This window comes from Crotalus tigris, unplaced genomic scaffold (assembly GCF_016545835.1).
Source record: "Crotalus tigris isolate CLP2741 ecotype Arizona unplaced genomic scaffold, ASM1654583v1 scf7180000017946.1269602, whole genome shotgun sequence".
Taxonomy (NCBI): domain Eukaryota; kingdom Metazoa; phylum Chordata; class Lepidosauria; order Squamata; family Viperidae; genus Crotalus; species Crotalus tigris.
This window is the reverse complement of record NW_024096738.1, coordinates 1143709-1269602: the sequence shown is the minus strand read 5'-3', so window position 1 is coordinate 1269602 and position 125894 is coordinate 1143709. Positions and strand designations below refer to the sequence as shown.

The 125894-nt window shown below is 39.8% G+C and overlaps 1 protein-coding gene across 3 annotated transcripts; it reads right to left on the bottom strand.

Moving 5' to 3' along the window:
- Positions 1-36543: 36543 nt before the first annotated feature.
- On the bottom strand, positions 36544-96692 carry LOC120308737 (phosphatase and actin regulator 3-like). Of its 3 annotated transcripts, XM_039345197.1 has the most exons (9): positions 96536-96692; positions 88737-88814; positions 79417-79596; positions 70043-70249; positions 66505-66772; positions 63616-63863; positions 56576-56729; positions 43290-43401; positions 36544-36554 (listed from the first exon to the last, which is right to left on the bottom strand). In XM_039345197.1, exons 1-8 carry the CDS (start codon positions 96690-96692, stop codon positions 43365-43367), a joined length of 1329 nt encoding a protein of 442 aa, XP_039201131.1. In that variant the 3' UTR covers positions 36544-36554; positions 43290-43364. The 3 variants fall into 3 exon arrangements, with proteins under 3 accessions (XP_039201131.1, XP_039201132.1, XP_039201130.1); XM_039345196.1 differs by lacking the exons at positions 36544-36554; positions 43290-43401 and adding an exon at positions 54525-54835; XM_039345198.1 differs by lacking the exons at positions 36544-36554; positions 43290-43401; positions 79417-79596 and adding an exon at positions 54524-54835.
- Positions 96693-125894: the final 29202 nt, after the last annotated feature.

Sequence of the window (125894 nt, the reverse complement as noted above, 5' to 3'; positions counted from 1 at the left end):
TAAGAAAAATAGTTCTCTACTTCAAATTTCATTATGCCATATCCTTTTATTTCCACCACGCCACTTTTTTTGCATATAAACCCTGCACATTTCAGACTGACCCACTTTTGCAGGATAACAGTAATCCAGCAGCAGTCTTTTTCCTAAGGGGGAATTAGGATTCAGGCAGGAAAGCCTTAATGAGATGCAAGGCTAATCCTGCAGGACCCTAAGACAAAACAGAGCTGTAAGACTAGACATTTTGTCACATAAATCATTCTCTAATCCACAGTCCCACTGTATCTTCAGAGCTGTAGATGGCTGACCAGTTGATGCATTTAGGGAATTTTAAATCTAGACTTTGGGGAGTCCCTGTTTCTAATGGAAATGAATATTACTTAATTAATTTTAACATGTGTGGAGCAATCCCTCCTGTATTTGAGAGAGGAACATTCCTACTTAAATTGCTGAGCTAGGTAGGAGAAGAGCAAGTTCAGATGGAAGCTGGAGTTACAGTAAATGTGGCATCAGTTTGGAATCATTGTGTTGCCACAAGAGACCCAAGTCCAGCCTCCCCATGAATTCTGTTGATCATTATTTATCACAATTCTAATGGTCAAAAGTAGACCATTAGTTGACTAGATTCTTGTACAGAGGTAGCAATAATAAACTCTTCTATGCTTTAAATTCAATGAATGATTCTGTTCATTTGCACTTGTCATTAATCTATGCAATGACTCCAAACTGATGACAGGTTTAACTCCACCTTCCAGTTCAGTCTCCTCTTCTCCTACAGCTAGTTTGTGGACTTCAATTGGACAGATGCCATCTTTTCTGTTCTTGTACAATTTCGTATCAAATTAGAAGGAAGAAAACCTGTTTTAGAAATTTCCTCCACATTGCATGGAGCTCTAATCACAAGGTGGCATGAATTTCTTCTCTGCTGCTATACAATCCGTTCTCCTATAGTGTCCAATCTTTTTGGCTTCCCAGTCCTGAACTACATTTCGAGAATTGAAACTTTTGGGTTGGACTTTTTAAGGAAACTCTTCCCTTAGCTTTTCCAGTATGGGCTGCCTAGGAAACTATACAGTACCCCATTCCCCCAAATGGTCAGTACTGATTCCCAAGGTTTGATGGAATTATTCATTATTATGGTTGATCGTACAGTAAGCCAGATATTTAGGCTGGATATGGCATTTTTATCCATCTATCAAGTCCTTCCCAAGGAACTGAGATAGGCAAATGTTCTTGCTTGATGGTGGTAAAGTTTACAGAATGTTAGCTGTTATAAGTAAAGCTGACTTTTGCAATTGACTGATGGTGAATTTGTCAGTTACAGATGGTGTTCAAACAATGCACCAGATGTTTAGGTATTGCACACAAGGTGCCTGTTAATTTTGGTCAGTGGTGGGATTCAAATACCTGAACAACCAGTTCTCTTATTGGATGCAGGCCTGGGCCTCCGAGGCCTAGAACGGACTTCCAGAAGTGGCATCCACACACTTCCAGCAGGCCGTTGTAGGCCTGAGAGGCCTCCTCCAGGCCTCTGAGGCCTAGACTGGACTTCCAGAAGCAGTGTGCATTCAGCCGGTTCTCTGAACTCAGCAAAATTTAGCTACCGGTTCTTCTGAATCGGTGTGAACTGGCTGAATCCCACCACTGCTTTTGGTACTATCTTTGCTTTCTTTTGCCATAGTAATTCTATTTCTATTGGCAAGTCTTTCTATTTTGTTATTTGCTCCAGTTCTTCCTCTTCTAATCTGCTGTCTCCGGGTATTGCCATGTCTACTATCCAGACTTTTTATTCTTTCTTATAGACAATTGTTAAGTCTGGGGGCGTTATGTGGCAGGTGCCTGTCTGTTTGAATTCTAAAATCCCAGAGCAATTTAGCTTCTTCATTTTGTATGACTTTCTCTATCTTATGATCCCACCAATTCTTGCTTGCAGGCAAATGGTATTTCTTGCAGAGCTTCCAATGCACCATTGTTGCTACTTTGCCATGCCGTTGTTTGTTTATTATTGTTAGTGTTGTTATTATTTATAGTCTTATTAATATTCATTAGATTATTTTAAAGTAGAATTTATTAGATTATTTTCAGTTAATAAATATTTGGGAGGGTCAATGGACAATCTGAAACTTCACGAAAGGATCAATGAGCGAAGAGTCCAGAGACCCTTTCTATAGAGTGATATAAAGTAGGAGCATCTTCCCCTGCCTCCAACCATCAAATAAGCTCAAAAGTACCAAAAACAGCAAATGGAAAAGTAGCCTGAAATAAGGTAGAAAAGCAAGCCCTTTCAACAGACAAGATTTTTTTTAAAAGAAAGAAATTACAAGATAGATTTCAACATTAATGGCAAAGTCCGAACCTAACAATGTCACTCAATTGAGTTGTAATTTTCTCAGATGAAATGCCTTAGAAATCCATGAAATACAGCATGATTCACTAACATGGTGAAATAGCTTTCAAACCATTCAAAACTGCCCTATTCATGGAGCAAGATGAATTCCCAGCTCTTGTTTTTAGCCATACCAGCTGCTCAGAACTTACCTGGCAACCTTCTTTATCTTATGTAATGAGTAGAAAGGGTTATTTCTCACTAGGTGGTGAGAAAAGGAAACTGATATTTTTATACATTATAAGACAAAGGAGCACCGGGTTGCCGTGATGGCACTAAAATGAGATGAGATCTTCCCTTTGAATGCTGTCTTGAGCTTCTGGAATAAAAGAGGAAAATAAACATAATCCTAAATTAACAAATTTAAAAAGCAATTTGGGGGGGTCTCTCTTTTGTTTGGTACTCAACATGCAAGCTAGAACATTTTCAGTGTCATCTGCTTCGTGAGTTGCCACCCTTTCCAGATGAAACAAAGGGTCCTGTGTTAAATCACATACTCATCATTTTTAGTACTCGTTGTGCCTCCCGGAACCAATTAATGACAAGTACTGAGGTACCACTGTATATTTTATTTTTTTAAATCCAACCTTTATTATTGTTTATAAGTAACTCAAGGTTGCTAACATACCTAATATTCCTTCCTTCTTTTTTTCCTCCCCACAACAAGAACTTTCTGAGGTGGGTTGGGCCGAAAGAGAGTGACTGGCCCAAAGTCACCCAGCTGGCTTTTTGAAATTAATAACTCTGCTCAGAGTTATTCTGTGAATGAGATGGTGGTCTCTATATTAGATAGATAGATAGATAGATAGATAGATAGATAGATAGATAGATAGATAGATAGATAGACAGACAGATAGATAGATAGATAGATAGATAGATAGATAGATAGACAGATGATAGATAGATAGATAGATAGATAGAGATATAAAGACTCCTGAAAACAAGACACACTCCCTCCATTAAATCTCCTATTTCATATTTTGCATGCAGAAGGTTCTAGAATGAATCTTTGCCCCCTGTCTCAGTTAAAAGAAGCAGATAAGAAACATTGCCAGTCAAGACCAAGACAAAAACAAAACAAAACCCAGAGTTAGGCTACTTTGTACCATGCTGCTTAAAAGGGATGTAAATAATAAAAGCTATTTTGACAGAACATGTTAGCCTGTGATTGACCACAGTTTTCTACAACAGCCTAGTTGCCTGGATTGATAAGCTAGCTCCACTCACTAGGTTCACACAATACACGGGCCACCAAGTAAGCCGTATCTTAGCCTAGCAGTTGCATGAACCAACCCATAAGATAGGAAGAATTGGATTCACCCTCCCCTGCTTTGTTTTAACCACAAACATCTTAAGTAAATCATAGCAGTTCACTCTCATCATGCTAAGTTATAAAATGGGATTTACAAGCTTTCGAGACTGGATTTACATATTGCACTTAGCCCAAGAAAACCCACCTAGGCTATATTAAGGCTTTGTATAAGATATGAACTTAACGTGTGCTGAGCTCTATTTTTAGCCCTTAGAAACTAATTGCTGCTCATACGGACTAAATCCAAGCAAGACTCTTCATAAGCCGGTATATTATCTTTTAGTTAGTCCAAAGATGCTTGGAAGCCAAACTAAGCTCTCCCAGCATATGAAATTTGTATTGTGGGTTCAGCTAGCTCAGCATTCTATTCATCTCACAAAAGAACCCATCTACTATCTGAATAGAGATAATCATGCTAAGAACATTGCAATTGCAGAGGGCAGCTTGGTGCAGTGGTTAAGGTGCTAGGCCAAAAACTAGAAGAAACTAGAAGACTGTGAGTTCTAGTCCACCCTTAGACATCAAAGCCAGCTGGATGACTTTGGGCCAGTTATTCTCCTTCAGGCTTACCTACATCACAATGTGGCTGCTGTGGAGAAACAGGAAATAGAAGCATTATATAAATATATCACTTTGAGTTGACCAAAAATTAAATGGAATAAACACCTATTAATAAATAACTAAACCCTCAAAACATCTGCACATAAGTAAAATATGTTTCTCTATGTTTCCTCTTCCTTTTCCCCAACTCAGTCATATCTATGACTGAGCAGGAATATTTTTATTAAAAAAAGAAAAAAAATCTGAACATAGTGCTTTATAAATACAAACAGGGAAAACAATTTGACTAGAATGTTGTGCTTCATAAGTTCCATTTCTTCAGTGCAGTTTATGGAGAACTTCCAGATAATCATTGATGCTAATAATTCTAATATGGCAGAGTAGTGAAACATGGCTGAACTTGTAAAACTTAAGGCAGGTGGGATCTAGTTAGTTCTTGGATGAAAAACCATCAAAACCTCAGAGGGCTGTAGGCTAGACTAAGAAGTCCACAAAGCATCTATATGGAAAATGATGACCAAGCCCTTCCCAATATTTTCAAGAGAACAGCTAGTTGTAATGAGTCAAAATGAGTCACCAGATTTCAAGGTGGTTTAAAACCTTACCTTAAGGCATTTTCAGTTTCTAAAGATGGTTTTTCAACAATGCCAAAGCACGTTCTCTCTCAGCTATCAGCTACCACAATAGATCTTGTGTATTACCAATCTACTGTGGCTTCCAGTGAGTTAATGATGAACACAATCCCCCCATGGGTCAATGAGGCATTTCCCCAAATTAAATTAAGGTGTCTCCTGCTAAAATAATAATAATAATAATAATAATGATGATGATGATGATGATGATGATGTTGGAAGGGACCTTGGAGGTCATCTAGTCCACCCCCCTGCTCAAGCAGGAAACCCTATACCATTTCAGACAAATGGCTGTCCAGTCTCTTCTTAAAAACTTCCAGTGTTGGAGCATTCACAGCTTCTGGAGGCAGGTTGTTCCACTGGTTAATTGTTCTGTCAGGAAGTTTCTCCTGAGTTCTAGGTTGCTTCTCTCCTTGATTGGTTTCCATCCGTTGCTTCTTGTCCTGCCTTCAGGCGCTTTGGAGAATTATCAGTATTGTGTTTTGGGGCTTGACACAGAGTACAGCAGACTGAAAGAGACTATTCAATACATTACAGATAAGGTAAAGGTTTCCCTGTTCGACTCTGGGATGTAGTGCTCATCTCCGTTTCTTGCCCAAAGGAGCCAGCGTTGTCCGAGGACATTTTCCATGGTTGTGTCTTCAAAACGGCTATATGCCAACAGTGTACAGAATGCTGTTGCCTTCCTACCCAAGTGGTACCTATTCATCTATTTGCATTTTCATGCTTTTGAATTGTTAGGTGGGCAGGAGCTGAAGCAAAGAAGAGGAGCTCACCCCATTGTGCAGCACCCGAGTCTCGAACCCAGGCTGTCAGCTTTGTAGCTGACAAGCTCAGCATCTTTAACCACTGAGCCATCACATCCCCACATTACAGTCAGTTCTAGACTTATGATCATAATTGAAAATTTGAAAATCATGATCACATAACTGCAGCATACCAGTTGTAAAACTGACTTGTTCAATATGCCCAATATTGTGAGGAGATATTTATATTTACAACAGTTGGGGTGCTTTATGGGCCATTCAATTTATAAGACCCTAGTGAGACCACACCTGGAATACTGCAACCAGTTTTGGTCACCATACTACAAAAAAGATGTTGAGATCTTGGACAAAGTTCAGAGAAGATCAAAGAAGATGATCAAAGGCCTGGAGACTAAAACATGAAGAAATGCTGCAGGACTTGGGTTTGGTCAGTCTAAAGAAAAGAAGAAACAGGGGTGACATGGTAGCAGTATTCCAGTATTTGAGGGGCTGCCACAAAGAAGAGGGGGTCAAATTATTCTCTGAAGCACTGATCAAAGAGAGAAGCAACCTGGAATTAAGGAGTAACTTCCTGACAGTGAGGACATTTAACCAGTGGAACAGCTTGCATTCAGAAATCATGGGTGCTCTATCACTCAAGGTTTTTAAGAAGAGACTGGACAATCACTTGTCTGAGATGGTATAGGTTCTCCTACTTGAGCAGGAAGCTGAACTAGAAGACCTCCGGGGTCCCTTCCAGCTCTATTCTATTCTATTCTATTCTATTCTATTCTATTCTATTCTATTCTATTCTATTCTATTCTATTCCATGGCCAATATAACTAGAAAGGTCATAAAATGTCCAGTTGTAATTTGAGGACTATGACTATGTGTATAGGATATTACTCTTTGTGTATTGATGGATACGTGCATATGAGTAGTTAATGGATATGCTTCAAAACAGCAGCTTCTCAAAGAACCCAAAGTGAGAGAACAAAAGTGAACTCAGATGCAAAGCAAATTGGATGATAATCATTATTTTTCAAAAATTCTGGATAGAATTCTCAATGTCCTAAGTTTTTTCCCCTCCAGAACAACCTTGAAGTCCACCAGTAAGCCCTGAATAAAAGATGAGCATATCTCCTTGAGAATAAAGTAAATGTCCATGAGTTTTAGCACAGCCATATTGACATAATATTCAGTATAAATAGCTCTCAAGTCTGGCCTCCTTCCAGATGTTTTAAACAGTGCATCAGCCTCGTGAGTAGGTGGCATAAGGAAACCCCATTCTGAGGGTGGCTACTCCTAATTTATATTGTGCATTTCTAATTTAATTATAGAATTATCCCTATCCCATTTTCTGGTCACACGCAAACAAAGCAAGTGGGGTAATGCCAAATTTAAAGAGTGAGCCTATATTCTAATTTATGTGTTCAAAGCTGGAAACCAAAATCATCCTTCTATTTCAGTTCTCCAACCTGAATTGCATCCAGATGTGTAGATTTCAGTTCCCAGAATTATCAATCACAGCTATGCAAATTGGAGAATTTGCAGGACATTTAGAAATAGTCCAGATGATGGACTATTTCTGAAGGTTGCCCTCACTGGGGATAGCTTGCTGGTTTCCTACACCAGGGGTCTCCAAGCTTGGCAACTTGAAGACTTGTGGACTTCATGCTGGCTGAAGAATTCTGGGGGTGAAGTCCACAAGTCTTAAAATTGCCAATTTTGGAGCCCCCTGTCCTAGACCAGGAGTCTCTAACCTTGGCCACTTTATGACTTGTGGACTTCAGCCCCCAGAATTCCTCAGCCAGCAGAGAGTTGAAGTTCACAAGTCATAAAGTGGCCAAGATTGAGAACCTTTGTTCTAGACTAGACATATTTAAGATGATTATTTATGGAAACTCACCACCTTTGTGACGATACAAGAAGAATTCCCAGATTAACATAGACTGAAAGAAAAGGAGAGTACCTTGCTCAACAATACAAAAAGCATTTTGTAGCTCTGCAAATATTTACATCCAGTTTTGCCTAGCACTTGATCAATACTCTCTCTAATAGCACACATTCCCTTTTACATAACTTGTGTGGTAACTGTGTCAACTAAAGCCTCAGGGACATTTCCATTAAGAATCCTTTCTGATTATTTTGAGATCATAAATAAAGAATGCCTCCTATACATGCCTTAAAATAAGTATAAAATGGGGTCCGGAGGTTGGGTGAGCCTATTAATGGGATTTGTATGGATTGCGTTTGATTATGCCCTCAAGCAGCATAATTTTACTATAGTGATATTATTATTGTTTTGTTGCTTTAGCTTTCGTTCTTGGCTTGTAATCTTACATTTACTGCTATATGCTTACGGTTCCTATAATTGTGAGATGGACAGCTATATACATTGATGAAACAATAAATAAATACATAAAAAAACAAATAAATAAATCCTCCCCAAATTACTATCGTATTTTCTGGTGTATAGGACGACTCGGCGTATAAGACGACCCCCGACTTCGGCGCCAATATCCATGCCTAGAAAGTTGTCTTATACGCTGGAAAATACGGTAAGTCAAGTACCACCCTCCACCCACCTATCAATCCAATGTGACGTATTCCTTTTCTAAACTGTAGGAATGCTAGGGAGTCACCAGGTACATAACAGAAGTATTCATACGCTTCACAAACTGATTCATACAAGGGTTCAAGATAAATAAATAAATACATCAGAAAAAAAGATGTTAAGAGTTTGGAAAAAAAATCAGAGAAGAGCAACTAAGATGGTCCAAGGCCTGGAGACTAAAACATATGAAGAACGGCTACGGGACTTGGGTTCGGCTAGTTTACGGAAAAGAAGAAATAGGGGAGACATGATAGCAGTCTTCCAGTATTTGAGGGGCTGCCACAAAGAAGAGGGGGGTCACGTTATTCACCAAAGCACCAGAGGACAGGATGAGAAACAATAGTTGGAAACTAATCAAAGAGAGAAGCAACCTGGAATTAAGGAGAAACTTCCTAACAGTGAGGACAATTAACCAGTGGGATAGCTTGCCTCCAGAAATCATGGGTGCTCCATCATTGGAGGTTTTTAAGAAAAGACTAGACATTCACCTGTCTGAGAATGTATAGGTTCTCTTGCCTGAGCAGGGGGCTGGACTAGAAGACCTCCAAGGTCCCTTCCAGCTTCTATTCTATTCTATTCTATTCTATTCTATTCTATTCTATTCTATTCTATTCTATTCTATTCTATTCTATTCTATTCTAAATAATCCCAACTGTTCTGCAGACCGGAGTGTTTCATAGCCTTCTATGAGTCATAGATGGCAATAGCCACCTCATCCCCCTCTTCCCTGACAGGTTGGCATATTTCCAAGAGGAAAGTTCCACCTCCATGCCCATAGAAATCTCAGTTATGCATGTAGGTTAACATCTTTAACCCCAATTAAGTTGATCATGTATATATATTTCTGATGGGGGACCACTATCTATCTAGATGATTTACTTTGTTTTAGCCACTTATGCAGCAGGTCTCTGACAACTTGATATGGCCAACTTGCTGTGGGCAACTCGCTGTGGCCTACTCACTGTGGCCAACTTGCCGTGGGACAATTCGCTACAGGACAATTCAAAGCAGGATTAGTTCCTTTTATTATTCATCAAAGCATCACAAAAGCTGATAGTCATATGGGTGATTTCCTTTGATACAAGAGATAAAACAATTTTGACGAAAACGTGGTGAACATAAATAAAAGGAACTAAGTGAATCCCATGGCGAGTTGTTCAGAGTAAGTTGGTCATAGCAAGTTGTCCTGTAGTGAGGTGGCCATTGCAAGTTGGCCATGGAGAATTGGCCATGGCAAGTTCTCTGTGATGAGCTGGTTATGGTGAGTTGGCTGTGATGAATTGTCCCATTCCATATGCAGCATTTTTCAAACCAGCAGGTGCAGGTCTAAAACACCTCCTGGGTTTACCTTGCATGAAATACCAAATTGCACTGAGCTAAAAAAAAAAAAAAAAAAAAGTCACACAATGTAGATCCCCCAGTGGTGTTATTTGAAAGGAAGCAAAACCTGGAGTAATGTTTTACCATGTAGAAGCTCTTACTACTTGGAAGATTAGGGAGCAGAACTGGGATGATTTGTACTCCATGCCGTGAGAGGCAGGCATTTATCCACACACAGGTATAAATTGTTACTATGCTATAAATACCTAAATGCATCTGTGGAAATCTTGGTGCTCTCCCAAACTGTCAATCAGGCAGGCGTATTTTTAGTAAGTAGGGACAATTTTTCTTAAGGTGACTTGTTCTTTAAACATATAGCTACATGATTGAAAGAATAGAATTTTACTATCCAATCTGCTATCTCCTCTGGGTATTTTTAGCCAGGGAAGCAATAGGTTTGGCCCTGAGGTGACTTTTTCAGAGCTAAGAATGGTACTTGTCATATCAAACATATTGATAAGCTATGACAGGGATCAACTGCCTTTGCTTCCCCTGACCCCTCCTGGGAACCACTTTGCATTCACATAGAGAATTCAGGAAGTTTGAGGTCGATAGGGAGCAGGCAAGCCTACTGTTTGGAGAAACTCTTAAGGCACATCCACACAACAGATGCTATTCCTCTCACCTGGACCATTTCAACAGTCTGTAGCCAAATGTACACATATATGCTGCAAAATAGACCACTACTGATAATTCCTGACCAATCTGACAATTACGCTAGCAGGGATTGTTGTGTGAGGCAAGATGCTGGGCAGACTGTCTTTACAAACTCCATATGCTAGTATATATTTATTTATTAAACAAATCTATATAGCCATCCAACTCAAACATAGATGATACTGGGCAACTTACAAAATTTTGAAAATCTGTCATACAATAACCACCCTCCCTCCCTGCATGGCAGCAACAACTAACTGATCAGTTCCATAACCGTTTGTGTTCCTCAGGCCTGCTTACAAAACCATGTTTTAAGGCCTTTCAGAAAAGCAGCACACTGGAGGACCAACTGTATCTTGTGGTCCCACCAGATGACAGTCCCTAATTAATGAAACCTATAACATACCTTGCCTTCCTGTCCTGGAGGTCTGGGAATCTGTAATGAAGGGAGAGGTTGTCCTTCAAAGAGCCTGGTCCCAAGTCATGCAAGGTGATTACCAGCACTTTTTGAATTGTGTTATGACCCAGGTGGTCAAGGTAAGGCAGGCCTCTAGAGAGTTCTTTATTTCTCTTAACATATGTTCCAGCCAATGGCCCTCCAACAACCGGTAAGGCGCCACCCTCATGCTACCCTGAAGGCAGCCACCCTCAGTCCCCCAAACAACAGTACAAATAAAGTCCACAGAGTAGGAGCATGCTCTGAGGGCAAGGTCCAGGGTTACAAGTCCAGTCCACAAGGCAGAGTCCAGGCACAAGACAAGGGCAGTCCTCAGGGGAAAAAAAAGGACCAAGGCAAGAAGCAGTTTCAAGGGCACAGTGAAGCAAAGGTCAAAAGCAGTGCACAAGACAAGGGCAAGGTCCAAGACAGAAGACAAAGAGCAATCTTCCAAGTGAGGCAAGGCAGACAGCAACAGGTATGTTGAAGCCAGGGGAGTGTAAGCCAAAGTGAACTGTTGTTCCTGGCAAAGACTAACTCCCCATGGCTTCTCCTTAAGTCATTCCACTCCAGATGTTCCTTGTGAGGAAGGTTGGGGCGACCTTCTCCTGGGTAGCCTTGCAACCCTTCTCTGGGCTTGCCTACACTCTGCTCTCCTTGGCCTTGGATTGAGTGGAGGAGGCAGCTGTTCCTCATCAGAGGAGATTGGCTGCCTATCAGCATCACTGCCAGTCAGCAGCCGATCCTCCCCTGTATCTGTGCAGGCAGACACCTCTCCCTATGGTTGACCACCTCCCCCAATGCCTGAGGGCTAGGATAGCATCGTCCTCAGCCCCTGGCATGCCTTCCCTGTCAGATAGTTCCAACTCCTCCTCCTCCTCCGAACCAGGCTCTGATGGGGCCATGACAAATTATATCTGGAAATCAACTGGCAGCCAGCTAGGCTTCTGCAAAACTTTAGGCCACTGCATTCTTAACTCAATGAAGCTTCCAAATAATCTTCAAGGGCAGCCCCAGGTATATATCATGTATAGGTAGTCCTTGACTTACAACAGTTCATTTAGTGAACGTTCAAAGTTACAACAGCACTGAAAAAAGTGACTTATGACCATCTTTCATACTTGTGAACATTGCAGCATCCCCACGGTCATGTGATTTACATTCCAATACTTGACAACTGTTTCATGTTTATGACAGCTGCAGGTCCCCAGGATCATGTGATCATCGTTTGTGACCTTCTGATAAACAAAGTCAGTGGGGAAATCAGATTCACTTAACAACGGTGCTACTAAGTTAACAACTGCAGAAATCTCCTACACAAATGTGGCAAGAAAAGTTGTAAAAATGGGGCAAAAATCACTTAACACATTTCTCAGTTAGTAACATAATTTTTGGGCTCAATTGTGGTTGTAAGTCAAGGATTACTGTGTATATCAACAGTCTCCAATCACTTTGCACTAGCACACATATCTGGAATCAGGAATGCTGTTTTCAGTACTCTTGGAAAATGGCTGCCATGGATCATAAGCCACCCATTTAGCAGAACAGAAAAAAATACACATGTGCCTTATCCCAAGCCTGCAGGTTGCTCTTTGCTATCTCAGATTGTCTTGTTTTCTGAATAGATGGGCAGACAAAGCATGAAATTATAGCCCTCTATCACTTTTGTTTCTTAAGAATTTCTTTTGGGTTTATTCAGTCCCAAAGCATTCCTGGAACTAAACTTTCTAATGCTTTGGTTTGCAACATGCTGGATGTTAAAATAATCTAAACAAAATCAGATGATATGAAGCCTCATGGCACCAAAGGAGGTTTAACATGAGGTGACTATGAGGTGACTATGGCATTATTCGGGAGATCCAATTGCTTTCTGCTTTCTGATAATTTCTGATAAGGAGATAATCTGATAAGGAGATAATCTTTCTGGTAAGGAAATAATCCTTGTTGAACACAACACAGCTTATTTCTGAGAGAACATGGGCAAAATTGTGTTTTTAATCATGCAATCAGTTGTACTTTGAAAGTGAAGGAGTGTTGTGCTCATGGATTTTCTCAGTGTTTACTATGCTTACAAAACAGTTCTATACAAGGTTAGCAGCATTCATCATTAATATAGGATCAGCATGCATATTTTTCTTACAAATGAACAGTATGATGTTTGACACAACACATGTGGTCCTTCCCGAGGAAGAGAGTTGAAATTTGTCTCTCCACCCTTCCCTGAAATCAGTGACTAATGGGATAGTTGTAAATCAAGGACCTGTAGTTGTCACCATACAAACCAGGACTAACAATGTCTTCAGGTGCCTAGTTATAGAAGCCAGAATAATTTTGCATAAAGCTACAGAATCCATGAATCCAAAAAGAATAGGAAAAGCAATACTGGGATACAATCCCCAAAATGACAGAATGATCTCAATTCTAATCCAAGGCAAACCATTCAATATCATAATAGTCCAAATCTATGCCCCAACCACTGGTGCTGAAGAGGATGAAATTGACCAGTTCTATGAAGCCCTACAGCACCTTATAGAATTAACACCAAAAAATGATGTCCTTATCATCATGGGGATTGGAATGCTAAGGTAGGAAGCCAAAAGATAACCGGAATAACAGGCAAGTTTGGCCTTGGAGTACAAAATGAAGCAGGGCACAGGCTAATAGAATTTTGTCAAGAGAATACGATGGTCATAACAAACACTCTTTTCCAACAACCCAAGAGACGTCTCTACACATGGACATCACCAGACGGTCAACATAGAAATCAGATTGACTATGTGCTCTGCAGCCAAAGATGGAGAAGCTGTATACAGTCAGTAAAAACAAGACCAGGAGCTGACTGTGGCTCAGATCATGAGCTTCTCGTTGCAAAATTTAGGCTTAAATTGAAAAAAGTAAGGAAAAGCACTAGGCCACTCAGGTAGGAACTAAATCATATTCCTGATGAATATACAGTAGAGGTGACAAATAGATTTAAGGAATTAGATCTGATAGACAGAGTACCTGAAGAACTATGGATGGAAGTTCGCAACATTGTACAAGAGGTAGCAACTAAAACCATCCCAAAGAAAAAGAAATGCAAGAAAGCAAAATGGCTGTTTGAGGAAGCTTTGCAAATAGCTGAGGAAAGAAGGGAAGCGAAAGGCAAGGGAGAAAGAAAAAGATACACCCAATTGAATGCAGAATTCCAGAGAGTAGCTAGAAGAGATAAGAATGCCTTCTTAAATGAACAGTGCAAAGAAATAGAAGAAAACAACAGAATAGGGAGGACCAGAGATCTCTTCAACAAAATTGGAGATATGAAGGGAACGTTTCAGGCAAAGATGGGCATGATAAAGGACCAAAATGGCAGGGACCTAACAGAGGCAGAAGAGATTAAGAAGAGATGGCAAAACTACATAGAAGAACTATACAAGAATGAGCTTAACGCCCCAGATAACCACAATGAGATGGTCACTGACCTCAAACCAGACATCCTAGAATGTGAAGTGAAATGGGCCTTAGAAAATCTGAGCAACAACAAAGCTAGTGGAGGTTGCCATATAATAATAATAATAGTGGTAAAGTTGGAAGGGACCTTGGAGGTCATCTAGTCCAACCCCCTGCTCGGGCAGGAAACCCTACACCATTTCGGACAAGTGGCTGTCCAGTCTCTTCTTAAAAACTTCCAGTGTTGGAGCATTTACTGCTTCTGGAGGCAAGCTATTCCACTGATTAATTGTTCTCACTGTCAGGAAGTTTCTCCTTAGTTCTAGGTTGCTTCTCTCCTTGATTATTTCCACCCGTTGCTTCTTGTCCTGCCTTCAGGTGCTTTGGAAAATAGCTTAATTCCCTCTTCTTTATGGCAGCCCCTGAGATATTGGAATACTGCTATCATGTCCCCCCTTTGTCCTTCTCTTCGTTAAACTAGACATACCCAATTCTAGCAACCGTTCCTTATATGTTTTAGCCTCCAGTCCCCTCATCATCTTTGTTGCTCTTCTCTGTACTCTTTCTAGAGTCTCAACATCTTTTTTACATCGTGGTGACCAAAACTGGATGCAGTATTCCAAGTGTGGCCTTACCAAGGCATTGAAGAGTGGTATTAATACTTCACGTGATCTTGATTCTATCCCTCTGTTAATGCAGCCTAGCACTGTGTTGGCCTTTTTGGCAGCTGCAGCACACTGCTGGCTCATATTTAAGTGATTGTCTACTAGGACTCCGAGTTCCCTCTCACAGTTACTACTATTGAGCATGGTGCCACCTATGCTGTACTTGTGCATTTGGTTTTTCTTGCCTAAATGTAGAACCCTGCTTTTTTCACCATTGACTTTCATTTTGTTAGTTAGTGCCCAGTGTTCAAGTCTGTCCAGATCCTTCTGTATCTGAAGCCTGTCTTCTGGAGTGTGGGCTATTCCTGCCAGCTTGGTGTCGTCTGCAAATTTGATGAGTTCCCCATCTATCCCTTCATCCAAGTCATTGATGAAGATGTTGAAGAGTACTGGGCCCAGAACAGAGCCCTGGGGCACCCCACTACACACTTCCCTCCATATAGATGCAGTTCCATTGAGGACCACTCGCTGAGTACGGCCGGTCAGCCAGCTACGGATCCATCTGGTGGTGGTTCTGTCTACCCCACATTTTTCTATCTTGTCAAGTAGTAGGTTGTGATCTACTTTATCAAATGCCTTACTGAAGTCCAAGTAAATTATGTCCACAGCATTCCTCTGATCCACTAATTTTGTCACTTGGTCAAAGAATGCAATAAGATTTGTCTGGCATGATCTATTTTTGACAAACCCATGTTGGCTTTTAGTAATGACTTTGTTTGCCTCTAGGTGTTCGTTGATTCGTTGTTTGATTATCTTTTCCAGGATCTTCCCAGGTATTGAGGTCAGGCTGATAGGTCTGTAATTTCCTGGATCCATTTTTTTTCCTTTTTTGAGGATGGGAACTACATCAGCTCTTTTCCAGTCCTCTGGTAGTTCCCCTGTGTTCCAGGATCTTTGAAAAATATAGTTCAGTGGCTCCGATATCACATCTGCCAGTTCCTTGAGAACTCTGGGGTGTAATCCATCTGGTCCTGGCGATTTGAACTCATCTAGGCTGGACAGGTGCTCACTAACCATTTTCTTGCCTATCTTAACTTGTGTTTCTGTTTTTGTTTTTTATGGCACTATTTTTTAATAGGTTGGTCTGTTTTTTCCCTTTGTGTAAAGACAGATGCAAAACACGAGTTAAATAGTTCTGCTTTCTCCCTGTTGTTTGTCACCTTCTTGCCACTTCCACCCACTAATGGACCAATCGTTTCCTTCACTTTTTTCTTGTTTTTTACATGTTGAAAGAAGCTTTTTTTGTTATTTTTGACTTTGGTCGCAAGCCTTAGTTCATTTTGAGCCTTGGCTTTCTTCACTTCATCTTTGCAGGCTCGGGCTATTTGCTGATATTCTGACTTAGTTATGTTCCCCTCTTTCCACTTTCTATACTTGTCCTTTTTATCTTTCAATTTGTCAGAGAGTTCTTTATGCAGCCATGCTGGTTTCTTTTGAGAGCTGTTGTTTTTCCTCTTTGTTGGTTATTGTGCTAGACTGTGCTTTTATTATCTCATTTTTCAAAATTTCCCAAGCTTCTTGAGTTGTTTTCCCCTTGAGGATTCTCATCCATGGAATCCTTCCCAAGCCCTCTCTAAGTTTATTGAAATTAGCTCTCTTGAAGTCCAAGACTCTAGTTTGACTGTGTTCTATTGGTTGTGCTTCTATAATGTTGAATTCTAATATTGCATGATCACTTCCTCCCAGGGTTCCTATGGCTTCAACACCGTCTATCATTTCATCTCTGTTAGTGAGAATTAGATCCAAGATGGCTAATCCCCTAGTTCCCTTCTCTACTTTTTGGGAGACAAAGTTGTCTGCTAGGTTTGCCAGGAACCTGTTTGATCTTCCACTTGGTGCGGAGTTTGTCTCCCAGTTGATGTCAGGGTAGTTAAAGTCCCCCATTACTATTGTGATGTGCTTCCTACATACCTTAGTTAGCTGACTGGCAAAAAGTTCATCTATTTCCTCTGTTTGGTTGGGTGGTCTGTAGTATACACCTATGGCAATGTCATTTCCCCCCCCCTTTTATATTGACCCAAATGCATTCAAGACAGTTTTTATCATTGTTGTACTCTATTTCTGTGGAGATGTAGTTATTTCTTATATAGAGAGCAACTCCACCTCCTCTTTTATTTGGTCTGTTTCTTTTAAATAATTTAAATCCCTCTAGCTGTGTGTTCCATGTGTGAGTTTCATCCCACCATGTTTCCGTAATGGCAACAATATCGTATCTGCCCTCATTAACCTGAATTTCTAGTTCACCCTGTTTGCTGTTCATACTCTGTGCATTGGTGTAAAAACATTTGAGTCCTTTGTGGGTGGCCCTGTGTTTCCTTTCTACATAACCTGTGTGGTGCCTGAGTTCCCCTATTGTCTTACCACCTATTTGGTTAGTGCACTTTATGTGGCACTCGCTATTAGAGGCTTCATTTTGATTGATAGCAAGGTTGGTATTCTTGTCCACACACACATCTATGCTACATGCACTGATAGCCCTATAGTTTTTAAATTGCCGGGGACAGGGTTGTTCCGTATCAATTAACTCCCTATCCCCGCTGTTTAGTTTAAATTTCCCTCCAGAAAATCTGTGAATTTATAGCCGAGTAACTCAGTCCCTTTTTTTGATGGATGCAAACCATCTCTTTTGTACATCTTTTGATTGGACCAGCTACTGACATCGTGACTAATATATCCAAAGCCTTCCCCTTTACACCAGTCCTTTAGCCACATATTGAATTGTGCTATGCGCTGGCCTTTTCCGTTTTGCTCCTTATACACTGGTAAAACCTCTGAGAAAGTAAGCCTACAGCTTATTCTGCTAAGTTCCTTCCCCAAGCTCTGGAAATCATTCTGCACAGAGAGTACATCTTTTTGGGACAGATCATTAGTGCCAAGATGTACAATAGCCTCCACATCACAGTCCTTGCTGCCATTCTTGATTATTTTAGAAATACGCTTCTTGTCCCTACTGGCAGTAGCACCTGGAAGACACCTGACCTCTTTCAAAGCCTCTGTGTCCTTTCCTAAATTTACATCCCTTATAATTGAATCACCTACCAGAAGGTAGCTTCTCTTTTTGGGAGCCTTTCTATTCTTGCATGACTGTTGTGCAATACCTGATTCACACTTCTCCCTGTCAAAATCTAGTTCTTCATCTCGGACCACAATCCCCTGACAGTATTCCAGCTGAGCTATTCAAAATCTTAAAAGACGATGCAGTAAAAGTGCTACACTCAATTTGCCAGCAAATTTTGAAAACTCAACAGTGGCCACAGGATTGGAAAAGATCAGTTTACATTCCAATTCCAAAGAAAGGCAATGCCAAAGAATGTTCAAACTATCGCACCATTGCACTCATTTCACATGCTAGTAAAGGTATGCTTAAAATCCTACAAGCTAGACTCCAGCAGTATGTGGATCGAGAACTACCAGAAGTACAGGCAGGATTTCGAAGAGGCAGAGGAACTAGAGATCAAATGAGGTAGTAGGCTATTTGCGAGACCGCCTACTACCTCATAGTTCCCTTCGTCCGGTTAGATTCCACAGGTTGGGCCTCCTTCAGGTCCCGTCGGCCAAGCAATGCCATTTGGCAGGGCCGCGGGGGAGGGCTTTCTCTGTGACAGTGCCCACGTTTTGGAACCAGCTCCCCCCGGAGATTAGGACTCTCCCGCCCTATTGGTTTTCCGCAAGCTGCTTAAGACCTGGCTTTTCCGGCAGGCTTGGGGTTTATAAAATCTGACCCCTGGATGAATGTTACTGTATTATTTATCTTGTTAAGTTATATTGTGTTTTTATTGTTAGCCCCCCGGAGTCCTGCGGGAATGGGGCGGTCTATAAATTTTAATAAATAAATAAATAAATTGCCAACATACGCTGGATCATGGAGAAAACTAGGGAGTTCCAGAAAAACATTTACTTCTGCTTCATTGACTATGCAAAAGCCTTTGATTGTGTGGATCACAACAAATTGTGGCAAGTTCTTAAAGAGATGGGAGTACCAGACCATCTCATTTGTCTCTTGAGAAACCTATATGCAGGTCAAGAAACAACAGTGAGAACTGGACACGGAACCACTGATTGGTTCAAAATTGGAAAAGGAGTCCGGCAAGGCTGTATACTGTTGCCCTGCCTATTTAACTTATATGCAGAGCACATCATGAGAAAGGCAGGGCTAGATGAATCAAAAGTTGGAATTAAGATTGCCGGGAGAAATATCAACAACCTAAGATATGCAGATGATACCACTCTAATGGCAGAAAGTGAAGAGGAACTAAAGAGCCTCTTGATGCGGGTGAAGAAGGAGAGTGCAAAAGTTGGCTTGAAACTCAACATTAAGAAAACCAAATTCATGGCATCCAGCCCTCTCAATTCCTAGCAAATAGATGGGGAAGAAATTGAGGTAGTGACAGATTTTATTTTTCTGGGCTCAAAGATCACCTCAGATGGGGACTGCAGCCAAGAAATTAAAAGACGCTTGCTCCTGGGGAGGAAAGCTATGGCAAATCTAGACAGCATTCTAAAAAGCAGAGACATCACCCTGCCAACAAAAGTGCGTATAGTCCAGGCCATGGTTTTCCCAGTTGCAATGTATGGCTGTGAAAGTTGGACCATAAGAAAGGCTGAGCGCCAAAGAATTGAGGCCTTTGAACTATGGTGCTGGAGAAGACTCCTGCGAGTCCCTTGGACTGCAAGGCGTTCAAACCGGTCAGTCCTAGAAGAGATCAACCCCGACTGCTCTTTAGAAGGCCAGATCCTGAAGTTGAAACTCAAATACTTTGGCCACCTAATGAGAAGGAAGGACTCACTGGAGAAGAGCCTAATGCTGGGAAAGATTGAGGGCAATAGAAGAAGGGGACGACAGAGAATGAGATGGCTGGATGGAGTCACTGAAGCAGTAGGTGTGAACTTAAATGGACTCCAGAAGATGGTAGAGGACAGGAAGACCTGGAGGAACGTTGTCCATGGGGTTGCGATGGGTCGGACACGACTTCGCAATTAAGAACAACAACAGAATCCAAAACAACAAAAGCTATCCTCTTTACCATCCTGATCTTCCCACTTAAAACTTCACAAGATTTCAGGCACTCTTACAAGATTTGAATCACTTAGGGGCTTCCTTATCAAACCTCAGTGAAGCATTTACGCAAACGATATCATTGTACAATTTGTGCTGGTCACATCCTGGTGTCTGATTCATATATGTATGTCATGTCATTTGCTCAACAACCTCACAGTGTACATATTATTATCTGCTCCTCTTGCCTGATGGAACCATTTAATAATTTGAAAGAATGGAACATCACAGTTGCCACTAGGAATTGTCATACCTGCCATGATTGCCAAACAGCACACATTGCCAAGCCTTGCGTTAAAATAAACAATACGGTTGAATAGAGTGAGCACAGGAAACTTAATGAAATAGAAAGGGTTAAGATGACAATTATGATGAAATCCTCTTTCTCCATTCCCCATGTATTTAAAACACCTGACTTGTCCTTGGAGAAACAGTACAACAATTAAGAGAAAGATTGGGGTGGGACCAGCTCTCTTGAAGTTTAGCTGTGGCAAAATGCCAAACCTATTCTGACATATTCTAAAGTACTGAATGTAAATCTTAAGATTTTTTTTTTAGGATAGAAAGTCTTCTTCTGGGTTGTTACAAATTACTCTAATTTTCTGTGGATCTAAGGAGAGAAAAAACATCTTCTGTCATATATATTTCAGCTGGGAAATTTGAAGAAATCCCAATATGCATCATGATGGATGGTGTTTTAAAGTTTACTAGAATGGTTGAAGCATAGCAATAAAGAAACAGCAACATAATGCAGGGTTTTATATACTTTAAATAGCACAGAGCTTATGTAAGAACAGTCGCCATCATCTTTACAGGCTACAACTTGTTCTTCCAAGAACAATATTATAGTTTGTAAACAACTTCCTATCAAAGCCAAATCAAATCTTAAAGGAATAATCACATACCATACCATAGTCTGCAGTGTTGGGAAATATTTCCTTTTTTGTTTCTCTAGACCAGAGCTTCCCAAAGCTGAGTAAATTACCCAAAATTGGATAAAAGCAGGGTGCTTTATTTATTTATTTTTTATTTATTTTATTTTTTTGAGAAAAGACACATAAACCTATTGCCTATCACAACGGGATCATTTAAATCAACTTAAAGATTGCCAGATGAACTAAGATATATTTGAAAATCTCTCAAAATACTCCTATTAAGATGAAAATTAATAAAAATTACCAATTACCAAAAATTAATTCAAGTTCATTCTATGATATCGTTTTTATAAAACAGGTAATCCTCAGGATAACCCTTCATTCTATGACCATTCAAAGTTACAGCAGTGTTGAAGGAGCAGATTTACTATCAGTCCTCAAAATTCTTTTTGATAAGCAGTTTTGGATAATGAAGAAAAAAAATTGGGGAAGCACAGCTTCAGACAAATAATATAATATGTAATAGAGAGAAAATTCTCTGCTTTCCAATCACAAGCAGCTTGTAACTAACTCACTAGCTAACCTACAGTGCCATACTGTATACTTCATAAAACATCTTCAGATCTTCAAACCCTATTAATCTATACTTTCTGACAATTCCCATTTTCATCTTTGCCTGGTAAGTAGCAAGTCTGTGTCCCACCTCTTTGCATCCTTTCAAGGTATTTTGTTTTCATTCCAATTAATATATTTGGTTTATATGCTAGTCAGAGTTAACTGATTCTAAGCCAATAAAAAAATAGGAAGATAGATAAATTGGCTGTGAGTTTAAGAATTTAATCTTATATGCATTTAGGAAGGAATAAGTGTTCCTCACTATGAAATATGTAAGATGGAATAAGCTTAGGCAGTCTTACCCACAAATATTTTCAGCATGCTACTTCCTAATAAACAAACCGAATTTAAAAACACTTTTTTTAAAAAAAATTACACTGCTTTATGATGGATGAATGGATGGATGGATGGATGGATGGATGGATGGATGGACAAAGACATGGACTCAACCATCTAAAGAGTCTTCTAAGCAGTTGTCACTTGCTTGCCAGAATGCTGTATTCAGAAAAACTTAGTCAATATCAATGTTTTGAACTTTTTAATGTGCTAGATGAAAACCTTTCTGTTTAACTTGTCTCTTGATATAATTCGGTGCTTTACATTTTATCTTCTGATCTCTGCTTTTTGATTAAGTTGTTTTTATTTTGTTGATTGCACCTATTTGCTCTTATAAACTGCTCTGTAATCCATTCAGGATGAAGGTTGGAATGAAAAAGTCTTAACTAAATGAAAACTTACAATGGGGAACATGAAATATTAAATAGTCACCCCTCTACAGCTACAACTTCTAATCTTCAACTATAACAATATATTCTTCTTAGTCAGATAGGAGGAGAAAATGAGGTTGTTAGCTTTCAACTTTCTTAACCCCAGTCAGCAAAATCCATGGTAGGGAATGACAAGTTGTTCTTCAGAACGGTTTGGGGAGAGAGCATAATTTCCTAAGAGAGATAAACAGATATAATGAGCTTCGGAGTAAAGATAAAAGTGAATGACTAGACATTGGGTTGAATATACTCAATGCATCATGTCTCTTATGCAAATCCTTGAAGAAGTAAACAGTGGAAGAAGCAAGTATATAACTGTTTTGTAGGAATCAGAGATTACACTTCAATCTTAAATGACAGTGGAAATGTTGGTTTGCAAGGTGGACATGCTGTCTTGCAGAGACAACTCTCTCCCTCTCTGACACTTCTATTGTTAGTTAGTCTCCAACTCTAACCAAATGTTCTTGTTTCTTCCTCCTTCCCTTCACCCTCATCATCTCTCTTCTGGTGGGGAGGGGGAGAAGAAACCATTTTTAACTCCCCAAGGGGTTTAGTGTTGTTCATGGAGCATAAAGACGTTCACAGTAGTATAGCACACGCTCAGAATGCCAAGCAGCACTTACAGTAAATAATAGTAATTACTAATGTCTCCTCAGTTTTTCTTATCAAAAAAACCTCAATTCATTAATGCTATTTAATGCCATGGAGGGTTCATTATCTGCACTCAGGAAGCATAATGAAGGGTTTACACAGAACACCAGGATCCTTTAGGAGGAGAGCAATGCTCATCTCACAGACAATAGATTACTATCAAAAAAGTGTGAGGGCCTCAGGCATCAGGCATGGATGAATTAATTTAAGAGGAGACAAGAAAAATAGTTGAAAGAGAGAAACCCCCATCACAAGATAGCTGGAAAGGAATTAAAGACGAGAAACCATTGCTATGGCAACAGCTTTCAGGATTCTTTTCTGAGGAAACAGAGATGGTACCACATGGAAGATACAACATGTATCCCGCAAAGGAGCGCCAGAAAGGATGAAGAAATCCTTGATTTATTTCTTTAGGAAGTCCCTGTCCATATTTTTGTAGCTACCCAGATGTGACATCAGAAATGAGCCTTGTTCAGCCAGATATCATAAGGATGTTTTGGAATGTGGGAATTGAAATCTTAACCAATTCAACACCAGGGATGTTCTCTAAATTGAACAACAGAGAGTGCTGATATGTTGTCAGTCTGCTCTTATCCTCATTCTTCACAAGCATGGTGCTTAATCTTTCCCCACAGAGATAACTATAAGGGAACTTAAAACTCTTCTGCCATCAAATAAAAGTACAATTACTGCAAGGTGTATAGTGTGCTGGCATCCCAGTGTGCAGAGGCCTCTTCCTGCAAGAAGTAGGAGGACCCCTACCTTGGGTTGGTTGGAGCAGATTTGCAGGCTTACTATCAAGACCTACATCATATCCCCAGGAGTAGTTGAAAGAACAACAACAACTAACAACTGGTTTTGCTGAATTAGACCAAACTAGCTGGCTGACACTTTGGGACATGATGAATTAGATGCGTTAGACATGGGATCCCAAAATTCTAGCCTTCTCCAACTTGCATTTTTCAATTATAATAGTAATCAAATTTATTTTATTATATATTATTATTTATTATATTATAGAATAATTATATACATTATTATATATCTACTGTGGGAAGTCAGCCTCCCCAAAGAAGGAAATATTAAAAGGGCAGAATGATATATTATCTCAAAGGATCTTAAAGAGGCAATAAACCATGCCCAGTTTTTTCTTAATATCCCCAAGTCTCCCCCTTCCCCAAGCAGAAACCAGCTCTGTAGAAATGCAGATGTAAACCATTCAGGAAGGTTGAAGCTAGAAGATTAAGAAGACAAAGAAACCTAAAATCTACATACCTCACCCATACTCTAAGACATAATACGATTAACCCACAGATGCCAAAGGGCATACTCAGACTCAGGTCAAAATTCATGCCACAGGAACAATTCCAAACAAGAGGCTCCAGAGGGTATAAAAACCCACTCCCTACATGTGCTGTCTCTCTTTTCTTCCAGAGCTATCTTTCTGTCTGGTTCTCCTCTTCAATAAACTGCAACCTTCTTTCTAAAGCAGTCGACATGTTGTTTATTCCTGGCTTGGACTGAACCATGAAGAAGACTTTTCCTTCAACACTACAATTAGAATAAAAATAACTATACTATGATGTGCTACAATCAGCTGAAAAATGACAATATAAAATGTATGTGAGAGCCAGTTTAATATAGTAGTTAAGACACCAGGATAAAGACTGAGAAACCCTGAATCCTAGTCCACCTTTAGGCATGTAGCCAGCAGTGACCTTGGGCCAGTCACTCTCTCTCAGCCCTAGGAAAGACGCAATAGCAAACCACTTCTGATATCTTGCCAAGAAAACTACAGAGATTTAATCACCAGGAGTTAACACTGAGGCAGAAAGGCACCCCCTCTCGGCCAAACTGCTTGTAGTTCCCAGAGTCCTAAAAATGTTTATTTATTTCGTATGGAGTAACAGAATATACCATTAGTTCACAAAAACAACATATAAAATGTATATCAAAATATAAAACATCAGAACAGTGAATTCTTTTAGAAATGCACAATACGAACAATGAATAAAATGATCAATAAAATAAAATAATTTTATATATGACTTTATTAATTTTATTACTAAAAAATTTTTGATAACACATTGGAAGATACTGGGATGAGGAAGGATGACCTAAGCCAGGGGTCTGCAACCTTGACAACTTTAAGACTTGTGGACTTCAGCATAGCTGGCTGAGGAATTCTGGGAGCTGAAGACCACAAGTCTTAAAGTTGTCAAGGTTGCAGACCCTTGACCTAAGCCAATCCAACTGACTGTTTAATATTATTCTGCAGCTTGACAGATGGTCAAAAAAGTCAAAATGGTGGCCATAGCAGCATAATTAAGGCCCAACTCTGCCAGACGTGTAACAATGTTGCTTCCAGATACAAAGTGGTATGACTTCAACTGTGTTGCTTTGCCATCATCTTGTGGGTTTTTTCCTCTCCCTGTGGATACTGCTCACATCAGGATTATGTAGAGACCATTTTGCTCAGAACATTTTCACAATTTCTCCAGAATTCCCATTAACTTCCCTGAAAAAGTACCCTTCCCTGTCCTTCTGTGCAATCTGTGAACTGCCAAAGCAATAGTCAAGAATGTTCACTATGTTGACTTCCGGTTCCGGATCATGGTGTCCCTAGTTTTCCCTCCACCGGTAGACCCTTATGCGGGTCGAAAGTCACCCTGGAGGGTGCAACTTCTGCTGACGAGGCTTCACTCGGCTGCGGAGGAGCGGCGGCTCCTCCAGCTGTCTGAGCCATCTCTGAGGGCTGACGGAGAAGGAAGATCTGCCAGTAAAATGGCCGATCACCCAGCTGCTTCAAACCGCAAGTCAAAGAACATCTAAACATTGAGAACCACCGTGGTGAATCCGGGTGAGATTTTTTTTGGCTCCTCTCTTTACTCTATTTTGCTTCTTTTTTGCCTGTAAGAGTTTTGATGGAACTATTTCCCTGCTTTGAAAAAGCAGCTTCTATATGTTTGGGAAGAAAGGCGTTGAAAAGGAATAGAATAAAATTTTAGAGACTATATTTTATTTTCATCTGTTTTAGGGTACAGAAAAAACTTTTTTTAAAGAGCTGTGCTATTACTTTATGCTTAAAGATTATTTCATTTTTCACATCATACTTTAAAAGATAGAAAAAAGAGGGGGAAAGGATGGTGTCTGGAAAAGATTTTTTTTAATCTATTGAGGACATCTACTGGCGAAAACCTAATATTGCAACCTCTGGTTATTCTCTGGAGATGGAATAGACCTGACCTTCAAATTTTTTCAAGAGAAAAGATAAACTGATGTAGCAGTGGGAATTGTGGGGGTGGATACTGTTCAACTTTTACTAAATACACAAAAAAGGAAAAAAGAGACTCTCTTCAATTACTATCAATATGGAGAAAGCTCAGTTACAGTTAAACTGCAAACCTATATTGGAAAAGATTTATGAGGCTACTGCAGAAATATGTGCTACAATAAAAGAGTTTACTACAGAATTAAGAACCAGAAGTTCCACTTCAAACCTTCAAACGGATCTCCAGATTATATCTGAACATTCTACAAATCAAAACTTACTAGAAGAGGAAACAACTGAGATAAAAGTGACTTTACCTTATAAACATGTCATTTATAGTTTTGAGGATCAGCTGAGTCAAAGATTAAGACTTGAAACTTTAAAGCAACGAAGCTTTAAGGATGAGAGAAACAGAGGCCTGATACAGAGGATAGGATTCCTATTGCTTCAAAGGGCACTGCAAGCAATAAAGAGAGTTGAAAGGGAAGCTTGGTTATGGAAACCTGCCTGGCATAGAAAGAAGGCCAGAATAAGACTGAAAATAGAAATTTAAAATAATGTGTAATGGATTAAAAGGCACTGTTGATTTATGGACTGTTTTAAGGACTAAGATTCAGACTTAGAAATAAGGGGGAAAAATAGGGGAGGTGATTATTAGAACAGATATCTTAAAATAGATTAAGAATGTATTTGGTGGAATAATAGGTTTATTTTGATGAAAATTATTATGTACTGGAATGGGGAAAATGGTGGGTTTTTAGACCTGGATTGTTTCAATAATCAATTGAGTGTTTTAAATTAGTGGATGATGTTTTTGTATGATAATATAGATGTGGTAAGGCATGATAATCAATTGGATGAAATTTGAAATTTGCTTAACGAACTGAAATGATTTAAAGCTTAATATTATTTTGTCACTTTAATTATATAATGGATTAAAGGTAATTTAGAAGATTAAGAACGTATTTTTTAGAATGATAGGTTTATTTGTATGAAAATTATTATGTAATGGAATGAAGAAATTTCAAGAGATGTTTTAGATTCGGATTGAATTAATAACTAATTGAGTTAATTTAACAAGATGATGTGTTTGTTTGATGACATGGATGTTAGTAGTTATGATAATTAATTGGATGTAATTTGAAGTTTGTCTAATGGATTGAAATGATTTAAGGTCTGACATCATTCTGTCAGCTTAAAGAGATTGATTAATTAATGGATTAGATATGTATAGGATAGATCAATATTTTATTTTAAATAGGGGATATTAGTGGAAGAAGAAATAAATAAGATGTATGTTAAAATTAAGGAACTAGAATATATTTGGAAGGGATACCTGAATTGATAATGTTTTTGGTTAAAGTCAATTTGATTACGGTATTTTAAATTCATAAAGCTTTAAAACAGGTTCAGGTTGAATAAATTTAAGCTAGAATTGGATTATTTTAAATATATTATGCTATTTGAGAGGAAAAGGGAGGGAATATTTGATGTATTGATTGTACTATGTATATATGTTTTGTTTTTGGATGTTTGATTTCCCTACCACCACGGTGTGTCCTGAGTACTTTGTCTTAAGAATTAAAAAACCCAATACAATTTGTTTTTTTTTTAAAAAGAATGTTCACTATGTTAACATGGACTTTTCATCTACCGTATTTTCCGGTGTATAAGATGAATTTCTAAAGCCTGAAAATCTTCTCAAAAGTCAGGGGTCGTCTTATACGCAGGAATATACTGGTAGCTGTTCTCTGAATTTAAAACCAATCTGCCCCCTAGTGGCCAATCCTATTTTTTTTACAGAAATAAGCACTAACAGGACAAAGCTTTCTAGCAGCAAAGGAGCTCCTGTTGTGCTCATCTATAAACAGAAATTCAATATTGTACTGTATTTTCTGGCGTATAAGATGACTTTCTAAAGCCTGAAAATCTTCTCAAAAGTTGGGGGTCGTCTTATACGCCCAGTCGTCTTATACACCGGAATATATGGTATTCAGGAGAATAATTAATGATGAAAGTTATTCTGTCCAACCATCCTCATCTCTCTATAGGTAGTGCTTGAGTTATGACCGTTCCTTCAGTGACTGTTCAAAGTTACAATAGTGCCGAATGAGGGGGACTTATGACTGATCCTCAGAGTTGCAGCTGTGGGTAGGTCCCCTATGGTCAAGTGATTGCAATTCAGTTGCTTGGCAACTGGCTGGTTGCAGCATCCCATGATCATGTCATCACCATTGTGACCTTCCCTGCTAGCTTACCACAAGTAAAGTCAATGGAGAAGCCAGCAAGAGGTTGCAAGTCACTCCTGCAAGTTGGTTTTTCACTCACCTTACGTGCCCATGCTCTATAGCACTTGCCCATGGAAACTGCCCATCCATCCGCACTCTGTAGAACCTGCCAATAGAGCACCCACCCATCCACCAGTGCTCCTTAGCAGCCCACTACCCATACTCCATGCTATCCACCCACCAGCCTGTAGATTTTGCCTGCCTCCTACCTCCTACCTCTTCCCACACTGCAGTCATGTGAGGTCCTCACTTAATGGTCCATGCAGTCCTGGGTTACCAAGGCAATTGGGAGTGCTGTATTGCCATCTCTAAGTGATGCAGTCACTTGACATCATGCCTTATGACCACGTCAGTTAACAACAGAAATTTCAGTCCCCATTGCCGTCATACTCTGAGGACTATCTGTACTCTCCACTACAATATTTTAGCATGTGTCTTTTCAATTTTCCTTGGTTCAATTGCTACAGCATTACTTTCTGTAATGCAACTTTGAAATGACCCATAGATCTTCTCAGAAGATTTTAAGTCAGAGTGAATGAAAAAGATTTTAAGTCAGGGTAATAGTAATAGTAGTAAAGTTGGAAGGGACCTTGGAGGTCATCTAGTCCAACCCCCTGCTCGGGCAGGAAACCCTACACCATTTCGGACAAATGGCTGTCCAGTCTCTTCTTAAAAACTTCCAGTGTTGGAGCATTTACTGCTTCTGGAGGCAAGCTGTTCCACTGATTAATTGTTCTCACTGTCAGGAAGTTTCTCCTTAGTTCTAGGTTGCTTCTCTCCTTGATTAGTTTCCACCGTTGCTTCTTGTCCTGCCTTCAGGTGCTTTGGAAAATAGCTTAATTCCCTCTTCTTTATGGCAGCCCCTGAGATATTGGAATAATGCTATCATGTCCCCCCTTGTCCTTCTCTTCGTTAAACTAGACATACCCAATTCTCGCAACCGTTCATTATATGTTTTAGCCTCCAGTCCCCTAATCATCTTTGTTGCTCTTCTCTGTACTCTTTCTAGAGTCTCAACATCTTTTTTACATCGTGGTGACCAAAACTGGATGCAGTATTCCAAGTGTGGCCTTACCAAGGCATTGAAGAGTGGTATTAATACTTCACGTGATCTTGATTCTATCCCTCTGTTAATGCAGCCTAGCACTGTGTTGGCCTTTTTGGCAGCTGCAGCACACTGCTGGATCATATTTAAGTGATTGTCTACTAGGACTCCGAGGTCCCTCTCACAGTTACTACTATTGAGCATGGTGCCACCTATGCTGTACTTGTGCATTTGGTTTTTCTTGCCTAAATGTATAACCTTGCTTTTTTCAACATTGAATTTCATTTTGTTAGTTAGTGCCCAGTGTTCAAGTCTGTCCAGATCCTTCTGTATCTGAAGCCTGTCTTCTGGAGTGTTGGATATTCCTGCCAGCTTGGTGTCATCTGCAAATTTGATGAGTTCCCCATCTATCCCTTCATCCAAATCGTTGATGAAGATGTTGAAGAGTACTGGGCCCAGAACAGAGCCCTGGGGCACCCCACTACACACTTCCCTCCATATCGATGCAGGTCCATTGAGGACCACTCGCTGAGTACGGCCGGTCAGCCAGCTACGGATCCATCTGGTGGTGGTTCTGTCTACCCCACATTTTTCGATCTTGTCAAGTAGTAGGTTGTGATCTACTTTATCAAATGCCTTACTGAAGTCCAAGTAAATTATGTCCACAGCATTCCTCTGATCCACTAATTTTGTCACTTGGTCAAAGAATGCAATAAGATTTGTCTGGCATGATCTCTTTTTGACAAACCCATGTTGGCTTTTAGTAATGACTTTGTTTGCCTCTAGGTGTTCGTTGATTCGTTGTTTGATTATCTTTTCCAGGATCTTCCCAGGTATTGAGGTCAGGATGATAGGTCTGTAATTTCCTGGATCCATTTTTTTTCCTTTTTTGAGGATGGGAACTACATCAGCTCTTTTCCAGTCCTCTGGTAGTTCCCCTGTGTTCCAGGATCTTTGAAAAATAGAGTTCAGTGGCTCCGATATCACATCTGCCAGTTCCTTGAGAACTCTGGGGTGTAATCCGTCTGGTCCTGGCGATTTGAACTCATCTAGGCTGGACAGGTGCTCACTAACGATTTTCTTGACTATCTTAACTTGTGTTTCTGTTTTGTTTTTTGTGGCACTATTTTTGATAGGTTGGTCTGTTTTTTCCCTTTGTGTAAAGACAGATGCAAAAAATGAGTTAAATAGTTCTGCTTTCTCCCTGTTGCTTGTCACCTTCTTGCCACTTCCACCCACTAATGGAACAATCATTTCCTTCACTTTTTTCTTGTTTTTTACATGTTGAAAGAAGCTTTTTTTGTTATTTTTGACTTTGGTCGCAAGCCTCAGTTCATTTTGAGCCTTGGCTTTCTTCACTTCATCTTTGCAGGCTCGGGCTATTTGCTGATATTCTGACTTAGTTATGTTCCCCTCTTTCGTGAACTTGATCAACTTCAGAATTCAACTCGCAGAAAGTTGATCACATGACCCCGGGACACTGCAACCGTTATGAATACGAACCAGTTGCCAAGCCTTCAAATTTTGATCACGTGGCTATGGGGAATGGTGCAATAATCATAAGTGTGAAAAATGGTCATAAGTCACATTTTTCAGGGCCATTGTAACTTTGAAGGCCCACTAAATGAAAGGTAAGTCAAAGATTACTTGTTAAATATTTAAAATTTTGGAAGGTGGAGGGGAAAAAAACAGGAGTATCTGAAGAACATTGGTCTCTCTTTCTGTAAGTATTCATATCCTTTGCAATGGGCATGTCAGTGACTCAAAGGAGCTCAATTCTCTTTTGAATGTACAAAGAGTGTAGCTTTTCAATGTGAACATGTGCTTGACAATTGCATGTGAGGTCATCTTAGCACTTGCTGTTTCACGGAATGACCAGGGCCTGCTGTGTCCTACTGCAAAGAAAAATCAATAAAAGACAGCATGTCTTTGGTGCACATGATGAAAGAATAAGTCATCTGCTGTAAACAGCAATTACTGGATTTAGGCCAGTCCTTATGACTGGATGACCTACTCTTAACTCTAACCGGTTGTGGCTTACATTTAAAAATTGCTGCAGTCATTTGAGTTTCTGGGAAATTCTGAAGTGACAGCAAGTTTTCTCTCAGAGGTGATTGCCATGCTATTAAAGCATACAACACCAGCCAGCCTTCCAATTCAAATATGTGAACAACCAGTTCTCTGTGTGGATGCCACTTCCAGAAGTCCATTCTGGGTCTGGGCAACAAAAAATTAACTACTGGTTCTGCTGAACTGGTGCGAACCAGCTGAATCTCACCACTGATTTTAGCACATGTGTGGTATGCAGGTGGAATAACTTACCTTTGAATCTGTCTTTATATGAAGGTTTCCCAACTTTACCCACTTTAAGACGTGTGGACTTCGATTCCCAGAATTCTCCAGCCAGCAGCTGGCTGGAGAATTCTGGGAGTTGAAGTCCACACGTCTTAAAGTGGGCAAGGTTGGAAATACTGCTCTACATCAAAATCTCCCAGTCCTTCTTGGCAAGCTTGCTTTCTACAGGGGAATTATTGTTTTGCCCTGCTTGCTTCAGGAAATGCAACACTCTAACATGCAGACCCACAGATTTATCCTCCACAACAATTTATCTGTGCATGTGAATTCACTATTAGAATCTACTCAAAATAAACTAGTAATTTTCAGCCTGACAAATCTGATTCTCGGTGATTATGTCAAGCTTTGGCAATAATACATAAACATATTGTCCAATGCCTTTTTTCCCATTAGACTATTTTTTTTTTAATTTTCAGGCTAGCCTACCATCTCAATTTTCCAAAGAGCTTCCAATCTAGGTATAATAAAATAATTAAAACATTAACCAGGTTCAACTTTGCTTAGTCTTTTTGAAATCAGCCAAGATCACCTAGAGATTGTGAAGCTCTTGGTATGCTCTCTGTCGTTAGTTGTTTGCTTACAGATGTTTCATTCCCAACCAGGTAACATCATCAATCCAAGCAAGTGTGAGCTTTTCTGCTTGTTTATATATGGTAGTTTGCCTTATCACGGTTTCCTCTTTGGTGGTTCCTTGATTATAGTACTTTTTTCTGCCTGATTGTTTATCTAGTGTTAATCCATGCTTATCTGAGTATTGGCTGCTAAAAAGGATGTGTTCTAATCATTTTCTTTCCTTTCTAAGTTTTTTTTAATCGTTTCGTTTCAATAGTCCATAAATGTGGTTTTTCTCTATGAGTCTGTTGATCTTTGATTTGTATGAATTACCAGCTTCTAGGAATTCCTTAGTGTTTTTTGATTCAGCTTATCTAAAATTCTAATAATTTCCCAGTTGAAACGGTGGTTGAGTCTGATTATGTGTTGTGAGATTAAGCAGATTCCATCATGTCTTCTGACTACTAGCGGGTATTTATGGATGCGCTCTGCTACTCTTGCTTGTAAAGCAAGAGGGAAATCAACAAAAACCAAGAAAAGAATTGCAAGACTTTTGATAAGTGGGATGAGAGAAACACATGGACTTCACTTGTCATTATCATCACCACCACCACACCATCATTGCCATCTTGGCTTTCATCAGTTTCCATGCTTGGTGTTATTTAAAACAACATGTCTTCTGAACAGCTTGCAAAGTAGGATGGCTTTCCAGCCATCTGTAGAAATTCCCTATCAATTTTACAATCTACCTCACTCAACAGTATGGTTTCACCAGCCACATTCTGAGCAATGGCAATTTTCCACTTACTTGCACCCTTTTAATTTCAATTATATTCTCCTTCTTTTGTATTGTTCCTTGTTCTGCATTTTCTGGGCAGATTGCTTTGAAAAACCAGACTTTCACCATTGGGTTGTACACATACCTTCAAGTGTATCTGCTTTGTTTTGCATCAGGAGAGGTTGAACTGATTGGTTAGAGTAGGAGACTAACAACAACAACAACAACAACAACAACAATAATAATAATAATAATAATAATAATAATACAATTCCAGTCATTAGGTACACAGCTGGAATAGTGGACTGGACTCAAGCAGAACTAAAAGCAATGGATAGGAAGACCAGAAAAATAATGACAATCCACGCAGTGACATTGACAGACTTTATCTACCAAGGCAAATAGGTGGGCGTGGAATGCTACAAGTACATCAGATGGTTGAAGAAGAAAAAATGGCTTTGGAAGAATATCTGAAGAACAATGATGAAGATGCACTGAAATTAGTATATCAGGAAGGCTTACTGACTACTGGAAAGACCAAACTGGCCTACAAGAAAAACCAAATGAAGAACAGAATAGAGGCATTGGAAGACAAAGCACTACATGGCCAATACATTAAAAAAAATAGCTGGGAAAGCAGATAATAACAAGATCTGGCAATGGCTAAGAGCAGGAAAATTGAAGAAAGAGACCAAGGGACTAATTCTGGCTGCACAAGACCAAGCCTTAAGGACAAATGCATATAAAGTCAAAATTGAGAAGACAGCAACAGACAGTAAGTGCCGCCTATGCAAAGAAGCTGAAGAAACAGTGGACCACCTGGTAAGCTGTTGCAAGAAGATTGCACAGACTGACTACAAGCAGCGGCATGACAAAGTAGCAACAATGGTGCATTGGAAGATCTGCAAAAAATATCATTTGCTTGTAAGCAAAAACTGGTGGGATCATAAAATAGAGAAAGTCATAGAAAATGATAAAATTAAACTGCTCTGGGACTTCAGAATTCAAACAGACAAGCACCTGCAACATAACACCCCAGACTTAACAATTGTCGATAAGAAAGACAAAAAATAGTGGATAGTGGACGTGGCAGTGCCTGGAGACAGCAGAATAGACGAGAAAGAACTGGAGAAGATAACAAAATACATAGACCTGCAAATAGAAATAGAAAGACTGTGACAAAAGCAAGCAAGGGTAATACCAATAGTAATAGGCTCCTTGGGTGCAATCCCAAAACAACTGGAGCACCACTTGAACACCATTGGCATTGACAAATTCGCTATTAGTCAATTGCAAAAGGCGGCCTTACTAGGAACTGCTTCCATCCTGCGACGATATCTGTAATACCATCAAACATCCACATCTGCCTATCCCAGGTCCTGGGTAAGGACTCGATAGGTAGACAAAATGCCAAATCCAGTCTGAACATCTGGCTGACTGTGCGATGATCCATAATAATAAAGTTGGGAGGGACCTTGGAGGTCATCTAGTCCAACCCCCTGCTCAGGAGGAAACCCTATACCATTTCAGACAAATGGCTGTCCAGTCTCTTCTTAAAAACTTCCAGTGTTGGAGTATTCACAGCTTCTGGAGGCAGGTTGTTCCATTGATTAATTGTTCTAACTGTCAGAAAATTTCTCCTTAGTTCTAGGTTGTTTCTCTCCTTGATTAGTTTCCATCCACTGCTTCTTGTCCTGCCTTCAGGCGCTTTGGAGAATAGCCTGACTCCCTCTTCTTTGTGGCAACCCCTGAGATACTAGAACACTGCCATCATGTCACCCCTCATCCTTCTCTTCATTAGACTAGACATTCCCAATTCCAAAAACCATTCCTTCTATGTTTTAGCCTCCAGTCCCCTGATCATCTTAGTTTTAGTCTTCGTTTTGCTCTATGGAGGCTCAAAGTTCCTACAGACTGCAGTAATGATTATGTGAAGGTTCCATTTCTGAAAATAGATATTTTCATACTGACCATGTCTACCAAGACAATCATTTTGCAAACAGCTAGGGTCTCATGGTATCAGGCACGCAGAACCAGTACCTTCGGCTGTGTAGAGTTCAAGCTAGCTACTTTATTGTTCTCTGCCTATAATACAGGAATCTTCTCAGGCTGGCAGCTTTCACCTGGGAAAAACCAGATAAGGCTCAAAGGCATTCGGGTGTGTTTAGGCTAGCTCCCCTCTTGACCCCTCTTCCTAATACATGGCAGCCATTTGCCGAGAATCCTTGCAACTTGCTCTCAAAATTCCAGATGTGCTCCGGAGCTCCAAATAGCTGCCTGCTCCTATAACAAGGAAAAGTTTTGGGAATTTAGTATTTAAAAATGAGATGTCTCTCACACTGTCACCACTCTTCTGTATAACTTTTCCAGGTTGAGGAGCAAGTTGAAAAATCTTTGAGATTGAGGAACAACTGTTTTTTTTTTCTTTATGTAAAGCAGGAATCTTCAAACTTGGCCCTTTTATGACTTGTGGACTTCAACTCCCAGAATTCCTCAGCCAGGCACGCTGGCTGAGGAATTCTGTGAGTTGAAGTCCACAAATCATAAAAGGGCCATGTTTGAAGACCCCTGATGTAAAGGAATAGATCATCCTGATAACAGGTAGTCCTCAGTCACAATTAAACCCAAAAATTTCTGTTGCTAAATGAGATATTTGATAATTTTGCCCCCTTTTACAACCTTTCTTGCCACAGTTGTTAAGTGAATTGCTGCAGTTGTTAAGTTAGTAACATGGTTGTTAAGTGAATCTGTCTTCTCCATTGATTTTGCTGGTCAGAAGGTTGCAAAAGGGGATCACATGATCACATGGGACTCTGCAACTCATAAATGTGAGTCAGTTGCCAAGCGTCCAAATTTTGATCACGTGACCATGGGAATGCTGCAGTGGCTGTAAGTGTGAAAATGGTCACTTTTTTCAGTGTTATTGTAACTTGAACATTCACTAAAGGAATTGTTGTAAATCGAGGACTACATGTATATTCATATTCCATAATTCAAGCCAAGAAAATTTTGGAACTAAAAAAGTAACATTGTAGTTTTTGCCTAACAATCTGTCTTATGACTGGCTTAGAGGTACTAATGATGTTTACAGCATGAGAAGAATCTGTCAATTCTTATTTTTCTGTAAATTCATCTCTTTTTAAATAGAATATTTATATTGCTTCACACTGGGAACTGCAGTACGTCTCAGTATGGGATTAGTTGGCATCCTCCAAGAAAAGAAGGAAAGAAGATCTATTTCAGATGAGCTGGAGGAACAAAAAACCCACTGCATGTGGCTTTCTCTTCCTTCAGAAACAGTGTGATATCTAAAGAACTTCCAAATTCGTTAAAAGGTGTGAAATATTTTTAATCTTTTGAGTCTGAGCCACAATTAGAAAGAGTCTTACTATTAGAGATGGATGAATTCACCAAAGATATCTCCAAAAAACTTCCTTCTTATCATCCAAGTATGCTGGAAACCTTCTCCAGATCGCCAGTCCTCTAACCAAAGGTGAGATGATTAGACAGAAGGACAAAGGATTATAATAAAAAGCCCTATTCCCTCAATAAACTAAACAAATAGTAAACTAAATAATTAATTTAACATAGGCAAGAAAAACCAAATGCACAGGTCTAGTATAGGTGGTACCTTGCTCAATAGCAATAACTGTGAGAGGAATCTTGGAGTCCAAGTGGACAATCCCTTAAATATGAGCCAGCAGAGTGCTGCAGCTGCCAAAAAAGCCAACACAGTGCTGGGCTGCATTAACAGAGGGATAGAATCAAGATCACATGAAGTATTAATACCACTTTACAATGCCTTGGTAAGGCCACACTTGGAATACTGCATCCAGTTTTGGTCACCACGATGTAAAAAAGATGTTGAGACTCTAGAAAGAGCAACAAAAATGACTGGAGGCTAAAACATATAAGGAACGGTTGCTGGAATTGGATATGTCTAGTCTAATGAAGAGAAGGACGAGAGGGGACATGATAGCAGTGTTCTAATATCTCAGGGGCTGCCACAAAGAAGAGGGAGTCAAGCTATTTTCCAAAGTGCCTGAAGACAGGACAAGAAGCAACAAATGGAAACTAACCAAAGAGAGAAGCAACCTAGAACTAAGGAGAAATTTTCTGACAGTTAGAACAATTAATCAGTGGAACAACCTGCCTCCAGAAATTGTGAATACTCCAACACTGGAAGTTTTAAAGAAGATATTGGACAGCTATTTGTCTGAAATGGTATAGGGTTTCCTGCCTGAGCAGGGGGTTGGACTAAATCAAGGCTTTTCAACCAGTGGTACGGGTACCACCTATGGTACATTGGCACCTGGCAGGTGGTACGCGACCATCCTAGAAAAGTGGTAGCAGGGGAGGGGAATGAGCTGAACCGGTGGCAGCACCGCACAAGCCTGAGCGAGAGATGGCTGGAGCTGCAGGGCTGTTAGGGCTCAGCGAAAGCGCCAGGATCAGTGCTTCTTCAGGGCTGTCAGGGCTCAATGGAAGTGTCAGGATCAGCGCCAGGCTCCAGTTGGAGCTCAGCGCTGATCCTGATACTTCTGCTGAGCCCAGAAGAAGCACTGATCAGCTGGAATGTTGCAGCATCTCCAGGGTCTTGTGATTTACATTCAGATGCTTGGCAACTGATTCACATTTATGACGGTCACAGTGTCCCAAGGTCATGTGAAGTGACCAAACCTGCTGCAACCACCCAGCAGATGGGGGGAATAAAAACCAAACTCCCCATCCCAGTTGCCAATCCTCAACAGAAATGCTCACAACAATGAAAACCTCGGACAGGAGGAAGAGCGCCGCCGGGCAGGCAGGCAGGTGTCTTGCTCGGCTGTGGCTTGGGGGGCACTTTTTTCAGTGCCATTGTAATTTCGAGCAGTCACTAAGTGAACTGTTGTAAGTTGAAGACTACCAGTACTTCATCACTTTTTTCCTTTTTTGGGGGGAGGGGTCAAGTTTTTGACACCTTGCTAGGCGACTGGTGATACTCGGATATTGCCATATCCTAAAAGTGGTACAATGGGTGGAAAGGTTGAAAAGCCCTGGACTAGATGACCTCCAAGGTACCTTCCAACTTTATTATTATTATTATGGATCATCACACAGTCAGCCAGATGTTCAGACTGGATTTGGCATTTTGTCTACCTATCAAGTCCTTACCCAGGACCTGGGATAGGCAGATGTGGATGTTTGATGGTATTACAGATATCGTCGCAGGATGGAAGCAGTTCCTAGTAAGGCCGCCTTTTGCAATTGACTAATAGCAAATTTGTCAATGCCAATGGTGTTCAAGTGGTGCTCCAGTTGTTTTGGGATTGCACCCAAGGCACCTATGACTATTGGTACTACCCTTGCTTGCTTTTGCCACAGTCTTTTTAGATATCCTCTTCTTGTTGGACTTGATCTGTAGTAACAGATCATTATTTCTTTGTTTTCAATCACTGTGTATTTGCGACGGGTAAACATCTTTTCTTCCAGTAGTTCTGCAGCTGCTGGCCCTGGTTGCTTAGCCAACAGTCCTGAGTCCTGTAACCCATTTTTCACCAAATATCCAGGAACTCCAATATCTAGCGCGGACCTTGTTAACCCGGGCAACATCCGAGCCGGTATGGCATTCTGTAATTTATGTCTCACCATATTTTTTATGGGAGAGACACTCTTTGTCTGACTCCTCTGATGAGACCTGTCCAGTATGGCATAGCTCTCATCTTCCTCAGAGTACACAAGCCCCACAACCACGTCAAGGTAGTGTCTCACTGGGGGATGATGGTGATGATGATGATGATGATGATGATGATGATGTAAACTAAACTTTGGCAACATTGAACTGCTTTAGTCAGTAAACTTTAGAGTATTCCTTCAACAGTGGTCTTAGTAGTTACTCTTGAGGGGGGTAGTATTCCAACTCTTTTAGGGTATGATTTGAAGGTATTTCTGGTTTCACAGTTCCTAAGCAGTTCCAAAGCAAATAGAAGACCTCATCAAGAGGACTTTTGTGCAGCTTTGCCTTCATTCCTATCTCGGTCAGGATGTCCTGGCAACAGTAATTCATCTACCGATCACCAAACACTTACTCTGTTCTGTGTGAGCCTGCCTTTGGAGATTACTCAGGAGCTACAGCTGGTTCAAAACACAGCATAAAGGCTCTTGATAGAACAACCCCATCAGAGTAGAATTCACCAACCCTGAAACTGCTGGCTGGCTATAAGTATTGGACCCAGTTCAAAATGCTAGGCATCACTTTTAAAGCCCTCTATGGCATTGCACCAGGTTTTATCAGACAACATCTTGTCAAGAAAAATTTTGTCCAACTAGGACAGAGTTTCTCAACCTTGGCAATTTTAAGGCATGTGGACTTCAACTCCCAGAATTCCACAGCCAGCAATGCTGGCTGTGGAATTCTGGGAGTTGAAGTCCACATGCCTTAAAATTGTCAAGGTTGAGAAACACTGAACTAGAACAAATCCCTAATCAGAACCTATTGAGGATCCCCACCACCACTCCGCAAGAGTCTGTGTAACACGGGCCAGATGGCAGGCCTTCTTCGTAGCGGCCTCTGCCTTTTGGAAGACTTCATCCCAAGAGTAAGAACAGTTCCTCTTTTCCCTGAATTGGGGAGGCAAGTTTAAAAAACCATGTTATTCCAGTGGGTATCCAGTCCCTAGCTTATCCTGGTGCCCCTTGAATATTTAATTTTTATTTGTTCTGAATATATGCTAGGGTTTTTAACTGTATATATCGGTTGCTTTCTTCATTTCGTTGTCCAGAGTCTTAGCTGATTGTGGCAGCTTATAAATATGGGAGGGAGGGAGGGGGGCAGAGAGAGAGAGAGGATAGATAGATAGATAGATAGATAGATAGATAGATAGATAGATAGATAGATAGATAGGAAGGAAAGAGAAAAAGAAAAAAGAAAAAAGAAAAAAGAAAGAAAGAAAGAAAGAGAAAGAAAGAAAGAAAGAGAAAGATGATAGTTTGATAGATATGCTTCAAATCTAGGTTGTAACTTGATTTTTTTAAGATTTTGTTTAAATAATGAAAGATGTAGCTCTTGGCTTCATTTTTAAAGTGCTGCAGCAAATTGCTTGACTCTGGCTTAGTAGAGAGTGAATAACAGCAGTGTAATTGCAACTAGAATTTTGGAATATATAAGCATGGTAGTTAATATGTCCACTTACCCTTGCTTTCAGACCACTGAACTAGCTTCATGCCGCCGTGCATGTGTCTGCACTGCTGTGTTCTTTCTACCAACTAAGCCAGCCGTCTCCCCCTCTGAGATGGCCAGTGCAGTGTCATGAAAAGCAGATGCCAGTTGCTCAGGTCCTCAACCCCCTTTCTTCTCCCGTTGCATTTGCATGTCACTTTTGAGTTCCACAACTGTAGGAAAACATCTGTTCTGCAGTCCCAAACTGCCTTTGCAAGGAGTGTTTCTCAAAGGAAAAGGACTGATTGCTAATCAACCTCCATACCAGGCTTCATGGCACTGTCAGGACACAAGAATGTGATGCTGATCTCAGATTGGAGATTTCACTCTGTTGCACTCAGAAGGAAGTAAAACTTCAAGCTACAGTCAGGAAAGAATGTAGCTTCCTTCCCTTCTGTTTTAATATGGTGCCACTAATACAAGAAACTTCCCTATGGACGCAAGCCAAGGCAAGAAAAGAAAAATCTTAAGGAGTTAAGATGTTTGCTATTGCCTGCAATGGCTTTTTTGAATTCTTCGAAATAAGGGAAGACTGATGCTAGGAGTTTTAAAACCTATGTATTCTTTGGAGATACAATGTGTGAGTTAAATATTTAATAAGCTGCAGGGAGCATCTCTGCAAAGCTTTTTCAATTAGTCTCCAACACTTTGAGCGGGCAAGCCAGGCGTGGGAGACCCCAACATAGCTGTCTTCTTCCCTTGGTGAACCACAGCTAAAATATTCATATTTGCAAATGTAGCCAAATTTAGCTTTGTGCTCTAATGAACAAATTAAAAGATCATTTCCCCCCTGTGGCTTTGTTCTTTACCCATTACAGATGAGCTGTGCAGCCGGCTTCTTCCACTCGCCAAACAATAAGGACAGAGCAACTTAATGTTGCTATGTGATGGGGGGGGGGGAGTCACTGAGGAAATGTTAAATTGGAGAAGTGTGATTTGTTTTCCTCCCCTCCTTCAAGCAGACAGAAATAATCCATGTAAAACACTTGCTTTAGCGTGCAAATTACAGGCAGATATAGTAGGGTTGCATTTTTAATTTCTTCTTTTTTCTGCTAGTGGCAAGTGACCGTGATGGGGTGGCTTTTCTGGAGCAGATGGACGTTTACAAGCAAACAGCACACCAAGCATAACAGAGAATATGTGCACCTCTAATTTCTAGACTGTACAGGTAGTCCTCATTCGTTTAGTGACAGTTCAAAGTTACAACAGCACTGAAAAAAAGTGAATTATGACGGCTTTTCACATTACATCATCCCCATGGTCATGTGATCAAAATACGGCCGCGAGGCAACTGACAGTTGCAGTATCCCAGGGTTACATAATCACCTTTTGCGACTTTCTGACCAGCAAAGTCAATGGGAAAGCAAGATTCACTTAACAACCATGATACAAACTTAACAAATGCAGTGATTCACTTAACAATGGAGGCCAGGACGTCATAAAATGGGGCAAAGTTCACTTCACAGCTGTCTTGCTTAGCCACAGAAATCTTGGGCTCCATTCTGGTTATAAATCGAGAACTACCTGTATATTTCTCCTTCAGAACAGAACAGAATAGAGTTGGAAGGGACCTTGGAGGTCTTCTAGTCCAACCCCATGCTCAGGTAGGAAATCCTATGCTGTTTCAGACCTTGCTAATGTACTGAAGTCGATCCCTGAGATTTTTCTTCCAATTTTTAGCACAGTGATTTAGAGAGAGTTCCAGAATTCTTAAAACAAGTTTGAAGGTTATAGGTAGGTAGGTAGGTAGGTAGGTAGGTAGGTAGGTAGGTAGGTAGGTAGGTATGGGTGTTGCCATGGATTTTCCACTTTTAGTATGGTATGAGCCTTAGGGCAACACTATACATTAGTTACAGAGGTCCAGAAAGAACTAATTTACAACTGGTCCTCACACTTATGACCTTTGCAGCTCCTCACAGTCGCTTGATTAAAATCAATATATCTAGAACTAAGGAGAAACTTCCTGACAGTTAGAACAACTAACCAGTGGAACAACCTGCCTCCAGAAGCTGTGAATGCTCCAACACTGGAAGTTTTTAAGAAGAGACTGGACAGCCATTTGTATGAAAAGGTACAGGGTTTCCTGCCTGAGCAGGGGGTTGGACTAGAAGACTTCCAAGGTCCTTCCAACTCTACTACTACTACTACTGCCACTACTACTACTACTACTACTACTACTACTAATAATAATAATAATAATAATAATAATAATAATAATAATAATAATAATAATGTTAGAAGGGACCTTGTTGGTCATCAAGTCCAACCCCCTCCTCAGGCAGGTAACCCTATATCATTTTGGACAAATGGCTGTCCAGTCTCTTCTTAAAAACTTCCAGTGTTGGAGCATTCACTGCTTCTGGAGGCAGGTGGTTCCACTGGTTAATTGTTCTTACTGTCAGGAAGTTTCTCCTTAGTTCTAGGTTGCTTCTCTCCTTGATTAGTTTCCATCCATTGCTTCTTGTCCTGCCTTCAGGTGCTTTGGAGAATAGCTTGACTCCCTCTTCTTTGTGGCAGCCCCTGAGATATTGGAACACTGCTATCATGTCCCCCCTTGTCCTTCTCTTTGTTAAACTAGACATACCCAATTCCAGCAACCGTTCCTTATATGCTTTACCCTCCAGTTCCCTAATCATCTTTGTTGCTCTTCTCTGTACTCTTTCTAGAGTCTCAGTATCTTTTTTACATCGTGGTGACCAAAACTGGATGCAGTATTCCAAGTATGGCCTTACCAAGGCATTATAAAGTGGTATTAACACTTCATGTGATCTTGATTCTATCCCTCTGTTAATGCAGCCTAGCACTCTGTTGGCCTTTTTGGCAGCTGCAGCACACTGCTGGCTCATATTTAGCTGATTGTCCACTAGGACTCCAAGGTCCCTCTCACAGTTACTACTATTGAGCAAGGTACCCCCTATACTATACCTGTTTATTATTACTATTATTATTATTGATCATCGCACAATCAGCCAGATGTTCAGACTGGATTTGGCATTTTTGTCTACCTATCGAGTCCTTACCAAGGACCTGGGATGATGATGATGATGATGATGATGATTAAAATTCAGGTGCTTGGCAACCGCATTGTCCTGCGGTTATGTGGTCACCATATGCAATCTTCCCAGCCGGCACCTAACAACAGTCAAAGGGAGAAGCCAGATTTCCTTAGTGACCACATGTAAAACCAGGCACAATTCATTTAACTCATTTAGCTTTGCTTAGCACTGGAAATTCTGGACACAGATGTGGTCGTAAGTTGAGGACTGCCTGTCTATAGCTCTGACTAAGAGAAATGAGAGGGCTATTTTGGGAAGAGGCGAAGAACCACAGAAAGGAAACTGGAACAGTGAGGCAAGGACATGAAATGTCTGCCACCCCACTTACTGAAAAAGTAGATGCAAAATTATACAAGGCTGTACCGAAAAATTCCAGTTTTAACAATGGGTATATAAATGCACGCTGCTGTAACAAATACAAAAGCAGTAGGTAGTGTATGTCATTGCTAAGTGCTCAAGTGTTTTCCGTGTATGTTTACACAAATGACTTATTGCTTTAAGCTGCAACCCTCCACACCGAGAAGCTGACACACGATAGCAGAAGATCTTAAGAACCAAGAACTAATAGGGAAAAAAAGGTTGTATGTTAAAGCTTCATCATAGAAGCAAAACCTCTACTTACTCTTTTTATATAGATTATTTTTAAAAATCCTTTCTTAATGTAAAATACAAACACAAGTAGTCCTTGACTTACAAAAGTTCATTTAGCGATCATTCAAACTTACAATTGAAAAAAGTGACGTGTGACTGTTTTTTCACGCTTTCGACTGTAGCAGCGTCCCCACAGTCACGTGATCAGAATTCAGATGCTTGGCAACTGACTCGTATTTATGACGGTTGCCTGTGATCCCCTTTGGTGACCTTCTGACCAGTGGAGAAGCCAGATTCACTTAAGAACCATGTTACTCACCTAAGAACTGCAGTGATTCACTTAACAACCGTGACCAGAAAGGTCATAAAACGGGGCAAAACTCACTTAACCACTGTTTTGCTTAGCAACAGAAACTTTGTGGTCGTATGTTGAGGACATCCTAGGGTCAAGCGTAAACTGTACCTTTGCCAAGCTTGATGACTTCATAGGGATAGAAAGAATGGGCTGTTAAATCAGGTCAATGTTTTCTTTAGTCCAGCATCATGTAACACAATGGTCAAACAGTTGTGTTTATGAAGCTGACTAGCATAGACCAGATGAACTTCGTTCACTATAACTCTTCAGCACCCAATATTAGGTGCCTGAAACTTAGGAAGTAAGAGGTAGCACAAATGTCTTCGAGTGCCACATTTTAAAAAAAATATGATTCTGCACCGAAATATTGTCTCAGGATCCAAACAACTGAAATCAATAGCTTTATTTGTACTTTATTTTTTTTTTCATTCTCTCTCCAGAGCCTACTTTGGAAATGCTAATTTGAAGTTTCTAATTATTATTATTATTATTAATACTAATAATGATGATGTTGGAAGGGATCTTGGAGGTCATCTAGTCCAACCCCCTGCTTGGGCAGGAAACCCTATACCATTACAGACAAATGGCTGTCCAGTCTCTTCTTAAAAATTTCCAGTGTTGGAGCATTCACCACTTCTGGAGGCAGGTTGTTCCACTGGTTAATTGTTTTCACTGTCAGGAAGTTTCTCCTTAGTTCTAGGTTGCTTCTCTCCTTGATGAGTTTCCATCCATTGCTTGTTGTCCTGCCTTCAGGCGCTTTGGAGAATAACTCGATTCCCTCTTCTTTGGGGCAGCCCCGGAGACATTGGAACACTGCTATCATGTCACCCCTGGTCCTTCTCTTCATTAAACTAGACATACCCAATTCCAGCAGCCATTCCTTATATGTTTTAGCCTCCAGGCCCTGATCCTCTTTGTTGCTCTTCTCTGTACTGTTTCGAGAGTCTCAACATCTTTTTTACATCGTGGTGACCAAAACTGGGTGCAATATTCCAAGTGTGGCCTTACCAGGGCATTAAATTAACGAAGGATTTACCTTTCTGGTATTCCTGTGAAGCAGGTCATTTTTGCAGTTACTACTAGCAAAGGTTAAAGATGGCAACTGAATGAGCTTAGCAAATTGCGTCCCATCTGCACTCCAGGGCTGGCTATTTGCTTTTCAGCTCAGGAATTTATGATTTGCTTGAGCAACAGGGTAGAAAAAGAGCAGAGAGTGTTGTGCGGCTTTCTGAATATCTCTGCTTCTATTATGTTTGTTTCTTAGTTTGCCAGATTTCTATCCTACCACAGTCTAAACCAGGGGTTCTCAACCTTGGCAACTTTAAGACTTGTGGACTTCAACTCCCAGAATTCCTCAGCCAGGCATGCTGGCTGAGGAATTCTGGGAGTTGAAGTCCACAAGTCTTAAAGTTGCCAAGGTTGAGAACCCCTGGTTTAAACAGTCTAATTTAAAAGTGGTGTACAACAGTACAATAAAACATCCACACTGTACAAGTCATTACAACATTAAAAGTAGTTTTACAGTGGCATCAGTATAGTAACAGCCATAGAATAAATTCAAAATAAATATTGGGGCTATTACAGGGACTCCTCAACGTACGACCACAATTGAGCCCAAAATTTCTGTTGCTAAATGAGACAGTTGTTAAGTGATTTTTGCCCCATTTTATGACCTTTCATGCTACAGTTCTTAAGTGACTCACTGCAGTTGTTAAGTTAGTAGCACAATTGTTAAGTGAATCTGGCTTTACTTGAAGAAAATCACATTACCCCCAGACACGGCAACTGTCATAAATATGAGTCAGTTGCCAAATGCCTGAATTTTGATCATGTGACCATGGGGATGCCACAACTGTCTGAAAAATGGTCATAAGTCAATTTTTTCAGTGCTGTTGTAACTTCGAATTTCACCAAAAGAACTGCTGTAAGTCGAGGACTCTTTTCAACCAATCATTATGAAGTTGTATTCATCAAACTACAAAAGGTCTCTAGATAAGCTTCATTCCATTTTATGGAAGGCCTTGAACATGCTTATAATTCCCCAAAGTCAAGAAATCAGAAGACAGACTATAAACATGTAAGGATGACTGTATGCAATAGGAGACTTATATGCCGCTTCACAGTGCTTTACAGCCCTCTCTAAGTGCTTTACAGAGCATCTTGCCCCCAACAAGCTGGGTCCTCGTTTTACTGACTCCGGGAGGATGGAAAGCTGAATCAACCTTGAGCCGGTGAGACTCGAACTGCCGAACTGCTGGCAACCGGCAGTCAGCAGAAGTAGCCTGCAATACTACATCTTAACCACTGCACCACCACAGCTCCTACTCTGCAAGTAGTGCTTGCGGTGATATCATAGATACAATAGCTATGGATGTGAATATATGTGCGTTTTTCTATATAGATTCTGAGTGCTTTAAATAGGCCAATTGGTGCAATAAGGAGAATGGATCTGAAAATTAATTTACCAAAAGGCAGTTTGTTAGGGAAAATGAAGTGGGAAAAATGAAAATTATATATAAATGGCAAATAACAAGAACATGTGATTGAATTTTCATAACTTTATAGAACACTAACCAGAATGCGTGGAAGTTTTTTTTAATATATAGAAATGACAGGTGGGGAAGGACAAACATAAGAATAAATTGAATACAATGTCTTCATCAGAATTCTTTTCCGGGATAGCTCTAAATCTTAAAACAACATTCCTTCTCTCTCAATTTCAATTTTGTTGTTGTTAGTTGCGAAGTCGTGTCTGACCCATCACGCTGTCGTGGAAGCAAGGAAGCCTCACAAGAATAGAAAGGCATGAAGCGATATAATGAACGCCTTTAATTTCTTTGCCTTATTTTTTGCTGCTGTTAGTATGCTTTATGTAATATTATTTACTCTGAAAGAGAATTGTAGAGTGTGTGTGTGTATGTATGTAAATATACAAAAAAGCAAAGATAATGAAGAGAAGGACGAGGGGAGACATGATAGCAGTGTTCCAATATCTCAGGGGCTGCCACAAAGAAGAGGGAGTCAAGCTATTCTCCAAAGCACCTGAAGGTAGGAGAAGAAGCAACGGATGGAAACTAACCAAAGAGAGAAGCAACCTAGAACTAAGGAGAAACTTCCTGACAGTTAGAACAATTAACCAGTGGAACAATCTGCCTCCAGAAGCGGTGAATGCTCCAACACTGGAAGTTTTTAAGAAGAGACTGGACAGTATTATTATTATAATGATTATGATTATAATGATGATGATGATGATAATGATTATCATCATGGGAAACCAAAGGCAAATACTTCATTGTTCTGAATGCAGGTTCCACAGTCCATGAAATGAAAATTTAATGTGTCATGTTGCTTTTGCTATTCAAGATCTCACAAGGAGAAGTGAATAGGTAGTCCTCAATTTACAACAGTTTCTTTAGTGATTCTTCAATGTTACAATGGCATTGAAAAAAATGACTTATGACCATTTTTCACACTTACGACTGTTGCAGCATCCCCATGGTCATGTGATCAAAATTCAGATTCTTTGTTATTGGTTCATATTTATGAGGATCGCAGTGCCCCGGGTCATGCAATCACCTTTTGAGACCTTTTGACAAGCAAAGTCAATGGGGAAGCCAGATTCATTTAACAAACATAAGGTGACCAACCGTCCTCCTTTAGGGAGGACGGTCCTCCTTTTGTGAATTCTGTCCTCCCTTGAAAAGTGTCCTATATGTCCTACTTTTCGATATTTGAAGACTAATCTACAGGGCTTTTTTTTTCTCATAGAACGCTCAGAATGGCGTTCCAGCACCTTTCTTTGATGTTTTCTTTTCAACTTTTGCATGAGCTGTGCTACTCCCCCTATTGGTGTTTGAAAGCTAATAGGAATTGCTGCTGCACGTGCCAAAACACTTGGCCGGCAAACTTTGCACATGTAAGTTGTCTGCAGCGAAGGCGAATTGGCAGGAACTTTGCACTCCTCCCTGCTACCCAACTACACCATCTCCTAATTAGTCCCGAAGATACCTGGAGGAGACTGGAATAGCGACGCCACAGTAACTTTCTCTTGATCTTCTGCCCTGCTAAACAATAATGGCTGCGGGCGCAAGAGGCAGGGGCGGCAGGGCTGCTGCGGGCGAGAGTGTGAGGGGCGGCAGTGGCTGGCTCCCCCCATGCTGTGGGAGCCGCAGGGCCTGCTCTACACAGAGCTATGCAGGATGGGCAATGGTGCTGGCAGGGTGGCTGCAGGCGGGGTGTGTTAATGGCGGGCTGCCCCCAGGGCCAGAGCCAGCGCAGCTGGTGCTTTGGGAGCTGCGGGGTTCACTCTATACGGCAGGGCAGAAGTGCTGGCAGGGCGGCTGCGGGCGGGGGTGCAGCATGTAAGCATAATTACAATATAAAATATTATTGTTACAAATGTTTTTTTTATTATGCATTTATCATATTATAGTGTATTTTGTATTATTATTGCAATGAATAAAATGTTTCTTTTATTTACGATATTTTTTTCTTCAATTTATTTGTGTCCTCCTTTTCCTTGTAATAAAGTTGGTCACCTTACAAACATAACTTAACAATTGCAGTGATTCACTTAACAACTGTGACAAGAAATGTCGTAAAAGGGAGCAAAATTCACTTAACAAATTTCACTTAGCAACAAAAATTTGGGGCTCCGTCGGGGTCAAAAGTTGAGGACTGCCTGTATCTTTTGGCCTTACAAAGTTTTATGCCTTGTATGTCCCCTTGTACCTGTGCTTCCTGTTTAATATTTGTGTTCACAAAACACACTGAAGAGCAAACATTTCACAACATTCTAGCTTAATGGGTTGTGAAAAGGCACCGCAAGTAGCATAAAACTGAGTTCATTGACTAAACTAGGATTAAGGATATTGTGTTATTTGAACATAGCGTTCACATGTGAACTGACATGCTGCTCATTTTGAGGCCAAGGAGTTAACCAAACACTGACTTGGGAAGCCTACTCAGTTTGGGAAATCTTATCAGTCATAATTCCATCTTAGTCCCTGGTAGGAAAAGCTTCCATTCACTGATTCTAAAATAAATATGAGCGCACTGAAGAAATTGAAGCATGTTAAAATTAAATCAGCACCACAGATGGTGTTGCAGATGGCTACATGACAAGTTTAGAAGCCATGTGTTATTTTTTTGGGACCAGGTTAACCCAACAATTAATGGAAAAATTACAGTTCATTAAAACTGATTAAACTATTCACAATTATACACAAAGTTTCTATCAACTGAACAACTCGAGTCAAGTCATTGTCAAAGATGAATGCAATTATTGTTTTGAGTGTATCTCTCCTATTTAGATCCCACACACCTGTGTTGTGTATAGCTTCCATAATGTGGTGAGCCTTGGCAATGATCATGCTTGCTGAGAATGCGGTTCAACTCAACACATTGAAAGGAATCAGATTACATGGAAAGATGATCATATTCTCAAAGACTCCTAAACCTTGTGGGGACCACAGTGGGTTGTATTCAGCCAAAAAATTAAATACACTGCATAATAATTTGGTTCAATGTTTGAATCAAGAATTTATATCCTTGTCTAGATCTGGGATCACTGACAACCTGCCAGTGTTTGTTGTACAGACCTCCCTAAAAAATGATTGCTGGAATTGAGTATGTCTAGTTTAATGAAGAGAAGGATGAGGGGTGACATGATAGCAGTGTTCCAATATCTCAGGGGCTGCCACAAAGAAGAGGGAATCAAGCTATTCTCAAAAGCACCTGAAGGCAGGACAAGAAATAACAGGTGGAAACTAATCAAGGAGAGAAGCAGCCTAGAACTAAGGAGAAACTTCCTGACAGTAAAAACAATTAACCAGTGGAACAACCTGCCTCCAGAAGCTGTGAATGCTCCAACACTGGAAGTTTTTAAGAAGAGACTGGACAGCCACTTGTCCGAAATGGTATAGAGCAGGGGTGTCAAACTGCCGGCCCACGGGCCAGATGCGTCATCCGGAAGCCGCACCCACCCCATTGCCAGCAATGGCAAAACTGTCCTGATACATTGTGTGATGTCATGTGACGTCGCGAGTTTGACATGTCTGGTATAGAGTTTCCTGCCTGAGCAGGGAGTTGGAGCAGATGACCTCCAGGTCCCTTCCAACTTTTATTATTATTATTATTATTATTATTATTATTATTATTATTAATCATTGCACAGTCAGCCAGATGTTCAGACTGGATTTGGCATTTTGTCTACCTATTGAGTCCTTCCCAAGGACCTGGGATAGGCAGATGTGAATGTTTGATGTTATTACAGATATCGTCGCAGGATGGAAGCAGTTCCTAGTAAGGCCGCCTTTTGCAATTGACTAATAGCGAATTTCTCAATGCCAATGGTGTTCAAGTGGTGCTCCAGTTGTTTTGGGATTGCACCCAAGGAGCCTATGACTATTGGTACTACCCTTGCTTGCTTTTGCCACAGTCTTTCTATTTCTATTTGTAGGTCTTTGTATTTTGTTATCTTCTCCAGTTCTTTCTCGTCTATTCTGCTGTCTCCAGGCACTGCCACGTCCACTATCCAGACTTTTTTGTCTTTCTTATCGACAATTGTTAAGTCTGGGGTGTTATGTTGCAGGTGCTTGTCTGTTTGAATTCTGAAGTCCCAGAGCAGTTTAATTTTATCATTTTCTATGACTTTCTCTATTTATGATCCCACCAGTTTTTGCTTACAGGCAAATGATATTTTTTGCAGATCTTCCAATGCACCATTATTGCTACTTTGTCATGCCGCTACTTGTAGTCAGTCTGTGCAATCTTCTTGCAACAGCTTACCAGGTGGTCCGCTGTTTTTTCAGCTTCTTTGCATAGGCGGCACTTACTGTCTGTTATTATTATTATTATTATTATTATTATTATTATTATTATTATTATTATTATTATTATTATTATTATGGAGCCTAAAACATGGGTCTTTTTGACATTTTGGGAGCACATATGTAGAATTAGGGGCAAAAAACCCCCAAGCCTTGCAGATGCATCCATTTTCTCCTTCCAGTTCTTAGACCTTCTCTTAAAATTGCTATTGGCCCTCAACACATCTGATTTACAAACTAAGTTTTGATTCTTTTTCTCATACACAACTCTCCTCAGTTCTGAGGCACATTTTTTTCCCTCTAAGAATCCATGATATAGAAGAGAATATTTGTAGCTCAGGTTTGAATTGTGGGATCCTTGATATTGTTGAGCTTAGTGGTTTTCTTGCAGATGTTTCATTAATGAACTATTAACTGATGATGTTGCCTAGTTGGATTGTAAAACGTGTATAAGAAAACCACCAAGCTCAGAGAGCAGCAAGGATCCCACAATCCATGCTTTGTTTGCAATTGCTCTAATTTCTTTGAGTGCTGCTAATTCCCTTTCCTCAACAGGTGCATCCAGAAAAAGGTAGCGACAAATTACACCTCCGCGTTAAATACATCCACGTGTATTTTTTTGCGGTGGGGGGGTGAATGACAAAACTTGTGCAGGTAGTCCCCAACTTATGATCATAATTGGGACCAGGAAAGTTATCATTAAGCAGTGCAATTGTTAAGTGAAGCATCACGTAACCATACCCGATTGTATGATTTTGCTAAGTGACACATTAAGTTATCATGATTGGTGATCTTCCCTGCTGGCTCTCCCATTGATTTTGCTTGTTGGAAGCTGGCTGGGAAGTTTGACAATAAGAATCACATGACTCAGGATGCTGCACCCGTCGCAAATACAAGTCAGTTGCCAACACTATCATGTTACTTTGGGGATGCTGCAATGCTTCTAAGTCACCTTTTTCAGCCCTATCACAACTCTGAAGAGTCACTAAAGAAATAGTTGTAAGTGGAAGGTCACCTGTGATTATGACATGCATTCCCTCCCTTTTATGCTTTCACCCTGCTTTCAAGTACTTAATAGGTGGGCTTGCATAAGTTCACAACACATATTTTCTCATTCTGATAAAATCTTTGCTTCCTACTGATAGCAGTAAATACAGCTGCATTCCCTCCAAAGATTTTCCAACTCTAAACAGCAAAATATTTGTGGATTAATATTTTCAGCTGTGCTTTCTTTTTAAATGACATATCCTGTACAGGACCTGAATGAGGCCAAGCAGATGGCAAAAGAGGATTGCTATAGAGCGGAAGAGATCCTGCTATAGGAACTGAAATTGAGGATTAAAAACAATTGTCCTACAAAACACTCCACAGCATCAGATTTGCTTAAAGTGTGCTCTGTGTGGATTAAAAAATAAATAAAATATTATTAATAAGTGCTAAACTTATGTCGATAGAAAAGTATCCATTTAGCATGTCTTAAAGGTTGGTTCAAAAAAACCTAATGGGAGTATTACAGTTAAGATTTCAAGCCAAAATGTGGGTCATAAAATCTAGAAAAATGTTTTCCATTACCAACATGAGACACAACATCACTGCGATGAGGTATTTGGAAACATTAAAGAAAGCGACATATAAAAAAGGGTGAAAAGTTGAAGGGTTAAAAAAAAACTGGGGATTGTAATTTTTGCTGGAGTTGGGATTTATATTATTTATAATTTGAAATGCACAAGAATAAACTCCCTTTACATTTACATATTACATTTTAAAATAATTTTCAGTGCAGTGGCATTAAATATTATTGCACATGGTAATTTCACAGCAGACAGTGACAGATATCTGGTAAATCAGGGGTGTCAAACTCAATTTCATTGAGGGCCGCATCAGCCTTGCGGTTGCCCTTGGGGGGGTGGGGGTGTCTGGCCAGGGTGGGTGCAGCCTACTGGGTGGGCATGGATGGAGTGGGTGTGGCCTACTGGGTGGGTGTGGCCAGCTCTACATCATTCGCCTCAAGGGTGCCTGTGGGGGCCTGGGCGGGAGTGGGACAGATCTGAGGGTCTCTGGCAGAAAGGGGTGGGACCAGGGCAGAGCCTATCAAGCTGGATATGTGAAGTAGGCGAGGGCCATTTGCTGGCCACTTCCAGGCGATGGTGCATTTCTTCATTCCTCACAAAGGGTTACACCTCCCCAGCATGCACCCAGGGGATGGGGCCGACGTGGCAGGGGCTGGTTCCTCGCTATTTCCAGATGGCCTTGTGGAGCTAAAACTGAATGCATTTCAGCATAGATGGCCACCACAAAATTGTACATTGGCTCCCGGCTGGCCTGGGCCAGGGCCAAGGCAGCGGGGGCCGTTCTCTCACTGTTTCCAGGACGGCCTTGCGGGCCACATGAAACCACTTCGCAAGCTGCATCCGGCTCCTGGGCCTTGTGTTTGACATGAGTGTGGTAAATGATTTCTTTAAAACTCAGTTGGATGAACATTTGTACCAAGGGCTGATGCCTTGCACTTTCTCTATGGAGATTCTCCGTCATCCAGGTCATAGTTGTCTCAAAGATGCTTTACCATCCAGTCTAAACTATCAGAATCTATCCTTCCATCCCCCCATCATCCTGTCACAACTGATGAGGCTTCTTGGATTAGAAGCAGAACTTCTTCTTCCTCCTCAAAAAATATTGCAATGGCCTTTTTGAATAAAGTACCTTGCACTTTATACAAGACAATAAATAGATTTCACCCTGAAGCAGGCAGATTAAAATTAACCCTCATAGTTAGGGATACAGACATCTTAGAGCAGTGGTTCTCAACCTTTTTAATGCCGCGACCCCCAACCAGTCATAAGTCAAGGACTACTTAACCAGTCTTAAGTTGAGGACTACTCAACTGGTGCAGCATCGTTTGCAGAATGGGACTTTTGGCGGGCTCAGCAGGGCAGAGACAGCCTGGACAACTCCTATTGGCTTTTGAAAGCCAATAGAATTAGACTCTATTCAAGAGAGTCTATTCTATTGGCTTTCAAAAGCCAATAGAATAAAAGGGAGTAGCATAGCTAAGGAAAAGGGGAAAAAAATGGCGGACTGCATTGTTTGGCGACCCCCGTGAAATGATCATTCAGCCCCAGATGGAGTCCCAACCCACAGGTGAGAACCACTGTCTTAGAGAAAGGACACACTTCACTTTTATCCTTGTGCCTTTCACCCTGCAGGCATAGCTTTAAAAACAAATATTGTCCATTTTGTTTTAGTATCTTGGGGATTTCTTGAAAAAATAAATTAGACTGTTTTCATAACACTAGTCATTCAAACTACGGTGTATTGTGACTGTGTAAATTGCCTGCTTCTTTCTTTTTCACATTTTCACTTTTAAAGTGCTAAAAAAGAGAATGATGGATGTCTACATTCGCTTATGCACGGTTTTTTGAATTGCAATTTTGTGCTAACAAGAAATGACAGATGAACACACCAAACATTATGCAATTGAATACAATGGCTATTTATTGCCCATTTAAATCCATTGCTACACATGTATTACTCAGTATCTCTGTTATCTTTTATGGCACTCCATCACTGGAGGTTTTCAAGAAAAAATTGGACATCCATTTGACTGGGATGGTGTAAGGTCTCCTGCCTTGGGTAGGGGGTTGGACTCGAACAGCGGTCCCCAGCCTCCAGTCCATAGACCAGAATCAGGCCACGGTATTCCAGAAACCAGTCTGCACAAACAAGTGAAACCCCATCTGCAGGATGCAGGCAGCATGTTAAACAACACTCCTTCTGGTACACGGAAAAACATCTGTCCACAGAATCGGTTCCTGGTGCCCAAAAGGTTGGGGGCCACTGGACTAGATGATCTTCAAGGTCCCTTCCAGCCTTATGATTCTATTTTCTACCTCTCTCATCCTGTTACTATGGTTTAAGTGTGCTTCTCACCCAGGCCCAATGAGTTAACAAATTGAAAACGTCTTTTGCCCATGAATGCATTTTCATTCAGTCTGCCCCAAAGCTATGTTTTCCCCAAGCTTTGTTATTCATATTGCATAATTTTGTTTTAGCACCAAGGTTTCTACAAACCAAACTATTGTGCTGTACAAGAAATGACAGTACAATGCTGTGTCAGTGAAGTGCATCTAATGTATCAGAAGCCAGAACACCGAACAAATCTAGAATTAAAGTTGACTTTCGTTACTGAAAGAATTATATGTGATCAATTGAAGTAATAGTGCTGAAGATCTGTAACTGCTGATTTCCCCTGGTCAGCTCCATTTCTGGAAGTTATTCCTATAGTCTCACTTTAATAAAATTTAATAAAGATCCAGTTAACAGAGATCCAATCTCACCTTGCTTCCCATAGCGTTTCAAGAATCTCTAATGGAACGTGTTTATTTTACATCTTGTGGTTTCTGAATTTTTTCAAGTACAGATTCAGCACATTTTGTGTCTAGCATTTTTAGTTAAAAAATTTTCCTTAAATGCACATTTGTATGCATTTCAGCTAATTATATTTGTCCTTTTTTTTGCAAAAAAATAGCCCCTAAATTTATTATGTTTTTTTAAAAACAGGCAACAATTTTATAATATACGCAACCTTTGTACTTTTTATTTAAAAACCATAACTTCATTGCTAAATCCAGGGATGTATAAAAACCAGTGGATATGGTTCAAAAAGAATAAATTAATGGTGTTTATTTCACAATGGAAAACAAATGGATTTTTCTTTTCACAATGCCTTTTTCCAAAATTCATCTAAGCTTCAAACCTTCCAATAGATACTGATCAACCCCAAGGACAGGCTACTTACGTCTGCAACAGCTGGGAATCACATTTCCCAATTCACATGGTCAACCCTTTTACATATTTCCAATAAGAAATTTAAATTTCAGAAATCCAAAATGTTTTTGGATTTTTACTACATTTACTACTAACGTTTTTATTTTTACTACAGTTCAATTCTCTCCATCTTGATGAATCTACCACACAACAGGACACCAGGATACTGAAGTTGGGGAAACCGTTGATGTTCAGTTTTATTTGTGGAGAATTTAGTAACTTCTTTGTTCTAAAACAGTGTTTCTCAACCTTGACAATTTTAAGGCATGTGGACTTCAACTCCCAGAATTCCACAGCCAGCATTGCTGGCTGTGGAATTCTGGGAGTTGAAGTCCACATGCTTTAAAATTGTCAAGGTTGAGAAACACTGTTGTAAAATAAAGGTCTCCAAACTTGGCAATTTTAAAATTTGTGGACCAACTCCCAGAATTCCCCAGCTAGACGTACTGTCTGGGGAATTCTGGGAATTAAAGTCCAGAAGTCTTAAAGTGGCTGAGTTTGAAGACTCCTATCAAATGATGAGCAGCTTTGTCCCTCTCTCTCTGGAGCCCCAATATCTGAATTACCGAGAAAGTTTATGATCAAAACAGCAGATCTAGTCTCTCAGCAGCCCCACTTCCCACCTGTGGCCTTATTGCAACTAGACTTACTTGGATAACTTCATTTCTATTTGTTGCCGGATCTCCTGCCTCTCTTCGTCAGTCCTTCTTGGAAAAATGTTCCTATCTTCCAACTCCTGTTTGCTTGGCCTGTTCCGCAGTTTCACTGCCAGAAGTTCTTTCTTGCATTTTCTTGGCAACGTACCTGGAGCGTGCAATGAAAGACAATGGGAGCACGTTAAGGAGATGAGTCCTAAAATAGCAAAGTTATCTTGTGAATAATAAATATAAGATGTGGCTACTAGAAATATCTTCTGCCAATGGGTCTATATAAGAAGAGCTGAAGGAGAAACAGATAGTCCTCAACTTATGAGGTGGGATCAGAGGTTCCATTGCTAAGCAAGGCAGATGTTCAGTTGCACCTGGTTTTACAATCTTTTTTGCCATGGTTGCTAAGTGAGCCGCTAGAGTTATTAAGTGAATCATGTGGTCGTTGAGCAAATTTGGCTTCCTCCATTTGTCAGAAGCCAACTTGGAAGTCACAAATGGCAATCAAGCCTTGTAAATATGTCCTGGTTGACAAAATTCAATGCCTGAATTTTGATTATGTTAAGGTAGGGATGGTTGCAAGTATGACAACAGGTCATAAATCTTTTTTTTTTCATTGCCCCTGTAATTTCAAATGTTGTTAAATAAATGATTGTAAGTCGAGGGCTACTCGTATTAATGCCAGGAATGCAGATCAGAAGCCTCAATGATTCAGTGAATCTCTGTACTTGGCCTACTATACTTCAAATCAGGTTCCACTTTCTCAGGAAGAATTCTTCTACATAAAAATCTAAAGAACTTTTTTTTTGTTTTTAACTTTGAATCACTCTCAACTCAGGTGATATCTTTAAAATTCGTCTTCTGAACGTTCCTGAATTATTTTCAAGTTAATAGCTCTTCTTTTTTGACAGCAACCCCATGCGCCCTTATCATAGAATAGGTCCTACATTTCACAACACATGAAAGCATTGGATGAGCTTAGAGCAATTTCCGTAAGTGGTTTTTGGTTGTATATTTAATTATTCATCTAATTTTTCCTTCACTCTGATATGTGAATTTCTGTTGTTGAGAAATGATGGAATCATTTCATGATACATCCCAGCCAAGATGATTTAATTCCAGAACAAAGGGATTATGGATTATCAAAAGTATTAGGATAAGAAAGAGAATGTCTGGTTTAGTGTCAAAGAGGAAATTTTGATGGCTGAAGGTGGGCTCCATTTTAGATTTTTCCCAACACAAGTACAACTTTTTCACCATGATCGGACAGACGCCCATAGGGTCATATCCATATTATTACCAGGTTATTGAGCACTGAGTTCATTTCAAGGGAAACTTGTGGAAGGAAGGATGGATGAATTTGCTGGGAAAAAAGGGATTGGAAATAAACCTGGGATGGGAGGGCCAGGGGTAAAAGAAATTTTGTGACTTGCTCCAAGAATTTTGTATTAATTCCAGTTACCATCACTATAATAGTAATAATACCAGTAGTATGATAATTAACAACACAAGAGGGATGACATGATAGCAGTCTTCCAATATCTCAGGTTATTACTATTATTAAGCTATTCTCCAAAGCACATGAATGCAGGACAAGAAGCAACAGGTGGAAACTAATCAAGGAGAGAAGCAACCGAGAACTAAGGAGAAATTTTCTGACAGTTACAACAATTAATCAGTGGAACAACCTGCATCCAGAAGCGGTGAATGCTCCAACACTGGAAGTTTTTAAGAAGAGACTGGACAGCCACTTGTCTGAAATGGTATAGGGTTTCCTGCCTAAGCAGGGGGTTGGAATAGAAGACCTCCAAGGTCCCTTCCAACTTTATTATTATTATTCCAATATCTCAGGGGCTGCCATAAAGAAGAGGGAATTAAGCTATTTTCCAAAGCACCTGAAGGCAGGACAAGAAGCAACGGGTGGAAACTAATCAAGGAGAGAAGCAACTAGAACTAAGGAGAAACTTCCTGACAGTGAGAACAATTAATCAGTGGAACAGCTTGCCTCCAGAAGCAGTAAGTGCTCCAACACTGGAAGTTTTTAAGAAGAGACTGGACAGCCATTTGTCCGAAATGGTGTAGGGTTTCCTGCCTGAGCAGGGGGTTGGACTAGATGACCTCCAAGGTCCCTTCCAACTTTACTACTATTACTATTAAGAGGGCCAAGTCATTCTGTTTTAGATATAGAGAGACACAGACAAACACACAAACACTGAAAAAAGAAATACACTGGAAAAAAATCTTTCCAGATGGATTCATGGGAATCCCACATCTTTACATCACTCATTTAAAAGGCCAACTGAGCTTTCTCACCTCTTGTTCAATGCACCTAACGCCACCCAGCGCCCAAAAGTAAAAAATATCCCTCCTACTGAAAACACAGCAGAATACAGATAATCCTTGATTTATGACAACAATTGAGCCCCAAATCTCTGTTGTTAAGTGAGACATTTGTTAAGTGAGTTTTGCTCCATTTTATGACTTTTCTTGCCACAGTTGTGGCAAGCAAACCACTGCAGTTGTTAAGTTAGTAATACGGTTGTTAAGTAAATGTGGTTTCCGCATTGACTTTACTTGTCAGAAAGTTGCAAAGTTGATCACATGACCCCGGGACTTGGCAACCGTCATAACTGTGAGTCAGTTGCCCAGCACCCGAATTTTAATCACATGATCATGGGGATGCTGCAAAGATCTTAACTATGAGAAACAATCATAAGTCACATTTTTCAGTGCCATTGTAACTTTGAACAGTCATTCAATGAACTGTTGTAAGTTGAGGACTACCTCTAATAGAATTACAGAGTCTTCTAGTCCAGCCCCCTTCTCAAGCAGGAGACACTATACCGTTTTGGACAAGTGGATGTCCAGTCGCCACTTAAAAACCTCCAGTGATGGAGCACCCAAAACCATTCCACTGTTTGACTGTTCTCATTGTTAGGATGTTCCTCCTTAATTCCAGGTTGCTTCTCTCCTTGATTAGTTTCCATCTATTGTTTCTTGCTTTGCCTTCTGGTGCTTTGGAGAATAGATTGCCCCCCCCTTCTTTGTGGTGACCTCTCAAATCCTGAAACACTGCTGTCATGTCACCCCTAGTCCTTCTTTTAATTAAAGTAGACATACCCGAATCCTGCAACCATTAAATAATATAATTGCAGCAAAATATGTCAGCTGCAATCCAAGATACTAGGGAGATATCATTATTTCCTTTGTGACCTCTGTGGCTTAACAATGAAAGCCTGGTGTCAACTCTGCAAATGAACCTGATTGCAGCCATTTCCCCCCTTATTTGCAGTTGCCACCTTGGAATGGAGGGGGGTGGGTTATCCAGGTGCTTCTCTAGTCATAGCAATCAGCTGTCCCATGGGAACCAAGGTCATCTGTTGCTCCTGTGATCAGAGACTGGCTTTGTATAAGAAAGTTTGCCAAATGCAGTTATTGGAGAATGTAGTCAATTGCATAGTTTGGAGGAGTAAGTGGGAAATTTATACTTTGTAACTGGGGAATTGTTACTGGGAATTCAGACTTGGTTTCAGCTTTGACCGTGCTGATACCTTGTAACTAATAAACATGCTCTTTGAGGAATTTGCAAGTCTCTGAGTTCTGCTTTATTTGTCTCTGTTGGTCAAAACCATGACACTTGGGCCTCTTTCAATTCAAGGGGGATGGATTTGGATCTCTTAGAAGGACTCTAAACTGATGATAAACATTTAACTCCACTCTCCAGCTCTGTCTGTCCTTCTCATGTACTGCCCTTCTCAAGTACTGATTACTCTTTCCAGAGGTCAACACTGCTGTGCAATTTTTGAAATTAGGCTGAAGTTTACATATGCTCCTCTGTCTGCAAACTTTCTTCTTTTCAAATGTAACTGAACCAGAAAGCAAAAACAAACAACCAAGAAAGGGGGAAAAAAAGAAAACAAAAAGAACAAGTAAGCAGCAGGTACTGTTAGATAATTGTCCAAACAGAGTGAACATTAATGGGTGAGAAAAATGGGAAAAGAGAAGAGAACTTGGAAGGGAATTTTGGTCATTGTCCTTTCAAGACTGAATGAAGCATCCATATGAAGTATCAAAAATATGGGTTAGACCACATCACCACCAGATGGATTCGTAGCTGGCTGACTAGCTGTACTCAGCATGTGGTCCTCCATGGAACTGCATCTACATGGAAGGAAGTGTGTAGTGGGGTGCCCCAGGTCTCTGTTCTAGGCCCAGTGCTCTTCAACATCTTCATCGATGATTTGGATGAGGTGATAGATGGGGAACTCATTTAAATAGCCAACACTCCAGAAGATAGGGTTAAGATACAGAAGGATCTTCACAGACTTGAACATTGGGCACCATCTAACAAAATGAAATTCAATTGTGAAAAAAGTAAGGTTCTACATTTAGGCAAGAAGAACTAAATGCACAAGTATAATATAGGTGGTACCTTGCTCAACAGTAGTAACTGTGAGATGGATCTCGGAGTCCTAGCAGACAATAATTTAAATATGAGCTAGCAGTGTACTGCAGCTACCAAAAAAAGCCAATACAGTGCTAGACTGCATTAACAGAGGGATAAAATCAAGATCATGTGAAGTGTTAGTACACTTGGTAAGGCCACACCTGGAATACTGGATCCAGTTTTGGTCACCACAATGTAAAAAAGATGTTGAGACTCTAGAAAGAGTACAGAGAAGAGCAACAAAGATGATTAGGGGACTGGAGGCTAAAACATATGAGAGAGGAGAGGATAATCATTCAAGGAGAGAAGCAACCTAGAACTAAGAAGAAACTTCCTGACAGTTAGAACAATTAATCAATGGAACAACCTGCCTCCAGAAGCTGTGAATACTCCAACACTGGAAATTTTTAAGAAGAGACTGGACAGCCATTTGTCTGAAATGGTATAGGGTTTCCTGCTTGAGCAGGAGGTTGGACTAGATGACCTCCAAGGTCCCTTCCAACTTTATCATTATTACTATAAAAACCTAGATGGAGATGTAGGGTTGAAGGAATTAAAAAAGAAAAGTGATTGTCCTCTTACTCAGAAAGTAGAAACTAAGTTTTGATAGTTCCTTGTGGAAGAAATCCCAATGGGAGAAAAGGAGCTTCCTCACATGTAAGCATCAGAAAAAGGATTGGATTTAACACTGAAAGATAGCTAAGGAAGAATCACAGATCTTGGGCATAATGGAAATCACAAGAAGACAGTCAAGGTATCACAAACAACAACAAAAAAGGTCAAACAAGATGAGATCGAATAGAATCCTTTAAAGAGGACAATGGATAAATACTCTTCAAGTTTGTTAAAAACTGGACTTCTAAGTTAGGAGAAGGACTAGAACGGAGTTGGAGGAGACATCTTTGAGATGTTGAGAGCCAATATGGTGCAGTGATTAAGACTGCAAGGTACAGACTATGAGTTGTAGTCATGCCTGTCTTAGGCATGAAAGCTGGCTGGGTGAGTTTAAACCAGTCAATCTCTCTCAGCCCAACTCACCTCACAGGATTTTGGTTATGGGGAAAGGAGGAGGAGGAAGGTTAGGTTAGTTATGTCAACTGCCTTGAGTTATTTATCAAAATAATAAAGGTGGGAAATAGAATAGAATAGAGCTGGAAGGGACCTTGGAGGTCTTCTAGTCCAACTCCCTGCTCAAACAGGAGAACCTATACCAATGGTGGCGAACCTATGGCACATGTGCCACAGGCGGCACTCGGGGCCCTCTCTGTGGGCACACATGCTGTCGCCCCAGCCCTGCCTCCCCCACGACCCCCTCCTCACCAGCAGCCCCCCCAGAGGGGAGTCGCCCCTGAATGGGGCCCAAGACTCTGCCCTCGCACTCTATTGTGCACAGATGATGCTGCAGGGTGCAGGCAGAGGGCATGGCCGCTATGGCGCTGCTGGGACACCTGGGCGATCTGCAGTGGGTTGTGGAAGCGGGCGGAGGCAGGGAAGAGCAGGCTGGGGGCAGGGGCGGAGTGGGCAGGAGAGGCGGGGAGGGGGTGGTTTTTGGGCACTCGGTCTCTAAAAGATTCGCCATCACTGACCTATACCATTTCAGACAAGTAACTGTCCAAGTCTCTTCTTTATAAAGGGGGGAAATAAATAAAATAACTTAAAATTAATCCTTGAAAGATGCTGACTGAGGTTGCTGAATTTGTTTCTGAAGAAAGAAACTTCAGATCCTTCAGAATAAGAAGTTGTCTCCTGGCGGATAAGCATTACCTCCACCAATTCCTACGATAATCATCTGGATAGTAACTGGAGGGAGAAGACAAAATTAATTGTAGATTGCTTTTAATGTAATTGTAGGAGCATTTGAATGTGGATGTTTTGAATTTCTGCAGCATTTTTTCTGATGACTAGAAAGATTATTTAAAAATGCTTTGCTACATCCTCAGGTTGCAAGAGAGATGACAAAAAGACATTTTAACTACTAGTCTATTAGCCAGGTAATGAATTTAAAATTGCTTAGCAGAGATGCAGTTCAAAAGAAATTCCAAGGGATGGCAGCAAAGCATAAGAAGACAGAAGTAAGGCATCAACAAAGAGTAATGTGTCCTACCCAGAACTACTATAGGGCAGAAAAGAAAGAGATTATTTCAACCTTGAAGGACTATCAGTGTGGGTTTTTATAGACTCAGAAGAACAAAATTATTGTCCAGGAGGAAGAAGGTCTGAAATGAAGGTGAGAAGGAGCCAGGTAAGCCACACTAGACAAGAAAATAGAGATGCATAGGAAATGGAATCCAACAAAATAAAACTTCAAAGAAAAGAGGCAGAACAATGATGAGAGATTGCCCAGCAGCATCCATGGTACAACGTTCCGCATTTAAGAATGGTGTATGCATGACAGACCCTTCTGTGTGTAGCACAGGATCAATTGTCAACCTCTTGACGTTCTCTGCACATGGTTGTTTGCCTGTAGATATTTCTAGTTAACAAAATACCTGTAGGAAAACAACCAAGCTCAGAAAACCCCACAAACCCCACACAAGGAGACATCCTCGTCTTTCAGGGTAAGTTTTTATAAGGTTCATAAATGGGTTTTTCTTACCAGAAATTATGGAATCATTCAAAACTTCTTCATCCTCATAGAAAATGGAATCATCCTTGATTTCAGAGTCCATGATCAGATTTTCTTTGTTCTCATCCAACTCCTTAACAGAATTCCATTTGTTTTCTGGATCGCTATTGTAGCTCATGGAACCATCCTTCTCTTTGCTATGTTCAGTGCTGGATGTTCTGGACAAACGGATCTCCATTCGTTTTTTGGGAGACGCCTTGTTTTCTCTTCCATGAAAGCTGGAGACAAAATGCAAGCAACATTGGGTTTCAGACCAGGAATCAATGCTTGCAACATGTTCTCCCAAGCACTGTGCAGGGAGCTGTGGCGTAGGTGGCAGGGGATTTCAGCGTTCAATATGGGAAAGCTGAGATCTGAATATCTGCCACAAGATGAAGGTACAAGATGACAGTGATGGATGCTTTGCTTTGAAATATGCTAACATGGCATGCCAGGCTGACCTTTTCAAAGAACAGCATGTATGTTTCTAATATAAACCTTAATTAAAACAAAACATCCATATTCTGATCATTTATCACTTTATGGAAAATAACAACAACAAAAACCATGCAAAAGAAGCACGCTATCACAAAATTTGGGTTAGTCACCTAAGCATTTTCTAGGGTTGAGTCTGAGATTTTTGCTCAGTTCTACTTCTATAGCTCTAATTAGTGCTGTAGTTCAGTTTTGGTTTTGTTCAGGCTCTAAGTATTTCTTTTCCTGGTTTCCCCATCAGTTTGTACCTTCAGCCACAAAACCCTCCTTACACAAACATCTGATCACATTTTCATACATTTGTGACCTTCCCTGCTGACTTCTGACAAAACCAATGAGGGAACCACATTTGCTTAATGACTACATGATTCACTTAACATTTCATTTCTCCTAACAGATGCATTCAGGAACCCTCTTTTCTCACAATACTTTCTTTTCCTTATATAATCTAGTTTTCTGCATGTTTCCATCTAATGCACACATTGTGGTACACATTTTCCTTTTTTAAAAAAAATACAAAAGCCATGTAGACGTTTCAACTGTGAACTGCACCACACATTTCTGAAAAATACAAAGTAAAAACACACCAATGCCTTCTGGTCAAAGAGTCCAAGGCTTCAGCACAGTTGCATAAAAATCTGAATTAAACGCATTTCTGTCCAGTACAGCCTACATCATTCTGTCCAAGTCACTTTTACACTATATTTGATTGGCTTTCTTATTGGAGAAAGAACAGCAAGATTCTAGTATTCGGGCCTCCTTCAAAACATCTGTATTAACACGTCTACAATATGGTGAGGTAGGTTAGCCTACTCATGTGATGGAATGTGCACCTGGAGGAGCAGTGAGGGAGAGTTTTGGCAACATAGAGCAGTGTTCTCAACCTTGACAATTTTAAGGCATGTGGACTTCAACTCCCAGAATTCCACAGCCAGCATTGCTGGCTGTGGAATTCTGGGAGTTGAAGTCCACATGCCTTAAAATTGTCAAGGTTGAGAAACACTGAGTCATAGAGCTTTCCCAGGAAGGACCCCAGATGAAGAGACTGTGTATCCCTGAGTTGGATACTGGAGGGGGAAGAGGTTCAGCGTATTGTGGGGTCCTTAGTGCTTTCTGAACTTCGTTGTTTTCTTGAAGACATTTCATTACCCAACTAGGTAACATTATCAATCCCAGAGAGCACCAAGGATCCCACAATTCAACCCTGAGTTATAAATATTCTCTCCGTAAGTTCAGGGTAGCCATACCCTAGAACAGTGGTTCTCAACCTTTTTAATGCCACGACTACTCAACCAGTCATAAGTCGAGGACTACTCAACCAGTCGTAAGTCGAGGACTACTCAACTGGTGCAGCATCGTTTGCAGAATGGGACTTTTGGCGGGCTCAGCAGGGCAGAGACAGCCTGGAGAATTCCTATTGGCTTTTGAAAGCCAATAGAATTAGACTCTATTCAAGAGAGTCTATTCTATTGGCTTTCAAAAGCCAATAGAATAAAAGGGAGTAGCACGGCTAAGGAAAAGGGGGAAAAAATGGCGGACTGCGTTGTTTGGCGACCCCCATGAAATGGTCGTTCGACCCCAAATGGGGTCCCGACCCACAGGTTGAGAACCATTGCCCTAGAATCTCTCATGCTATGACTAGCAGGGTAAAAGATTATAGCTTTAGTTTGGCAAGATTCTGTCCATTTGGTGTAAGCAAACAAAGGATCAAACTCAACTGAATTTTGCCGTGTCTTCTCTAAGTTTGGGTCTGACAATTCTTCTACTATAGAAATCAAATTGCCATTTGGTAAGCAACTGAATCATAGAACATAGACTCCTAGGGCTGGAAGAGACCTTGGAGGTCTTCTAGTCCAACCCTCTGCTCAGAGCAGGAGACCTTATATCATCCTGCACAAATGACTGTCCAATCTTTTCTTGAAAACTTCCAGCAATAAAGGATCCTTGATTCTGGGAGGCCAGCTGTTCCACTGATTCATTGTAACAGAATAACAGAGTTGGAAGGGACCTTAGAGGTCTTCTAGTCAAACCCCTGCTCTACAGTAGCAGGACACCCTACACCATTCCAGACAAGTGGCTCTTCTTAAAAGTCTCTTCTTAAAAGCTCCCAGTGATGGAGCACCCACAGCTTCTGAAGGCAAGCCATTCCACTGATTAATTGTTCTCACTGTCAGGAAATTTCTCCTTAGGTTTTAGGTTGCCGTTCTCTTTGATTAGACATTCTAAGAATGAATCATGTCATTCTTAGGTTTGTATCGGATATTATAGCGATAAGTGTAGGAAAATGATTTGGGCCAATGTGAAAAATGAATCTGAGATAAGGAATGTCTACTGCCATGGATGCTTCACGGGAGCTTTGCTTCATAGGGTATTGCAGGCGTTTACCTGTCCTGCCGATGTTTTGTGGCCAAGGCTCTGTGAAGTTCCTCGATGACTCGGCTAGGAGGTAAAGGTAGGTGGACAGCAGCCAGGTGAGGGGATCCAGTTGGCGTGGAATGCTGCCCTCTGAGGTGGGGATCAGAGACTTTCGGTCCTGAGGACTGGAAAGGAACAGCTTGTCCTGAGTGTTGGGAGGAGCCAACAATGACGTAATTTTTCAAGACAGTGGATGGGGGAGATTTCAAGGCTGTCTCATCGGCTTCACTTCCTGCAGCTGGAAAGAAAATCAGAGAAGGTCATTCATGGTGGGATACAAATGGCAGGTTTCCATTCATTCCACAGGGGGAAAAGACATCAGTGCTGCTGCTCTTTAACTGAGTCTTTGCAAAGGGAAGACCTCAGAAATCTCCTTGCCCTCCCTCTCTTTTGGGAGGGCAGCTTTAAAAAAAAAAATCAAGATGGTGGCCGCAAGTCCAAAGTTGCAGGAGGGAGGGGTTATTTCCCAGAAGGCAAAGAGACACCAGAGCTTGGAATGTCTGGTGGGCAGGAAGAAATGACAATAGAGCAGTGGTTCTCAATTTTTTTAGACCGGCGACCCCGGTCATAAGCAGCTGGCGCGCATGCGCGGGGCCGCCCCTGTGTGGCACGCATGTGTGGGGCCGCCCCCTGCGTGGCACGCATGCGCGGGGCCGCCCCTGCGTGACACGCATGCGTGGGACCGCCCCCTGCGCAGCACGCATGCGCAGCGCCGTCCCTGTGTGGTGCGCATGCGCGGCAGCACCACCATGTGCCACCCCCTGTGTGGCACGCATGTGCGGCGGCACCACTATGCGCCGCCCCTGCGTGGCACGCATGCATGGCACCGCCCCCTGCGCTGCCCCCTGCGCTGCCTCCTGCACGGCACGCATGCGTGGCACCGCCCCCTGCGCCGGCTGAGAAAAAAATGGCGGATCGCGTTGTTTGGCGACCCCCGTGAAATGGTCTTTTGACCCCAAATGGGGTCACGACCCACAGGTTGAGAACCACTTCAATAGAGGAACTACTCCGAAGTCACTCCACATGTCAGTCTCGGTTCTTGGACATGACAGCAATTATGCCAAGGCCCACCCCTTACTTTGTACATTACACACGTGATACATGCAAAACGGGGGAAGGGACTTTAGTCATATGATTGCAGCTGCCTTCTTGACTTTTTTGACTCTCCTCTAGATACTTCTGTCCCCAAGGAACTATAGATGATCAACTGACCACAGGAACAACTCTTCAGCCAATTTTTGTAAATGCAGGTAGTCAAACCATCCTCCCAATTTGCAAGTGCTTCACCCAGCATCTGCAGCACTACGGGAGGGAAATTCTTCATTTTTTCTTCGAAATGAGGACTCTGTATGGTATCATGAAGCAAATTTGAGGGGTTGCTTTGCTCAAACCTTCATTGAAGTAAATCTCCAGCAGAGATCTGTGCAGCCCCACTATGTGAATTCTTGCTGTTATTTACTTTGGGAGGGTATATTGGCATAACCCTGATATCATTTTTGAAATATGGGCTGTGATGGATGTCCTCATAAATATGGGATCTGATAGAAACATAGAGGGCTGCGTATTACCATATGAGTGAAACCAAAAGCATTTCATGTATGATAGAGCTTCGGGCTTAGGGCTTATTAAATAGTCTATTTCACAGGATATTTAATTCAATTCACCCCTTAAAACAAGCCTGGGAAAAAAAACAGTATGCTTCTGTTTGAGGTGCATGGAGATGAAAAATTGTAGATTTCTGCCAGCTACTTCTGGATACCAGCGAGACATGAAATTTAAATGGAGAACTTCAGAGGGCAACCCTGTGATGTCTTCTCAGATAACTCTTACTTTTTACTGAGATTTATGAATGGGGCTTTGACAAGCTGGATAGGAAGAGTACTGAGTTCTTTGAACTTTGGTGTCGGAGAAGACTTCTGAGAGCACCATGGATGGCCAAGAAAACCAAACAATCAATGGATGATCAGAAAATCAACCCAGAATTCTCACTGGAGACACAAATGATCAGGCTCAAATAATCCTACTTCAGACACATCATGCAAAGACCCAGCTTTCTGGAAAAGGTTTTAATGCTGGAGAAAGGCTATAAGGTTGGGAAAGATGGAAAGATGGAAAGAAAGAAAGAAAGAAAGAAAGAAAGAAAGAAAGAAAGAAAGAAAGAAAGAAAGAAAGAAAGAAAGAAAGAAAGAAAGAAAATAAGACAATCAGCAGCATGGTTGATGGACTAAGTTGCAGTGGCAATAGTTGTTTGAAGAATCCCTTAGCTGGACAGACAGCACAGCATCTAGTTTAAAGATAACTCTAAGTAGGGAACGCAAATAACATTTGGAAAGTAGAATTAAAAGTAGTAAATCTAATTGCCTAGCTATATTCTTCTTGACTGTAGTTTTAACTGAACAATACTGTATTTCTATTTAGCATCTGTTCTAAATCTGTATCTAACTACATAAAGAGAATCGTCCTCTTTGACAAGGCTATACATGCATATGGTTATGGTTATATGGCACAACACTTAAATTCATAGTTTGAATTTACAATGAGAAGTCCTGAAGTTTCCATTTGTTTTGATGCTATTAAAGACAGGAGGTCAAAGATTAGAATTAGAATAAGCTTAAGAGAAGAAATAAAATAATTCCATCAGAGAAAAGTTTTGTTGGTTAGCCCAAGAGACAGCTTGAACATACACGGCCCAAGAATTATCGCAGCATCAGAGAATCCAATAACTCTTTGCAATGTATTTATCCTAATATAAAAGTATATAAGCTACCCAGAGATCTTCCAACTTCCCAATCCATTTCTCTTTATCAAAAAAAAAAGTCCTCTGAATTTCTCCAGAAATGGGACAATACATAAACATATCTTAGACTATCTAAATTCCTTCTGAACATTGCTGTAGGGATTTTTCAGCCTCTGTCTTTCAGAAGAACAGGTCACATTAAACCAAACTAAAAGCTCCTCTAGTATTTATTGGCAGAATATTGATTTCTACCAGTTCTTTGTTCAGTTGAACCAACATACATAGAAAGGCATCATATTCAGATGTCACCTCTTCCATCTCCAGCAGCTTTGGCTGAAAATCCTAACTCTGCATTTTTGAGTATGAAATCTGAATTTGGATTTAGAAGTTTTCATATCTCATCTGTTTGGTCCTTGAGAAGCATTAAATCTGAAATGACTTAAGCTGTCAAATGTCACCATATGTTATCAACCAAATGCCAGTTTTCGAACATGTCAGTTCTTAAACACGCTCTAAGTCTACAAATCATTGAACTATAGGTAGAATTGCTGTGATAAAAGATACCATCATCACCACCACAGCCACACATATGTGAGCTGTGTTCATTATAAGGTACCTCTCACACACTACATGGAAACTAGCAATCTTTTTAAACTATGGGATTATGCATTTCATGGGTCATCGTGAGGTCTTCTCCCATCTTCATGATTCCATGGCAGATCAGTCTTCCTTCTAATAAAAGACAGCTCCCCTTGGCTGAATGAGACTCACCTGGTACAATCTTTGAGACTTTGGGTACAATCTTAGGTGGTGGAACTGAAAGTGAGGAGGGAGGGTTAGGGGCCTGGGCTGTGTTCCTTTCCATCTGTTTGTGGGGGGAGTCGATGGATCCCAAAAGTAGTAAGGCTTGTGGAGTCTCTTCAGAGGCTGGCAGGCTGGCATTTTCCCGTTCATCTGTGGATGCTGATGTCTTCTTGGCTGAGAGGAGACAGGATCAGAGGCAATGGGACATGAAATACACCATAACAGCAGCACAAGGGGAAGGGCAAGAAAGAGAGAAAAGGAAACATAGGTGTGGTGTTATAGTAGGCAACAAAGAACTCATTGTGTTCACCTCCAGTCAACAGACCATTCCAGCAACCAGGCAGCCCAGACTGTAGATAAAAATGACCCATAGCTTCACCACCCAACTCTCTTTTAAGAAAAAGGGTAGAGCTGAGAAGATCTCAAAAGATCTCAGTTCTCTTTCTCCCTCCTGAAAAATGTGCACAAATGCTTTGAAGGATGTGTGGTGGGCTTCAGGGCCAGCTCTACTGTTTGGAAAAATATCAGATGTTAGGGGACAGCAGACTCTGTATACCCTTTACTACAGCCAGAATTGCTCCTGAGTGTAAGAGGATAACACGGTATGTGTGTTAAGGAGGGCATTAATTAAATGCAGAAATCTCATGTGGGTTTCCTATCTACTATTTCAGCTGAACCATACCCCTCCTAAACTTCTAAAATTCAATAACTAAAATGACAATACAAAACTACAAAGGAGCTCAATGCTCCTAAATGCTCAAGAGACGCTGATTAACTGCCCATATTCAGTCATGGGTGTTTGAAAATTCTCCTAATATATACTGAAAAGAGTGGATCTATTATGATAAGAAAAAAATGATACATATATTTTTTAAAAAACAAAAACACAACAGTTTAGTCCTAATTATGAGAACAATACAAAAGAAGAGAAAGAGTCAATAACTGCTCTATTCAAAGCTGAAGATGATTCTGGGAGATGACAGAATTTCATTACTTTAAACAAAATTATAAAGGATTGAACATTTATATCTGAACTGAAGGGCACATTTCTGATTAAGACAACCTGAAATGAAATGAATTTGTATCTGAGCAAAAAATACGGATAGGTTTGGCTTTATAGAGGGGAAAAAAACAAAGCCATGTTTCACCTTACTCTTTTAAACACCAGCGTATTTCACCCTGGAAGGAAGTCAGTTCAAGTCTAGTTAGTAAAGCAAATGGGTAGCCAGGCAGAATTTAAGATTCCTGCAATGAATGGAGAGATGGGATATTTCTGGGGGAATTCTCAGGAGTTTCTGGGGAGAATGGAATGGAAGAGAACTACTAATATCTGTGGAGTATGAGGTACCTATTCTTGTGTTCTGCATCTTTCTTCTCCAAGCATAAGATCTTGAAATGATTTCAATGACCATTTTGGGGTAGAAGAACATTGATTGTTTAGCAATTACATTTAACATTTGTAGGTCCCTGCAGACACTGTGGCCAAAATGTTGGTGCAAAATAGATCAAGCCTAGTAATGAGTATATATTTTAGGAGCTGTTATTAAGAAAATTCTATCAAGGCTCTCTGAGGACATCTGGCACAGCTTTCTTGAATGTCTCACCTCAAAATAACTAAAACCTTCTTGCCAGTTTTTAGCAACTGTAGTCAATGGACTGGGAAAAGGGAGTATTAATAGTGGCACGTGGCCTTGGCATCTTAACTTATTCATTTAATCAATGAAAATGGATCTACAAGACACATGAAAAGTGCTAATGGTGTTTTGGATTTGCTTTGTCTTGGTCCATTAACAGAAATGTCAGAAAGGACAACTATATGAAGAATGCACACAAATTTGGGATTAAAAACCTACTGACCCCAGTAGAGTTAGTACATGAACAAAAGAGCAGAAATCCAGCAGCAACCCTAAAGCAGAAATACACAACTAGGTTTCCCTGCTCCACCTTATTTGGATCACAGTTCCCATTTATCTTAATCACTACTGTTCTATCCCAGCCTATGGCCGTCCTTGTTAAAGGCACAAGGACCAAACCACTGTTGAGAAAATAGACTGGAGACTCAAAACAAAACAAACCCCTTTTAATATGGGTAACCTGCCAAATAGTCCAGAAACAAAAGCAGCAAAACACAATCCAAATGGAGGAAATTGTCCACACGAAACACGATGCAAACAGAAAAGTAGTCACCGGCAATACTAACAGAATGTGATCCCATGAAGTACTTTGCAATGGTTGCCTTCAGCAATCAGCACCGCCCACACCTTCCCTTTTTATACAGCAGTTCCAAGGCGTTGCCTCTCAGTGCCTTCTCCTCCTCCCCTGGAGTTGTCGTATTGAATGCTGCTGATCTGCTCTCGCTAATTGCCGGAGTCTACAAGCATCAATCATCGTGTCCATCAGGTTTGAATCCTCCAAGTCTGACTCATTCTCCCCACATAGCTGAGCTTCATTCGGAACATGACTGGAGAATCAAACCATGAGTCTTGCAATTCATCAGAGCCTCCCTCTGACCCTGATGGCACTTCAAATGCCTCCTCCACCTCCTCCTCAGATTCAGCTGTTGGGAACACAGGCTGGCACGGAATCACGACAACTACCCAGTGTTTACATTTAATTACAATTCAAATTAAAAATTTGGGCGATATCACTTTATATCTGCTCTAGCAGGTAAACGTGTAAATAATGCTCTTTATATCAATGAAATGGAACAGCATAATCCTTAGAAGCTATTATATTGGGATGAGCAACATAAAAAATATAAGCCACCTTAAACATTAAACAGAATTCCTTTTGAATTTATTCCAACGAGCCATAAAAATATGCCATTGGTTGTCTAGCCACAGAATTTGAGTAATGGGAACAGAGTATAAGCCCCAACAAATCAAATGATTGATTGATTTGATTTATTATTGATTTAATTTATTGATTTATTATTGTATCTTATGATTTATCACTTTGTTGCTTGTATGTACACTGAGACCTTATGCACTGGAGATAAATTCCTTGTGAGTCCAATCACACTTGGTCTATTCTATTCTATTCTATTCTATTCTATTCTATTCTATTCTATTCTATTCCATTCCATTCCACTCCACTCCACTCCACTCCACTCCACTCCACTCTCACACACTCCTATCAAGTTGTTTTTGACACTCAATTACTACTTAGATAAAAGATTCTCCAGGATGAATTGTCCCCCGCTAGGCCTTTAATAAACATGTTTGCCTAATAGATTACCTTCACTTTACAAATATCATTCTGAGCAGAAATATTAAAGATAGAAGTTCAAAAACATTTATATTTCTCTTCAGCTTTGCCTGGATGTATACAGTGTATGTAAATGAGAAAGAAGGGGACAGGCATTGATTTTCAATTGCTTGATTTTAAAATACACTTTCTGGACTTTTAATTTTAATTCTGTATTCATAATGAAATTCCTTGCATTCTAGTTTTTGTTTTTCATTTATTTTCTGCCTTGGAAAAATCCCATTGAGAGAGAGTGAGATTTAAATTTTATATTTTGTAAGCCACTCAGAGTCTTTTTGAAATCAGATAGCCTTCAAAAACCTACTGAGTGAGTAAATAATCCATGGTAGTTAAACTTCAAGAAATGAATTGGATTGTCCTAAACATGATAAAATTAAAACAAAGAATGCACTATTGAAGCAATTCAGATGCTTGGCAGCTTAGCCACTAGAGGGCAGCTAATGAAGGGAACAGATGTTTTAAGGTTTTTCTTCACATTTCTTTCTGTGACAATATTGTAGGGATATTACGAAAGCTATTTGCTACTCACCATTTTTCAAAATCCTTTCCAATAAGATAAGTACATTGATACTCATATTTTTTTTGCCTTCAAGGAAAGCATAAGATGTATAGTTTTATGAAAACTAGCTTTTGTTGCAATACACCCTGATATGCTCCACATATTAATATTTTATGTTTAATCATGGTGTATCTATATCTTAGTGTGTCTACACTGGAGCAATGTACAGTGAAATCGCATGCATTATTTGTGAAGGGAAAATATATGGCTCCGTGTGTCAAAACATACAACTATTGGAAACATACAGGCCAAATGTCAGTCCTTTGACACTACTTCCTAAAATCACTTATTGTTCCTCTCTTGAGATGATTACTAGTCTCATCAGGGGCTTTTTAATCACATATCACACTGAACTGTGTGGTCAGATTCATATTTCCCTTTCACAGTTCAGATCCTTAAATTCTTTCACTGATCTCCGGTCTAGTTCCGTATCATGTCATCCCCTATAGTTGAACGGTAGTTTTGAGGAAGAGGAAGAAGACATTTCCCTTCTCATCCAAGGAGCTTCATCAGTTGTCACAATTGATGAAGCTTTCTGGATGAGAATGGAAATGTCTTCTTCTTCCTCAAAAAACAAAACAAAACAAAAATATAGTCCAGTTGCCTTTTTAAACAACCAACTTTGAGACAACTATGACCTGGATGACTGAGAATCTCCCTAGACCAGGGGTAGGCAACCTTGGCTCTTTTATGACTCTTGGACTTCAACTCCCAGCATGGCTGGCTCAGGAATTCTGGGAGTTGAAGTCCACGAGTCATAAAAGAGCCAAGGTTGCCTACCCCTGCCCTAGACATTTCCCCATAGCTGAACTTCCCCATGGCTTTTCTTCTTGCAGCTTAACTGGGTTTTCTTTTAAATGCAGCCTTCAGCAACCCAACCTGTGGTTCCCATAGTTCAGGAATTCTGGGAGTTGAAGTCCACAAGTCATAAAAGGGCCATGGTTTCCCACCCTTGCCCTAGGGCAGAGTTAGGGAACCTTGGCTCTTTTATGACTTGTGGACTTCAATACCCAGAATTCCTGAACCAGCCATGCTGACTCAGGAATTCTGGGAGTTGAAGTCCACGAGTCATAAAAGAGCCAAGGTTGCCTACCCCTGATCTAGGGCCTAGGTAATTTATTCCTCAAGAAATTAAACCTGAACACGCATCACAGAATTTGAGTTGAAGTCCACGAGTCATAAAAGAGCCAAAGTTGCCTACCCCTGATCTAGGGCCTAGGTAATTTATTCCTCAAGAAATTAAACCTGAACACACATCACAGAATTTGTGCACATCCCTCCCGATTTCTTGTATGCCTATCAATTTTCCTTTCTTCTATTATCTTTCATAAAACAGACTATTTGGGGATTTTGGATTGTATTTTTGTTTGTATTCTGCCTTGTATTGTATTCTGCTTTTTATTGTATTTTGAAAGTGACATTGATACCGCTCTTTGAACAATTATCATATATTGATTATTTTAATCAATGTATTGATCACATTACTACCCTGGCTTTTTCCAAATCAATCAAATAGCACAGAGGCCTCATCTTTCCTCCTTCGTTGTGAATTAATTAACATCTAACAATGGGAGATCTCTTACAGCCATTTGTCTGACGGGTGTCAAACTCGATTGTATCACATGATGTATCGTGACTTTTTTGCCTTTGCAGAGCTGGGGTGGGCGTGGCCTGCATGTGATGCAACTGGCCCGCGGGCTGCCAGTTTGACAACCCTAGTGTAGGATTTCCTGCCCGAGCAAGGGGTTGGACTAGAGGACCTCCAAGGTCCCTTCCAACTCTGTCATTCTGTTATTCTTTGTCTGTGTCCTAAATTTTCATCCATTACAACAGGAGTCCCCAATCACCAGTCCGTGGACTGGCACCAGTCCATGCCAGAAACTGGGCCACACAAACGAGCAAAACCTCATCTTCAGGATGCAGGCAGTACAAGAAACCATGCCCCCTCCAATCTGCAGAAAAGACTCTTTCCACAGGTCCCTGATGCTCAAAATGTTGGGGGCTGCTGCATTACAACAACACACTAGCTCTTGACTGACTTTATAGAAGACAACTCTTACACAAAATACAGTATTTCATACTCTGTTTAGCTTTTCCATCTGTTTTAGGAAGACTTTAAACAAGAAAGGATTCTAATTATGATTAACAGCATCAAGTCCCACTATTCCCCATCATCCTATCTTACATTTACTGCTATTTATATCCCCTCAATGAAACATAGATTCTTTAAGATGCTTTCAAATTTGTAGTGATTAATTTCATTGAATTTATTTGTTTGACTACATCCCACTGAAGACAGGGTTGCTAGGGAAGGAGAAGAGGTTTCCCCTTTGTGCTATTAAGTTACCAGCTCTCATGCCCCAGAAATACATTTAGTTGTTCTTTGAAAAGAATTTTATGGAATGTTACTAACGATAAAAGACAAGGGGGTGCAGAAATAGATTAAAAATATTGTTGTTGTTGTTTTTTAAAAAACTTGAAGTAGATAACTCAGTGTATTGACACAGAGTGACAAGGAAAAAGAAATGTCAAGGAAGTGTAAATCTTTCACCAGCACAATTCAACATAAACCCAATCAACGAAACATTAAACCAGGGGTAGTCAACCTTGGCTCTTTTATGACTCGTGAACTTCAATTCCCAGAATTTCTGAGCCAGCCATGCTGGATTCTGGGAGTTGAAGTCCAGGAGTCATAAAAGAGCCAAGGTTGACTACCCCTGCATTAAACTATCCTTTTTGGCACCCAACATCACAATCTTCTTTGTATATAATGTCTTCAAGGCAAACAGAGTGATTTCACAGTAGTATCCATTGGTTTGCTTTGCCTACTAATTAGGAGGAAAATGTGGATTTTGAAGACCCTCTGATTAGTTTTGAGATTTTATCCAGCAGGCCTTTTTGCAGAAAGTTGATAAGTTTATCTTTTCTAAAAAAAAAAAAAAACTTAAAAATATACAACAGAAGTTGATACACAAAGTATCCTTCAGATCAGTGATTTGATACCATAGTCCAGTTTCTTTTCCTTTTATTCTCCTTTGCTGCTTATCAGTCATTGCTATAAAATCCTTCCTTCTGAAGCCACATCTTGAAATTTCAGCATGTTTACTTTTCTGAGAGTTATTATGACCTTATTTCATGTACCTTTCACTTGGATTTGCCACTTTGGTATCTGTTGACTTTGCTTTAATTTTTTTAAAAGCCACTTTGTTCTATATTTAACTTTAAATCAACTTTTCTTTTCTTTCTTTTATCATGGGTTGCTTAGGAGTAGGGACTTCAGTGGCAAAACTTTACACACAAGCTCTTAAATATACATGACACTTCCAATGACAAACATTTATTGCCAACCCTGGTTTATTCTTCCATGCCATTCAGTCGTTGCAAACTGTCCTTTTTAATATTTATATTTATGCTTATATTTCTCAACACTATCTTTTTTAAAAAAAAAAGAAGTTCAAAGGGATTACTGTTTTTAGGTGGCAAATAGTTGAAAAGAAATAACTCAATGTATATTTTTTCATGCTGGTGGATATTTTATAAAGAAAGTTTTATGCAGCTATTGAAAAGATTATTCATCAGTCTTATAGATGGACAGCTACATCTGAACCACATGCACATGCAGTTGAATTGCAAGTCTGAGCAATCCTAAGTCAACATGGAATTCTGGCCATTCATTGCTTAATTATTTATTTTATTAGATTTTGGCACCACCCAACTCCAGATTGTCGGAGTGGCTCTTAATATCAAACAAATAATAAGATAAAAAGACAATACTGTATAAACAAACAAGACAGCATCTGACTAATCAATGAATTACACATACAGAACTTTATAGTTTAGCACCACCTAGAACGGGGGTGGGGAAGGGTGGCCCTTTTATGATATGTGGATGTCAATTCTCAGAATTCCTCAGCCAGCTATGCTTAGGAAGTCCATAAGTCATAAAGGGGCTATCGTTCCCCATCTCTGACCCGGAAGGTCACAAATTCTAGTAGAAAATACAGGGCTGAAGATTTGTGCATAATCTGCTAGCAACTGCAAGATGACAACTTTAATCTCCACATTGAGGTATTGGTAGGTCATTCTTTCCTATGTCTATGATTTTAGCAATCTTCTCTTGATTTGGCAAATATACTCTCTAGGGCAGACATTCCAATTTAAAACTGTTGATTCAACCAATCACCACCTTTGTATAAACAAACTTGGGACTTGATCCCACCAGTTGGCCAGTGCAGTCCTTGAGACAGTGACGGGAAGATTCTGTCTATATTAACCATGTGATCACTTGTGTCAAGAAGAAATGACTCCAAGAAACCTCTAATAATAATAATAATAATAATAATAATAATAATAATAATAATAGTAATAGTAAAGTTGGAAGGGACCTTGGAGGTCATCTAGTCCAACCCCCTGCTCGGGCAGGACACCCTACACCATTTCGGACAAATGGCTGTCCAGTCTCTTCTTAAAAACTTCCAGTGTTGGAGCATTTACTGCTTCTGGAGGCAAGCTGTTCCACTGATTAATTGTTCTCACTGTCAGGAAGTTTCTCCTTAGTTCTAGGTTGCTTCTCTCCTTGATTAGTTTCCACCCGTTGCTTCTTGTCCTGCCTTCAGGTGCTTTGGAGAATAGCTTAATTCCCTCTTCTTTATGGCAGCCCCTGAGATATTGGAACACTGCTATCATGTCCCCCCTTGTCCTTCTCTTGAATATCCCTACCTCTAAAATTTTACACCTTGGTTAGAATCTGTTATAAAATCATATGTAGTCCCATGCAAGGAAAATTATTTTATAAATAAAATCTCAAGGAAAGCATGGTGCCTTCACTTACATATCTGCATTCTTGCATGAAGCCTTGTTCTATCTAAAGAGAGCATGTCAAAATAATTCCAATTGTCTTAATAATAAAACAAATTCAGCACATTAAAACCATCAACAATAGCATGGAATTTAAAATATTACCAACTCAATAAGGAACAGTTCAAATCTATATACCATCCTGAGTCTTACAAGCACTTAACATTAATGCAAATCCTAGTTGTGTGTTTGTAAGATGAAGGATTCAAATTTCTTTATTATATTTAATCCAAATTGGACCTAACCTTGTTTATTATAAATTGCAGAGACAAATGCAACTCCCCTTTCAGATTACTAGATCCTAACATCAATCAAGAAAAGCTTCCTTAAATTCCCTCCCCACTCCCTTGTCACTTGTGTTGATGGTTTAATGGTGCTCTTAAATCAGCTGAAGTTGTTTTCTTATTAATTACTAACCAAGAATTAAACACCTTTGCAGTCACTGGAAAGAGCTTGGAAGACCTATTGCAGGGGTCTTCAAACTTGGCCCTTTTATGACACATGGACTTCAACTCCCAGGCACGCTGGGTGAGGAATTCTGGGAGTTGAAGTCCATGAGTCATAAAAGGTCTGAGTTTGAAGACCCCTGCCCTATTGCAACCCACTTGTGGCCTTAAGGTAACTCAGCTGAAGCTCAGTGGAAAGGAAAGGCCAATACCTGGATCTTCTCTCAGTTCTTCTGAGTGCAGCTCCTCGCCAAGTGAGGTGGCCTTGGTGGTGGCTGATCTATGTTCCTGTTGCGTCTCTTCTGAGATGAATGCCTGGCATGGGGGGGATGAAGGGTCACTCAGCATTGTTCTGGTGGCACCATCAGCAGTGCATGTTTTCCCTTCAGAATCTAGGATACCATGACATTCTGACATTAGTTCAACCATTCATGATGGCTTAAGCTCATGTTCCCTACCATAATGTTGAATCAGAAGGGGGCCACCCTTGAGAGAAGAGTTTAAGGGGAAACACTCAGGGACTTCCTTTGGACCCATTAAAGATAAGATTTGTACTTCAGAGTTGCAACGAGGGGGCCCTTGGTACTCTCTGATCTTGGTGGTTTTCTTGCAGACATTTCATTACCCAAACTAGGTAACATCATCAGTGCTAGTAAGGAATATGGTTTGTTCTCAACTTATACTCTAGTGCAGAAGTGTCAAACTGCCGGCCTATATAGTGGATATGTACGTGAAAGTCACACCCACTTCAGCTCCAACAAGGGGAAAAAGTTGCGATACGTTGCAACATGTCACCTGAGGCTTTCTTTGTCAGTGGGAGTGGTCTTGAAGATTCTTTGGTTGGGTTGTTTACTGTTAGCTTGTTTTGTATTGTTAACTTGATGTTACCTAGTTTGGGTAATGAAACATCTGCAAAAAAAAAAAAACACCAACCAAGCTCAGAGAGCACCAAGGACCCTCTTTTCCTTGGGAGTTATCACTTGAGAGATAAACTAGCTCTTTCTGAAATAGACCATCACATAATCAGGCTCTATTTATTATGCTGGGAGGGAGGCCTTCCAAATGTGTGGAACAATCACTCTCATCATTTCTAGCAAAAATGCCCACACTTCACAAAGAAGGATGTTATTCTACTAGTATTTGCTCTGAATCCGGTTCTGTTTTAGGGAGTCGTGGCATGCAAAATTCAGTGGGAGAGGCTATTAAAAGAGAATGACAGAAGACAAACAACTCTCCAATATTTTATTATATGCTACTAATGTCACAAAGAATAAAACAAGTTTTGCTATCTACACAAGAGAAGAGGCACAAAAAAAAAACAGAAGCAAGATTTCAATTCCAGGAGCCCATCCGATAAACCCAAAGCACTACTAACCCAAACTATATGCTGCTTCAAGAAACCCACATGACAATCCCCCCTCAAGGGGACCAAAATTTTAAGCACTCTTTCTTCCCATTCAGACAAATTTCTGTCTTTATCTGACCCCTTTCCTATTCCCCAGTGGAATCCATCTTGATCAGAATGTATTGCTTTAACTTCCTTCTATGAGTACATGCTTGCCATTTTAAAGGAACTCTGCATTTTAGAGGCTGCAGTTGTGCTACAGAAAACAAATTATTTCCAGACCGTGACACTTAATTATCGCATGTGCTGGAGAGGGGTTGTGATTTCTCTTTGTGTGTTCTAGATGACACAGGGTTGCCTGATACACTGAGATTTGATAAGCATTGTGATTATTTTTGTAAATAATTACTTGTGTCTATCAGATATGTCCTTATCTTAAGTGTAAGAACTGCTTTGCCATCTATCTTCCTGGTAAATTTTAAAGAGGCAGTTCAAAAAGACCTAATCGTCTCAAGCATCTTTCATAGAAGAAGGGGATACATATTGCATAAGAATTGTCTAGGAAACCATAGTTTTAAAAATATTGTTAAAGAATTACATAAAGAACAGGAGTGGCTAAATTAGTTATTTTAATTCAACTCTTTTTTTAATTATTTGTAAGTTTTAATATTTATAGGTTTTTAGGTTCTGATTACTGGAGTAAAGATAACCATTCCCCTGTAAAATGTATCCTGAATCCATGGAAAATACTCTGTTTGTGTGTTTTACAAGTTTTATGTCAATGTTATTTGCATTAGTAAAGCATATACAATGATATGGATGAGTTAGTTGTTTGTTAAGAACGAACATCCTGTCAGCACCTGGGACAGCTCCCTATAACAGTTACTGTTCCTTCCTTCTTAGGCAACAATTACAGTGAAATTTGGCATTTCCACAAAGCAGCTGAAGCTAATATATGTGACACTAATAAGATTAACCTTTCTGTACAGAACCTTTCTGTAGAAACATCTGTATTCATGTATATAAACTAAGAACAAAAAAGACTTACTTCTGGCACTGTTAAAGTAGCATATAGGTGATACATTCATTTCTACAGTTATGTATGATACTTTTAAAAAAATGGAAGAAATAATAATCCACAAAGAATTTAGTATACTGATAGGTGGAATTATCACTGTGTTCATCCAGAATAAGCTTCCCAAATTTTCTTAACGTTATTCTTTTTGTGCATTTTAAATGTTAAATAATATTTCAAATGTTAAAGAAGAACAACAACTCCCATGAATCTTTTTTCAGAATCAATTAGAATTTTGCATGCTGCTCACAAATTTGTCACGTATCTTATTCTTATGCAGGTGCCTTTCTGGGAATCAATATTATACATTGATTGTAATGAGTATCTTAGGAGTGTTCCAATATTTGAGGGGCTGCCACAAAGATGGGAGGGGGCAAACTATTTTCCAAAACCCCAGAAGGCAGGACAAGAAACAATAGATGGAAAATAATCAAGGAGACAAGCAACTTAGAACTAAGGAGAAACTTCCTAATAGTGAGAACAATTAACAATTGTTAATTAACCAATGGAATGCCTCGCCTCCAGAAGTTGTGGGTGCTCCATCTCTGGAGGCTTTTAAGAGACTTGTCCTGAATGATATGGGGTCTCCTGCTCATGCAAGGAGCTAAATGAACTCCAAATTTCCTTCCAACTCTGTTTTTTTATGTCCTATGAGATAAATATTTACTGGGCTACAGAAAGCAAGTTCTTGGGGGTTGTTGATCCTTTTCTTATTTTGGACTAATCATATGTTTTTCTGAATGGACTTGGCACCTATTTCCTTTTCCTTTGACCTCTGTGATCAAAGCTTTAGCAAATTCAATTAGGAAATATAGGTCTCTAGTTAGATTTCTCCATCACAGACATCCCTGCTAAAAAGCGTTTACTCTAGCTGACCAGATTTTAAAAATATAAATAAACTACCAGCAAATCCAGCTCAATTTCTAACATCTATATGAGCATAAGATGTGATGGGAGGTTTTTTTTGGGCAGTCCTTGATGTAAGATTCCTTCACCCTTGTTATTATTTCAGCTAGAATTTCCAGAGAACTGAACATAAACATCGATTTCTCAACAGCAATTCCTTTAAATCAATTTAAAGGAATTGTTGTTCAGAAATCGATGTTTATGCCTTGGCATTTGGGGCCTCCAAATTCACCTCAGAATGCTGCTGGCTATATAAGGACCATCTGAGGAAGTCTGGCTTGCTTGCCGCGCAGTTCCCCAGTGGACAATTTTTAGAGGCTGAATTCGCCCACGCTACCTCATAGTCACGTTCAGTGAAAAGTTACTGTTCTTAAAATAGGTTTTGCAGCACCACGGTTGCTATGATACCATGGGAAGGGGGAGGGGAGGAGTTGGAAAGCCAACCCATGAATAATCGTGGGCATATTACCAGCCTCTCACATTGTGCAGTGGTTCTATCTTCTTCTCTCTCTTTTTCCTCTGCTCTATTCAATGCAGGCATTTGATGAAACCTCCACTTGAAGAGCTGAAACCAACCCCTATGGGGGGAAAATTCCACCTGCTTTACGGAGGGAAGCTGCATCTGTAAAATGCTGCTGCATGGGCTTAAGAGAGTAACGGCTGAGGTCTTGATGGAGAAAAGTTGCTGATGTACAGTATTTTGCAGCCAAAGAGTTGTCCCTCGGTTCTAGCCATGCCCAGGTGGAACTGGGAATAATTTTGGTTAAAAGACTCAGGAATGCCAGTTATTGAATTAGATGGCTGGATAATCTGATGCCATTTAAATTCAATCCCCCAGTCCAAAAAAGGTGGTAATTTTTAAAAAAGTAAAAAGTGAAGGGCTGTGCATGCTTTGAGAAGGATTCAGAAGAAGTGTTCTGATATTTTCAGCTTTCTCTACAAGCTGGAAAAAAACGATGCAGCTGCTTTTAGAGGCAGGCTAAAAGGTAATCCGTTGGCCCTTCAAAGAAACTGCATCCTTTCCTCAGATATAAATGGAAGTATTTCTTTTTTAGACAATCACTATCTCTCAGCATGATCAACTTCACAGGGTGGTTGTTTGGGGTAAATATGAGAGAAGGAATACTAGGCATGCTATCTTCCACTCATGAAAGAAACAAACAGGATATCAATGTAACAATAAACAAATATTAAAGAGGGGGTGAGAGAGAGAGAGAGAGAGAAGGATCAGGGTGTTGAGTCAGAAATATCAAAATGGTAGCCACAACAATGCAATCAACCTGTCAGAAGCACAAAAAATAAGTGAAGTGTTAATTGCACTGTCTTGACCACCATCTTGACTTTTTTGACTCCCCCCACCCCGAGTCCAGAATTTTAGAAAGTTTAAGGGGAAAATCCAGAATTTTGGAAAGTTTAAAGGAAAAATCAAGAAATTTGGAAAGTTTAAGGGGAAAATCAAGAATTTTGGAAAGCTTAAGGGAAAAATCCAGAATTTTGGAAAGCTTAAGGGGAAAATTTATAGTGAGTTGATTGGCGAAATGTCTTTGAATTATTTGAAATGCTTTTTTTCAGATTTCTTCCCATCTGGGCTGAATGAGATAAACTGCCAGTGGGCCCACTTTCTACCTCTTCAATATTTGTGTCTGTCTTCCTTCCATTCCTTTTCAAGCCTCCATACAATTTTTCTCATCTCAGTGGAATTTTGTTTTGACTACTTTATAACTGTTCTGTTCCAAATAAATCAGGCCAGTAGCTCTCTTCCTTATTCCAGATGGTGGAGTGTTTTTTCCCCTAACACTCAATCAAAGTTTCCCTTTCAGAACACAAGAATCTGAGCAGTGCCCTGCTGCATCAGATCCATGACCCATATAGACCAGCAGTCTCTTCTCTCAATGACCAACCAACTGCCCAAGGAAGTCTATTAGTCTTGCAGCAGGAGACTAAGTCTTCAGAAGCAGTCACACTATCATGAAGGCTAATAGACATTGAGCCCCATGATCTTCATAAATTGATCCAACCCTTTTTTTGAAGACAACCAAGATGGTACCCAGCACAACATCTTGTGAAAGCAAATTCCAAAGTTAAAAATTCCTTTCTGTAACTAAAGTCCATATTTCATGCTCTGCACTCTGGAATATTAAAGAAGAGTTCTTGGTCATTTTCTGCACAACATCCTTCAAGTATTTCAAAAATACTAACATATGTTCCACTCAGCTATCTTTTCTCAAGACTAAAGATACCTAGTTCCCTCAAACATTCCTTGTAATAGTTTCATATGACCAATTCTCTTGTGAATTTGATGTCTTTCTCTTCTTTGTCTCTGCTAAACCATACTTCTCTTCCCAAAGCGCCACCACTTGAGAAAATCTGTTGAAGGATATGGAGATTGGAATCTGCCCCATCCTATATTTGAGTATTATCATCTTTTTTAGGATTCATTAAATAGCTAAGATGTTACAAAATACAAGGAACACACTATGGCCCTTTAAGCATTGGTTGAGTAACCCTGAAATTGTTTAAAAGGCAGATTTAAATTTAGAATTCACTGACTCTTCTTTGGAGCTACATTCTTCAAAACACACTCAACATCAAGATACATGCATTACAATATCCAAATTATGTATCAGTGATGCTCATTCTCTACTTAATATATGGTCAGTGCAAAGGCAAGGCATTGATATTTAAAGCTGATGGGTCAATAGCTCCTATGATCCACTGATTACAACAATACCCTCATTCGAATTGGGATCCAACTGGAAGTTTGGGAGAAGGGGGATGGAGGGAGACCTACTTCTTTAGATAATTGCATAAATCAATGTGATATGACAGAATCTCAAGGGGCTTCAAGATTTAATGCACTCTGCTTGGCATAATATTGCAGATCTGAAAGACACCAATTATTGCATTAAAGTAGAATTTAATTGTGAAAGGCTAGGATGTAATTGCTGCCTATCTTGCTTTAATCAGAACAGGTCTATGAATAGTTATTAAAAGAGACACTATAGGTGAATTTTAATAAGGGACCTAACATCACTAAAATTGTAAAATAAACCCTTGAGACCCCAGACATCTCTTGTAAAGGACTGACATGGCTATATAAGTCTGCTCTTGGCAAACCATTATTTGCCCTCTCCTGCCTATATGACATAGGAAATAGAAGATTCCAGTATGACAACCACAATAGTCTCTGGCAGTGATAACAACAACAAGAAGACCTATCATACCTTAGGTCACACTGTATTTATTGTTTTGTACTAGATGCTTGTTGTTTTGGAGAAATCCCAATTCTTAGAGATTCTGACATTACTATTAAAGACAAGGACCTCTGGGAAAATACATTTCCTGGGGATCTAATATATTGCCCAAGCAATATCCCAGATCCTTAAAGCAGCTATCCAAAAAAGCCGTTCTAAAATCAAATCTTAACTTGATCCTGAGTTGCTGAAATGAATGAACCAATGCATAAACATCTGGTTTAGTTTGGTAGCCCGAAACAAGGTATTTGATACCTAAAAAACAGGTCCTCAACTTACAACAGTTCATTTAATGACCGAAGTTACAACAGCACTGAAAAAAGTGTTTTATGACCATTTTTCACACTTACGACCTTTGCAGCATCCCTGTGGTCACATGATCAAAATGCAGACACTTGGCAACCAGTTCATATTTATGACAGTTGCAGTATCCTGGGGGCCACGTGATCCCCTATTTGTGACCTTCTGACAAGCAAAGTCAATGGGGAAGCCAGATTCATTTAACAACCGTTTTACTAACTTAATAATTGCACTGATTCACTTAACAACTGTGGCAAGAAAAGTCATAAACTGGGACAAAACTCACCTAACAAATGTCTCGCTTAGCAAAGAAATTTTGGGCTCAATTGTGGTCATTAGTTGAGGACTACCTGTATTCTTGGACAGCTTTATAGAAATGCATCTCAAGTTTTCACACAGCATAAACCTCCTAGGAACCACGCAGGGATGTAACTCAAGGCAAGACATCTTGCCATCCTGAGCATCTTCAAAGAAGGACTGTTTGGAAGACTCATCATCCCTCTGGATCCAATTATTGTGTAGTCAACATGGGACAATATTTTTCACTGCAATGTCAGCCAAAAATATCAATTGATGTTAATAATCTCTGGCCTCATTCCTAGAGTCATTTATCCCATTCCTTTATGGCCATGCATCCTTTTTCTTTTTTAGCTTTATCATCACACAAATGCAATAACAACCACAGAACTAAAAGACACAAAATAGCATAAATTGATAGATGTGCTGAGTAGCCACCAGCCTTGCGCAGAAGTCAGATGGAAACAGGGGTTCATCCACATAACCTATGACCATAATGACAACAGGAAAATTGGTGGTGGAGGGGAAGACACAAAAGTAGGGAATTGCCAAGGGCATGAAGATGGTGATGGGACTAGAGTTTTCTCCCCTGAGCCATCCCACTCAAATTTTTATCATGGACCCAGAGACAGTCTAATCTGAAACAACAAAAAAAAAATTCTACTAGGCCCAACTAAGCTTCCTTCAAGAAAATATTTGTTAATATTCTGCTTTTTATCCTTCATTATGAGGTGATAGAATTTTAGAAATGTCCAGTTACAGTACAGCACAACCAGTGATTTCAAGAAAGAGGTACCCCTTTTTAAACTATTCGCATATTGTATCTACATTCAAAGCACTAATAAAGACTGTCCAAGTGATTCTAACATCATTTGTCAGGTTTATACCATGCACATGTATTTGATATTCTTTCAAAGTGGAGTTTTATTATCATATATGACCAGGAGGTGAATCTGGAATATATCTCCCAGGTTCTAAAGGTGTTTGAGGTTTACAAAATTAAGGGGCCTTTCTGTAGGAAAAAAATAATAATCAAGGGTTGATAGCCATGTTTGAAGAAAAAAGATTTACAGGAGAGAATTAAAAAATCCAGAACATAGAAGGCTGAAGAGAGGCAGAACTGCAAGGGAAGTGAATCCTTGGGGTGTGAGTTGACAAAGCAAGGGAACATTATGCAAGGCACCATGGCAGAGTGCACAAAGATTGGAGTGTAGAATAATGAGGCTCCAAACCTTATCCCAACAGAGTGAAATCATGTCCTTTAATTCCTAATGTCAGCTTGAGGTGGTTTGGAATCCATAGCTTGTTTTACTCAACTCAATATTGGCTTCCCAAAACTCTCCTAGCAAAAGATTGCAAGCATTGTGATTATATCAAATCTAGAGAGTCCCAGTTTGAAGAAGGCTCTGTTAACAGGAAAAAGAAAGAGAGAGAAGCAAGGGGGGAGGATAAACTGGACACCTTTACACCTTCATTATGAACATAAAAAAGGGCAATAATTTAAGATGACAAGCAGAAGCCACTAATTTTAATACTGTTCGTGATAAGCAAGTGATATGTAGTCATTATGATTGCATAGAACTTTATCCTCTTCTCCATAAAATTTGTCAATTACATTTTTAATGTTAATGGAGTTGGCAGCTACCACTGCATTTTCTGAACCTGAATTCTCTAGTTTCATTATGCACTGCACTTCCTTTCAATCATCCTCAATTTCCCCCTGTGTAGTCTTGCATGATAATGACAAGAGAGAAATGATTCTCTTTCCTCTCCCCAAAGCATGCAAAATATTATTCATATCCATCTCTTCCTAGTTCACTCCACCTTTTCCCTTAATTTATGGGACTACAGCCATGTGTCTGAACCCTTAGGCAGAATAGGGCAACGTAGCAGATCCTGGAGAGTGCAAGTGAGATGAAAAGTATGTATGAGTATCACAGCTAAGACCCTATTCTGAAAGACAACAGAATCAGAGAATTCTGAAATGTTCATTGTACTTATTTATTAAATTTATATGCTATTGAAGCAATTCTGGGCGGCTTCATAGAATTCTATGAACCATAGAACTGGGGCAAGTAACCCATTAAGGTTAGCCTTCTGTTTAGTGCAGGAAATGAAATAAAATTCATCTGCAGCGTGACCAACAACTGTATAATGGAATTTTAGTGAGTGCCATTTCTCTTCCTTTGCTTCAGGCAACATACTATATTGAATCAGCTCCGCATTCCTGCTGCCCTTTTCTGGACCTTCTCTATATGTGCTAAGCCATCCAGCATCATTATTTAACAGCAAAGTCATCTCTAGGTTCTTGGAGGAAGGAGGGGATACAATACCACAAAGATCACTTTCACTTGCCTTGTTCCATAATTTCCAGGAGGCCTTTCTTAATTAGCTCGTCCCGGCCTTGCCTTGTGGATGTCTTCTTCTCTAACACTGCAAAAAGGGGGGTGAGTATGATCAACATGGAACATCAGAGTTGACAGTCAATGGAAATGAATAGTCTAAGAAGACTGCATGAATGAATGAAGGATGTCTGGCTTGAAATATGGCATAATAAATGGAAGACCACCAGTAATAGTAATTTTTTCCTCTGTTTTATGCAAACTGCACCAATGATTCCTAATTTTTGTATTCCATTCTTCATCAAGTAGTTCAGGGAACTATTTCAATGATTTAGAGCTAGCAGTCGTTCTTAAACCAGCATCTTTTAGACAAGTTGGATAAAACCAGCAAGTCAACATTAGCAGAAGGTAGTGAAAATTACATTGAAGCAAGTCAGGTCAGGACAATCTGATTTAGGATACAAATCCAATTTTTCCAAGTTGACTTTAAACACTACACCAAACTGGTTATATATTTTGCTTTCTGTAATCAAATTGAACCCATGCCTTTCTCCTAATCCTCTATGGGGACTAAATCATATCTCTAAGGCTTTCACATCTCATTATCACACTCAAGGAGATGACCTAAAGCAAGGTTGCATTTTTTTTTTCTGGGCCAGGATTGGTCTATGCTGGGAATAGGCTAGGACCCTGGTATACTAGGCCAAAATTAGGAATAGAACTAGGACAAAAATTAAATTTGATTTCATTTACATTAAAATATAATTAAAATGAAATATAGTTACTGCAATTATTCCTTAGTCATGGACTTAACTGTTTTCTCCTTTTCTCACATTATTAATTACAACTTGCTAACAGATTTCATTTATTTAGATCCTACCTTTATTATTTTTACAAATAACTCAAGACACAAACATATCCAACACACCTTTCTCCTCCTATTTTCCCCACAACAACAACCCTGTGAGATGGGCTGACAGAGAATAACTGGCCCAAGGTCACCCAGAGGGCTTCCATGGCTAAGGTGGGACTTGAACTCATAGTTTCTCGATTTCTAGCCTGGTGCCTTAATCATTAGACCAAACCAAATCAAACTAGACTAAACCTTAACCACTAGACCACTTTTGAATTGGTATGCTCTAAGGGCCATACCAAAAATTTTACGGAATCAACAGATGCTCAAGTTGTCTATCTGTGTTCAGTGCCAGGTCAAGTGTTCATGCAAGACTATCTTGATTGACAGTATCACCTCCCACCAATGTAAAGATTGGCAGTTTTAGAATGATTCAGAAGGAGAGGCAGCATTGGTACCCCAGGCCAATAGCTACTTACCTTAGCCCAAAGCTGGCCCTTTCTGTGTCATCATGGGAAATGCTTGGTTTATAGCTCAGCTAAAATAATTAATATACCACTTATTGCCTACCCATCACTAAAAACTATTCCAACTGGTTAAAACCCCACTTGGAGGGCACTGGTTTTCCCACCTTCTGTCACAGCTTTTAGCTGGACCAAGAGATAATAGGATGACTCCAATTTCAAATAATGTATAGTGAACATACAGTAAGCATAAGATCATATCATAGCACTGTGCAATTTCTAAAATGCAGAATGTCCCACAGTTGTCTCCATGGGTTGAAGCACAACTATTGCTCAGTGGTGCTGTCAGTGCCAGAAAAACACACATGTGGGGACTATGATGTTTAGGAGAACCCAATAGATTTTTAAGAGCTCATTGGTAGCATTTTGAGATAGGAGGTGATAGCTTCCTTCCAATAAAAGAGGAAGGATGATGAAAGAGGTATAAAGCTGGAGGGAACCAACAGGTCTTGCTGGGAGATGTTTAGACTAAACTGCAAGCAGGAAATCTCAGTTTGGTTTATAGTTTGCCAGAGCCACAAAATAAAGCACTGATGGGCCCTAAGTTCTCTATAGGAACACGGATGTTTTACTTTGCTGGCCCAGGTGAAGCTGTTCATAGTTAGATAGGTCTATTGGCAGCTCTCTGGAAAAGGGATCACAAGAAGCAAGAATATTTTGGACGAGAGCGAGTTAGACTACGTGTGATTCTTCCTCATTAATATCATCACAAATATAAAAGCATAAACTACAAACCATTATGACAGGGTCACCCCGGAGAGAAGAGAGAAATCTAGATGGATGATGATGATGATGATATGATGAAGATGATGATGGAAACACAAAGATAAATATAATAGATAGATGATAAACAGATGATAGATGATGAGAGAGAGAGAGAGAGATGATTGATAAGAGATAGATAGATAGATAGATAGATAGATAGATAGATAGATAGATAGATATACAGACAGAGACAGAGACAGAGATAGACATGGAGAGAAATAGAGGTAGGCAGATGGAAATGAAGATGAAAAGTTAAAGAGAAGGAAAAAAGATATGGAGGAGGAGAAGGAGGAGGGAGAAGGAGATGGAGTTGGACAGAGTAGAGAGATCAAATCAAATCTGACATTTTTAGCTTTGTTTGAAATCATCTAAGTTGAACTAGATATTGCCACATTGTCCTTTGTCAGCCTAAAAATAACATTTTGGTGAAAATGGTTGATGTGGAGACATATCCAAGACTTTTCTGAAGCTTCAGGCTGTGTATCACTGTTTTAAATGCTGTCAAATCTAATAGAGTATTTTTTTTCCTGAACTATAATACGTTAGCCTTTTTAAAAAAATTGTCATAAGGTTTCTTCTTTTTCCTGTTTAGGTTTTTTGCTAGTTATTGTGGACTGTCTCCAAATTTTTATTTTCTTTGATTTATCATAAACCCTGAATGTGGCCCCTCAAAGCCATTTATCCTAAGTATTTTATCTATATCTCTACTGAAATCTCCTGCTTTGCCCGCAAATTAGCACTCTTGGCAGCCATACTACAGGTAATCCTCATTTAATGACCAGTTGCTTAGCAACTGTTTGAAGTTGTGACAGACCCCCCCCCCAAATGTATTTATTTCAAAGTTCCACATACCCCCTCCCCCACAATGCCTTGATTGCATTTTGTGTGCTTGGCAATCAGCTTGCGTTTACAGCTGTTTGCAGCATCCCACAATCACGTGACGACAATTTTTGACACTTTTTACCACTTGCTGGATTTACTCCCAGTTTCTGAGGGGGAAAAAAACATCCAGTGGGTATAATGAATTCATTTGACTGTGGCATTTGCTTAACAATGGCAGCAGTTGCTTAATGATCACCACATAAGGTCATAAAATTGGGCTTGGTCACATGGCGATCCACTTAATGACTGCCATAACTTACAACAATAAATCTGGGCTCAGTTTTGGTGGTAAGTCAAGGACTACCTGTACCAATTTCTTAAATGGAGGGGGTGTTTCTGACATCTAGAAGGAAAAATTTCCTTGGATAATAAAGTCAATGTGTACAGAGAGAGGGAACGCAACAATCCCCAGGTACCAGTGTGCCTGCAGACCTATCTCTGTCGCCAGCCTCTTTGATTTCTTTTATTTCCGAGTCAATTTTGACTTCTGGCAACTACATGAACAAGTCTGGGTGATTTTCTTAGTAATTTCTTTGGAAGTGCTTGCCATGGCCACCTTCTTCCTTTGAGGAGAGAAGCTGACTGGCCCAACGTCACTCAGTTTTCTTCACGCCTCAGACAGGACTAGAACTCATAGAAACTCTTTGTTTCTAACTTGTTCCTTTGACCACTCCTCCAACTTGGCTTTCTCCTATTTAATTACCTGCTTGCTTTACTGTATTTATATGTCACCTGATAGAATCTCTCTATTGTCTGTAGTTAATTTTTAAAAATAGGAGGCTGGTAGGCTGTGGAGTAAAGCACCAGCTTTTAGCACCAGCTTTCTCAGCAATGCCCCGTGTAGGCTTCAGACATTCTTCCAAAATAAAACACAAACACATGTCACCCAATCTTGTTTGGAGAGGGGCGTATCTGCTGAGAAAGAGAAAGAGAAAGAAAAAGAGAAAGAAAAAGAGAAAGAAAGAAAAGCATGCTGGGATAAAAAGGAATCATCCAGAAATGGACATGGGAATCTGCATTCTTCTAAATGAATATTCTGCACCTCCTTACATCCATGATGTCAGTCATTTGTGAACAGGTGAACCTCCTCTGATGATGTCCATGTTGGGAAAGTGTCCATGAGATGTTCATGATATTCCAACCAAATGTCTATGGAGAGTCTCAGTCATCCAAGTCATAGTCATTCCAAAGATGCTTTTTCAAGAGGCAACTGGATTTCCTTGTTTATCTTTGAAGACTTTCACTTCTCATCCAAGAAGCTTCTTCAGCTCTGACTATATGATGGGGAATGGCAGGCTTTATACTCCTTGCAGACAGCTGGTCATTTGCATTCTTTTAGCAAGTCATTAATGCTACTTGGAGGCTTATCTGTCCCCTCAGGGTCACCTGAGTAGTGCAAATGGGTGTGGAGCCTTCTTGGAACTGTTCAAAGGACTGTGTTGTAGACTGGAAACAGATGATGTCATAAACCTCCAGGTGGCCTCAATGACTCTCTACTGAGCCGAGGTGGCACAGCAGTTAGAGTGCAGTACTGCAGGCCACTTTAGCTGACTGTGTTCAGCAGGTCAGCGGTTCAAATCTCACCGGCTCAAGGTTGACTCAGTTGGGGGCAATGTATATATATATATATATATATATATATATATATATATATATATATATATACACACACACACACACACACACACATTACTTACTGGTGTACACTGCTTAGAGAGTGCTTGCACTTAAAGCGGTATATAAGTCTCATAAATAAATAAATAAATAAATAAATAAAAGAATGCAAATGGCCAGCTGTCTGCAAGAAATACAAATCCTGCCATTCCCCACCACCCAGTCAGAGCTAAAGAAGCTTCTTGGATGAGAAGCAAAATGTCTTTAAAGAAAAACAAGGAAGTCCAGTTGCTTCATGAAAAAGCATCTTTGGGATATTCCAACCAGTTCAATGGCTCCAAAATATTGTCTGATCAGCTTAGGTTTCTTGTTTTAAAAGCAAATTGTGGATTGCAGATCTTTCAGAAACTCAAAGAACTGCTGATAATTGGAGTCAATAATGTTGCACAACTTAGTTTATCATACAGTAATATAAGGCAATTCCCAACAACATACTTTTGCTGAATGTTGCAGAATTTTGAAGAAATGTAGCAAATAAAGCTATATTAAGATGCGGCCTTCAAATCCTTCACTGTCTTGGCTACTCCAGACCTTTGGTGTGTTCACAGAGAATGGAGGCCTAAAGTAAGGCAAGATCATGAAAGATCAGTGGTGCAAGATCTCATGCTGCTGATCTCACAGTACTTTAAGATTCTGTTCTCTGGAATAGAGTACAGAACTGAAGCCGGGGGAGGCTTTCGCGTGCGTCCAGAGGCTGATCCAGACATCAGAGGCCTTTTCCAGGCCACTGCCATCTGAAGAAATGTAGCAAATAAAGCTATATTAAGGTGCGGCCTTAAAATGTTTAGTTTGCTAAAGGTCAGTCTATCAGGCTATCATATCAGGTACAGAGACAGTAAAACAGTTATCAACCTTTATAATATAAGCTGTGAATCTTTACAAAATTAAGGTTGAAGAATTTTATCAATGAAGTTGAACATGGCTGAAGGCTACATTGTGAAATTAATTCCCAAAGTAATTAGAGGATATTTATTTTAAACTCATTTCTTCATTCGTTTTGAACCAGAGGAGGCCATCTAACAGATTGAAAACCAACCAGAACCATTGAACTTATTCTGTACCTATACATTACTCTTATTTTGTACTGAAGGGGTGGAACTTTAACATACAAGCTGAGTACAGGTGATCCCTGAGTTGTGAGCGCTTCCATAACGAACGTTCAAAGTTATGCAATAAACACCCCCCGGTGTTTACAAAAAGTCCCAAAATTACAAATGTTGTTGCACCACAGAGGTCATTCACTCTTACGAATGACCACAGTGGCATTGCAACATTCACCCTGGCTATTCCCTCCCTCCCTCCACCACCCCGGGTCTCCCTAAGCACTAGGGAGGTCTGCAGTAGCCAAGACAGTGAAGGATTTTGATCTTTGCGTGATGAGTATGTTTTAAAAATAAACTGTGGATTGCAGATCTTTCAGAAGAACTGGATTGCAGATGTTTCAAAGAACTGCTGATAATTGGAGTCAATAATGTGGCACAACTTAGTTTATTGTAATATACAGTAAGACAATTCCCAACAACATACTTTTGCTGAATGTTGCAGAATTTTGAAGAAATGTAGCAAATAAAGCTATATTAAGATGCGGCCTTAAAATCCTTCACTGTCTTGGCTACTCCAGACCTTCGGTGTGTTCACAGAGAATGGAGGCATAAAAGTAAGGCAAGATCATGAAAGATCAGTGGTGCAAGATCTCATGCTGCTGATATCACAGTACTTTAAGATTCTGTTCTCTGGAATAGAGTACAGAACTGAAGCCGGGGGAGGCTTTGGCGTGCGTCCAGAGGCTGATCCAGACATCAGAGGCCTTTTCCAGGTCACTGCCATCTGGAAAAGAGGCTGGGGGATGCTGGGCATTGGTGGCCTTTTCTGGGCTGCTGCTGCCTGGAAAGGAGGCTGGGGGACACTTCCGCGAGCCTCGAGAAGTCTGTTCTTGGCCTTGGAGGCCTCCTCCAGGCCTCCAAGGCCCAGAATGGAGGCCATGAGTGGCGGCTTCGTGCTTCTGGAGGTCCATTCTGGGCCTCGGAGGCCTCCCTCTGCTCTTGTCAGGAGCAGAGAAAGAAAAGTGAGGCTGGAGAGGAGACATATCTTCACAAGGTAAGTGACCCGGCACGGCAGGATTGGGCAGGGAAACAATTGTGGGACCCTGGAAGAAGGAGCATGAAGCATCTCATTGAGGGCTTGGGTGGTCTGAAGCAGATGGCCTGTTCCCTTACGAGGCCCTTCATGGCCTTCCCCACCCTGAATTACCTCATGTTCAGTTAACGAGCCACACATTCACCCACACATTAAATTAGTTAATATGTGGGTGAAAGCTGAGAGTGAATCACGTTCAACGTAGGAGATTCACTCCTACGAATCCTCAAGTTATGAATGGGATTGATTACATTCATAACTCAAGGACTACCTATATGCCACTAGTTAGCATTTGGCAATCCCTTGTCACAAAGAAAAAAGCAAACACTGTAGTCGCATTTGAAATCAACAGGGATGGCAAGAAAAAATAATAATAGAAAGGTGAGATTTCCTAATTAATACGTAGAGGCACGTGACTAACCAGCTCCTTGGTAGTTCTGTGTTGAACTTTAAAATAAATTATATATGAGGAAAACATGGATTCTAATGTCTGTCTGTCTGTCTGTCTGTCTGTCTCTCTCTCTCTCTCTCTCTCTCTGTCTCTTTCTCTCTATCTATCTATCAATCGTGTGTGTGTGTGTGTGTGTGTGTGTGTGTGTGTGTGTGTTCATATGTAAACACACAGGCTTTTTTCCTCTTTCAATTATCAAGGGAATTGGTTAGGAACTAGACTAGACTCTTTACAATCCTGAGTTTCTGAAATGTTTGTTCAACTGCACTTCTGGAATTGTATCAAATACTTCCCACATAGTTTCCATTAAGACACTGGCCTTTGAAATTTGCTTCTTAAAGAATAAAAGCCAAAATTCTCAGGACAGCTGTATTTGGAAACCTAGAGAATCTGCTCTATTTTCTCCACGTTTGAAAACAATGTATGTATGGTCCTGGCACTTTTTCAGATACACAGCAGTCTGCGTCCCAGCCATCCAAGTCCTGCCATTACTTTGCTGTGCCAAACAGGTGATGCCTGCCACTTACCTGTAGACGATTGCTTCAGTTTCTCATTCTTCTTTTTCCTCCACTTCCATGGTTTGAAAATCCTGCCCAACGTGGCTAGTTTGCTATTCCTTCGGACAGGAGGAGTTCGGATCCCTGAGACCAGATATTCAGAACGCACTGCGGGGGATTGATCCATTTCCTCTGAAAAGGGAGTGAGAGAGAACAGTTTTAGTAGTTGAGGAAAGAATAACATCTTGAAGAGATTAAAGTACTGGTAAGGCTTGAAGTTGTGATGGATCGGTGGGTGTCTGGGTTTTTTGTTGTTTTGCAGAGAAATAATGCTTAATTGGGTTCCTATGTTGGAACACACAAAGGAAAAGAAAAGAAAAGCTGGAGTTAACTCCCAATTCTGTTTAACAAGTAAAAATAGCTCATTTGACATTAATGGGAACATTTATTTTCCCCAGTCAATAGCAGACATACTCTGCAATCTATCTCTAGTTGAAGTTCCTCTTTCTCTACTAAAGTCCCAGTTGGTCCCCAGTGCTCACCAGATATGAAAAACCAACCCTACTTTCCAGGAAAAACCACATGATGTGGAAGCATGAAAGGGGTTTGACCCTTTCTCGGGCTTGATCCCTAGCATAACAGAGTTCTATTTCAACATTTTATCTGTCTGTCAAGTTTGGAAAGATGCCCAAATCCATAAAAACTCTGGGCAGGATAGAACATTAAATAAGGAAAAGAACAATGTACTGTACATCTACAAGAGAAACATTTAAACTAACATAAAATCTTATAAAGGGCTTGAGTAGGGAGTAAGGAAGATGACCTTGACAGAAATGTACAGAAACTGTTGCCTAGGCAAAAGGAGATGAAGGACTTTTAAAGTGCAGAACAAAATAACATTTGGAAAGGGTTCAGGCAGATACATCCCTAATTTACTGAAGTATATGGAGAAGGACAAAAAACAGTCAACCAAACTTGCAATGTTCTATCATTATAGCCAATCTCAATAAAAGTAGTTTTAGCCATCCTGCAGAATTGATTTTATGCTCTGCCCTATCTAATGGGGTTGGCAGCTCACCACCCATCCTAAACCCAAAGGCCTGGAGAAACAGCCGTGTTATAATGCTGTCAGAGTAGGGGCACTTATAGATCCCTGGAGGAATCCTGTTCCAGAGAGCAGATGTTGGGACCCAAAAAGATATACTTCCCAAGTTCAGATAGTGATATTGCTTGATGGGGCCCATAATATGCCCAATCTGTCCAATTACATAGGATGAGCAGAAACCTTTGGAGGGATAATCCTCAGGTAATCAGACTCCATGCCACAATAGCTTTATGAGTGATAACCAGCAACTTAGATCACATTTAGAAGCTAACTGGCAACCAAGGAACAATGATGTCACATGGGCATATTCAGACATGCCCATTATTGTCTACAGTTGCGGTCTGGGCTGTTGTAGCTTCTAAATCAGGAGTCTCCAACCTTAGCAGCTTTATGACTTGCTGACTGAGGAATTCTGGGTATTGCAATCCACAAGTCATAAAGTTGCCAAGGTGGGAAACCCCTGTTCTAAGTGACCTTCAAGGGCATCTCCATATAGAGTTCATTGTAGTAGCCCAAACATAAGGTGATTACCCCATGCATGACGTTCTGAACCAATGTTCAGTGAATGGCACTGGAAAGGAATGAGCATTTTCAGTCACTTTCTCTCAAAAGGATGAAAAGAAATTTTCCAACAAGAAAATTCTGGGGGAATGTTGTTAAAGAGAGGCAACATATACCGATTGGTTGATTGATTTGATTTATTTAATTTATATAGTCATTTATCTCACATACCATATTTTCCGGCATATAGGATGACTCGGCGTATAAGACGACCCCCGACTTTGGCGCCAATTTGCATGCTTTAGAAAATCGTCTTATACGCCGGAAAATACGGTATGTAACTCTAGGCAGCTTATAGTAAAAACTAGAAAAACTACATGAAATACACACAATACAAAAAACTAAAAACATAGCAGATGAGCATCGTATCAGGCATAAAACCTAACTTTACCATAATTAAAACATAGACAAGGATATGTGCCTACGTGTGCATCCTTCCTGTTATAGTATATCTTGTGGGCTTCCAAACTTTAATAAAATCCCAGCACTTGTCATCAGAAGAAAATTATAATTTCTGACTTTTGGGGGGGGGGTCTTTTCTCTTTATGTGCTTTCTTGTTGTATTTTTTTTTTCATTCTCTTTGGTGATTGATCATTTTTACCGTATGCATGTTTGTTTGAAAATGGATTAATAAAACAGTGCATCATGGAAAAAAAGAGAAAGCTTTTTTCTTGAGGATTTTTTTCCAGATTTTTCTTTTTTTAAAAAAAAAAAAAGCAGAAAGGTTGCAATGGGATAGAGATGCAGAACAGGAAAAACAAAAACAGAACTGCATCTTGTGCAATTTAGCAAGAGCAAAAGGAAAGGAAAAATACTAAAACATTTCAAACCAATCCAAAGACTCTCAGATGTAATGAGGTAGAAAAACAGAAGCCACTTTTGTAAGGGTTTTACAGAGGGTAGATTCAGCCCAATATTAGCATAATCACCATGCTATTTTTAGCTAAATTTCATACAAGGCCAGACATGCTATTAAGATAGAAGATGTCTAAAAATGTGCAAGGACACACAAGTCCAAATGCAACATCTCCTTACAAATAAACTGTTACAGTTTTAGATGAACAAAACCTCCACCCAACAGCTACAGTCCTTTCAAAATTATCCTTGCTCTGTGGGTCAAAAGTGATTTTTTAAAAAAAAAAAAAAAAAAGCATATTTATAGTCAAGCAAGAAAAAGTTATAGTTGTGACTAGGGATGTACAAAACCTTCTCTACAGAGTCCCAAAGGTGCTTTTTTAAGAGGCAACTAGACTTTCTTTGTTTTTCCTTGAAGATGTTTTGCTTCTCATCCAAGAAGCTTCTTCAGTTTTGCAGTTCAGTTCACTTCTCATCTGCAGAAGCTTCTTGGATGAGAAGCAAAACGTCTTCAAGGAAAAACAAAAAGTTTTTGTTTTACACGGGAGAAAACCTGAATAACCAAAGACCTACATACAAACACACCTTTTTAAATACACCAGAGTACCTTGCAGATGGATGGATGCATGGATGGGGAAAAAAATCTCTACAATTTCTTCGAATGCTGCCTCCTAGATTATCCTCTGCATTACCAGTCTTCACTTTCTGACTAATAAAACTTCATGATGCAACAGAGAAATTAACTGGTGTTATACAAGTGCAAATACAATTTCCTGAATAATGAACCTGTCAAGCTCATGAGCAAAAGGAGATGTGATCCCATTAAATTTAAAAGAAAAACAGAAAGCAGTTTGATCTGAGGACAGCAGGTAGCAAGCTTTGTCTCTGTGACACTTTCAAGAAAAAAAAAATTAGATGTTAAGTCTTCCAGAAGTATGACTCAGTCAAAAACCATTCAAAAAGGTGACTGCTCTAAGTTTTCACCCTCTACTCTGGGGCAACTCAATTAAAAGAAGCTAAAAGATTAGATAGATAGATAGATAGATAGATAGATAGATAGATAGATAGATAGATAGATAGATAGATAGATAGACAGACAGACAGACAGACAGACAGACAGACAGACAGACAGACAGACAGACAGATCTAAGTTATTTGCGGTTGCCTTCTAGGATTTTTTTTTTAAATTCTAATTCTATAGCCCCAAAATTCCCTGTGGTCTTCTGTTCAACCAGATCCAACTCTTCTTATCTTTCAAGCACAGACAAGATGAGCTGCTCTGGGGGGGGGGGGGAAACCTTCCAGGAAAAAGAAGGAAGAGAAGGAAGTAACCTAATCCTCCAATAATGTCTCTGCATCTGAGAACACATCTCCTTGGAAGGCCAGAAAACAAACAAATTTGCAGTGCCCAGTTAAAAAAATGATTGCCTCTCTCTGCATGAAGTAGGGATTGGAAGCACTAACATCCCTGTTTCTCTCTCCCTCGCACTGCAAGAGTTCAGTCAAGATAAGTCACAATTAATTCTCCTTATTTATTTATTTATTTAAAAATCCATTCTGTTGCCTTGCCTACTGGATTCATCCTCTTGTTTGCTTGCTTTCTCTGGCAGATTTAGCAGTAGCTGATTGGGAAAATAGTTTCAATCACTCTCTTCTGTAGTCTCAGGGAAAATCTAGTGCCTCTCATGGCAATAATTCCATTTATAATTTATATTTTTAATATTTGTAATACTGCACTGGAGAAAAATTCCTTGTGTGTCTAATCACACTTGGCCAAATAACGTATTCTATTCTGTTCTGTTCTGTTCTGTTCTGTTCTACTATTAGCTAAAGTATTTATTATTTTCATATAATAAATATTTGATATGTCAAACCTCATGAAAGATTAGATAAGATGAAGGATTTAGGGACCCCTGGATTAAATGCATAGGAGAGGCATATTCAGACTAGAAAAAGATGGATCTTTTTAAACACTTAGAATTGTTCTTGGAACAATTGTGCTCTGACCCAACTTAATTGTAACAGATCTCTGGGGAATAAGCAAGCATCACCATTTAAAACTAATTGCAGCTTCCAAGTAATCATCAAGGGCAGCACCAATTAGAATGTGTTACAGCAGAGGGTCTTCAAACTTGGCCCTTTTATGACTTGTGGACTTCAACTCCCAGAATTCCTCAGCCAGGCACACTGGCTGAGGAAGTCTGGGAGTTGAAGTCCACCAGTCATAAAAGGGCCAACTTTGAAGACCCCTGTATTACAGTAATCCAGAGTCATTAGTAGTGAAGGCAGAAGTCTCTATTGTCTAGGTATGGTATTCTGAAAAGGGTCACAGCTGCTATTCCAGTGTGGCTATGTAAAGGATCCCCTGGCCATAACCTCTCATCTCTGATCAAGCAGACTTTCAAGAAGGAAATTGCAGACTAAAGACACCTCTATAAAAAGTGAAACCAACATCTGAAGTAGAAGACAGAGCCAGTGAATAGACTGGCCCATCAGTAATTCCTTCCTCTGCCAAGAGAGGACTTGTGATCACCCACAAGTGCTCCAACAGTTGCTCCTCCCCAGGAGACCACAAGATAGCAATCATCTGGAGATTGCTATCTTGTGGTTTCCTGATGAGGAGCAACTGTTTAAAAGCTTAGAGCAGAGGTCTTCAAACTTGGCCTTTTTATGACTTGTGGACTTGCTGGCTCAGGAATTCTGGGAGTTGAAGTCCACAAGTCATAAAAGAGCCAAGTCTGAAGATCCCTGGTTTAGAGGTCTGGGAGAAGAGGGGAATCGCCATCTTACTCAAAATAAATGAACAACATAATAATAGAATATGATTATTAGGCATAATTAGGTTTCCTTCTGTTGTTCTACATGTTTCTGGAGAATGTCTTATCTGAGAAGATGAGGAGAGGGTCAAAAGAATATAGTTCTGTCCCCTGGAATACCCCAATCCTGAATGCCAAGTCTAATTGTGCAAATTGTGTGGTGGTGATAAATCACTGAGCTCTTGGGAATGTAATTAACTGAGAATCCAATGCTAGAATGAATATAACTGAAGGCAGTGAAAATGCCTAATACTCATGCCTCCTATTTTCTCCACAGCAACAAGTTTGTATTAAAGTGTTTCTCAACCTTGGAAATTTGAAGACTTCAACTTCCAGAATTCCCCAGCCAGCATGCCAGACTTGAGAGACGCTGCCTAACACACAAGATCATGAGAGTATTCACATTGTTGTGTGCTCTCCACTGATGACTTGGCCACAAATTAGAGAGTAATGTTGAGAGATCTGTGCTGTACCAAACAACCAACTAGAAAGAGACACAGAGCCAAAATTATTTTGGTGTCTACTTTTTCAGAAACAAACTCATCTCACTAAACCCATCTGTTTTGTGCTGTCTCTCTCATTCATGCCAGCAGGAATCCTTGCCTGCCAAATGTATGGGCAATAGTTATTTTTATGCTCATGAAAAAAAGGAGACACAGGTCATTTGATAATAAGGTGAGCTTTCTGAGCAGCTTCAGGATTACTTCTGATGAATCTAATTCCCAACTTGAGTGCAACTCTTAGGCCACAAAAAACACTAACTTTTCTGCTGCAGAAACACACGCCTGTTGCTACAAAGATTATCTGAGCTGAGAAAGCCAGTTATTAGTTTAGATTGATGGATCCAGATCTTCCTGTTCACACTTGTTTTTTTGTCAATTTGGAGTCAATTTTTCTATCAATCAAATTGTCAAGAAGTACTGGATTTCAAAGTAAGAGTTTCGGTCTTGTAAAAATGTATGTCCAAGTAATTATATACAGAGAGAAACACACACATACACACACACACAATCCCTGTCCAAGAAGACTCCTGGAATTTTACAGAATCCAGTATCAATTAAAAAACCCCAAATTAAATAGCCTTCAGATCACTCTTACATGCCTAAATTAAACCAACAATCCTTACACATTGAAAGCTCTATGGAACAGGTTCATCTTAATTTTCTACATAAATATTGGCAAGGAGGCTACCATCCTAAAGTCTGGGGAAAGGCTATTCCAAAAGATAACAATAGAAAAAAATATATTCTCAACTAAGTTTAATTAATAAGAATATAAGCTATGCCCTGATGGACTGGATTCCTGATCCAACAGGTCTAGTAGTCTCTTCTCCTATTGGCCTACCAATTGCATGAGGAAACCCAGCAGATGGCCTTCAGAAGCAGTCCCACTGTCATCAAAGCTGATAGCCACTGATCCTCATGACTTTCATGAATGATCCAAACTCTTCTTGAAGCCAGCCAAGCTGGAAGTCAAACCCTCCATAAGAACAGCCCTTCTGAGTCAGGCCCATCTGGTCCAGCAATCTGTTCTGATGGTGGCCAACCAAATGCACAAGGAAGGTTAATACCCCAACAGATGGCCTTCAGAGATCATCACACCACTATCAAGGCTGATAGCCATTTATCCCCTGAATGTTGATATGTTTCATATGTTTTTCACTCTTCAAACCTCCCTACCTATAGATCAGTCATTTGTCCTACAGCTATGAAGGTGTGGAGGGTGGATTTCCAGGGCAAAGAACACAAAGATATTATACATCTATAGACTGAAGAGATCAGAAGAGGTGAGACCAAAGTGAGGAAGCAACAATTCCCAGAGCTAGAATATAGGCCCTAGTGATGCATAATATAGTGGTGTTTGTGAGTGTGATGCATCATGTTAAAAGTCAGCCCCACTAAAACTGTCAAATTCTACCATGAAAAGGTTTCATTATTTCTAAGAATACCCTGTACACAAGCAGACTGTTACTCAAAATTCCACATTTATTTTTAAGAAACAGCATCCCCCCTTATCTCTAAGAAACAAATAGAGAAAGAACACTTGTTTAAAAATAGATATCACTCCAGTAGACAACTATCCCAAATCAAGGGAGTTAACGGTGCCTGTCATCTCCAGCTACATCTTAGGCAAAATGTTATATATGAACAAAGACACTCTTTTAAAAAAAGCTACATTCCTCATTGGGATTGAACTCAAAGGAAAAGAAGACCAGTGAAATGGAAACCTGAAACTTTCCTTTTAGAAATGGCATATAAACAGGTAGAAAGAAAACATGGGACTTTATTTTTATATATGGAATCTACTGCAAGGTTGCTGTAGGCCCAAGGGTGGAAAGAGGAAGATATATCCACAATGGAAAAATGGACTTTGAAACCAAAAGAGCTAGCTGAGATGTCTAAATTGACCTTTTTGCTTAGAGGCAATAATTTGATTAAATTTCTTGTGACTTGAGGACTAAATTCCAAATTCCACTGATTTCTTACAAGATAAGAAGAAAAAATGATATCTTTTGAGTTTGAGAGTTTAGATCTGAATTGACTAGAGTAATATTGTGGGGTTTTTTTTCAAATATATAGTTATTCATACTTGGCAATTTATCATGTGTTAGATTAAAATTAAGAGAAGAACGTATTATATTTTTCCTCAGTTTTTTTAGAATGTAGATTATTAGTATTTTAAGGTATTTAAAATATTGATTATTCATTTAAACTTCGAGGTTGTTGTATGGCATTATGATCTCTGTACTGAAAAAATTGGAGTTCATTTTTGTTATATGTTTGATGTATTTTTGGTCTCTTTTTAACTTGCCTGTTATTCCATTTTTTTCTGCTTCTTTATATTAGTTTGCATTTTAATGTTTGTTTTTGAAATTTAGGAAGATATTTTTTAAAAAAGGAAATGAATGCAGACATAAAACCTATATATGGTTTTGTGTTTTCCCACCACTCTGGGGAACAGGCCACGATTACAATGGTTATCATCACCTTACAGCAGGGGTCTTCAAACTTGGCCCTTTTATGACTTGTGGACTTCAACTCCCAGAATTCCTCAGCCAGCATGCCTGGCTAAGGAATTCTGAGATTTGAAGTCCACAAGTCATAAAAGGACCAAGTTTGAAGACCCCTGCCTTACAGGCTGTTACCAATCACAAACTAAAAACAGATCCCAAACAACTAAGCTTAGAGGGGACCAAGGACCCCGCAGAACCTAAACAATGATAAATATCGTCCTTGGCCATTCTGAAAGGATTTTAACTATACCACTACTGACCATCCCAAGTGAACCAAAAAAATGATATGGAGAGGACAATACTTGCTCTCTGTCTCACTTCACATATAACCAGCAGCTCTACAATAAAGCATTGGGTTGCCAAAGGGAAAACAGCAACCTTCTATTGCCATTATTTTCAATGTCACCTGCCAACCAAGCTGAGACAGCAGCTGCCAGAGCAGCAGGCTATGAAAAACACACAATTTCTCTTCTAACTTGATCCCTTTTCCATTTTGTAATTGCATATATTTATGCTAGAACTGTCGAAGGTGGCTGCAGCCAAAAAAGTCTTGCTACTCTGAGGGTGGGTTTCCTTTCCTCCTCCTCCTCCTCCTCCTCCTCCTCCTCCTCCTCCTCCTCCTCCTCCTCCTCCTCCTCCCCCTCCTCCTTTTCTTCTTCTTCCTCCTCCCCCTATTATTATTATTATTATTATTATTATTCTCATGAATTTTCAATCCTGCAAATGTGGACTGCTTGATCTTGCAATTTCTCCACAGGGCTTAGAATATGTTAGTGGTTTTCTTTCATAACTGAACAATAAGTTAAATTTAGCTACAGAAAAAGACTACCTATTAAACCGATACAATTGGAGAGTAGGCGATAGGGTGCCAATGGTTTATTAGGAGTATATGTCAGCTTTTGGCCAAATAGCTTTCAATACATGCTTAACAAAATGCTGTAAAAATCGCCATCCACAATGAGCCAGCTTACAAAAATAAGGGAGAAAAACAGCCGACAACTAATTCAGCCACCGCAGTAAATGATCTATAGACAAACTGCAGACAAGCAGACTGAAATAAACCAAATGAGGCAACAAATTAAATCGGTCCCCTAGGAAATTTGGGGGGGGGGGCGGAGAAGAGCCAACAATATTTATGATGCTTCCTTTTGTAAACCTGTTCTTTTAAAATGCAATCTTCGGACACTTATTTGGGGGGAGGACCTTTGATGTATGTGTGTGTGTATGTATATATATATATTTCAGTGCTGTATTATTCATTCTTATTCCTTGCAGATCTATGACAGTCAACATGCATAACAACAATCTCAGGCACTATAGCTAGGAAAACTGGGACTGGAGTTCATAACCCTTCAATCGATGGACCAAGTAATTAAACACTAGACACCATTTCATCTAATACCCACTCCTCCTGAGTCAGACAAAAATACATTAGCCATGGATATGCTGAATGACATATCACAATATAGCTAGTCCTTGACCTACAACAGTTCATTTAGTAACCATTCAAAGTTACAACAGCACTGAAAAAAGTGACTTAAGACTGTTTTCACACATACAATTGTTGCAGCATTCCCCATTGGTCATGTGATCAAAATTCAGATGCTTGGCAACTGACTCATATTTATGATGGTTGTAGTGTCCCAGAGTCATGTGATCACCATTTGTGAACTTCTGACAGGCAAAGTCAATGGGGAAGCCGGTTTCACTTAACAACCGTGCTACTAACTTAAAAACTGCAGCAATTCACTTAACAACTATGGCAAGAAAGGTAGTAAAATGAGGCAAAACTCACAACAAATGTCTCACTTAGCAACAGAAATTTGGGGGCTCAGTTGTAGTCATAAGTCAAGGACTATCTGTACACATTCAATAATTCCAGGAAGTCATTGGCATATAATCAGAACTCTATAATGGACCAAACTCCTTAAAAGATTCCAAACTTTGGGATTTTTCTGGAAATATGTCAAATGGTCAAAAACTGCAAGCTTCAAAAAAAGCTGAAGGGATAAACATGTGTAAGAAGGCCAAGGGCTGAAAGATGTGTTCTGACACTGTGTTGCTAGCACCACAGGATGCAAGTATATAAAAGTAAGTTTATATTACATGGATTGTTGCAAATATCGATGGGGGCTTTGTCTCTGTGTGGAAAATAATTTGGAAGTTTGAAATGGATGCAAAAGTAAGCACAGAACTTCTTTCAAATCATATTTTTATTCTTTGCCAGTCTTCTGCTCAGTCCTAAAAACTGGAAACAATTCCTTTAACTACTTGACCCTTTAAGGTAGCTACATATTTAATAATATAAAAAAGACTTGGTATTTTAAAGTTCTACATTGACAGGTACATGGAACTGTATCCCAGCACATTGGTTGAATTTATGTTTCTTTCACAAAGGTTTGAATGATTTCTTTATTGAGGACAATTACAAATCAATAGAGTTCAGGACAATATCACAAAATATCAACATTAGGCTTTTTCAAGGAGACATTAATAATGATGGATTATGAGAAAGCCTTAGTAAGACCACACTTAGAATACTGCATTCAGTTTTTGTCACCATATTATAAAAAAGATGTAGAGACTCTGGAAAAAGTGCAGAAAAGAGCAACAAAGATCTCCAGAGACTAAAGTATATGAAGAACAGTTGCTGGAATTGAGTTTGTCTAATCTAATGAAAAAAAATGACTAGGAGTGACATGATAGCAGTGTTCCAATATCTCAGGGGCTGCCACAAGGCAGAGGAGGTCAACTTATTTCCTAAAGCACCAGAAAGCAAGACAAGAAGCAACAGATGGAAACCAATCAAAGAGAGAAGCAACCTAGAACTAAGAAAAAAATTCCTAACAGTGAGAATAATTAACCAGTGGAACAGTTGTGGGTGCTCCATCACTGGAGGTTTTTAAGAAGAGACTGGACAGCCACTTGTTTGGAATTGTACAGGGTCCCCTGCTTCAGCAGGAGGTTGGACTAGAAGACCTCCAAGATCCCTTTCAACTGTATTATTCTGTTACTCTTTTAAACAAGTATCAAAGACCTGGAAACCCACAGGATCAGCTTTCTCTATTCTTTTTTTGAACAGTCACACCCCTTTTTACAAACTGAGATACTTATACTGTTTCCAAATTCTGAAGAGCACTGATTTTAGCACACTTTAACACTCTCCCCATAGCTGTTTTGGAAGGGTGATACAAAAAAAAATGTCTATAAGCTCAGACTATGTCCCTGGGGGACATGTTACTGTTGAAACTACAGTTCGTGGCCTGCTAAATTATATCTTTATAATAGGGGTCCCCAACCCGTGGTCTGTGGACTGGTACCGGGCAACGGCACGCCAGCAACCGGTCCACACAAACAAGCAAAGCCCCATCCATGGGATGCAGGCAGCACACAAAACCATGCCCCCCCCCTCTGGTCCATGGAAAAACTTTTCTCCATGGAACCAGTCCCTGGTCCCAAAAGGTTGGGGATCTCTGTTCTATAAGGACTGAAGAACCCACCACATAATTCCTTATCTGGTAAAACATTTGGGAACATCGGTGTTTTTTATATAACATTGTTATCAGATCACTATAATTCAGCGTCTTTGAATGTAGCTAAATTTTGTTATTCTGGCTGTAAAATTAAACTTTTAATATCCACTGACAAACCTACCACCAATGATATTTTATCTTGTTTTGTTTTTATTTCAATTTTATTTTTAATGTGTTTTTGTTTGCAACTCTGGTTAGTGACCATAATAAAATATTCATTCATTTAAGTCCTACATTTATTTCTCGGTTGCTTTCCAAACCTCTGAAATATGGAACATGCTAATAGAATGTTACAGCAAGACTTATGTAATGAATTTTAACTTTGAAACTTAAACTTCATAACTGAAAATCATATCTCCAAATAATGGAGGCCAAATTGTATTTGCTAGATAATTTGACAGTCCTGCTCCACAAGGCATATATTAAGAGTCATTTAGGTGAGATGAATGTTATAGAAATGTGACAAATAAATAATGTTCCAAATCAGTTTTGTCCATGAAAAAGCTGGGTATTACTATGTAATAGTTCTCAATAGTTTGAAGGCAATCACTTTTATGGTAAAGCTCAGAAGACTGATAGATGGAAGAATAACAAAAAGGTCTTATTTGTATAATTTAAAACAAGAGAAAGAGAAAGGAATCCATATGCCACTGATAATAATAAATAATAATAAACCCTTTATTATCAAAGTATAACATGTATACAGTGAAATTGGCCTCCCTCTGTGACCCCTCCTCACCACAAATTCATGGTGACTACAAACCCCCAACTTATTTCACCCTGTGAACTAATTGCACATCACACCGGCCTCGTGAGTCTGTCATGCATAAAGTTATAAAGTTATGTCCCATTCAGAAGCCTGACAGCCCATGGAAAAAAGCTGTTCTTCAGACTGTTGGTAAGGCTGGCTATGTTTCTGTATCTCCTACCCAATGGTAGGAGAGCAAAAAGGTACCAACCAGGGTGTGAGTCATCCCTGAGAATTTTCCTCACTCTGCCAAGGCAACGGACCCTGGCGATGACAAAATGCTAAGAGATGAAAAGGAAAATTTTGCTTGGTCTTCACAGAAAAGGACATTTGTGTCCCACCAAGCAATTGTGAAGAACAATATTATAAATGAAGCCTAATAGAAATACAGTATGTACTGCTACTCTCTGCTTACTTTGAAAGAATTTGAAACTCCTAAGCCAATGAATTGCTTTCTAGGACCCTAAAGGAACTTGTGCTATTCTTAATGAACCTTTATATATTACCTTAATCCTGAAGAATGGATGGATAGTCAGATGAGGACAAGAATGGGGAGGGAAGGGAGATCTAGGAAATTACAGGCCAGTCAACTTCATGCTGATACCTGAGAAGATTCTATGGGAGATAATCACAAATTCAATCTATAAAAAGGTTTGAAAACAAAGCAGTAATTACTAGAAGTCAGCATGGGTTTCTCAAGAACAAACTTTGCCAGACTATCTCATTTTTGATCTGGGATATTTCTTAGTAGATAATGGAAAAAAGCTGGAGATGGATTTCAGGAAAACATTTAACTATCTTGTGATATTGCAATTAGGAAATTAATTTGCTGTGGGCTGGATTCCATGACAAAATCAGTGCTGATCAATGGTTCCTCATCAAACTGAAGTGATTCAGTTCCGGGCCATGAATTCTGCCTCTTTTATTTTTCTCTTTAGGCAAAGAGATGAACTAGGTTTGACCCTGGTCAAGGCCAAAGGACAGGGAGGAAAATGGAATGGAATATAATGGAACAGAACAGAATAGAGACAGAACAAAACAGAACAGAACAGACACAATACAGAATAACAGAATTGGAAGGGACCCTGGACGTCTTCTAGTCCAATCCTGTGCTCAAGCAGGAGACCTTATACCATTCCAGACAAATGGCTGTCCAGTCTCTTCTTAAAAACCTCCAGTGATGGAGCATTCACAACTTCCGGAGGCAAGCTGTTCCACTGATTAATTGTTCCCATTGTCAGGAAATGTGTCCTTAGTTCTAGGTTGCTTCTCTCCATTTTCTTTGTTAATTTTCTTCACCACACTGTGATGTCAGGGCTTTTGAAAGGTGAACCTGGTGTAGCTTAATAACACACTCCTTTATCTCAAAAACATTTCATTATCTGTCAGAAAAGCGCTACATGGGTCTTTGTCTAAGTCACTGTTCTCACTAAACCAGATGGCAGTCCACAGATGCCATAGGGCTGAAAGTCAGAGGCATGATTGTTCATTTTCAGCAGGATAATTATCCATGATTTTATTTTTAAAAAATAAAAACAGGGAGGGAAATGCCTATGGGAAGCAGAGCACTCTGAGTTTCCCCTTAAAACACCAATCACAAATAATCTGAACGTATGCTATCAGAGTTTGGCCATTTTGCCTTTGTATGTGGTCAGTACGATTTTAAACTTTTTGGAGGGGAGGGCTGGAAGCTAAATATAGCTATCACATGTTCAGTGTTTGTCCATCTCCCCTTCTAGAGAGTTCAGTAGAAAATTGTAAACATTTCAAGAATCTCACATGAAGTATTTTGGAACGCTTTGAAATGCTCTAAAGAAATTAGGGTATCCACTGGTTTGTATTTCATTTCAGCGAACTTGAATTTAATTCATTTGAAATGAAATTATACACAGCTCCCCACAGATTCATGTCCCCCCCCCCTTCTGATACATTACAATTTCCAATTTGGAAGTCTGGAGGGCTCTGGGAGCTGCACTTAAGCTTTTGAGGGTTGGCATGCAACTATGGAACCATGCTCTGTATCTGATATATAGCCTGACTCCCATTTTGGATTGAGGAACGGACCAAAAACATTTGGTTACTAGAATCACATTTCTGGGATTGAATCACATTGCCTTGTTCAACTAAAAACAAGCCCCGAATATTCCCATACTTTTTTCTTCTCTGTTGAAAATATGTAGCCTCTCCATCCCATGTAGAGAGGACAAGAAGAGCAAACAATAAAATCCATTTTGACAAGAACAGTGAAGGGAGAGAAGATAAGGGTTGCGATAAATCGAAATCACCTTTCATCAGAATGGCAAAGAATAAACAATACACTCTAATTCAGGGATCTTCAAACTTGGCCCTTTTATGATTTGTGAACTTCAACTCCTGGAATTCCTCAGCCAGCAGTGCTTGGCTGAGGAATTCTGGGAGTTGAAGTCCACGTGTCATAAAAGGGCCAAGTTTGAAGACCCCTGCTCTAATTCCTGCTGAAGTAAGGACTGGTGGCTCAGAGATCCAGTAGGTGCTGCTTTTCTGATTTCCTGCAGGGGCTGCTGGATCTCTTAGCTCAGAAATAAATGAGGAATGGGCAGCCGAGGGGTCCTGGGCGAGAAAAAAAATCAATATGGCCACTGCTGCTATGTAATCAAGTGGGCAAGGCTTCTAATGGTTGCAACTGCCCTCTTGACTTTTTTGACCTCTGCCCCATGGATTTCCCTGACCAGGAGTGTCTATGAAGTGGGGAGGATGGTCAAAATCAGCAAAATAGAGACAAGACTCCATAATAAAAAAAAAATGGGTATATTATGCAACCATAGGCAGATAGCAAGTATATAGAAGGACACCAAGGCTAAAGAGAAATACATGGAATTGTGGAATTGATCGAACTTCACAAATTCTCCTTTACAGTAATAGCAATAGCACTCAGATTTATATATCAGTGCATAGTGCTTTACAGCACCTTCTGGGCAGTTTACAAGGTCAAGATACTGCCCCCAGCAATCTGGGTCCTCATTTTACCAACTTCAGAAGAATGGAAGGCTGAGTCAACGTTGAGCCCAACAGGATCAAACTTCAGACTGTGGGCAGACACTGCATTGTAACCACTACACCATCAGAGGTCCCTATAGTGGCGCAGACATTGGATGTGAGATGATTTGGTTATGACCTCTGTTATCTCATGGTTTGCCAGGGTTAATTCAGCTGATTTAGCTGACTATGTAGGTGTCCCCTTCCTCCCTCACCACTCCATGGGTGTCCCTCCTGAAGCTGCATACATGGTGGAAGAGGACAACTATCCTAGATAGGAATGTAGTGATCTTTGGTCAAGGCTATACAACACAAGCATAAGGGAGGAGAGGAGAATGTCATATCAATTCGGACTGGTCTTTGTCCCCATCTGAAATAGACCAATGGCAGCCTAGGCTTTATAGCCCCCATCATTCTCTCATTCCTCAACAAGTCATTATGAGAATTCCACCAACTGCACAGGGTCCCCCATACAGCAAGCTGGAGATGAATAGAGATAACGGGGCCATGCAATTTTTCCTCATCAGAATCAGTGCAGAGACGGTGGAAAACAAACAAGGCAACCAATCACCGTTCTCCCCTATCAGAGCTCGCAAAAACAAAGAAGTGCTGATGTTTCCCATTCAATGAAGCCTGACTCTGTGCAGGGGTCTTTTGTACAGCTGGCCATTCCTTGCAGCAATTTGAATAGTTTAAAACAGTACAATTACAGTTCTAAATTACAACCACAGCAAAACAATTGCACTACATACAAGAAAAATGCTGGTACAGTCAAGCTCTGCTGGGAAGGGTATGTACAAAATGGGTGGGGGATGGGTAGGAAGGACTTGTTGTTCCAGCTCAGAAGAAAACAGCCACAATTACTTAAAATGTTCTGTTGGAAGGTTTTGAGTGGGCTAGGTTTTAGCACAACTAATCTTGCTGGATTTCAAGCATAGTAACATTTGAAATGGGGGGGGGCAAAGTTAATTTAGTAATAGCATGCTGAGTACTTAGCATCTCCCACCATTCCTCATAGTTTTTTTCCCCTTTCTTTCCAGGGCTAACCCTCTTCCCTCCACATACACACAGCAAGAGTTCTACAAGTGTTTATTCAAAACCTCCAAACAGGTCCTCAAAAAGCACCCCATGGTGTAAGTCCAGATTCTCAGCTCAGTACAGTAAGAGTCACTGAGTCCAACAGGCACACATGAAGTCCAGGAAAGCCGTCCACAATTTGAATGGGTCAGGGTACACAGCATGAGACACAAGGCATGGAACTGGACACATTGCTCCTGGAACCCTCAAGTCCTCAAGGTGGAATTAGCTAGGCAATCCAATGCAGCCCTTCACGAGAGGGGAGGTTGCCTCCTCACAAGTAGTCTCACTGACTAGCATTGTGCCCATCTCCTCTCTGATTTACCTGTCCTTGAATGAGGAGGAGTGTGTGGACTCCACCTCCTCCTCATTGCTAATGGGTTGCAGCTGCTCCAGGTCCTACCTGGAGCCTCCTGGCCAACTTGCTGCAGCTGTAGCTCCCCTCACTCAGCCTCGGCCTGAGGATGCTCTATCAGGCTAGCACTCTTCCAGCCCCAATCCTGACCAATATTTGGCTCCGCTCTTTCTTCTGCCCACTCAAACTCATCCTTCTCCTCTGAACTTGCATCCGGAGAGGGGTCCCAGGGCAGATCCATGACAGGCCATTATCATGTTTGCTGCTTTCTTCTGCTTTGTCAGTATCTTTCTGTTTTAATTCTTAATTTATCAAAAGTTCCTTATGCATGCTGCCCTTTTTTCCTCCTTTATGCTGGTTTTTTTTTCTTCCCAATTGGAAAGGTGAGCAATTGTATTTTCAGTACTTTATTTCTGAGAAGTCTCCAATGTTCCAACATTCTCCAACATTTCTGAGAAATTTGTTCCATGGGATCCCACCTGCTACTACTACTTTAAACTTTCCTGAAGCTGGGATATGCATCTTGGTACTTGCATTTCATTTTTACCTCTTTAAACAGCTCTTTCCTACTGGCTAAACTTAGAATTAGGAAAATTAAACCCCTTGTCTCTACTTCATTTTCTAGAAAATGAAGCAGTCAACAAGATCCCCGAGGAATCTTTGGGACCTTGCTCTTTTGACTGAGTTGTTTTTTCCAACAGTTGTCCAAGAGGTTGAAATCTCCCATTCTGACTGTGCCTCTTCTCCCTGAAAATTCAATAATCCTGGTTTAGGAGAGCTTTATCCTGCCCTTCTGCCTTACTTAGCAGACTACAGACCCCTTGACACAACATCCCAAAGATGCTTTTTTTTTTTAAAGGTAACTGGACTTTCTTTGTTTTGGCTTGAAGACGTTTCGCTTCTCCTCCAAGAAGCTTCTTCAGAATGGAAGATGGGCATTTTGAAAGGTCTTCAGCCTTCGGCAAACAGAAAAAGCAGCCAAATTAAAGAAGGCATTTTTGTCTTCAAAGGGAGCAAATGGTGGAGATTCTCCTTGAACTGCAAGATAAACTGCAGAATATAAATTTGATAAATAAACGATCCCAAGGAAAAAGAAATATAAAGGCATAATAGCAATAGACTTATATACCGCTTCTTAGTGCTGTACAGCCCGCTCTAAGCAGTTTACAGAGTTAGCCTATTGCCCCCAACAATCTGGGTCCTCATTTTACCGACCTCGGGAGGATGGAAAGCTGAGTCAACCGTGAGTCAATCAGGATTGAACTTTTGCTGCGGGCAGAGTTAGGCTGCAATACTGCAATCTAACCACTGCGCCACCACTGCTCTTACAGATTTATATACGATTATACAGCTCTTAAGTAGATTTGTAAGTTTCACATTTTATTTTTATATCTTGGCTTTTCCAAAATAAAACATCTCCCCAACCTTAATAAGAAGATATTTTTAAAAACCTGACCCGGGTCCAGTGCTTTTATGCCACTTCTGAGTCTTGATCAATCTAATTGAGTACAGTTTTTAAAAAAGCCGTGACTATGATGGAATTTATTTTAATTGGTGATTTTATTTTCAGTCTCTGTTCAAGTGATTCCAAACACAGAAATCACCTACTTCACACCTGCCCCATGCTGAATCAATGTTTTTAAACAAGCCATTCACCAAAAATCTCAAAATCATAATCTCTTCTAATCAGTCCATTCACTGATTGGTGTGTCAAGTGTAAATATTTCATTATTTTTTAAAAAAATGTATGTTAGTTGTGCTTTAATTGTAATTGTCTTTGCTCAGCTGCTGCTAGCTCTCATCTTCATCAAGATATCATCTGAAAATAGACACATCTCCCTTTTGTATAAGATCACTTGACTGAAGTACAAAAAATGCTTCTTGACATAACGAAGAAAAATCTTCTTTCTGAGGTCATATTGTGCTGTTCACAAACTACTGTTCTCAGGAGACTATCCGAGATTTCTTTGAACAGGATTTATTCAGCCATTTTGGCAACCGAAATGACTGTTTTTGTGGCCTGCAGGGCTGGTCAGAAATTTGTTTGTTTTTGTTTGTTTTGTTTTTCAAAGAAAGGCTTTGACTTAACAACCATTCATTGAGTGATCATTTAAAATTACAAAGGCAATGAAAAAGGTGACATGAGCCTTTTTCATACCAACACAACATCCACACAGTCACTTGATCAAATTCAGATGCTTGGCAACTGATTCATATTTATGACGGTTGCAGGATGTCCCAGGATCATGTGATCCCCTTTTGTGATCTTCTGACAAGCAAAAGTCAGTGGGGAAACCAGATTAGATTAGATTAGATTAGATTAGATTAGATTACCTTTATTGTCACTTTTTCCTGTGGGCAAAACGGCACACATTAAAAATGAAATTACTTAACAGCCATGTTACCAACTTAACAACTGCAGCGATTCACTTAACAACTGTGGGAAGCAAGGTCGTAAAGTGGGGCAAACCTCACTTAAAAACTGTTGTGCTTACCAACAGAATTTTTGGGCTCAGTTGTGCTTGAAAATCGAGAACTACCTATAGTGTAAAAGAATAGCTCAATAGTATTCATGCTCCCACAAAACATACAAGGTCTCGCTTGCAAATAAGTATCCATGCAATACCAATCTAATACAGGTAGTCCTCGATTTACAACAGTTCATTTAGTGACCATTAAAAGTTATAATGACACTGAAAAAAGTGACATGACCATTTTTCGCACTTATACCATTGCAGCATCTCCATAGTCACATGATTTACATTCGGATGCTCGACAGCTGACTTATATTTATGATGGTTGCACTGTCCTGGGGGTCATGTAATCCCCTTTTGCGACTTTCTGAGGAGCAAAGTCAATGGGGAAGCCAGATTCACTTAACAACCAACTTATTAATTTAACAACTGCAATGATTCACTTAACAACTGTGGCAAGAAAAGTTGTAAAATGGGGCAAAACTCAATTAACAAATGTTTCATTCAGCAACATAAATTTTGGGCTCAATTGTGATCGTATGTCAAGGACTACCTGTAGGGCATCCTGAGACACAAATCATACTAAATTAAAAAGATCAACTCCCAGGAAAGTAACTCAACTTACAACCATGATTGGAGCCGGAACTTCCATCACAAAGCAATGCATTTGTTAAGTGAGTCAACCCAGTTTTACAATCTTTGTGCTCTGGCTTGCCTTTTTTGACTTTGCTTGATGGAGGCTGGTTTGGAAGGTCACAAATGGTGACCAGTTGACCCCAGGTCACTGCAATTATTGTAAATACACCCCAGTTGCCAGGCACTTGAATCTTACACAAGTTACCACAGGGATATCTATGGAGATCCCCAGTCATCAATGGTTGTCCCAAAGATGAAGTATTAATACCACTCTTCAATGCCTTGGTAAGGCCACACTTGGAATACTGCATCCAGTTTTGGTCACCACGATGTAAAAAAGATGTTGAGACTCTAGAAAGAGTACAGAGAAGAGCAACAAAGATGATTAGGGGACTGGAGGCTAAAACATATAAGGAACGGTTGCTAGAATTGGGTATGTCTAGTTTAACGAAGAGAAGGACAAGGGGGGACATGATAGCAGTATTCCAATATCTCAGGGGCTGCCATAAAGAAGAGGGAATTAAGCTATTTTCCAAAGCACCTGAAGGCAGGACAAGAAGCAACGGGTGGAAACTAATCAAGGAGAGAAGCAACCTAGAACTAAGGAGAAACTTCCTGACAGTGAGAACAATTAATCAGTGGAACAGCTTGCCTCCAGAAGCATAAATGCTCCAACACTGGAAGTTTTTAAGAAGAGACTGGACAGCCATTTGTCCGAAATGGTGTAGGGTTTCCTGCCCGAGCAGGGGGTTGGACTAGATGACCTCCAAGGTCCCTTCCAACTTTACTACTATTACTATTACTAAATGAAACATCTTCAAGGAAAAAACAAGAATGTCCAGTTGTCCTTTTGAAAAGGACCTTTGAGATTACCCAAAGGAATGCTGCAATGCCTGTAAATGTAAGGTCTGATTGTGTCTTTTAATGGACATTAAACAAATGGTTGTAAGTCAAGAACTACCTGTTTAGAATGGGAACCCCAGGCTTACATCCTTTTGTTAATTATTTTCAGGTGACCAACACCAGCCATGTAACATATTCAAAAGGTACATGCCATACAGATAATAAAAAAATGTTTACATGCATGTCTAGGCTGTTAAAATCTAGTTCTAAGAAACAATAATGGTGGAAACTATTCTGACTTTCTCTTGGAAATAAATTTGGTCATAAGATCAGAAAATATTCTTTTCTTTTTTTTAAAAAAAATGTAGTGCCTACAAGTGTTCAGAATTGGATGAGTTCCCAGGTTTTAATAAAGAAGAATTAACTGCACCATATGCTGGCTTGATTAGACCGAAGAATTCCAATATACATACAAAAAAATACCCTGGTTCATTATCTGGTCATCAGCAGGTTCCATAATAATAGCAATAGCAATAGCACTTAAACTTACTGTATATACAGCTTCATAGTGCTTTACAATCCACTCTAAGAGGTTCACAGAGTCAGCATATTGCCCCCAACAATCTTAACATATTGTATCAATGCAGCCAGTGTGTCTTTTAGTAACCAAGATATCATCTTGCGTGAATCAAACCATTATGTTAATTTGGATCTTCTCCACTCTTAGTGGTTAATGAACTTTATTGGAATTCATGATAATTCAGTCCCATGTCAGATAAAACCAAGAGGGAATCCATAATCATATTCCAATGCAAAGACAGTCAGACAGACAGAGAGATTCCCTGCAAAGGAATACAGAAATGGCCCTTGGGGAAAAAATGGATGGACCATTAAGGAGGAGAAACAGCAACTCAATTCTGGGAAAATAGAATATGTGAGAAAGAGACTCAGAATAATCCTACCTTGATCCTATTCCATATAAAAGAGGGCTGAGAGAAACTCTGACAGGCTTTCAAGATTCTGTTATTAAACCCCCATCTTCATTTTAAGAGGTACTGGGCTGTGGCAGGCAAATATTCTGAATTTTGCAAACTGACCGTTAAGTCTGTTGATGCCCACCAGCACTTCCTCAGTCTGTAGCTATTTATGACCATCTTATAAAACTTCTGTCTTTTGGGGGTTTTTTCCATTGAACAATCTGCCTCAGAGAGCTAGAAATTGCCCTGCAGTAAATGCCAACTTATTTTAAGGTCACAGCCATCTGAACAGAAGCCCCAGAATCACATGTCCATGTTTGAAGCTGTCTGTTGTAGAAGGAAAAGAAACCAGGCATTTGTCTATACTATATTCCAAATTTTCGACTACCGCCACATGACTGGCAATACAGAGGAGATAAATAATCATTGCTCACATTTCATCCCTCTCACATCATTCCTTGATCCAAAGGCAGAAATTGCTCTGTCATCAAAATACAGATCTCTAACTATTTGGAATGAGTTCCTACAATAACATCTAACAAAGTCAAATAGATAAACAAAAATGAAAAGAGCTTTTTATTGAAACTGGAGCTTCATGTCTACTTTGCTTATTAAATGCCCAAAGGGTTTCAGAAATACCCATGGTCTTTGTGCAACTAAGCAGGACGTTATGAAATTCATGTTTTGCTGCTGTTACTGGAGCACTCGTACGTCATGCTTTGCCCACAGTTATGTATCTACAGTCAACCTCAGATCCAAGCCATTTCCAGGCCTAATAAAACAGAAACATAGGCCATCTTTCTTAATTTATGTTGAGCGTTTTTTTTTTTCCTTCTGAAAATTTTCTAATGGGAAGGGATGGGAGAAATGTACTTAGTTATTTATTTAGGATTTGCATTTTAGGTCCATCGTCTCTCTCTCTCTCTCTCTCTCTCTCTCTCTCTCTCTCTCTCTCTCTCTCTCTCTCTCTCTCTCTCTCTCTCATCTACCTATCTATCAGATCGATCTAAATGATCAGTGCTTTTTTTGTCATAGAACGCACCAGAACGGTGTTCCGGCACCTTTTTTTTTGACAGATTTGCCTTAAATACAATAAATTAAATTTATGTTAAGAACCAAATATATAATTATTTTAATAAAAAATAACTAGATGTGAGTTCCGGCACCTTTTTTCTTACAAAAAAAGCAATGGATAGATCTGTCTCTCCATCCATCCATCCATTCATCTTCTATTTAATCTATCTATCCTATTGATTAATTAATACTATGTTCAAACATCTGAAACTGTTTACAACTGTTTACAATAACATCAGCAATAAATAAAGCCAGTTGTGCCTATTTCTGGACCAGTAGGCTCTACAGAATATTAGCCATGCCTTCAGATCTTCCATCTGGACTACTGTAATGTGCTCTATGTGGGACTGCCCTAGAAGAGCATATGGACGCTTCAACTGGTGCAGAATACAGTTGCACTGGTAATAAATTACTTGGCACATGCAATGCCACTATAACATGGCCTGCAATAGTTGCTAATATGCTAATAGTTGCTAATATGCTTCTGAGTGCAATCCAAGATGTTACCACTAAAGCCCTTCATGGCTAGAGACTGGGTTACCTGAAGGATATCTTCTTCCAGTTGTTTCTACCTATCCAATCTGGTTCATCAGGATGGGCAATCTCCAGATCCTCTGAGCCAAAATAATGTCACTTGGCAGGGACTAAGAGGTGTGCCTTTTTTGCCCTATAAGCTGTCCTATGGAACATTCTCCTACATGAGTTCAGGATGGTCCCAACCCACAAGACCCTAAAGACATGTCTCTGTGCGCAGGCCTGAAGACACAAGTGAGTGAAGAGTCCCCTTTCCTGGTTGGGTTAAGCAATCATTCCTCAGCTGCTCTGTATTTTAATGCTTGCATTTCACATGGAAATTTGTTTTTAATTCATTTTAAGATGGCTCATCATCCAGAGTCACATGCTGTCTTTATGCCCTAAAGTAGGACTAGAACTCAGTTGGGAGCTTAACCGCTACAATGAACTGACTGTTAAAAGTTTATGTAATTAAAAAAAAATAAAACTTTAAAAATGGAAATGGAAAATAGCCAGAAAAGTACACAAGAATTCATACAACACATGAGTGGAATGACAAACTAGTTTCATGGTCCAAAAGGTTCTGTCAGATCCCCAAATCTTTTTTGCTTGTCCTGCATATGTGTTCTTGTTTGGGGCCTGCCATTCTGCTGGGAGGGGGGGACTTGCATGGGATAACTTTCGCTTTCTACCCTTCCTTTCCTGACTCTATGTTTCTCCCTTATCAGGGAGACAGTTACGAAGAAATAAAACTGGAGAACACCTTGAGATGCACGCCAACTTGTGTCAGTTACCCAAACATTGTGCTACCTGTGGATTGGCTGGATTTCAGATGGACATTATGACTTTGGTGGGAGGAGGAAGATTGCTAGTTTAACTCTATCGTTTGAGTGGGATTTTCCCCAGATCTTGCCTTGACTTTCCTACTATCACTGACCCTTGATAAAGGTTCCTTTTGACATAATGCCTATTTCAAGAGTTCTGCTTGCTTGGGTGGTTAGCTGAGGTGGGTCCTTACAGGTTCATATATCTAATGAGATATTATAATTTGGAGAAACAATTGCCATCTCCCTAAATTTTAGAATCTAATGGGTGTTTATTTTCTTAATCCTGATGTGTGTCTTTCCCTCTCCATTGCAATTCTTGCTCACTGAAGCCTATACTCAGATGGTTGACTTTGGACTCTCTCATTCTCCCAATTTTCAGCTTTCAGAGTGGCAAATCAACCAAAGAAGATGAAGCAGGATCAGCTATTAATAGAACAAACACGATATTGGTATGTGGAGGAAAAGGGAAGGAATTATATTCCGTTTTTCTTTTACTTTTTCATATATGGCTCTATTATTAAATGGCAGTTGCACTTTTGTTCAGAGAGCTAAGTGCAAAGGAGAATTCATGTCCCTTTTTCCTCTCTGCCTTCCATTCTCCAAGTTATAATAAGGAACTGCTGTGCTCTGCTTGGCATTCAATTATGCCTAATAAACTTCAAAAGTGTTCTGAGCTCATTTTTAAACTTAATCAGATCTGGCATCACCAGCTGGCATGACAGGTAAAATTTTAAAATAGAAAATTTGTTTTTGTTCCTCGGTACCCAGCATTTTGTAGAAACATGCCAAGAGACATAGCTTGGAGATTTCATTTAATTTCATTGTTTCCAGGCCAGCGAAAATGGTTATAGTGGTACTACTAATCTCTTATAATTGCTACAATTCTTTCCAGTGACAACTATTATGGTAATTGCTAGAGGGGTCCTGCTCCTACAGCCTCTTGTAAGCTGAATGGGATATCACTGCAAGGATGTGGGTGCTCTCAAGAGACCTTCTTGACCAATTAGGTACCAACTTAAAGTGTGATGTATATTAAGACACCAAGAGAAAGGTATCAGTTGTACTGTCATATGGTGCAAGAGTCAAATCCAAACAGATACATGCAAACGTTTCTCAACTTAGTATAGGTGGTACCTTGCTCAATAGTAGCAACTGTGAGAAGGATCTTGGAGTCCTAGTTGACAAACACTTAAATATGAGCCAACAGTGTGCTGCAGTTGCCAAAAAAGCCAACACAGTGCTAGGCTGCATCAACAGAGGGATAGAATCAAGATCACGTGAAGTGTTAATATCACTTTACAATGCCTTGGTAAGGCCACACTTGAAATACTGCATCCAGTTTTGGTCACCACGATGTAAAAATGATGTTGAGACTCTAGAAAAAGTACAGAGAAGAGCAAGAAAGATGATTAAGGGACTGCAGGCTAAAACATATAAGAAAGAGTTGCTGGAATTGGGTATGTCTAGTTTAATGAAGAGAAGGACAAGGAGTGACATGATAGCAGTGTTCCAATATCTCAGGGGTTGCCATAAAGAAGAGAGAATCAAGCTCTTCTGCAAAGCACCTGAAGGCAGGACAAGAAGCAATGGATGGAAACTAATGAAGGAGAGAAGCAACCTAGAACTAAGGAGAAATTTCCTGACCGCTAGAACAATTAATCAGTGGAACAACCTTCTTCCAGAAGCTGTGAATGCTCCAACACTGGAAGTTTTTAAGAAGAAACTGGACAGCCATTTGTCTGAAATAGTATAGGGTTTCCTGCCTATACCAAGGTCCCTTCCAACTTATTATTTTTTTTTTATTGAGAATTTTTAAAAGTTTTTACAAATGACAAAAAAAGAACAATAAAAAACAAAAAAAACCAAAACAACCCTCACCCAACCCCTCCCAAACCGCCCCCTCCATCCCCCCCCCCGAGCTTCCCAGAGCTGAATATAGGCTTAATTAAAATTTTAAGAAACCTAAACAAGTTTTAACAACTTATAAAATAGTTAATAATAAAATATAAGTGACATAAACATTAAAAAGAAAAAATACTTAAAAAGGAAAAAAGAAAAGAAGAAAGAAAGAAAGAGGAAAAAAATAGGAAAAAGAAAAAAAAGAAAAAAAGAGAAAACAATCCATAAAATATCAAAAATTATATACAAGTTATAAAAAAGCTAAATGATATTTTTATATCCAATTTATGTTGTATAAAATTTATCCATTTTTCCCATACAACAAAAAATTTCTCTTGCGATTGCTCCTTTAAAAAAGCCGAAATCTTTGCCATTTCCGCCAGATAGGAAACTTTAAAAAACCACTCTTGCAAGGTAGGCAAAGATTCCTTCTTCCAATATTGCCCTACTAACAGCCTTGCGGCTGTAATCAAATTTAACATCAATATAACCTCCTTAGCATCACAATCAGTAACAATACCTAACAAAAATAATTGCGGAGTAAATTTTACCCTCCTTCTAAAAATTCTTTGAATATTCCACCATATCTTAATCCAAAAAGCTTTTATATTTTTGCACGACCACCAAATATGATAATAGGTGGCGTCCAAACAACCACATCTCCAACATTTAGGCTGTAAATCAGGGTACATAAGAGACATTTTTTGTGGATCAAGGTGCCATCTATAAAACATTTTATAAAAATTCTCCCTTAAGTTCTGGGCTTGTGTAAATTTAACATTCCTCACCCAGATAATTTCCCAGGTATCCAGTGGGATTGGTTCACCAAAATTTCACCAACTTATTATTATTATGGATCATCGCACAGTCAGCCAGATGTTCAGACTGGATTTGGCATTTTGTCTACCTATCGAGTCCTTACCCAGGACCTGGGATAGGCAGATGTGGATGTTTGATGGTATTACAGATATCGTCGCAGGATGGAAGCAGTTCCTAATAAGGCCGCCTTTTGCAATTGACTAATAGCGAATTTGTCAATGCCAATGGTGTTCAAGTGGTGCTCCAGTTGTTTTGGGATTGCACCCAAGGAGCCTATGACTATTGGTACTACCCTTGCTTGCTTTTGCCACAGTCTTTCTATTTCTATTTGTAGGTCTTTGTATTTTGTTATCTTCTCCAGTTCTTTCTCTTCTATTCTGCTATCTCCAGGCACTGCCACGTCCACTATCCAGACTTTTTTGTCTTTCTTATCGACAATTGTTAAGTCTGGGGTGTTATGTTGCAGGTGCTTGTCTGTTTGAATTCTGAAGTCCCAGAGCAGTTTAATTTTATCATTTTCTATGACTTTCTCTATTTTATGATCCCACCAGTTTTTGCTTACAGGCAAATGATATTTTTTGCAGATCTTCCAATGCACCATTGTTGCTACTTTGTCATGCCGCTGCTTGTAATCAGTTTGTGCAATCTTCTTGCAACAGCTTACCAAGTGGTCCACTGTTTCTTCAGCTTCTTTGCATAGGCGGCACTTACTGTCTGTTGCTGTCTTCTCAATTTTGACTTTGTATGCATTTGTCCTTAAGGCTTGGTCTTGTGCAGCCAGAATTAGTCCCTCGGTCTCTTTCTTCAATTTTCCTGCTATTATTATTATTATTATTATTATTATTATTATTATTATTATTATTATTATTATTATCATCATCATCATCATCATCATCATCATCATCATATGGTACAAGAGTCAAATCAAACAGATACTGCAGAAGTTTCTCAAAACTTGATCAGGTGTTCTTGATCAATGGTAGAGGATTTGGGTCCGTGATTATATCACTCAGAATACTAGAAAATCAATAAAAAGATAATCTATGTGAGGACAATTGTGTAATAAATTGGGGATATGTTTATAAATCCAGTGGAATGTCCTTCTAGCTAGAGCCATATATGCTGGCTCAGGAATTCTGGGAATTGAAGTCCAGAAGTCATAAAAGGGGCGGGGCTACCCACCCCTGGCCTAGAGGAACCAAAAAAATGTGAATTTATTAAGAGTGTTTATTAAACATTTTACTTAGAACACTTCTTTCTCTCTAGGTTATTTCAGTCTACCCCACCTGTTTCAACACTGTTGTCAAGTTGTGTTGGACCAGCTTCTGCCTTCTATATTTGTTCTTAATCTGGATTTTGTCCAGATATGTTGGCCTGCATATTTCCATTCTAAATAATGGCATCTAACCAGTGGTGGGATTCAAATACGTGAACAACTGGTTCTCTGTGTGGATGCCGCTTCCGGAAGTCCATTCTGGGCCTGGGCAACAAAAAATTAGCTACCGGTTCTGCCGAACTGGTGTGAACTGGCTGAATCCCACTACTGCATCTAACCTCAAAGACACATCTTTGGAAGCAAGGGAAATACTTCAAATGACTAATAAGGGAAACTACTTCTGTAAAAAAAAAAAAAGTGACCCATTTGTAATTCAGCCAATATCAGCAAGTCTTTGAGACTTTTTTTTCCAGCTCTGAAACAATGTTTCAGTCACAAAAGCAACAGAACAGAACAGAACAGAACAGAGCTGGAAGGGATCTTGGAGGTCTTCATGCCATTAAAAAAAAGAGACAGAAATGGGAGCAAATATATTTAAAACTGGCAAAGCAACAAACAAAATAAAGTCAAGCTTCACCAAATATCTCTCAATCTGTGAAACATTTTAATTTTATTTAAAAAAATAACTTCAAGCCATGCTGAGAACCAGAAAGAGAGAAACTGGAATTATGCATGAATTTTGTTTTGTTTTTTTTCTCTATGCAAAAAAAATATATATCAGCTACCAGTAGCTGCAATTAAGTTATCAGCTTTTTAGCTCAAGTAATTATGGAGGCCAACAATATGTTAACTCAAAAACTAGCTTGCCTAAAACCAGTAATAACTTATGATAGCAACACTTCCTTAGGTAATCAGGATTATGGCTCTGAAATTTCATCACTTTCATCTAACAAATCAGTGTAAAATATCATTCTTGCATTCAAAACATCACCAATTCCATCCTGGGAATCTCCTTTTTTTTTTCTTAAAAGA

What these genes read in the sequence shown, in the direction of transcription:
- LOC120308737 (XM_039345196.1), bottom strand. Translation starts at nt 96,692, where the DNA reads ATGGATCAATCCCCCGCAGTGCGTTCTGAATATCTGGTCTCAGGGATC. An exon ending in ACTGAAGCAATCGTCTACAG is followed by an intron (nt 88,815 to 96,535) that starts GTAAGTGGCAGG and finishes CCCTTTTTGCAG; the next exon opens with TGTTAGAGAAGAAGACATCC. An exon ending in GAATGATTCCATAATTTCTG is followed by an intron (nt 56,730 to 63,615) that starts GTAAGAAAAACC and finishes TGCACGCTCCAG; the next exon opens with GTACGTTGCCAAGAAAATGC.